Here is a 144,179-nt window from a genome sequence, read left to right as displayed (position 1 = left end):
CTTTAATAATCATCTGACACGTAATAAATCGGCTAGATCTGTATGTGATAATGTAAAGCTCTGCATCAATTGCGGCGTCATCTTTGATAAGAGAGGGCGAAAATCTGATCACATGTGTGGTGAACATTTTTGTTCAACGTGCCGCGCATATGTTGATACAAACCATACATGTTTTGTTCAGAGAGAGCGACCTGTTCATACGAAAAGGTTTATGTACATCACCTATGATGTAGAGACGATGTTGAAGGCACCGAATGAGCGCGGTGAAAGGTAACACGAAGTTGTACTGGTGTGTTGTCGTCATGTTTGTCATGCCTGTATAAGAAAAGGTATCGATGAGCCCTGTAAAACGTGCGGTGACAATATTGGAAATCGTTCGTTTTCTTTTAAGACAATGACGGCTTTTATTAACCATGTGTTAGTAGAGCGTCCTGTCTTTCAGAAGATCGTGGCAATCGCCCATAATGGTAGCCGCTACGATGGCCTCTTCTGTCTTAGAACTCTAATAGAAGACCAGTATATTGTACCTAGTGTCCTTATCCAGGGTCAAAAGATTTTTAATATCAGCATAAGTAACCATATTTTTTTTCGCGACTCTTACCTTTATATTGGCGTGAAATTATCCAAATTACCGAAAACGTTAGGCCTTAGTCAAAATTTAAAGAAGGGAGATTTCCCATATTTGTTCAATACTGAAGAGAATCAAAATTATGTCGGTCGCTACCCTCCACTTGAGCACTATGACCGTGAAGGGCGAAGCACAGAAGAAAGAAAACAACTGGAAGCCTGGCACCAAGAACGTGCGCGGAAAGTGACGAGGAGTTTAACCTGCAGAGGGACATGCTGGCTTATTGTGAGAATGATGTTAGAATTCTAACAGAAGCGGCCATTAAGTTTAGCGATATCATCGAAGAGAAAACGGAGGGTTTGCAATGTTTCATAACATCATCTACCATTGCAAGTCTTGCAATGCGGACATATCGTACCTTGCACTTACCGGAGAATACTATTCCTATCATTCCCGCGTTGGGATTTCATCATAAGACCAAGTATTGTACAAAAGCTATGCAATGGCTTATGTATATGGAAGACCAATTAGGGATAGAAATCCAGCATGCTAGGAGAGGTGGGGAAAAGTATATTGGTAGGTACAAGGTTGATGAATGGCACGAAGGACTCAACGCTGCCTTCGACTTTTACGGGTGCTATTTCCATGCCTGTCGCCTTTGTTTTCCCTTTAACCGTGACGCGGTTTTGCACGATGCTCAAGACTCGTACAATACGATGGAGAAACGATATGAGCAAACCATGCGCCGCCGTAGGTACCTGAAAAGTATAGGTGTAAACCTATACGAAATATGGGAATGTTCTTGGGACAATAAGGTAAAGACGGATAAGGAAGTGCAAAAGTTTGTTCAGGAACGTTGTACTAATATACCTGATTTTCTTATTCCTAAGAACTGTTACAACGGTGGTCGCACGGAGGTCTTTAGTTCCTACGTCAATTGTGCGAGTGATGAGCGAATTTCCTATGCCGATGTAACATCGTTATACCCTTGGGTGATGGCACGTAAACCTATGCCGGTTAAATCACCTAAGATTCACACGGGACCGGACCACACGGGATCGGATACTTTCCGATCTTACCATACGTTGCGGGGGGTCGATTACTTTTCGGCCTTTGCCGCACATGCATGGAAGAAGAAAACACTAACGAATGTACCCATAGTGATGCTGAGTGTGCTCTCACAGGAACATTTTGCACAACAGAGTTACACCTTGCTCTTAAAAAAGGTTACAAAATAATCGATATACATGAGATATGGGAATTTGAACTCTTAGATCCTGAAGAGGGGAATTCAGGAGGGCTGTTCGGGACCTATGTGAATTCCTTCCTTCAGATGAAGCAGGAAGCCTCTGGTTTTCCTGCTTACTGTACCACTGAAGAAGACAAACAAAAATATATCGATGAATACTATGCCCATGAAGGCATACGATTAAATTATGACAATATTAGGATGAACCCGGGATTGAGGCAATGTGCGAAACTATACCTCAATTCATTGTATGGAAAGTGGGGGCAACGCACAGACATGTCGCAGAGTATAATCGTTAGTGATGAGGTCACCTTTCTTAGGTATTTAACTACGGCAAGGTATGAAATTCAAAGTGTGGTATCAATTGATGATGACCATCTCATTCTCACGTGCAGAGACATTGAAAATGAAAACGTTCCGTTGGAGTTTTCCAATGTGATACTAGCCGCATTTATTACTTCGTGGGCTAGACTTAGACTTTACGAACTACTGACGACTGTAGGACCTGACAGAGTAATCTACTGTGACACTGACAGTATCATGTACCTACAGAAAAAAGATGAGGAACCCTTGTTACCGCTCGGAAACTATTTGGGTGATCTGACGAATGAAATTCCTGAAGGTTGGGAGTTTACAACCTTTATTGGTCTAGGCTGTAAAAATTATGTTATGCGGCTAACACACGCCCAAGGGGATGTTCGGCATATATTCAAAATTAGGGGGATAACACTAAATGATAGGACCTCTCAGAAAATTAACTTTGAGAGTTTCTATAAGTTAGTGTCTGGACAATTAAAGTCCACAGTAATAGAAAACCCAAATAGCATCGTTCGTAGACCGGGGTTCGGTATCTTTAGCTGTAGAGAGACAAAGACGCACCGTGAGGTCAACAAAAAACGAAAACGTATTGACGAACCTGACCTAACCGACGATGAACCAATACGAAAACGTGCAAGTGTACCTTACGGTTATAGGCCCACGAATGAGTGAATGTGACTTGTATGAATGTCTCTTTCGTGTAATGAAACCCCGAACCATCATCGATTGTAAAAATATTTATTTCTAATTTATTTTAATTTATTCTTAATTTATTCCTAATTTATTTAATTTATTCTTAATTTATTTTATTCTTTTTATATTTTCGTTTGCTGTGCAAACAATGTATAACCTAGTCACTTCAAGCTTTAATCTTATATCCCAGTGATTTTTATCCATTTCGTTTACTATGTATACTCCGAACAATCAACCATTGTGAAAATATTAAAATTCCCATGGAAACTTAATATTCAATGTATGAGTGTGAGTGTGTATATAAAGCAGAGTCTCTATTGTATGCATTCATTTGATTACAAGATGTTAAAGTTTCAACATCCCTCTACTATTTTAATCGCTGGTCCTTCAAGGGCTGGTAAAACTTGTTTTGTAAATCGTTTACTTAATGAACGTGATCAAATGTTTAGTATAAAGTTTAATGATATTGTTTGGTGTTATGGTGCAGTAATACCAAAATTAGATGCAGATGCAAAAATACGTTTTGTAGAGGGAATACCTGACATGAATAATTTTGAAATTAAAGAAAATTCATTATTAATACTTGATGATTTAATGTCAGAAACTGATGGCGATGTTGCTAATTTATTTACAAAGTATGCACATCACAAAAAGTTAACTGTAATATTTATTATTCAAAATTTATTTCCAAAAGGAAAACATGCACGTGATATTAGTTTAAATGCACATTATATTATAGTATTTAAAAATCCACGTGATAAATTACAAATACAATATTTAGCAATGCAAATTATGCCTCGGTATAGTAAAGAAGTCGTGAGTGTGTTCGAAGAAGTAACACTAGAGCCTCACACTTATTTATTATTTGACTTGACACAAAAAACAAACGATGCGTTGCGAATACGTACAAATATTTTTCCGAATGAAATCATGTATGTGTACGCTAACGTAAAAGGCATGCATACAGAAATTTTTGTTTAGTCTGCATCAAGATGTTGAAGGTGAAACAACACTACAGCACGCTCCGTGGTCTGTGCAAATGCAAGAATACCAAACGAAAAGAAATTTTACAAAATGCTTTAGGGGATTTAATAAGAACAATATCTCAAGTAGCTAAGAACACAATAAACATCCCTTTAAATTCTCGTCAGAAGCAAAGTTTACGTAGACATAAAAAGATCTCAACAACGTACTGCATTGAATAAAAATAAAAAGTTGTTACTACAGAAAGGTGGTGCTCTTTTACCGTTAATCTTGGGACCACTTCTTGCAGCAGTGGGAAGCAGTATTTTTAGTCGTTAAATATGTCAGAATTACGTAAAATTATTTATTTCCTGAAAATGCTGTACATGAAATTCAATCGAATCTTAAATCCATAGATTCACATCAGTCACGTTTAGATGATGAAATGAATAACATCTTAAAACGTCGTGATCTTAGTGTACAACAAAAGTGGAAATTATATCAACAAGCATTGCATCGTTATTTACAGTACACATCTTCTTCACATAAACCTATTACTTTACCTATCATTCAAGAAGAAGAAGAAAAATCATCATCATCAACTTCCAAACAAGATAGCAATACTTCTATTTTACCATTTGTATCAGACATTTTACAATCAGTACCGAAAACACTTCGTAGGAAAACAGATCTATTATTAAAACAGTTGACAAGTTCTGATAAAATTCAATGGGATAAGTCTGGTACAGTACGTATTCATGAAAAAAGAATACCAGGTTCAAATATTATAGATTTAGTAAATGATGTTCGTACAAGAAAATATTCAAGAAATCCTATAGGTATTCATGAATTTAAAAATTTATTAGAAGATCTTAATGTTCCTAAAGAATTTATTGGTACACCTATTAGCACGCCAGCATCAAAAGTGAAAAGTAGTAGTAGTAGTAGTAGTAGTAGACAACGTATTCGTAAAGTAAGAAAATCTCCTAGTCCTGCAATAGTAGCTAATTTATTTAAACATTGGAAAGAATATAGTATGTAAAATGACAAAATTATCAAAAATATATTATGATTATTCAAATCCTGATTCTTTATCAAGTATACAAACATTACAACGCAAAACAAAGTTATCTAAAAAGAAAATTAAAAAATGGTTAGCCTCTCAAGATGCTTATACATTACATGCACCAGCTCGTAAAGTTTTTGAACGTAAAAAGTATTATGTTAGTGCACCAAATGAAACATTACAAATGGATTTAGCAGATATGCAAAATATTGCAAAGTATAATAATAATTATAAATATATATTATGTGTTATTGACATTTTTTCACGTTATGCATATTGTGTTCCGTTAAAAACAAAGAAAGGTCCTGAAATGGTAAAAGCAATAACAAAAATTTTAAAAATTTCAAGTTACCTGTATTTAACGTACAAACAGATTTAGGTGGTGAATTTTATAATCGACATGTAAAACAATTGTTTAAAAAATATGAAATTAATCATTATAGTGTTCATTCCGAAATTAAGTGTGCGTTAGCAGAACGTTTTATACGTACATTAAAAGAAAGATTGTATCGTTATTTTACTGCAAAGAATACTTATTGTTATATTAATGTATTAGATCAAATTGTAAAAAATTATAATCATTCATACCATTCAAGTATTAAAATGGCACCTGCACAAGTAAATGATTCCAATGTGAATCAAGTGTGGGAAACATTATACGGAAATAAAAAGAATAAGAAAAATGTATCTTGTAAATTTAGTTCGGGTGGTTATGTTCGTGTTAGTAAGTATAAACATAAATTAGAAAAATGATATTTACCTAAATAGTCACAAGAAATATTTATTGTTGACAAATATATTAAGTCAGATCCTGTCACTTACAAATTAAAAGATTGGAACGGTGAAGAAATTAAAGGAATATTTTATGCAGAAGAATTACAAAAAGTAATTATAAATTCAAAGAAAACATATCTTATCGAAAAAGTATTGAAACGTAAAAATGGGTGGATGTATGTAAAATGGTTAGGAAATCCATCAAGTATGAATTCGTGGATTAGATCAGATTCTATTCAGTCTGCAAAATGAATTCGAACTTTACACACGACTTTTACGTTACTCTTCCTTCAAATGCAAGTAGCAATCTTTTTGATAATAATGCAACATCATCATTTCGAGTTAAATTGGCACAATCTATTGATTTACGTGATGGGAGTAGTATGGGCTGCACTTTGCCGAACTTTTTGGCCCCTGGGTCCCTGCCTCAGGACCCATGGTCCCTGGCCGGGGTCAATGACCTAGGGGTACATAGGACCACCCCCTAAATTTTGGCAGGGGTACATAGGACCACCCCCCTTAATTTTTGGAAATTGCCAAATTTAAATATTTGGTATGGTAGGGTAGGACCATAGTATGTACCTCTATTAGTACTGGGGGTCTATGTCGTTCCCTTTCATGGGTAAAAAATTGCCAAAAAGTCAAATTTCGGGGGTTTTTGACCTAATTTATCCCCTTTGATGAGGTGTTATTACCCTATATGGTTATATGGGCGTATACAGGGGTCCATTCCCTTTCATAAGACATGGGTATATTAATGCACCCCTTGAAAAATTTGGGAGGGGTACCTTGGCCCACCCCTTAAATTTTGGAAATTGCCAAATCTAAAAATTTGGTATGGTAGCCTAGGACCACAGTATGTACCTCTATCAGTATTGGGGGTCAATGTCGTTCCCTTTCATGGGTAAAAAATTGCCAAAAAGTCAAATTTCGGTTTTTTTTTACCTAATTTATCCCCTTTGATGAGGTGTTATTACCCTATATGGTTATATGGGCGTATACAGGGGTCCATTCCCTTTCATAAGACATGGGTATATTAATGCACCCCTTGAAAAATTTGGGAGGGGTACCTTGGCCCACCCCTTAAATTTTGGAAATTGACCAATTTAAACATTTGGTATTATAGTACAGGACCCTGATATGTATTATGATAAATTTGGATGGTCCACCTCGTTCCCTTCTAGGGGTACAAAATTGCCAAAATGTAAACGTAAGCAATACGTAGTACCACGTGTTTGGTTTTTGGTCGATTTTATCCCCTTGGATGAGGTCCTATTACCTTATATGTTTATATGAGCGTATACAGGAGTCTATTACCTTTCATAAGACATGGATATATTGGTGCACCCCCGGGAGGGGTACCTTGGCCCACCCCTTCAATTTTAGAAATTGCCCAATTTAAACATTTGGTATAATAGTATAGAGCCCTAGTATGTATCACTATAAATTTGGGTGGTCCACCTTGTTCCCTTTCATGGGTACACAATTGCCAAATTTTAGTACAACCACGTGTTTGGTCTTTTGACCTAATTTATCACCTTTGATGAGGTGTTATTATCCTATATCGTTATATGGGCGTATACAGGGGTTCATTACCTTTCATAAGATATGGGTATATTAATGCACCCCCAGGAGGGGTACCTTGGATCACCCTTTAATTTTGGAAATTGCCCAATTTAAACATTCGGTATAATAGTATAGGACCCTAATATATATTAATGTAATTTCGTTCCCTTTTAGGGGTACAAAATTGCCAAAATATAAATGTAAGCAATACGTTGTACCACGTGTTTCGTTTTTTTACCTAATCTATTCCATTGGACGAGGTCCTATTACCTTATACGTTATATGGTCACGTATGGGGATTCATTTCCTATCATAAGACATAGGTACATTTGTGCACCCGGGAGGGGTACTTTGACCCACCCCTTTAATTTTGGAAATTGTCCCTTTTATATGTTTGGTATTATAGTATAGGACCCTAATATAAATTACTATAAATTTTGGTGGTCCACCTCGTTCCCTCTCATGGGTAGACAATTGCCAAATTTTAGTACAACCACGTGTTTGGTTTTGGCTCAATTTATCCCCTTGGATGAGGTCCTATTACCTTATATGGTTATATGGTCATGTATATATTGGTCCATTTCCTATTATAAGACATGGGTACATTGATGCACCCCCGGGAGGGGTACCATGGCCAACCCCTTAAATTTTGGAAATTTTCCAATTTGAGCATTCGGTATCATAGTACATGCCTCAACATGTATCATGATAAATTTGGGTGGTCCACCTCGTTCCCTTTTAGGGGTACAAAATTGCCAAAATATAAACTATCCCCTTTGATGAGGTGTTATTACCCTATATGGTTATATGGGCGTATACAGGGGTCCATTCTCTTTCATAAGACATGGGTATATTAATGCACCCCTTGAAAAATTTGGGAGGGGTACCTTGGCCCACCCCTTAAATTTTGGAAATTGACCAATTTAAACATTTGGTATTATAGTACAGGACCCTAATATGTATTATGATAAATTTGGATGGTCCACCTCGTTCCCTTCTAGGGGTACAAAATTGCCAAAATGTAAACGTAAGCAATACGTAGTACCACGTGTTTGGTTTTTGGTCGATTTTATCCCCTTGGATGAGGTCCTATTACCTTATATGTTTATATGAGCGTATACAGGAGTCTATTACCTTTCATAAGACATGGATATATTGGTGCACCCCCGGGAGGGGTACCTTGGCCCACCCCTTCAATTTTAGAAATTGCCCAATTTAAACATTTGGTATAATAGTATAGAGCCCTAGTATGTATCACTATAAATTTGGGTGGTCCACCTTGTTCCCTTTCATGGGTACACAATTTCCAAATTTTAGTACAACCACGTGTTTGGTCTTTTGACCTAATTTATCACCTTTGATGAGGTGTTATTATCCTATATCGTTATATGGGCGTATACAGGGGTTCATTACCTTTCATAAGATATGGGTATATTAATGCACCCCCAGGAGGGGTACCTTGGGCCACCCTTTAATTTTGGAAATTGCCCAATTTAAACATTCGGTATAATAGTATAGGACCCTAATATATATTAATGTAATTTCGTTCCCTTTTAGGGGTACAAAATTGCCAAAATATAAATGTAAGCAATACGTTGTACCACGTGTTTCGTTTTTTTACCTAATCTATTCCATTGGACGAGGTCCTATTACCTTATACGTTATATGGTCACGTATGGGGATTCATTTCCTATCATAAGACATAGGTACATTTGTGCACCCGGGAGGGGTACTTTGACCCACCCCTTTAATTTTGGAAATTGTCCCTTTTATATGTTTGGTATTATAGTATAGGACCCTAATATAAATTACTATAAATTTTGGTGGTCCACCTCGTTCCCTTTCATGGGTACACAATTGCCAAATTTTAGTACAACCACGTGTTTGGTTTTGGCTCAATTTATCCCCTTGGATGAGGTCCTATTACCTTATATGGTTATATGGTCATGTATATATTGGTCCATTTCCTATTATAAGACATGGGTACATTGATGCACCCCCGGGAGGGGTACCATGGCCAACCCCTTAAATTTTGGAAATTTTCCAATTTGAGCATTCGGTATCATAGTACATGCCTCAACATGTATCATGATAAATTTGGGTGGTCCACCTCGTTCCCTTTTAGGGGTACAAAATTGCCAAAATATAAACGTAAGCAATACGTTGTACCACGTGTTTGGTTTTTGGCCCAATTTCTCCCCTTTGATGAGGTTCTATTACCTTATATGGTTATATGGTCATGTATATGGGTTCATTTCCTATCATAAGACATGGGTACATTGACGCACCCTTTAAAAATTTGGGAGGGGTATCTTGGCTCATCCACTCGGTTTTAGAAATTTTTTAATATAAGCATTTGGTATCATAGTACAGGACTTCAATATGTACCACTATAAATGTGGATGGTCCACATCGTTCCCTTTCATGGGTAAAGAACTACCAAAAATCAAATTTCGGAGGTTATTGACATCTATTTAGCACGTTATATGGGTATGTACAGAGGTTTATTACCTTTATATGTTTATGTTCCCTTTTAAATTTGGGATTTATCAAATAACAAAATTCGGTAAACGTTTTCTAGGACCCATTGGTGTTCCTCTTATGACCAAATATTCAAAATTTAAAAAATATTGACCGGCTTTATTATTGAATAAGTACAGGATTTATTACTTTTTCATAAGACACAGGTGTATTTGTGTACCAATCTTAAATTTTGGGAGGAGTTACATTTCTTATTGTCATATCAATAATTGGTAATTGTTCATTGGGTAAATCATTGTCAAATATGAGTATGATCACGTGATCAGTTATTAACCTATGATGGGATTAGGAGTCCAGAACATTGGTACATTGAAACTTTGTAGGATAATTTGAGAATGCGTCATTGGTTTTGATTATTCCCGCCAAATATAAACGTAAGCAAGACGTTGTACCACGTGATTGTCCTTGATGAGGTAGTGTACAGGGATTCATTTCCTTTGTTGTGGTACTTCTTAAGTTTGAGTACACACACACTTCTAGAAAACAGTTGGTTCTACTCAGGTAAACAATTGACGGACATTATTGACCTTATTGAACATATAATGATATGATTAACTCTAAGACTTAGGTATATCAAGAGAAGTATTCTTTAAATTTGGGAATGGTGATAAACATAATTTTAACATAAGGTGCGAAATTTGAAACAATACATTGAACTTTAGTCACAGCTCATAGTCTAAGATCATTGGTGGTGATTGATTTGAAATCTGATAGCTAACCTTATTGAATCTTATGACTCATAGACGAAAGGCAATACATGCTACAACAGTTTGAAATTTAATCATAAGGTGATGTAATCTGACACTAGCAAAGTTATTGTTAATGCAATTTGATTGGATGATCACTATCTTTCCTGCAATCTGATTGGTTGATCACTATCTTTCGTGCAATCTGATAGGTTGATGAGTTTTAAATCTTTTTCTGCATTCAGTTTTTGAATTTTTTTTGTTTGAAACTTTGGTTTGAAATTTTTCGTTTTAAAAATGTTTTGTTTGAAAATTTTCAAAATTTTGTTTGGAATTTTTTCGTTTGAAATTTTTGTTTGAAAATTTTTTTCGTTTGAAATTTTTTGTTTGAAAATTTTTGTTCGAAAATTTTGTTTAAAATTTTTTGTTTGAAATTTTTCGTTTCCAAATTTTTTGTTTGAAATTTTTTGTTTCAAAATTTTGTTTGAAAATTTTTTCGCTTCAAAATTTTGTTTGAAAATTTTTCGTTTGAAATTTTTTGTTTGAATTTTTTTTCGTTTCAAAATTTTGTTTCAAAGATTTTTTGTTCTAAATTTTTGTTTTCAAAATTTGGTTTGACATTTTTAAAAGTTTGTGCACCCATTAGTAAAGAACCGGAACTGTTTAGAGCAAAAACCTTTGACAACATTGTGGTGCAATAGTACACATCAGAACCTGGGGTTGTACTTGAAATGAAAAAACACAATTCATAGAAATGGATCATTTTATTACACTCCACATACATCCATACCAGATAGTGGTTCTGGATATTGTCGATACAATGTATTTTGAACTTCTTGCACTAGTTTGTCTTTAGCATATAATTTTAATTCCAGTTGAAGTCTTTTAAGGTCTATTGCAATATCAATTGGTGGAAACTCAATGTCCATTTGATCACAAATAAACTGTTTATCAATGCAGGTATGCACCCACGAACGATGTTGACAACCATCACAATATCTAGATACATGTTGTACAATATGCATAACACATTTTTCAAAATAGTACTTTTTCAGGAATATACTAGTTTTGTTGCACACTTCCACTGCATGTTTCACACACTGAAATACGCTGATGAATTTGTTCCATTCCGTTTGTGTTAGATACACCATATTGCGAGGGACATGAAATGTACTCTTTTTACGTAACAGCACCATCTTCTCTTCGAGGACTGTACGCAGCACCACTTCATGATTTGAGCCTAATGATTTGACTATGGTCACATTTAGCTCATCATGAAAATAATCGTTCATTTGGTCGATTCGTGAACATAATATTTGCCATTCTTCACAGGTCAGTTGTACACCAAATTGTTCTGCTTTGCCCAATCGAATCACAGGTTCAAATGTTTTAGCACTGATACCAATCATCACATGTTTTGTTTGAAATATATTTATTGGATAATAGCTTGCGAAGATGAACTCTTTATCGTTAGAAGTACACATCTTTCCTCCTGAAAAGCACTTGCTCAAATGATTTCGTGGGATGACACTGTATTTGCTGGTTTACAGTTATTGCTGACGTCATTGGTAAGGAATGTGCTGACGTTTGAATTCATGGTTTCATCACAGTTGCTGACGTCATGCTGACCAACCACATTCATACAATTATGTCTGATGTGCTGACGTTTGAATTCATGATTTCATCACAATTGCTGACGAATCTGGCTGTGTACTAAATTCAAATTGATGACTTCGACCCAAGAATCCTTTGTAACATAAAGATACAGATCCAGTATTTAAGAAACGCAGCAGTTCTTCTTGTTTTGATGCTTCCATGGGTAAATATCTTGCTGGTAAAATTATATTCTTATCATTTTCAAGCTTCACTACGATTCTTAATCCAAACTTTGTAGGGATCATTTGGCTAGCTAAGATTCTATAAGGTACATTCTGTTGTAAATCAGTAATCTTGGTAAATGATTTCATTACATCACGCGTGTTTAGAAACTGCAGACAAGTAGCCATGATGATGTTATCATGAATACTAACTCGAACGATACTTATATATGATGCAAAACTGATGACGTTGCATTATCATGTTCTGACGTGTACTATTGCACCACAATGTTGCCAGAGGTTTTAGTTCTAAACAGTTCCGGTTCTTTACTAATGAGTGCACAAACTTTTAAAAATGTCAAACCAAACTTTGAAACAAAAATTTAGAACAAAAAATCTTTGAAACAAAATTTTGAAACGAAAAAAAATTCAAACAAAAAATTTCAAACGAAAAATTTTCAAACAAAATTTTGAAGCGAAAAAATTTTCAAACAAAATTTTGAAACAAAAAATTTCAAACAAAAATTTGGAAACGAAAAATTTCAAACAAAAAATTTTAAACAAAATTTTCGAACAAAAATTTTCAAACAAAAAATTTCAAACGAAAAAAATTTTCAAACAAAAATTTCAAACGAAAAAATTCCAAACAAAATTTTGAAAATTTTCAAACAAAACATTTTTAAAACGAAAAATTTCAAACCAAAGTTTCAAACAAAAAAAATTCAAAAACAATGCCGAAAAAGATTTAAAACTCATCAACCTATCAGATTGCACGAAAGATAGTGATCAACCAATCAGATTGCAGGAAAGATAGTGATCATCCAATCAAATTGCATTAACAATAACTTTGCTAGTGTCAGATTACATCACCTTATGATTAAATTTCAAACTGTTGTAGCATGTATTGCCTTTCGTCTATGAGTCATAAGATTCAATAAGGTTAGCTATCAGATTTCAAATCAATCACCACCAATGATCTTAGACTATGAGCTGTGACTAAAGTTCAATGTATTGTTTCAAATTTCGCACCTTATGTTAAAATTATTTTTATCACCATTCCCAAATTTAAAGAATACTTCTCTTGATATACCTAAGTCTTAGAGTTAATCATATCATTATATGTTCAATAAGGTCAATAATGTCCGTCAATTGTTTACCTGAGTAGAACCAACTGTTTTCTAGAAGTGTGTGTGTACTCAAACTTAAAAAGTACCACAACAAAGGAAATGAATCCCTGTACACTACCTCATCAAGGACAATCACGTGGTACAACGTCTTGCTTACGTTTATATTTGGCGGGAATAATCAAAACCAATGACGCATTCTCAAATTATCCTACAAAGTTTCAATGTACCAATGTTCTGGACTCCTAATCCCATCATAGGTTAATAACTGATCACGTGATCATACTCATATTTGACAATGATTTACCCAATGAACAATTACCAATTATTGATATGACAATAAGGAATGTACCTCCTCCCAAAATTTAAGATTGGTACACAAATACACCTGTGTCTTATGAAAAAGTAATAAATCCTGTACTTATTCAATAATAAAGCCGGTCAATAACCTTTAAATTTTGAATATTTGGTCATAAGAGGAACACCAATGGGTCCTAGAAAACGTTTACCGAATTTTGTTATTTGATAAATCCCAAATTTAAAAGGGAACATAAACATATAAAGGTAATAAACCTCTGTACATACCCATATAACGTGCTAAATAGATGTCAATAACCTCCGAAATTTGATTTTTGGTAGTTCTTTACCCATGAAAGGGAACGATGTGGACCATCCACATTTATAGTGGTACATATTGAAGTCCTGTACTATGATACCAAATGCTTATATTAAAAAATTTCTAAAACCGAGTGGATGAGCCAAGATACCCCTCCCAAATTTTTAAAGGGTGCGTCAATGTACCCATGTCTTATGATAGGAAATGAACCCATATACATGACCATATAACCATATAAGGTAATAGAACCTCATCAAAGGGGAGAAATTGGGCCAAAAACCAAACACGTGGTACAACGTATTGCTTACGTTTATATTTTGGCAATTTTGTACCCCTAAAAGGGAACGAGGTGGACCACCCAAATTTATCATGATACATGTTGAGGCATGTACTATGATACCGAATGCTCAAATTGGAAAATTTCCAAAATTTAAGGGGTTGGCCATGGTACCCCTCCCGGGGGTGCATCAATGTACCCATGTCTTATAATAGGAAATGGACCAATATATACATGACCATATAACCATATAAGGTAATAGGACCTCATCCAAGGGGATAAATTGAGCCAAAACCAAACACGTGGTTGTACTAAAATTTGGCAATTGTCTACCCATGAGAGGGAACGAGGTGGACCACCAAAATTTATAGTAATTTATATTAGGGTCCTATACTATAATACCAAACATATAAAAGGGACAATTTCCAAAATTAAAGGGGTGGGTCAAAGTACCCCTCCCGGGTGCACAAATGTACCTATGTCTTATGATAGGAAATGAATCCCCATACGTGACCATATAACGTATAAGGTAATAGGACCTCGTCCAATGGAATAGATTAGGTAAAAAAACGAAACACGTGGTACAACGTATTGCTTACATTTATATTTTGGCAATTTTGTACCCCTAAAAGGGAACGAAATTACATTAATATATATTAGGGTCCTATACTATTATACCGAATGTTTAAATTGGGCAATTTCCAAAATTAAAGGGTGATCCAAGGTACCCCTCCTGGGGGTGCATTAATATACCCATATCTTATGAAAGGTAATGAACCCCTGTATACGCCCATATAACGATATAGGATAATAACACCTCATCAAAGGTGATAAATTAGGTCAAAAGACCAAACACGTGGTTGTACTAAAATTTGGCAATTGTGTACCCATGAAAGGGAACAAGGTGGTATGCATTAATATACCCATGTCTTATGAAAGGGAATGGACCCCTGTATACGCCCATATAACCATATAGGGTAATAACACCTCATCCAAGGGGATAAATTAGGTCAAAAACCCCCGAAATTTGACTTTTTGGCAATTTTTTACCCATGAAAGGGAACGACATAGACCCCCAATACTGATAGAGGTACATACTATGGTCCTACCCTACCATACCAAATATTTAGATTTGGCAATTTCCAAAAATTAAGGGGGGTGGTCCTATGTACCCCTGCCAAAATTTAGGGGGTGGGCCATGGTACCCTTGCCAAAATTTAGAGGGGGTGGTCCTATGTACCCCTAGGTAATTGACCCCGGCCAGGGACCATGGGTCCTGAGGCAGGGACCCAGGGGCCAAAAAGTTCGGCAAAGTGCAGCCCATACTACTATGGGGAATGGGGTGTTGCATTAACACAAATTAATATTCCGTGGAGTTTTTACAATGTTGATGAAAATGAAGAAATTATAATTACTAGTGTTATCGATGGTAAAGTTGAACGCAACCATGTTCCAATAACACCTGGATATTATTCATCAATTGAATCTATTCTACAATTAATTCCTGAAAATGCTCGTATGTTACACTATTTAAAAGATAAAAATCAAATTGTTATTAAACATTCTTTGAAATTAGAAGATCAATGTATGATTGGTGTTACACCAGGATTACAACACATTTTTGGATTTATTAATGAAAATACGCATGATGTTAAAAAAGTTATATACACAAAAGTTAGAAATGTTGATTTAATATTGGCACGTGGAAAATTTCCATGTGATTTAGATTATAATATTCCCAATACAATTAATGTTTGCATTGATATTGTAAAACAACAACAAAATATAGGACCATTAGTTCGAAAACTTAGTGTATATAATGTACAAGACGGTCATGTAAAATCTTTTGTGTTTCACTCACCACATTATGTTAAAGTTGAAAAGAAATATTTTGATACGATAGAAGTAAACTTAAAAGATGAACACGGGTTAAAATTACCATTTCGTTTTGGAACTTCAAACCTAACACTTCACTTTAAACGAAAATGATTTCTGAAAGTATTGATGATAGTTTTTACATTACACTAGTTTCAAATGCTAGTGCAGATGTATATCCTACAAATAGTCCAACACATTTTATTAATCAATTAAAAAATAATATTCGTTTATCAGAATCCGATTGGCATGTAGGATTAAGTGAAGTACATATTCCATTAACATGTTATAATGCTACCGAAGGTGAAAATGTTATATGGTACAAATTTAAAAATGCAGAACCTATGAAAAGTAAAATTCTTGTTGGATATTATCCATCCATTCATCATTTACTAGAGGAATTAAACGCAATATCAAGTTTTATAAAATTTAGTTTTTCAAATGTTGTGCGTGTTGAATGTGATGAACGTGTAGAATCAGTTACATTGTCGCCTACATTAGCTTTACAATTAGGATTTTCTGAAAAATCAGATCTTGTTAAAGAATCTCGTGGATTCAAACAACCATATGTAGATATCGGATATCCACATCAAATTTTTATTTATACAGATATTATACAATATCAATTTTTAGGTGATACAAAAGCACCATTATTACGTATAGCAACAATCTCTGATATTAAATACGGAAAAGTTCAAACAATTACCTTTGAAGATATTCATTATATGCCACTTGCAAAATTTTGCTTTACCACAATTTAAATACTATTAAAAGATCATGCAGGGCGAAATTTGCCATTTCGTTCTGGGACACTGACCGTAACACTACATTTTAAACGCTCTCCTTCATCTGCTAAATAATAATTATAGAAAAAAGATGAGAGCAAGACGTGTTACTTATCGCCGTGGACGTGGAATACCATATTTTTCAGGACCTGTATATCAAAGGGGACATGGTATAGGTAGTTTCTTTAAAGGATTATTTCGTTTTGCTTTACCATTTCTTAAACAAGGTGCAAAAACTGTAGGACGTCAAGCGTTACAAACCGGTATGCAAGTTGCGGGTGATGTATTAGAAAATCGACCATTTAAAGAATCTGTTCGTGCGCGTGTAAAAGAAGCTGGTAATAGTTTAAAGACAAAAGCAATTAATAAAGTTGGGCAGTTGCTAACTGATAACGGCAAGAGACGCTCACGCAAGAGGAAAGCTCCTACAATTGTAAAGTTTGGACCACCAACAAAACGTAAACATATACACGACATCTTTTCATAATGGCGCTCCTAAATTCAAATAGTTTTGAATGTTGTACCAATGAATTTGATTTCTTTTCTATACCAATGACACAAACAGCTATTGAAGCAACTACAAATGCTGAATATCGTCCTATTTCCACATTAACCTCAGAAGGACCTATTGAATTTGTTATTCCAGGAGAAACAGGGGAATTTATTCATCCTGCATATCTATATCTTTATGTACGTTGTAAAATTACTAAAGCTGATGGTACAACTTTAGCTAATGATGATACTGTTGCACCAGTAAATAATTTCTTACATTCTTTATTTAGTCAAATTGATATTTCGTTAAATGATAAATTAATTAGTTCCTCATCAGGATCTTATCCTTATCGTGCATACATTGAAAAATTATTAAATTATTCTTATGATGCTTCTCAAACACATTTAGCATGTGCATTGTGGCATAAAGATACTGCAAAAAAATTTAATAAATTAGATAATACAAATGCTGGTTTTCAAAAACGTGCTAATAAGGTGAAAAATAGTAAATCTTTTGAAATGTATGGACGTCTTCATACTGATATTGTAAGTTTAGATCGTATGCTCCCTAACAAAGTAAGTTTACGTGTAAAACTACATAGTAGTAAAGATAATTTTTGCTTAATGTCTCCTGAAAATACAAGTTATATTTGAGGAAGTTATTCTTCATGTACGACGTATTGATGTAGCTGCAGATTTAGCTATGCAATTAAATACACGAATGGGTTCGGAAACAGCCAAGTTACCTCTGACGAGAGTGGAGACAAGATCATATACTATACCTGCACAGGTAAAGTCTTACAACATTGATAATCTTTTCCTGGGTAATGGTCCTAAAGGCCTGATTATTGGTTTCATCTCCAACACAGCCTTCAATGGGAAATCACATCTTAATCCCTTTGAATTTCGAAACTTTAACGTTAACAAACTGCAATTACAAGTCGGCTCAAAATCATTTCCTCCCAACCCCCTCACTCCTGATTTTAATAACAATTTATACCTTCTAAGTTACTATACTTTGATTTCAGGTACTGGTATATATTATCAAAATTATTCACATACTGTTACTCTTGATGAGTATCCAAACGGATATGCTCTGTATGCTTTTATTCTATCTCCAACAGGAACTTTAGATGATAACACGTGGGATGTGGTACGCGATTCCCCTGTAAATTTAAAAGTATCATTTTCAGAAACTTTAACTGAACCTGTTACATGCATTGTGTACGCACAATTCGATTCTTTAGCACAAGTAGACAAAGATAGAAATATTTATACTGATAACACCTTCTAATTTATTCAGTTGAGTACGATGAGGGTTGTTGTACACTTCTCGGCGTATCATGATAACGAAGATGACTTTATTGTAAAAGAATTAGCCATTGTAAATCCTGACGTTCCCTTTTTCCAAAATTGGATTTTTAAACCACCATTTCCTTTAAATAAGTTAGCTGAGCCGATCGTAAGTACAAACAAATATCTAGGTGAGAATGTGTATGGCATTACCTGGCACGAAGGCGATGTAAAATATTCCCATCTTAAGGAAATACTTCAATCATATTGTTCAGATACTACAACGATATACACTTACGGAATAAATAGAAAGTGTTTTCTTCAAGAAATTCTTCAAAGAGAAGTTACAAATTTAGAAGAAATAAACTGTCCAAAGTATACTGCATTAAGTTTTCACGTTCATCGGTGTGCACATAATAAGCATCGATTCGGACAATATATGTGCAGTGTTCATGAAGCATTACTGTATAGTGAATATGTAAAAGTGTATGACTATGTCTTACATGTGAATAACTGATAGTTACATACCTACTACAATTAAAAATAATAATCTTCATCATGTATAGTGACGAATTGTTAAAAGTGTTACTAAGTGATAAAGTGACTGGAGCAAGTGAATTTACCCTATTGACAGACTTCCTCTAACGGTAGAACCTCCTGCTGCACTTGTGATTAATCTTGATACATCTGATTCTGCTGGTTCCCACTGGGTCGCAGTGTACATCAATAAGAAAAAAACATGGGTACTACTTTGACAGTCTTGCTATGGACATTCCCAAAGAAATAAAAAAACTTTTTGTCGAAAAATACTAAAATGTACTTTACGAATAATCATCAATATCAACATGATAATTCTGTGTTGTGCGGGTATTTTGTGTTGTTCTTTTTGCATCATATTATCCGCACTCAATCATTTCAAAAGTGTTTAAAAATGTTTAACAAGAAAAATTTGAAAAAGAATGATGATATCGTTTATAAACATGTGAACAAATTTTTTAAAAAAAGAAAACAGAAATATTTTTTTAATTTTTTATTTTTTTTCTTATTATATGTTTACAATTTTTTTATCATATATACAATTTTATCAACTTTTTTTAATTTTCAATAATTTTTTTTTAAAACATACATCCCTGCATTTTATTTACAATTCCTAAGAAAAACATTACAATTTTGATAATACATTAGTTAATGCTGTTGATCTTTCATATTTCCACCAATAATTCAACTGTTGTGCATTACGATATGCACATTGATTTCTTTACAATATTTGTATGAAAATTACAATAATCATTAAATGTGTTTCCACATAATTCACTTAATGGTGGACAATGTTTTGTTTCTAAATGAATGACATTATCTAATGCAAATATTCTTTTAATCCAAAGAGATTTCTCTAAACCTTTACAATAAAAGGATGAATTCTTTGAACATAATTGATATACAAGGTTTCGTATGCATGATACAGTATATCCAGTTTTACTATTTCATTTCAAACCGTGTAAATTTAAAGTTAACCAATCAATTTGTTTTTGACATCCTAATGATAATAAATTATAATCTATTGGTGATTTTACCAAGCAATGGAAATTTACTGTATCATCGCATGCAATTAAACAAAACTCACGAATGATAAATTCATTATCAGACATTTTAAAAGCTTGAATATCGATAATATATTGATTTACACATGGTGAAATTTCATTTGTGTGGTAAATGAAAAACGGAATAATCTGTCCAACAAATTCTGTATTTTTTAAAAGATCACAAATTTTACGCATAAACCATATAAATGAGATTTCACTATGTTCTTGTTCAAAAACTTCAAAAAGTTCACTAAGAGTTTTATCAAGAGATAAGTACTTCGTTGCAAATGTTCCAGTATTATGAAGATGAGTACAATCATGAGGAAGATTTAACTTGCATTCCATGCATTCAATTGGATTGGTGTTACGTAAGTATACTTTTATAGTTTTTAATACACAGTTCACATTAATGTTTTCACCAGTACATAACACACATGAAACACTAGCACTATTCGAATACATTTTTTTCAATCTGGAAGGTTGGATTTCCGTTTGTCTTTTCTTATGAAAATGTCCAGTAATTCCGGAAGATAGTCTGTATCACTTAATAATTCCACATACGTTTCATAGAATTTTTCTCTTGTTAATATTCCAATAATATGCGTGTTTGCATACAAGTAAAACACATCTTCTTCAACACTAGGACTTGCAATAATACTCCATGCACGGGTTTCCAATGACTCTGGGTGTACATTCACACAATCATGAGGGGCTCCTTCTCTACATCCATCGCATATTAATGTATCGTTGAAATCCCATTTTTCAATAGCCTTCTTTATACATTCACGGTCCACCTTTTGACTATTACAACAACAATCTAAACCCCAAAATCGTGATGTTCTTGATAATGCTGCTGGTGATGACGGTGGTGTTGGTGAAACTGTTGTTAGCACTGGTGATTCTATTGCATCAAAATCATATTCTTCATCTGACGATGATTCGTATATTTCTGTTTCAGCATCGGATATTGCTTCAGTGTTAACCTCGTAGTGTTCTTCTTTCTCAAAGAGATGCATGGTGTCTCTATATATATTTTCCGCTATAGCCCGTATTTAAAGTATTTTCATAGCCACAAGGTAATCACGTGTTCATCATTCGTCGCACAAACTTCTTTTCTATTACCAATTAGCATAGGGGCATGATTCAACATGTTAACCTGCCACAACCTCAATCCTCTTTGTATTCTTCGCCGACAATGTCCTGTGTTCACCTACCCTGGCGCCAAACTTGTTTTTATTACTCTGTCGGCACTCTGTGATGTGTACTAAACACGTCGTCGGTTTTCCTTTGTATTTGTCTTCATGTTTTAACACGCACCTGTTACCCAACAACGCCATCTTTCCCTCTTGCCCAACCAGTTTCCAAAAAGCGCGCGAAAAGTTCAGTTCATGTCTTGAGTTCACCAGCGAAAGACGTACGAGAACTACGCTCTGTATATGTACCAGCATTGCTTATCGTACCGAAGTATACATATTCTATACACGAAATTTCTAGTATGCTCACACAGTGTTCGAGAAACTAAAAAATACGATCCGTCAAATTAAAAAGTCCCGCATGAATAAAGTTTATTCCCTCCACCATTTTAATATGATCACAATCAAAGATTGTTCTGAATTTGCTATGCAAATGATCGAATTAATTAATATGCTCACATTCTTCATAGGATCTCGGCGTAGCTGTTCTGAGCTTGCTTAGCAAGCAATCCGTAAAATAAGGTGCTTCGACTAATTTATTAAGAGAATGCAAATAAGAATGAGCTTCTAATGAAGGGAAAGAATGAAAAACGATTAATCAAAATACAAGTTGCTATGCAAATGATCGAATTAATTAATATGATCACAATCAAATTTAACAACGAGCTTTTCTTTAGTACACTCACATATTGTTCGAACATAATATTTTTATAATGAGCTTCTAATGAAGCGAAAGAATGAAAAACGATCCAATAAATAAGGAGCTTGCTTAGCAAGCGATCCATTAAATAAAAAGTTTGCAGGGCAAGCAATCCGTAAAATAAGATGCTCCGACTAATTTATTAAGAGAATGCAAATAAGAATGAGCTTCTAATGAAGCGAAAAAATGAAAAAGATACGATCCAATAAATAAGGAGTTTGCTTAGCAAGCGATCCAATACAAATTGCTCGGATTAATTTATTAGGAAAATACAAATAAGAATGAGTTTCCTATAAAATAAAAGGATAATTAATTTGATCATAACATAGCTGTTAGAAACAACCCTATCAAAATCACGTGATACATGTCCTTCAACCTCTTTTCTAGAAACTACGCCATCCCTCCTAACATCAAACCTTTTCCAGGAACCCATCTAACAACCTAACAAACAGGGTAATAAAACCACCTCCCCCAGAAACCTCCCCAAGGCCAACACGAGCATATTGACAAAAAAGTGGTTAGGCAATAAAACAATTAATTCTTTTGTCTACCACTTGTAGCTCCATGACTACTCATTAGCACCTGTATTCTGCATGTCCTTAGTATATTCACTAATAAGCTTAATAGATACATTGTGCTATAAATGAGAGACTGAAGTCGGCATTGATCATTTTATTGAATTTACCAGTAACTGCCACTTATTTAAAATTATCGAAATAAACGAACAAAAGTATATTAAATCTTTTCGTGACAATTTTGGTTTGCAAAATGAAATTTATTCTTTAAACTTATATTTCAACTATAGGAAATTTCTTTAAGGAGTCACTTTTCACTTTAAGAAGTCAATAAAGATATAAAATTTCTTACAAGTTAATTTCAAATTTTCCCCTATACAGTTCCTGTCATATTTTTAATATGATCCAAACAGATGAACGAAATATATTAATCGTTGATAGACGGTGAATGGTGACAGTTTTGGATTTATAGAATGAAAGTTACTTTTTAACTCTATACTTCGAACTATACTAAATTGCTTCGAAATAGATACATTTTTTTAAAAAAATAGGAACCGGCCATAAAGGGATGGTAAGAAGTTTCTACCGGTCACCGGCTTTAATCACAATAACAGCAATATTTCCGGCCATGCCGGTGAAAAACCGGCCAGTTGGCAGCCCTAGACGTTATTCAGTGCTTATTGAGTTAACGTAGGTCTAAATTCGCCACCTGTCAAAGTTCACAAGGTAGTTGAAACGTCGATTTTCACTATTTCTTATTGATTTCAATTTAAAATAACAGCGTACGGAATATATACAGGGTGTATTAAAAGTCCCTTATCACTCTTTTTAAAATCCACACGGATGTAGTTTTATTGACATTCCTTTAGCAATTAGGATTCTCTAAAACTAGAAGAGTTATCTAATGGTTATATAGATACCGTATGGGCCTTTGGCGTGTGAAGCCTGTGTACGAATCCCGGCGGAAGATCATGTGATTCGATCCCGAGCTAAGGATTAGGTTCGCAGGTCATATTACGTAATGGTTTGCGATCTCAAAATGTAACATTCCGTTTGCGATAATCATCCTATCATTTATAATGATTTCTTGGACTTTTTGCGTTACGTTGCTGTACACATAATTTTGCGTAAACTTATATATAAAGATTCGTCATGTCTGATTGCTGAACGGGACGCTAAACTCAATTCCATTCCAATCAAAAACTAGTAAAACAACCTATATCAATCAAGAAGTTACATTAAATAATGTTACACTTCCTCCTTTGGAAACAAAACTGAAAGACTCATACTTTTTGAAGTAAAATTTGAACCTATCAGACAGGTGATGGACCAATTAATTTTCTTAGCACCAGCACCAAAGGAACGAGATATCTTGATGAGAGTACGATAGGAATCATTACATTCAAGGCATGCTTCCCACTGGGGATCAGACCCAGTACTACGCATAAGGAAGCCTTGTCGCTACAGAATCGTAACCCGAATAATAAGACAATGGGGCTGGTACGATTTTGTGTGGGGGCTAACTTGAGTTCATCTTACATTTTATACGGCATACACAAGGTATATACATCTGAATTAGGTAGAGCGTAATTGCACCGACCAATGAGAGTGCACTCCGCCTGTGACTCCGCCAGCTGGAGTGAAGAGTGGGAAACAATGAGAAGCGCGAAGCGGCGCAAGTGAAGGGAAAGTGAATGAAATAAAAGAGTTTTACTCTGGAAGGTTATTAGATTATTTCCTAAACTCATTGTTTTACGAAGAACAAGTTAGATATGTAGTAGTTATATTCATTTCCTCGATCTAAAGGAATGATATAATAAAACAGAGTATTTTTTCTGCTCACTCTTTTTCCCCTCCTCTTCATTATGCTGCTATTGATTTAATTTCGACAAGTAATAACAATAATATCGTGTTTCATACAATTAAAGTAAATTTGTATTTTTAAATATGAAACTATAGATCCGAAAAGTTGAACATTGTACTCACCAAATTCTGCAAGCTACTGCTGAGAAGATCTCTCAGGTATTTTTGAAGTTGCGGCTGCCCACATTTTGCCTTTCTTTCCTACATGTTTTCATGGACTGCAGTTTTATTTGCTGATTTAGGTGGCGAATCCGAATGAAAGTTCTCACTCTTACATAAAGAGAAATAATCTTTTCAGTGATTTCCTGAAATTTCGACTTAATTAACGACGCCAATGTTGACATTACCTTATCTTGTTTCGATGCACCAGTTCCATGCAATGAACCAATTAACACTTCAAACTGAATAACTTAATTTCCTCATGTTAACTTTCTCGAATGTTCTTTGCAACCTCCCCATAAAATGTCCTTAAATTCGTACATTGCTTGTTATTGCTGCTAATTATGATGTAAATAATTCCACTTGCAAACATTATGGGCGTTATGCAGTGTCTGTTTTGAAGTATGATTAGCGTTTGAAGTATGACTACTGCTGGAAACATATGCTAGTCGAGCTCTTTAGTATGGCTCTAATCACGCTGCAGAACGACTCTGCATAAGGCCTTTTACGTTTACAACTACTCTTCCTTCTCAAGCAGCAAAGATTTTTCTCTTTTCGCTTCTTCTTCTTCATCTCATTCGTATTATTATTATTATTATTATTATTATTATTATTATTATTATTATTATTATTATTATTATTATTATTATTACAGAAATTGGCTTTAAAACATGGACCCCCTTTTTCATTTTGTGAGAGGGTACCGCAAAAGTCTGCCACGCCACTGTGTACATAAATATTGCTTATAAATTTCCACATACCTTTTCACTTGAGCTTTCAGAACATGAATTCGCGTCTCCACGCCAGTTTGGAATATCCAATGATGGTACAGTTTCTGCACGTAATTTTTTTCTAAGCGGCAAACCAAGTACTGTAACTCATTTCTTAGATCGCGCTCGTAGTCCTCAGGAAGAAAGTGCTTTGAGCATGTATTGGCCAAGGATGTTATAAATAGAAGATCTGCCCATATGTATCTGCATCCTATTAAATCGGTAATGCCAAAAAGCAACCGAGCATCGGCACGTTTGATTGGCTACTTTCGTTTCTACCATCGTCTGATTGACTACTTTCGTTTCCGCCATGATTGTTGGTTCAAAACATTGCGATCCTATTGGGCGGAGTGGGCAGAGTAGGGTGGCGAAACTGTGACGTATGGCTTCAAGATTTTGTTGTAAGGGCACATCCTCTATTTTATAAAATCCTTGGTATTGGCGGTATCAGCATTAAATTTGTCTTGTCTTTTACAGCGGGAAATCCACACGCTTCTGAGTTCCGCATTTTTCGGAAACCTATGGTATACAGTTCCGGGTTCGTTTTTACCCTAATTTTTTTGCAATTCACAACAGCACAACTAGCATTACTTTTACGCTTCTCACTCATTTTATTGTCCTCACACTCATTAAACAAATACATACAAGAAAATAGCGATAAATAAAACAAAGAAACCAAATTTCAAGCACTAACTAAAGCTACAAACTCGCTACAAACTACTGAAGATTCAGGAAAAACATATATTTCAATTTAGAGAGTTTCCATCTGGTAACGTCACCCGACAGACGACAAGAAAGTACACCAAAGCGCGGGAAGCGGTAAGAAACCCCCCGCGGCATACCAACACCGTGAAAGTTTTCGGGAGATTGAAAATGGTTACAGGATTATTTTAGCCACTCTGGTCATTCCCTAGCTGCAGGGCGGGATTGTAACTTAATAGGCCTTTGACAAGCTCTTGTTGACTGTGTTCAAGTAAGCATGCATCTATGACAGAATGCAATTTATTTTTCCGTACCAGTCTTCATAAAATTTACGGAGTGTAACGCAACGCAAAACATGCAAAAATCAATTACAATTATTCTGCCTTCTAAGCCAACCTGATATATTTTGCTTTTCGTTGATGCTAATTACTAAAGAATGTTGTTCAAGGAGTTAACGAAGAGGTTTCATTAGTGAAGTTCTTATAAAATTTGAACTTTTGAAAGTGATTTCCTAGCAATTCAATAAACTGCAAGCTACTAGAAATATTTCATACGTTATTGATCATTATTTTTTAAAAAAATTCTGATGCAAACGAACAATTTAATATTAATACTTTAAGTAGAAGAAAAAGATCAAACAGAATTAATTTCTCGGAGGACCTTGAATTAACAATATAGAAATCACTGTGACTGAAAAAAAAAGAAGAAGAAGAAGTGCCCTTGAGCAGGTGTTAGTGGTGTTACGGACATCTGGCGGGCACAAAGAAAATGCTTTTCATTACGAGTTTTAGAGCGGCATCGAAATTGGTAGCGGTTAGAAGTGTAGTTCCAGGAAGCTTTTACAGAAGTTTTAGTATGGCTGGTGACATGTTGAAGGTAATTAAAAATGTTAATCATTGTGTTTTTCTTTATAGTAATGCTGTATTAGTAGTTGTTAACCTATTCATTGCCTGTACTTTTCTATAAGTGATAGAATGTACTACTAAGCCAATAAAACTATAAAATTATATTTGAAACAATCCAAGGTTAAATACAATTTTATAGCGGTGTTGTAACCCCTTATTGATTGAATCTTTTTCTTAGTCATGACGAGTACTTTATCATATTCATAAATGCCAAACTTCTCATTTTAAAGCTCGATTTGGTTTTGTATAGTGAGCACTAATTAGAGAAAACAATTTTTCTTCATTGCATTTAGTGCATTATTGCTTGGAATTACCGAAATTCATGAAGTTCAATAAGTTCATTGAATGTTTCAATTCTGTTATTACTTCGGGTAAGTTCCGATAAGACGAAAGGCGCCCGACAAATGTAGGAAGGTAAGTTAACGATCCTAACCAACCTAAAGTAATGCAGTTTCAGGACTGCTATGTAATGTCAAGGTCGTGTGTCTAATCACTTGCTTATATGGGGCATTAGTGTGGTGTCACCGGAACAATTTGAGGTTATAGTTAAGGAGCCGTATTTCCCATTTAGGGAAGGACGAGGAACGCCATACTTTCAGGAATTATTCAATGACTATCTAGGATGTTAAAAAGTAGGTAATAGATTGAGTTCTTGCCCTTGTACTTAGGGTGTTTAGGTAGTGCAACAGTAAGATGTATCCTCGTGCACGGGAGATGAGAAGTAGCTGTTCTTAACTATTACCAAAAATTATAATTTTTTTCACTAATTTCCTTCTTATAGTCCCTTAAAAGGTTTCCCTTAGGCGACGTGAAAATATCTGAGCATAGACAATTTAAGGGGGCCACCAAAAGTAATTCTTGAAAAATTACAATCCTTTTACGATTTGTATATACGAGGTGACCCTATTTAACTCGAAGTGGCAAAATAGTTGTGAAATAGAAGGTAGTGAATGACTCACCTCGAGAAGTTTACAGTCGATGTGTTCTTTGCCAGACTGTTGAACCGCTCGCCAGATATCTGGTAACCGCTGATTACCTGTCAAAGCCTAACGTTGGAGAGTGTGTTGACAGTGCGCCCTAAGGCACGAACAATGTTGAGAATGTTTGAAACATTTGCCCCTGAGAGGTTCTTTCATTTTTGGAAAAATATCAAAATCGCAGGGGCTCATATCCGGGAAGTATGGCGGATGCTCCAGTGCCTCCAAACGGCATCGTCGTAACAGAGTCTGTAATGGATTGCATGTAGCATTGTTGTGTAGGAGAATTGGTCCAGACTCCAGGAGGTCTGGACGTTTGCACCGAAATGCTGGTCGCAAATGGTGACTGAGGTATGAAGCATTGACGGTAACGCCCGGTGGAACATGATGTGACAGGATAATGGCTTCGTGGTCTATGACATTATCATCATCACTGTCACGTTTGCTGGCTCTTGCCTAAGCTTTTCCGGTTGTGGAGGTTCTCGGTGGCGCAATTCACTCGACCGACGTTTCAATTCAGGATCGTAAGATCTTCCCCACGTTTCGTTACTTGCAATATTACGGTGCAAGAGGTCATTACCTTCCTCATTGTAACATTGAAGGTGTAGCCGCGCATATTCCCACCCATGCCACTTTTGAACCTCGGTCAGATTGGCTGCAATTTTTCGCGTGCCAAGATCTTATGTTAGCATGCGGTACATTGATGCGGAAGAAATGTTCTGTTCTTGCGCCAATTCACTACAAGGCCATCACCGTCAAGCAGTGTCCGTAGTCTTGCAAGATGAATTTCGTCCGTAGTAGTTCGCATATGCCCTCCACCGTGCATTTTGTCTGTTTACTGTCGTCCCGCCTGAAATGCTGCAATCCACATCGCCACTGTCCGATACGATAGAGCAGCTTCACCACAGGCCTCTACTAATTCTCTGTGAATCGTCCTAGCATTTCGCCCTTGTGCCACCTGGAATTTGATAAACACACGCTATTCTGCTCGCGTGAACATTGCGTTAGGGCGGTATTTCAAACGACAGTCACTTTAACAATACCTACTCGCCACACACACACTCCGTAATATGGGACCGCAGCATCGTGGAAGTGGCTCGTACACATTCACGGAACACTACGTTCGTCTTTTGTCTCCTGCCCACACGACACTCCAATCGTAGCAGTGTTGCCAGTTCGAGTTAAATGACCCTCCTAAATGCGGCTTCCGAATGTGTAGCATAATGACTAGAATGCAAAAATACAAACCAACCTGTGCTAGGTGGCCCCTAAAAGAATGATCGCCATCGAACCGAGCCAAGACCGGCCGAAACCTCTGAGTCCTCGCGAGGTACATCCGAAGGTAGCAGGCGCGTCAGCGATGGTTAAAGTCCAGAAAGTATAACGTCGTTGCCTTCCCGCGCTTGGACCTGTTCGTCACTGGGGGTGTGGTAGGAGGACAGCCAGTCACCACCCTTCAGATTTGCCAAACTTACTCATCGCAAAGTCATTCAGTTTCTCTTTTCACGCACAGTGTCAACCAACTCTCAAGTGTCAATGTCCGCTTGTTTTCGGTGGTGCTCATAAGAGTGATTGATATATTGCGTGTGTGTTAGTTTTTGTTCCCTTTTTGTTTGTTACATTTGTAGTAAGTGAATTAAAAGTTCTTTCTTCTCGGAATGGAAGGTATCACTATCCTTGTTATAGGAACGTTGTGCATTGTATTTTTGTTGGTTTTGGAGGAGTATAACGTGGAAGAACTCTCCGCTCTGATGCACGAGAAATTGTGGTAAAAATTTATAACTTTTCAATCTGAGTTTGATGCTGCTCGGAATAGAATAAATTTTTCGTGGGTCGCTTTGGTCTATCCGTAAAATTGTCAAAGACATGAGTTTTCAGTACAAAAAAGCAGAAACGCCAGAAAGTGTTTGATTGAAAGGGAAGACATCATATTCAAGAGCTGTCAATATCTTTGTAAAATCAAACAAGCGAGGGAGGAGGGAAAGCATATAGTATACCTCGATGAAACGTGGGTTAACACACACCACACGAAGGGAAAATGTGGTTTTCACACAACGATAAACTTCCCCTAAAAGTACCAACAGGCAAAGGTCAACGACATTCTTGTCCATGCTGGGGCTTCCACCGGTTTTGTTGACAATGGGCTCTTGATTTTCCTTTCGAAATCTACGAAAGACTATCATGAAGAAATGGATGCTGATAGGTTCAGACAGTGGTTTGAATATCAATTACTACCGAACATTCCACCGAGTTCAGTGATAGTCATGGACAATGCATCTGTACATTCGAGCAAATTAAATAGCCCCTCCCCCCCCCCCCCCCGTCTAGCGCAAGATAAGCAGAAATGCAAGAGTAGTTAGCGCGACACAAGATACCATTCGAGAATAATGTTACGGACAGTTCTGTATAATATGATTAAAGAAAACAGAGAAAAATTTGTAAGATACGAAATACTATTGCAAGTGAGCACGGACACGAGATTCTAAGACTCCCTCCCTACCACTGCGACTTAAATCCAATTGAACTTATATGGGCTCGGATTAAAGGGTACGTGGCAAAACACAATACTGTGTTCACAAAATCAGGGATACAAGATTTATTTCATGAAGCAGTTAAAACTATTACACCCGAGAGGTGGGAAAGCGCGTGTGCACATGTGATAAAAATTAAACAATTCTACTGGCAACGGGATGCATTGATAGACCGCATTGTAGAAATCGTCATTCACCTTTCGTCAGATTCAGAGTTGGAACCGGAAGATGTGACAAACGACGGACGCGAAGAGAGTAATGATTTGGACGGTATCCAGAGTCTGTCATAACAGTAGGTCTAATTATTATTGTTTATTTTGGCACCGGAAAAGGCTCAGTTTATTCACACATTTCTTGTGAAAACTATCCTAGATTCGACCCCAACCCATCCCTGGTGAATGAGCACTGCGCTAGGAAATACCTTTTCCTCATATTTCAGCATGATTCTATCGTGTACATGTATTATGTCCATCGTCTGTCTTACTTTACACCTACAGAGCACAATTCAGTAAGTTAATAAAATAAATAAAATTAATATCACGAGAGACAAAGGCCAATGGGAACATTGGGGGAGTCAGAAAGTACTAAGAAAAGAGAAAACACACTCATTCATTAAAATTTCACATGGCTTTGCCGGTATATGAAGTTATTACATTATAATTATTATTATTATTATTTTATTCTACTTTGAACTGATAATTGGAAATAGAGTACTCTTAATTTGTATGTATTCTCTATATACACGGCCTACGGAATCCGAAGGTTCAATGCCGCGTTCACGAAAGCTCTCCATTGACTTCTGTTCTTACCCAATTCGATCCAGTTTCTACTCTGTATTTCTATTTCTGCGAACTCCATCTTAATATTGTCCTCCCATCTGCGCCTAGGTCTTCCTAATGGACGTTTTGCGATTGGATTTCCGGTTAAAACCTTGAAAGCGTTCCTACCTTTTCCATTCTGGATATATGGCCTGCCCACCTGAGCCTCCTAGACTTGACCCTAATGATGTTTGGTAAACCGTATAAATTATGCAGTTCTTCGTTATGAAGTGTCCGCCATTCTCCATTCCCGTTCCTCTTGAGTCCAAATATTCGTCTCAAGATTTTATTCTCAAATACTTCCAGTCTGCATTCTTCCCTCAGCGTAAGCTACCATGTTTCACAACCATAAAACACAACAAGCATGATTATAAGCTTTAAATTACTCGATAGAATTCCAGGGCTCATAGCGAGTTTTTTTTTTTTTTTTTTTTAAATAACTAAAAGTTACTATACAAGTTGGTCACTAAAAGTTCCTTTTTTTCTTCCAATTTGTCACTAAAAGTTACTTTTTTGGAAGATAAAGTGACTTTTTCGTGTGATTTGTTTTCCATTCGCAGTTTTATAAGAGAAATATTATAAAAATAAACGGAAAAAGGAAGAAACTTGTTACTCATTACTCTTCTGAAAGTTTCAGTACTTGCCGCCACATGTAAACAGTCATCTTTATTCTCACTTCAGGTTTTATTCTTTCTAAAACACAGTGGATGATTGGTGGCTGTTTAAGCTCTCTGAGAAGGTTGAGAACCCTTCTGTGTCTATTCTTTCTTCTATCATAATTGTCTTTTAGTTTTCTTTCGTAATAGTTAACGCTCCGCTCAACGTTGTGTGTGTGTGTTTGTGTGGTTCATTATGTTCGTCTTGTGTTATACTTCTTTTACAATAAAACCTCTCAAAACTGACATCGGTGGAACACGATTATTTGTCCGTAAATGAGTGTGTCCCTAAAAGAAAGGGTTCTCTCTCAACACCACACCACACATATTTATGGCATGGAAGAATAAGGAAGTTTGTCCTCTTATGAAGGTGTCTACTACTATTGAGATGCCCGTTAAGAGAAGTTTCACTGTATTAGGAATTAACCACAACTATTTTATCCAGTAATTACATATGAATTCATTACACACGAATTATTGTAATCATTTTGCAAAATTCTGCCATTATTTCAATTTATTCACTCTCAGCAAGTTTTAGTGGGTGATTTTTTTTTTAATATTAATTGGGAAAAAATTCCCTCGTCCCATGCTGAAATCACATTCGTTTAGTAATTAATACTGTACATAGTTGTAATTTCATTATTTTAATGTTCTAACCCTGTTAACGTTAATTGTTGTGATATTATTTGATCTCTTAATATTCGCTCCTGCCCCTTCCTGTCTATGTTATTGGCTCTGAATATCTTTCATAAGAAAATTATTCATTGATTTAATTGTTTTCCAGAAATCCGGTTTTTCAATTTACAAATATTTTGAATCTTTCTGTTTGTCTTTTTTTTAATGCAGCATAATTTTAATAGTCCGCTCAATGAATTTACGTGAATAAAAATGTACTTTACAAAAAAATTAAGCTAGCGACAAATGCGTTCCTGCATAACATTAGACTCAGTCTAAAATATATATAATTCTTACTTCGATCGATCTCTTCATTTCTGAAAACATTTTGACTACACCCTTCTAACTTCCGTCCGTTGATACACCACTTCCAGAGTAGCACTTACCAACTGAATCTGGTATAGGCTTATTATTACTGTATATTGTCACATTTTTCCTTATTGAGGAGGAGGTAGGTGAATGAGCGCTCAAGACGTTGCCAATTTCAGTCATCTGCATCTGTCCATCAATCTCTTTTCTCGGAAACGACCGCGGAGCCCAGGAGGGTAGGTATGAGCGGGTCTGTTTTGTCAATTGTTTTGATCGAAACACCGCCCGAAACAATGAGGTCACGTGGTTCTCGAAGCCGTACATGAGAACGAAGTCTCTTCGTATTTTGAAGTGAAATAAATAAGAATATTGCCTTCTTTCCTAAACGTTAAACTTTTTTAACTTGATGTAATAAATAACCTATGATACCGATGGATTTTGGGGGGTATTCCTTTTCCATCCAGGGGTCTGATGATAGTCCCTGTCTTTTAGTGCTTGTGAGTCAAGTGAGTAAAGTTCTATGTTTATATATATATATATATATATATATATATATATAAATCAAACCTTATACTGGCATAGTCTAATTGTTGAAGAGTGGAAGTTTCGCTTACTTGCGATCCACGCACGTCGTTTTGAGAAAAAAAATGTTCGAAACGTTATTTAAACCGCTCAACTGGTTAGCGGAGAAAAGCTTGGTTTCTAGTAGTTCGGTTGGAAGCTTAAAGCTGATTGCAAAAGCAACACCATAATGTGAGAGTCACAATTGTGCAAATTACTCAACAGATTTAGTCAGAATTATTAGTTCATGAGATGTTCTTTTCGTGATTTATTATATTGCAACAGAATACAGGGTTTAATATGAATATATTTTCAGGACCAAGGAAGTATTGATTAGTATAGGTTATATGTATATTGCAAGTTTTACTTGTCCTGTTTATTTTAATGTCACACTCGTTTGTGCTTGTCGTTCAAACACACTGTCATTGGTGTCATTGTGAGTGGAACAACCTAAACTCAGCTATGTGAACAAATTAATCATGCGAGTGATATAAAAATATCCTTGACTCTGAAGTGAAGGACCTTGCATAAATTAGCCTGAACTTTGCCTTTGTATTCCTGTTATGTTAACTACACCGTGCGAAACTAAGAATTGTTTAAGCGGTGCATTTTCTCCTTATATTTTCTTTATGTATCTTACTATATGGAAACTTCACTTCAACTCAGGCAAAAGGAAAGTTTTGTCGAGAACATTCCAAATAATTGGACATCAAAGACACCAAGTACAATTTATGAATTGAAATCAACATAGAAGATGGTCAAAGTCGGAATACAACCATTCAGCTGTGGAGACTGGTAGTTAGAATTTTTGTTATGGCATGTACACGTCTCCGAAATATAATTGCGCGCCTAACTTTTTCTAAGACTCTTAAAATTGTCAGTTTGGCAACGACGCATCCGAAGCAGGAAGAGAGGTGGCAAGAAAAACTGACGTGACTTTCCAAAAGAGCTCACAATTCGTTGTTCGAAATACGTAGCTTCTTTTTTGTTGGATCAAAAGATCCAATATATTTCAGGCAAAAATTTTCTTCTAGGCTTTCTATCTGGAGAACTACATATAGTGCAGCCAAATCCAAACTATAACTTAACTCAGTATGATGTGCTTATTCCGTAAAAAATACGGAAACTCTATTTAAGCTCCGTTTAAAAATTTTGTGGACCCTGATCCAAAAACTTATTATTAGCCAAGATCGCAATCTTTTGGTGCATTTTTTTGATCATTCCTAAAATTCTTGTTACTTAATGTAATGATAGTTTTAGAATAAGGTAGTAATTTGGCAAATGAACAAAATAGAAATAGATAACTTGGTTGTAGGTAAAACTCACATGCATTTCGAGCACAAAAGTAGTTAGTAAAACTGAAGGTTAAGATGTATATTATCTATCCATGCAACTGGAGGAAAACTTTGGAGTTGTTTCGATAGCCTTGCGTTTTTTTCTGGGGGGGGGGGGGGAGGGGAGGGATTCAATACTTTTGAACCTGGGTCGAATCCCACAGGGTGATTTCATGTATTTACGTTATGTAACTTTCGGTTGTTCTTGCTGCAGTTTTGTATCGTATGTATTACACGGGGTTGACATCTTTCTAACCTAGCCAAAAAGAAGTCGCACAGCTATGAAACGTTTTTTGTATATCACAGTGTGATTCCTTAGTGCAATTCACGTCTCACATCGATTTATAAGTTTTTCGTAAACCTGAAAATAAATAAGGGATGCTAATGTTCAGGAAATCATTATCAGTCCTAGTAATCATCACTACTAGAACATAGTTAATTATTAAAGTAGGGAGCAGAGGAAAGGTTTGAGGGTTTAAATTTGATGAAAAAGCATTTTATTTCTTCGCACTTTGTTGTTACACTTATGAACTTTGTATTGTCTTGGTGCATCAAACAGCTTTCCATAACAGTTGCACATTTTTTCACTTAAGCGCTTTAATAGTTATTAATAGTATACTCCAGGCACGTATTCACAGTTTGCTAGAGAGTCTATCGTAAGAATAACCTCAGAGTTCTATACAGACCTTACCCTGAACAATCACATGACTATTTTGGGAGCGGAAATTAGGTATATTTTCTACTTCCTTGAAACCTGTTTTGTCTGTCTCATAGTGGTGAATGTAAGTAATATCAAATATGGCCATCACCGTACCTCGAACAATCTTGCATGAATATTTTGAGAATGGAGATGAATGATGTATGCTTTCTCCTGCTTTCAAGCCTGTTTTGCCTCAAGTTCAAAGTGGTGAACCTAAATCATATCCTGAATTACGAATTTCACTGAAACTGCCTGTATATTCTTTTTAAAGATAAATGATGCACTCAGAAGCGAGTACTCGCTCACGTTTTTCTATAGAAGAGTTTGTCCGAGAAGAAATCAGAATGAGTTGAGGCCACACTTGGACAGTATTTGATATATCTTTGCTCCGGCGCAGGGCGATGTTTTAACTCCGAGAGCGAGTGGAAGAAATATACCTGCAAAGAACACTGAACTCGCTGCCGACATGTCTCGACAATATTTTCCCCGTCATAGATTTGCCACATATTTGCGTTCATCACTCCATCAGAGGATGGTATAATCTCGTATACGAAATGCCAAGTTTCTATAACACAAAGGTCTTCGATTCTGCAATACAATGATGACATCAGTCTTTTGATTCAGTATTGTTGAAGGTGCATCAGAGCGTAAGTTAATCATCAGTGATCGTCTGACACTTTGAAAGTCTGCAACTACAGTATCATTAGAAGCTCCACTGTTCCTCAACGATTGACAGCATGGTGGATTTTTTGGAAGTCGTATCCTTCTTGACGAGGTACTCAATAACAGCTCGGTTTTTCACCCACTATTCCTTGATCATGCATATTAACAGGCCATTCTGTTGGTTTATGGTGTAGGGCCAGTGAAGTGCATAGTATGAATGGGCTGAAATATCAAAATAAAATAAATATTAATCGTAGAATAAAAGAATAATTCACGATGTTCGCTTTCTTGTAGCGATTGGATTTAGAAGTGCACTGTGCGCTACATGATTGGAATGTCTGCTACACATAAGGTACACAGCATTTCCCTATTCTCTTCACTATTCAGAAAGAACAACTCAATTTTTGTCAAGCTTGACGTTTTTGTGACATATTTCCCATTAGTCCAGATTACAATACCCTGTCTGAGGCTTGCTATACGTGATCCACAGTCAAGTAAGTCACACACTTTGAACCACTGACCCAGAGCACTGAACTCCCAACTACTGTGGAAGCAATGCACCACAAGAAGTATGAATTATGAAATAAATAAAATCAATATGAAGACTGAAAACAGATAAATAAAAGCAAAAGGTTTCTCCACTTCGCAACAAAATAAAATGTTTAAAAAACCCAATAACTACATTATCCGCGATCTGACAAATTTTAAATTTAGGAAACCGGGATCCACGCCAGGACTCCCAATATTACGGACGGTTGTGTTACTCTTTAATGAATTTGCTTTTAAATCCAGATATTACCAGCATATGGTCGCAATCGAGCTCAATAAATTAAGATATATATATATATATATATATATATATATATATATATATATATATATATATATTCTATTTGAACTACCACGTTAACCAACATTTCTGAATAAATTTTAAATTCACTGTTTCATTACCTTCTAAATGTAAATTTAGGAGTTGAATTATTTAAATAACCGCTTACATTTTATTTGTGCATGAAATTAAAATGTTGTACAAGGGAATTATACAGTGAAAAGAAAAAAATAAAATACAGCAACATTCGAAGTCTTAAAATATTTCCAATTTTAAAATTTTATGTTCACCGAATATTTCCGTTCAACATATTTTAGTATATATGAAATTCGTAAGGTATTGAACAATGTCAAATTTAAGTCCTTGGAACATTTCATTTACATTAAAACTTAAGTATTTCCACAGGAAAATCTCAGTACAAGATTAACTGAATATTAGATTTTAAAAATAAAATCGGTTTAACTAACATTATATATATTTAGTCTCTTGCAGACCACTCGAATCAATAGTTCGAGAAATTAATATAAATCCGTGCGTTAAATAAGTTAGCCATCTCGCAAAGTGTTCTCGCTACATACATTTATTTACATTTTCTTTTGCCCTTTCAACTTTATTTGCCAGTTTTTATATGGGTATAGTGTGCCTATTTCACAAACCCAAGGCTTATTTTGCACGGGCAGACTAAATCTATGTGCATTACTTAATGTACTATCACAAACCTGGCCACCTGCTAATTCAGTATAACATGTTAAAACTATCACCTTACATTAATATAGTTGGCACACACAATCAAAATTGTACTCTTCCTTAAACCTACCTTAAATCTAACATGCAAATATAACACGGACTCACACAACACAAATTTCACATACTGGCGATGGCAGAAAGTGATTTAAGAAGAGAATTTTGGCAATAAAATGAAAACGCACTTTGTATTAAATAAAACATGAATTTTAGTACTATTTATATCAATTAGAATTACCAGTGCTTAGATGTGAACTAATGCCTATCTGAAAAAAAAAAAGTTTGGTGCAGGAATGTAAACATGTGTCCACATGAAAGGAAGAAACTAATTATAGAGCCATAATGAAACAAAACCATATTTTGAAAAGAAGGTTAAAAAGAGAGTTCTGGAACGAACAAAATATTAACTCCAGCGGGAACCAGAATCATTGAAATAGAACACCGACAAACAAGTCTGCTTCTACAGGAATTCCTCCGGGCTGAAATTAGGATTTTAAGGGTAAAGCCAACTGCAATACCAGGAAGAAAACTTCAACATTCTGGAAAGCCACATGTCTAGATTTTCTGGATTGCTGGAAAAAACCCTCCAGTAACAGCACCTCTGCTGTTTGTGGAAAATCAGCTTGGATGAATAGGATGGACGTTAACAACTTGTTGAAAATTACGAAAATCCTTGAACGGGAATAATTTCAGGACAAACAAAATCATTTGCTATTTGCTGAACTAAAATAAATATTAAAAAAAAAAAAAAAATCCTCATTAAAGATCTGCTCCTTGTATGCATGGATTGGCATGTTACCTCCTTAACTTCATGCAGGAGTCGATCGTCGCTTATTAAGCAGAATGCACTGTACTATTCGTCCAGTATATTAACTGTTGCCACACCACGATAACTAGAGTAGCACCAAAGTTCAATGGAATTAAAATAATTCTCTTAAAACTGAAATTATTGACTCCATATCTAGACATTGTATATATTTAGTTCACTATATGTATTGTCTTTACGTTACATGTATGTTAAACAACTGGACGTATTTACTTTACGTTTAATTTTATATCGAGAGACCACTCTGTACTCCTTAGCCTGGGGGCTGATAATTCTGCTACAAGACTTTGTGAGATGCTTAGGTGGAAAACTGCAAGAATGAGCGACCAATCGAAATATGACACCTGTGGTGACCATACATACGGAAAAGGCGGTAAGAGGACAGTAAGAAATTCCTATATTAACATGCACTGTTGTCATGGCAAGAGAGTAAAAGCGCCTACCTAAAACCCAACTGAAATATAGTATCGGAGCAACAGCCCTTGACAATATACGTTAACTATTAAATTGCTACTATGGATATAATGACAACAAATTTGAAGAAGAATCGAAAGTTTTGAGGAAAAGAAATAACAGGTGTTTTTATCGTATCAGGAAAATAAAATTAATTTCGAAATATAGAATTTAACGTTAGATAATTAATAATAGCTATATAGTTTTTTAGCTATACAAAACGATATTTTGGAAATTAATATTTTATGAAGATTTAAGAAAGACCCTAGGTATTGGTAAATAAATGGCATATGGAAATTTAAAACAAAATTTGAAATGGACTAAATTGCCTTAGCCTTGATGACAGCTTCACTCTCACAGGCATACTTTCAATCAAGTGCTGGAAAGTTTCTTGGGGAATGGCAGCCCATTCTTCACGGATTGCTGAACTGAGGAGAGGTATCGATTTAGGTCGGTGAGGCCTTGCACGAAGTCGGCGTTCCAAAACATCACAAAGGTGATCTATAGGTTTCAAGTTAGGACTCTGTGCAGGCCAGTCCATTACATTGATGTTATGGTCGTGTAACCACTCCGCCACAGGCCGTGCAGTATGAACAGGTGCTCGATCGTATTGAAAGATTCAATCGCCATCCCCGAATTGCTCTTCAACAGGGAGAAGCAAGGTGCTTAAAACATCAATGTAGGCCTGCGCTATGAGAGTGCCACGCAAAACAACAAGGGGTGCAAGCCCCCTCCAAGAAAAAAACGACCACATCATAACACCACCACCTCCGAATTTTACTGTTGGCACTACACACGCTGACAGATGATGTTCACAGGGCATTCACCATACCCACCCAGCCATCGGATCGCTACATTGTGTACCGTGATCGTCACTCCGCACAACGTTTTTCCATTTTTCAATCGTCCAATGTTTACGCTCCTTACACCAAGCGAGGCGTCGTTTGGCATTTACCTGCGTGATGTGTGGCTTATGAGCAGCCGCTCGACCATGAAATCAGTTTTCTCATCTCACGCCTATCATAGTACTTGGAGTGGATCCTGATGCAGTTTGGAATTCCTGTGATGGTCTGCCTATTACACTTTACGAACCTCTTCAACTGTCGGCGGTCTCTGTCAGTCAACAGACGAGGTCGGCCTGTACGCTTTTGTGCTGTACGTGTTCCTTCACGTTTCACTTCACTATCACATCTGACAGGAATGTTTTCACTCCTAGGGATGTTCAGGAGTGGAAATCTCGCATACAGACTTCTGACACAAGTGACACCCAATCACCTGACACGTTCGAAGTCCGTGAGTTCCGCGGAGCGCCCCATTCTGCTTTCTCACGATGTCTAATGACTACTGAGGTCGCTGATAATGAGTACCTGCAGTAGGTGGCAGCACAATACACCTAATATGAAAAACGTATGTTTTTGGAGGTATCCGGATACTTTTGATCACATAGTGTATATAATATAGGGTGTCCCAAGACATTAGTACATCATCCAAATAGAGGTAGCAATGTCATTGAAAAATCGTGATAATTGTTGTCATTTTTTCTTGAAATTAAGTAATTGCCATATTCGCTACTTGCATGCTTACTATTTTTTCTCTTCATTTATTTATTTATTTATTTATTTATTTATTTATTCTGGGAAAGTTAACTTTACAGTTTTGTTTTAGAGGAAAACTATTTGAATTATTTCTTAGAAGTTAATTTTGTTTTATATAGGGTATTGCAGATTTTTAGCGACAAAGGAATTTGGGAAGACAATGCTTTTTATTGTTGTGCAGTGTGATCTTTGTAGAATGTACTTAATGAATTTACTAAGAATTCTGCAGTCTTTGTCTAACCAATCGAAATTACGACATTAATCCGTGGGACTTACTTGGTGTCTGATTGTATGTACCCTTCCGGAAGGTGGGTAAATAATTGGACACAAAACTGCTTAAATTCTGTTGCGCGTTCCGCTTCATCTCTTCAAAGTTTAATGGCTCCCAAGTAACTCCGATCTAAGTAGCCCCGATTGTTTTCAGGGGGGTTTAATGAAGAACAGAGTGAATGTGAACAAACTCCTTAGATTGCAGTAGTTGGATAACACTTCGGCTGAATCAGAAATATCACTGGAGAAATAGTGCAGCAAGTCACACATGGAGAAATGAAGAGCAGATAACGGTGTATTTCAGTTTTAACTAAAATACACCGCTATCTGCTCTTCACCGCTATCTATCTATTTTAGTTAAAACTGTGTACACTTTTCAATACCTGTTTCGATTCCAATAAATATAACACAATCCAAGGTAAGTTCTGGTGTAAATTACGTAAGTAAATCCATACGGTATATTTTATATTACAATTAATTTTGTCAGATTGGCGCTATAAGAATCACAGTGTATTTCAAATAAATTTGGTTTAACGGTTCCTCCTTGGTTTATCAAGAAAAGGAACGTGTTTTCAAATAAGCATAATAGCTTGTGTATGTTTCTAGATAATTAATGCCACAAATTGTTTTATAATTGTCGGATATCATTACATCTGTAAACTTGCATAATGATGGTGACCAACATAACAAATTGCTTTGCTGTTGTTTTGAAATTAAAATTATCTTTACAGGTTGGCGACAAGCTGCCAAATCAAGATCTGTTCGAAAATAATCCTACAAACAAGATAAACATTAGTCAGCTGTGTCAAGGTAAAAAGGTGGTAATTTTTGCAGTTCCTGGAGCTTTTACTCCTGGATGTTCCAAAGTAAGTAATTCATTTTGTTTTGTAATATACTATTATTATATCTGAGCTCTAAAGAAATGCAACTTTTCCGTGTTCGCAATTGAGTTGTGTGAACTCTGTACAGGTATAATTTAACAATTATCTATCGTCGAGAGGAATGAATGAATAATTGCGAAATATGAATAGATGAATATACACTACCGTAACGAATAGTGAAAAGTGTGAGCTCTTTCTATTCATGAGACTTGCCACAACGTGGTGTCGGACGTTTAGTAAACGGGCTTAGTTGATATATATTTTTCAGTACAAATTCATTGTGCTCCTTAAACTTTTATTATGTATAATATTGATATATAGTATGTATATGCGGGTTGTATACAGTACCAAGATATGTTGTAACTTTTATTTGTAATTGTGAGTTTCATAATTTCAAATATTTTTATTTGTCACTTTAATACGAACTAGATCAGAATATATGAAAGTTCCCTCTTTAAAGCAAGTATCGATATTGTTAAAAAAATAAATAAGCAGAACATTATTTGTACAATATTCTATTTCCACAGGATGCTGCATACCAAAACATTGCTCCATATGTTTTCCGTTCGTGTTGACACATTTGTACTAACGGGAAACTATTTTTTTTTTTTTGTACCCCTTCGTCATAGACGGATGCTGCCTATCCATGTATTCAACACTTAAGATTTTTTGCACCCTTCGTGAACACAATTTTCGAAATCCTAAGTATCTACCAAAATTTTGTAATGGAGTGTCCGTGAATATTTGGAAGATTGAAAGAAAGTAACGTTGCTGTGAATCGGTTGTCCTCACGAATTTTTTCGTCCGCACGCTCCAGGTCATACGTGATCAGATGGTTTGTTGGCTCTTCCGCCATTCATCATACGCATTAGCACGACCTTCATGGAACACTCACTCAGTTCCTCATTATCCTCACACTTATCATGTTTCCCTCATACACCTTATACAGTTGATGATTGATGCTGCTGTAACGTTTCTTGCACACAAGAAACTAATTCCGGTGGGTCGTTCGAGAGTCTAAATATTTTCAGATACTCTCAACAAAAACACTGTGACTGTCCTCATAGCTCATCTGGCTGTTAAGTGAGTGAAGGATGTGACTACGAATTGTAAAGAATTGCAAATGGTTTATTTTTGAAACGGTGCTTTCTTTAAAAGCACGCTCCATGTATAAAAAAGAAAGTTTTTAAAAAAATCGTGGGGTATATAATGTACAGTACCGGTCAAAAGTTCAAGACCACCTCAAATTTGAGAGAACCTCTACTGTGGATCTTCTATTTGGCGCAGTAACTAAGCAGCCGTGTTACAGGTGCCTGTCCAAAGCATAAAATTTGACGACAGTTGGATTGCGATCTGAGAGATACTGCAAATTACACGCGTAATTACATTTCTTGAAATGGACTCCAAAAACTGGCATCTGTAATATAAATTACATAATGCAAACAAGTGGTTTGAAGATAACAGTATTTTGCTCTTATTTGAAAGATACGCACATAGAGAGACCATGCTATGACACAAATTTGAAAGGTGACCAAGTTGTAAATGTTCTGTAGTCTTTTATTGTGTTATGTTAACGTTTAAAAAGCCAAAAGTAGCTGTATTTTGAATGTGTTTACGACGGCCTGTGTACGTACTTGGGTGTTAATATTGTCACTCAGTGGAAGCGTAATGCTAGTTGTTACCCAGTCCAATGAACAACAATTAATCATACGAAGCTTCCGAGACTTCACAGCTCCATCCGAATGGTATTAAACTTTTGACTGGTATTATATATACGAATGTATATAATATAATATATAAATTAGTTATTCATTCTCATGCCTTCAGCTAGTCTACGAATTGCCTGCACGTTAGCAACATTCTTTGGCGTCAGGTAACAACAACTATTAGCCTGACTGTGAACTGTTAGAAGCTTGACAGAAAGACTGAGAGGCGGCTTGCTTTTATAATAAGGGTATACTCCTTATGTCTCATGATAAACTTTCATTCATTGTCATGGATAGAATTACTCTCTCTAGAATTACTCTATGTGGCTGCCTGGCCTCTGACATTTATAGTTGAGGAATTCTGTTCATTAGCCTCTGCCTGCAGAGTAAGTCTCCTTGCACATTAATGGCATTTCTTTTCACAAACGTGTTTTTAATGAGGAATTGATATATATATACGGTGTGCGGTTCAGTGTCTAATACTACATTCCGATTTTTCATTAAATTTCTTCTTAACTAAGTGCTCTTTGAAATGTCTCTCATTAATATAAACAATACTTGGCGAAGTTTTCGCATTAAAAGTTTTCACTTTTTCAAAGAATAGTGTTCTCCCACTTCAGGAAAGTGTCGTTATATCCAAAAGTCGCCTTATGTGTACTTCCATATATAATTAATTACATTCTGAAATGAAGCAGTAAGATCTTGAGTTACACGTGTCAAACATAAATTAAACTCAGAACTTTTGATTACTTTTTTACTTCTGTACGTTTTCATATGCACAGAACAAAATTGTAGCAGATAAATGTGTGTTTGTGGGGGCAAGGTTATGTGGCACTATCTGTTTTTAAGTATGAAATTTAATACGAAAATGCGATAATATGTTTCAGATTCTTTTCTAGACAGCTTGGGTCCAGTGCTACGGCAGCCTGTTCGCCGTAAGACTAAAATTCGCCCTATCTTAATGTTATGAGTGTAGTGCTCACACTTTTTTACTTCTATTCGTCATATTATTACGCTTATACACTGTAAACTAAAGGAAACTGGTAAATATAATTATGAAAGAAAGGTATGTTCCTTTCCCAGTGGGAAACTCATGAACACAATGTTGTCCGCCACAAGCTCAATGACCTGATATTGAATCAGGGACGACTCATACTAGCAGTAATCGTTCTAGTACTGGATCATCGTATTCTTTCCCACTAAAGTAATAAGTTTTGTTTTAAAGTAATGAATTCGACTTACAAGTGTTAGTGATGCTTTTGTGTATGGGTGTGGATGTATGTGTGTGACGATTAACTTTTGAATTTATTAAATGGAAGAACGTATGTAAGGAAAGATTTATCTCTTGCGAATGTCGTGTAATACTCCAACAATGAACATAATCACGTTATCAGAACGTATTTTGTTGTAATTTACAACCCATCTAAGTTTTTATATTTTTCGGTTGTTCCCATCAGGGTCATATTTAAATACCTTTGAAAAATCATCGATCTCATTTATAGTTATTTGCACGAAGAATTTCTATATTCTTCTTTTTGTATTTTTGGCTTGTTCGCATTTCAATGTATACTCCGTAGTTGTAACAAGTTTAACCAATTGACCCAGAAGAATGAGAAAAGTTGCTGTAATGTTTCCTGAATCTTACTGCTTAATATATGACCCAGTTAAACTTAATTTGAATTAAGTGATATATATATTTGCTAAAATAATCTGATTTCCTGAGAATTGTTTTGTTCCGTACCTCTTTTCTAGGAACTGCGAAAACTCTTATCATTAAGCATATTCTTGAAGCACTTGTATATATTTTGCATGAATATGATAGTATGAGTTTCTTCTTTTTCCAGAAACTCCCATAAAAACTTTACATAAGTAATTTCGACGGACTTCGTTACTGAAATGTCTGGAATATAATAAATTAGTTCCCATATTTAGTGTAATATACAATTATGTATAATAAAAAAAAAAAGTAAACATATCTTTGCATTTATCAGAGCGGACGTCACCTTTTGAGTGAGATATTGAATAAATAATTAAATTATACTTTAATATCTTCATTACCAATGTTAAACCTAACAACTTCTTAGATACGGAAAAATTTTCAGGAATTCAACACCCATTAGAAAAGTGCACTGAGAAACTGATCAAGGAAATAAAGGTATTTTCCGGAAACGTATATACAAAATCATCTCGCCATTATAATTCAGAGTAGCCAGTCACTGCATTAATATAATTCTTACACGTATGAAAAATGCCGGATGCTGAGAAAGTCTAAGTACAGTATCAGATTAAAGTATACTTAAACCAACTAGTTAGTAATTTTTCGTGGTTATCTTAATATATTATAATTTCAACTTTTATCCAATTAACATTCATCAAGATTATTCTGGCTCTCCAATCTTAATAAAGTGGGATTCATAAGTTTTCGATTTGTGAGGACGTCTTATGTAGTAATGTACCTTATGAATGAAATGCTTGGAGATAGATCATCTTAGCTCTTCAGAAACGCATTTAGTAATTACCAGTGTAAAGAAACTATATCGGAATGAATGAATAAAATTAAAAACAAAAAAGCACTAATAAGACTAAAGAACATCTGAGAGACTTATAACAACCAAAATTTTGCTGTATCAGGATTATAAACATTTCTCGACCTACAAACACTTAACAACTAAGGTGCAGTTGGTCCGTAAGACATCCTCACAAATGGAAAATTCAACTTACGAATCCTTCTCTATTAGGATTACAGAGCCTGAACTTAATCAGGACTCACTGGATAAAGTTAAAATTATATTATTAATCTATGTAACACCACTAATAATCACTAACTTCAGTTGGTTTGAGTATACTCTGTAATTTTTCATACTGTACTTAAGACTTTTCCAGTATATATATATATATGTGTGTGTGTGTGTGTAAGAATGTTATTAATAAAGTGATTGGTATTCTAGATTATAATAGCAAGATAATTTAATGTATAAAGGTGTAGGAAAATACTTATTATTTTCCTGATCAATTTACCGTGTATTTTTCTAGCAAATGTTGAATTCCTTAGAAATTTTTGCAGTATCTTGAATAAGTTGTAAGGTAATGAAGATCTTAATTAACATGTAATTATCCATTCTATTTACTACTCAAAAGTGACGTTCCCTCTGAGAAAGATATCAGGATTGTATGAAGTATAGAAATTATAAGGATTCTAAGAATACATATTATCTGGATTTTTTTTTTTTTTTTTTTTTTTTTTTTTTTTTTTTTTTTTTCAGACTCACCTCCCTGGCTATATATCCAAGGCCGATGATTTCAAGAAGCAGGGAATCGATGAAATTGTGTGTGTTTCTGTAAATGATCCGTTTGTTATGGAAGCCTGGGGAAATGCTCATAATGCAGCTGGAAAAGTAAGTAATCGATACGTGTTCTTAAATATTGTCTGTAAATTTTATTTCTCGCGATTGAATAACTTACGATAAATAGTTTCGTCTATTTTATTCAACACGAGAAGTTAGTCATCGTTCTGTTGTCTCCAAACATTCGTTCAGAATCAACGTCTGGCATAAGAGTTCCTAGTGAAAATATATTTTAAAGGAGGAGGAAAAAAAAAAGAGAAAAAGAAATGATAATATTTAAATGAAACTAAACTTTATTGTTAGGTTTAATCATAGCTCATGACTTCTTCGTAATAGTTGGTTCAGTTAACCCGTAATCAATTTAGTGCATAACGTGTACAAGTCAGATTTCCCTGATCACACCCCAAAAAGAGTAATACGCTCTCACATATAAGTAGTAGCTTTAATGTGTAAAAGATAGAACAAGTTTAGAGGGCAGGCCTTCTGGAAGATCGGGAATTTTCGAATTTGTATTTTCAACAAACCATTATTGTTAACTTCAGACTTAGTGTTAATGTGAGATCTTTACATGTGTTACGCATATTATATATATATATATATATATATATATATATAACCATAATTTAACTAAATTACTAGATGTATTGCAAGATATACTGTAAACTCCCAAGAGTTTCAAGGGCACAAGCTCAGAAATTGATAGTTTTTCTTTTATGGACTGTCCTAGGGCATGATGTACTCAATTTTGAATACAACCAAATTTCGAATAGCCTCAGGGAATAAAATCAGTTTCGTCTTTCATCTTCTATTGGAACTTTCTATCAATACCTCGGAAACTACTGCTCATTTTAATTCTAGCAAATTTAACTAGTACATTATCCATACGGATATTGCTGAGACTTTTATTAGAAAAGTCAGTTGCAGTTTTTCCTTGGCGAATAGTGGAGCATTTGTGTTGTATAATACTCTCAAAGGTATTATGAGAAGATAATTCATGTAATAGAGACTGGTCTTACTGATGTCATTGGGCGAGATTTTATTAATCAGTTGCGTTCATGTTTGAAAATCGAAAAGCAGGTTATTACTTTTACAACAGTACTAACAGAAAAGTGTGGAGATTCATGGTGACTGCGTCGAGAAATAGCGAAGAAATGTCCTTCTCGTATAATTTTCTTGTTTATTTTTTATCCTTTTTTCGCATATTACATTATGCTCTTTTCTAACTTATTTTAAGTGAGCGCAATTCTAGCTTCATTATCCAGTATAAACCACGAATTTCTTAGCATTAGCCCAGCACCGTGAGACAATTTAGAGATCTAGTGTAATTAAACCTAAAACTTAGTGCTGCAGTCTAGAAATTTAGTAGAAATAACTGTGATGAGAATAGGGTGCTGACTATATATCATCCAACTAAAAGCTGTCGAGCAGGATATTTGCTATAATACTTATATATTTCATAGTTATACACGATCTTGATAAGGGAAATTCACCAATTGAGTTTATTGGTTGAACTGTGTTCAAATTACGCCGACAGTTACGGAAATTGCTTAATGGGCGAAAATCGACTTGTTACATAAGCAAAACATAAGTTCTTCGGATGTATCATGTTTAGTTTCGAGACATCTTTATAGTAGTTTCTCGTCTTCAATGGTTCTTACTATATCCAACACCTGCTTCTTTAACATTAGTATTATCTTAAGTGCGTGTGCGAATAAATATATATGATGAAGTTATAATCTTTCAGCTTTTTCATAAAAGCTACATTTGTTCCTAATCATCATTTTATCACCTCACTCCTACTATGTAAGTTTCATTTTCATGATCCGTGGAATCCCTGGTTCAATCCCGGCTTATGCCAACTGAAAGGTTCCCTCCTTTTTTTTTCCACTTTCATAATTCCATCATCTCATTATCATCACAATCTTCCTTAGCCTTTATGGATTATTGTCAGATACTGAAAAAAAAAAACACACACACACACACATAATATATATATATATATATATATTTACTTACTGTCAGATATAGCGTAACCAAAAGTTACCAAAAGAAAGAAAAAACAAGACAACAATAACAACAACATAGGACTGTCAAAAAGAGTGTAAAAGTAATGTTATTCCGTCAAAACTTGTTTAAATGCTCTATCAAACACCGGGTAGCTCGAAAAAATGTCCACATCAGTTGTAACTTGATTATAACAGTTTGGTATTCTGTAGAAAAGAGACCTCTGCATAATTACCAACGTAGGACGGGCAAGATGGAATAGGTGGATATTTCGGGTGATGCGGGAAGGGACACGTAAGGATAGTTCCTGAAGTAATATTTCCGATCTTAAGTCTCCATTCACTATTTTATGAAGATATTTCAGGTCAGAGATAATTATACGTACTTCCGGAGTCTGGATATTCAGATGTCGCAAGAGTCCCTTAGATAATATTCGAAGTGCAGGAACACGGAAACGGACTAGAGCAATAAAGAAATTGAGAATAGAATCAAGTCTGGAGACATGTGTAGGTGCTGCCATGGCCCATATGGGAGAGCAGTATTCGATCTTGGGCTCTATTAGTTTTATAAAAAGTTGCTAATGACGAAACAGTGCGTAGTTCAGTGAATCGATAAAGAAGTCCCAACATGCGCATTGAATTCTTAAGTATTGAGGAGACGTGGTCAGAGAATGTGAGTTTTGAATCAAAGATGACACAAAGATCATTATGACTAGCAGAATATGTGATAGGAGAATCATTGACATGGTATGTGGAGGGAACAGGAGACATTTTCAAAGTAATAGTAATACTGTCACATTTCTTATTGTTGAGTTTCAAGTACCACTTTTCACACCAGCCTATAAGGTAATTTATGTCATCCTGTAGAGCAATTGTGTCATGGAGACACAATATTTCTCTGTATAACTTACAATCGTCAACAAAAAGCAGAAGGCCACTAGGTTGTGCTGATAAGCGCGTGTAGAGATAATCTATAAACAGGACAAATAGCAGAGGCCCTGAGGCATCCCTGAGATCACAGGTTGAGGGTTACCAGTCTATATGTCCATTAGAACCTGTGCTATTATTTCCCGTATGTAGAATGCACAATATTCAACCTCATGATAACGGTATATTACAGATGGAAAAGTTGCTAAATGTTGCAAAAGAAAATATAATTTGAAAATCAGTTTACATGAATGAAAAACTATTACTGAACGAAATATTTTTGAGAATTGGCATTTTTAAGTTTCACAGAAAGTACTCTCCTTGTAATACTTACTGTAGAAATTATGTGCTGTTTTTCTTCAACTGCATCTAACATACAAATTAAACTTAACATGACAGTTATCACTGGTACAAGTATTTACAAATTGAGTTTACTGTGATTACCGGTTATATAGTTGATAATGCTTTCAAGACGTTAAGATGATGAAAAATCAAAATTTTTAAATTTTCCAGATAACGTGAAATAAATTAGTAACACTTTATTCTTGGTTGTGTATCAGTCTGTTCGTAAGCTGTCTAACTTGTACGGATGCTAACAGATGGGGTTCGTATTAACTTCTACTAGATTAAATAACAGTTGTACGAGTGATGACAACCCAGTCTGCAATTGGTAAAGGAATTGCCAATGAATCACGCTGAAACAGGTGATTAGCCAATCAACGTGTCCAAAATAATCTTAATATATCCTCAATATGCTGCTCATAATCTCCATGCATTGTGCGTCTGCTGGCTATAAGTGCCATGTGGCAACAATCTGTATGATAGATTCATAAAGCAATGCTAATGGTTTAAAGTTACCTTAATATGTACGATTCTGCCATATAGTGAAATTTTTGGTTCTTCATAGCTGTTGAAGGAGGCTTCGAAGGGTATACCATTATATAGCCTTTTCGCTTCATTTTGACCGACCTTTCGAATAAAAATAACTCTCTGTTCCGTGGGCGTCATTTAGTATATACATACTTAATATGAAGTATGTTCCGAAAGCAAACCGACAGATTTCGCACACATGTTCATTACATGAAAACAAGAGAAAGAAGTTTATTTTGCACTTTCGCAATTTAGTGATGACACCAAATTGGTTACACTCCGACCACTAACAAACTCAATGTGTTTTTTGCATCGAAACAAGAAATGTGTGAACGTATCTCAACAAAGTACAAAAAAACTTTCCTCTTGTTTCGATGTAAGGAACACGTTGACTGAATTTGATGGTCACAGTGTAGCAAATCTTGCGTGATTATCACTAAATTGCGTGTGTAAAATTAGGATTTCTGTCTTGCCAGCCGTTCTCTGCTAGCGAATAACGAATGGAGCAGCCAAAATTTACCTTATTCTTGCTCAGAGTTCTGCGGAATTCGTATAAGACAGTTATATTTATAGGATATCATTGATACAAGAAATACACTGAAACATTTATAAAAGTAAACCCATGTATGTGGGTGGCCGCAAGGGACGTGCAAACGAGGCCATGAGCCATTAATTTTAAGTATCCTACAGGCGACTATACCGATATTGTAACATAACTCTCATTAAACTATATTACATCCAGGGTGGAAAAAAATCATGATTTTTTTTTTATCGATTTTTTTGATTTAAATCAAATCTTTCTCCTCGTATATCTTTCTCCTTCGTCGCCGACTGAAGAAAATGCATTAGGAAATAGTATTAAATGCTAATTATGCCATTTAAGTGAAAGTATTGGGGTTGAATTTTGAATTATCCCCAATCGTTAACCTATATCAGTCCCAAACAATGTTTCTTAACCCTTTTAAATTATGGCTGTTTTTAAAGGTAAATTATAGACTTTCAGTCAAGCTGCCACAGCATCATCTCTATTTATCCTAGGATCATGGTACATACATCTCTCTCTTCAGAATATAACAGCTTTTGAAACGATAACATTCACATTTCCCTACCATGTCTCTGAAGCACGAAATTTTGAGAGTAATCGGCATTTTTTAAACTTTTATTTATTTATTTATTTATTTATTTATTTTTTAAATTTTGATCCCCTCTGATTCCCCTGTGTTAACGCAAGATCTCAAAATCAACTGGGAAATACTAAGGGGTGTACAAAATTTCAAGCTTCTATCTTGAGTAGTAAGGGTGAGGAAACTATTTAACAATGAGCTAAGAACATTCCCACAATGCCCCAGATGACCCGGATGTAATATAAAAAATTCCTCAGACATCCCTATTTATCCTAGGATTACCTATTTATCCTAGGATTATGATTTGTACATTATTCTCTTCAGAATAAAACAAATTTTCAAACGGTACCCTTCAAATGTCTCCATCATGTATCTGGGGCAGGTAAATCACGAAAAAAGGAATTTTCTGTTAAATAAATAAATAAATAAATATATATATATATATATTAATTTTTACTTCTGGACCCCTCCCCCTGTTTTAAGGGAGAGATCTGAAACAAATTTAAAACTACTGAGGGGTGCACTGAGTAAATGTGCAAAATTTCAATCTTGTAGGTGCAAAAGTAAGCCCGCGAAAAACAATATTCCCCAAATACCCCAGATTCCCGGATAAAACAAGATCTCATGCAACAGTTCCCTAAGACATCCCTATTTATCCTAGGAGCATAGTACGTACATCATTTTCTTCAGAATAGAACAGCCTTTCAAACGGTACCATTCATATGTCTCCATCTGAGGTGGGAAAATCACGAAAAAAGCTATTTTGTTAAAAATACTTTTTAAAAACATTTTTGCCTCTCTGGAGCCCGCTGTTTCTACACAGAGATTTGAAAACATCTGAAAATTATTAAGGGATGCACTGAACGAGTGTGCAAAATTTCAGTCTTCTGAATGCAAAATGTAACCCATCAAAAAATAATAGCATAACAAAAAATATATTTTTCAAGTTATGACATCACACACTATGCCTCAACGCAGAAAGGCGTGAAAGCATATGTAACGTGTTCTAAAATGCCTCCAGTCGTGAAGAAAACGAAGTAAAAAGCCTTATTGGTACTTTTTTAATCGAATAATGAAGATTCTACCCAATCACCTAAAAATAGGTGATATAATTTTAAAAATATATATATATAAAAAAAAAGATACAAAATATTTAAAAAGTTAAGCATTAAGGAAAAAGTACAGCAACGTTTATCAAAATGAGTTTTTTTTTTTTTTTTCACAAAAGTAACTGATATTTGGCAGAGGTCTATTTTTAAAATCTCAGAACTATCTTGCGGTATGGAATATATACATTTCGCCTAAAGTTACGAAATTAAAAAAAAAAAAATGGAGGGGATTGGACCCCTCCAAATACGCCCTATTACCTGGGAACGGACAGACACGCACAAAAAAGAATTTTCGTCTTAAATGTCAATGGTGATTTCCCCGTTGGAATAATTAACGATTTTAAAACCTAAACCCAATGTTACGAAAAAAAGAAAGCAGGATTGCTCCGTTAACTGTTCAAAACGGGATTTTCCCTAATCATCCGCTGTATAACACTTGTTTTCATACTATACCGTTCATTTGAGTCTCATTGTATTATGATTATTAACTTCCATATCGAAATAACAGAACAGAAACGGGATTTTACTTATTTTCACTTTAAATTAATTTATTTTGAAATTCGATTTAAATCAACTATTTTTATTTAAAAAATCAAGTGATTTAAATCTTGATTTATATCGTGATTTAAATCAGACTGATTTAAATCAATCCACTCTGATTACATCCAATGGACTAGTATAATAAGTTTTAGTTGTGGTTGTGTGTTCATGGTGTTATCCAGTCTAATATTTAATTAAACATTAAATTCAATAATATGTAACAAATAAGGAAGTAAACGTTCGTTATATGAGAAGTAAATAATGTTTCTAAGCATAATTTTGGAATGCTTGTTCCCCTTGTTTTCAAATAGATAATACTAGATAATATCGCAAATAAGATTGGAATAAAATATAAAGCAATCTGTGGTATTTAAACTGCTCAAGCGTTTGCTGTTAGAAACTTCGTTTGGATAATTGAAAATGGTTTTCTTTTTAAGGTTCGCTTGCTGGCTGATCCAGATGGTTCATACACCAAAGCTGCTGGATTAGCCGTGAATTTGCCACCACTAGGAGGAATACGTTCGAAGCGATACTCGATGTTGGTTGAGGATGGAGTCGTGAAGAGCTTGAATGTAGAGCCAGATGGAACAGGACTAACATGCTCATTGGCCGATAACCTTAAATTAAACGTATAGATGGTCTATATGTGGAATATTCTGCGGCATTTCTATGCTTTATCTTGTTTTAGTTACATTGTGTGGTGGTGCAAAGCAATAGACAGGCTGATTTCATAGCAGTAACAATAATAGAACGTGAATAATTTTTGGCACAAATCTAGTTGGTATTTTTCATCATGGTTATGCATTGATCGAATTTTTCTTGATTACATGGATAATGCTAGGAATATCTTCATTGCTCACTATCATATAAAATAATTTTGACAATAATGTTTATTCTACAACAGTAACTGACATAATTCCTTTTAGGCATTCAGTAATGTATGAGTGGTGTTTACAGTAAATTACATACTTGAAAAAATTCAGGTAATATTTTTGAAATAATTTTTGAATATACGTACATTTAACGAGTTGAAATGAGTTAACTTTTGTTCGTCAAAATTATATAGCACTTTAGTTTGTTCTTGAGAGTATAGTGTTTGACATTCATTGTGGCTAAATATAGTAAACTGTGTTGAAGTTCTAGGTCTAATATGCAACATTATGAGGGACTCATTTGGCCAAAGATTGAAATAGCTCTTATAATACTCGAAGCTGTGCTTGATACAGTTTGTGGAATTAATTATAATTTACAGTACTTACAAGACAATAACGACCATATTCAGTGGTCTTTACAATATTCTCTTAGGACTGTTACATAATACCATATTTAAAGGAAGAAAAAAAGCTATTACTCAACCTATCCATGTTTAAAATAAGAGATTTTGTGGACATCACCTAATTTTAAAATCAAGCTTGGTATGTAAATCGAAACTAGTCAGATCTGTGAATTAAAAAAGTGAGGAAGTTGCTTCTTTTTTTCCGTTGTCAAATCGTTCTAAGAACGTAATGTGTACGGTTAGTTACGTTTATTGAAGGAAATTGTGTACTATTTTCGCAAGTTAATTAGTTTAAGCGTGCTTTGCTTAGTATTGAAGAAAATCTAAGTCAGATTTTAACTTTAAGTTCATTAAAATTGTATTCTGGATAATATATGCGCATTACTTCGTTAATTTTTGACTTACTCTTTTACGTATATTGTTAACTTTCAATTTGTTTCAAAGAAAAGCTTGTTGCTTCGAAATTACATTCCTGTAAATATCGAGTTTAGTTGTTCATAATAGCAATAAAAATTATTCTGTATTTTGAATTGTATATATTTATTGCATATATTTGTTCAACTTATATTTATAAAATTCGGCAACCGATATTTCACTCAGTTCTACTGATCTGGTTTCTTTAAATTTGCACAATGCTTATCTCCGGTTACAATAAAACAATTCATAATTTCCTATCCAGATTGTATACATTGAATTTCTTCAACAATTATAAGTGAATGCAATCAAATTCAGAACCTGTTTATGAATTATTGTAACAAAAATAGTTTTATTTCTAACACAAGATGGTAGTTTTAGCATCAACACTTACCATGCAGCTAGCGTATGGACATTCTTGATTATAAACGTAAACTAAAACTATACAGGGTGACTGGTAATTCGATGCATTCCTTGCCGGGGATATTCTGCAAGTACTTTGGAACATTTTCAACTATATGAACCAGGGGTCGCAAATCAATAGTTTCTGTGTAATTTCCACATGTATGATTTCTTTGAAATTTGTCAGCTAGCGAGAGGTACACGAGAAAATGTTACTCGGACCCACTTTCACATATCGTAAAGCGATGAAATTTTACGTGTGTAGTCCTGCATATCTATGTAGGTCATGTTGTAATGTACAGCTCATAAGTGCATCGTTGCTGTGTTATAGGTCCAAACGTGAAGTAAGGTGTAGAAATTGAAAATTCATTATTGCACCTCAAAGTAACGTGACAACATCGCAGAAGTATTTGCCCCAGGAAATGTCTGCATGGTTGGGAAGAGGTGGAATGAAGATAGTGTGTTATCAAGAGAAAACGAGAACTATGACGGATTTCATACCCAGGGTCGTGCATTTGTCAACATTCGAGCAGTGAGCGGGTGCGTTGTTTTCCAGGAGGCGAACACCTTGTGTCAGCTGCCACGCTTTGGGATTTCACAGAATCCCGCAATTCACGCAGCAGTGAAGCATAGTACAGAGTGATTCTTTTAAAACTCACGGATTTCATTTAGGTCTACGAGTAGAATTTCTGAGGTCCGATTTTCATGCGGTTTGTGGCAAATGATCAAGTAAGGATGGGAGATTTATGGGTGTATGTTGACTGGTTTATATTCATCCGGGATAATATCGGCCACGCCTCAAGAAAAACAGCAAATATTCGCCAGTGTACCTTGCAATTGGAATGAGGTTCTGGATTTTTGAAGCGAAATTGCAGAATACAAATTAATTGATAGTGAGAATACAAATTAAGTATTAGCGGTAACGCCCAAAAATCCCATGTTGAATAGCTACAGCCGATTTCTTGCGACAAACAAGGGAGAGATTTCTTGGGAGACCTAAGGAGTCGATAAATGACTTTTTCCACGAACTGCCTACAGGGTCCGATGCTTTTTTGTCTCACTCAGAAACGATCCTGTTGCAATTTATTCACTAGCGACCATAGGTATATTATGCTACTATCTGGGGCAAAACGTGAGGCAAATTTGTTTCTAAATTGTCTTCGCGAAGCAACAACAGATTCCGTTTACCAAACACTTTTAACGACAAACTCATGTTGCTCCAAAAAGTACACTATTCTCACTCTGTCCTGATTATACTCATACAGTAGCACAAAATTGTACAGCGCAATTCCCAATACAACGGCCCAGTTTCCTATTTCTTATTCTTATTGGACTTGGCGAAGTTTCCATGTACGAAGAAAACTCAAATCATCACATCGCACCATACTTGATTCCAGTTGAAGGATACACTGGCGAATATTTGCAGTTTTTCTTGAGGTGTGGCCGATATTATCCCGGATGAACTTAAACCAGTAAACATGGTCCCACAAATCTCCCATCCTTCCTTGATCATTTGCCACAAACCGCATTAAAATCGGACTTCTGTTAGAAATTCTAGACCCAAATGAAATCCGTGAGTTTTAAAAAATCACCTTGTATATTCTGGTGACCGTAGTACTCTTTACCTGGAAAGCAAATAGTAATACCCCATGTTAATTTCAAACGTGATCATCACTTTGGTCGCTCAGATTTGAACACAGACTTCCTTTGGTGGTGGTACGTCGGCACGCTGTCATCGGTCTAACCAGTTTTTTTTTATGCATGTATTTATGCAAGAGAATGACTCGAGGAAGGGTTTAGACTTCCAACTCCGGGATCATCTGTCTTTTAAGTGGGTCTAGGATTTGGGAAGGAACTGGCCGTAGCCTTCTAGAAAGTAATATCCCGGCATTCGCCTGGTAAACCAATGACAACGTGCCGACGTACCACCACCAAACGAAGTCCGTATTCAACTGTGAGCGACCCAAGTGATATCGTTTATTTGTAACCAGCATGGGGTATTACTATTTGCTTTCCAGGTAAAGAGTACCACAGCTACCAGGATATACTGGTACTATGCTTCACTGCTGCGTGAATTGCGGGATTCTGTGAAATCCTAAAGCGTGGCAGCTGACAAGATGTTCGCCTCCTGGAAAACAACGCACCCGCTCAGTGCTCGAATGTTGCCCAGACAGATGCACGACCCTAGGTATGAAATACGTCATAGTTCGCGTTTTCTCTTGATAACACAATCTTCATTCCACCTCTTCCCAACCATGTAGACATTTCCTGGGGCAAATACTTCTGCGATGTTGCCACTCTACTTTCTGAGGTGCAGTAATGGATTTTGAACTTCTACACCGTACTTCAGAGTTACGAGCTGTACATTACCACATAACCTACATATGTATGCGTGTTTACATTACATCGCTTTACGATATGTGGAAGTGGGTCCGAGTAACATTTTCTCGTGGTACCTCTTGTTAGCCGGCAAATTTCAAAGAATTCACACATGGGCAAATTACTCAAACTACTGATTTGTGACCCCCGGTTCATATAGTTGAAAATGTTCCAAGGCACTTGTAGAATGTCCGCTTACAAGGAATGCATCGAATTACCAGTTACCCTGTATATACCGTATTTACGCGAATCTAATGCACACTTCTTTTTTTTTCTCTCCAAGTGTGCATTAAGTGTCAGTACAACTTTAATACGTAGTACTTCATTCAAATTTATCTTTTCTTACATTACAATGCATTGTTGAAAGTCCGACTGTTACATTGATTGTTGACCTATTATTGTATATGGCGTTTGAATGAAGTAATCACGAATTAGAGGCCAAACACTGCGATGACGTCTGGTAGGATGACGGGGAAAATTTGCATGAATCTGACACCTTCGAGTATTCCAGTGATGGAAGCCGTGTGAATGCTGAATTACATCTGTAATTGAAGGTAACGGTAAATTATTTATGTAACTGTTCATTTCAAATGTTTTTCATGTAGGTACTACACTGATTTCTTTAACAATGAGTCTCGAAACAATAGGCGAACTACAAACTCAGTTCTTATATTTCATGTATAAGTCCATTGATGTATAACATCAATTTGCCCTACTATTGATGCGCATTCGATCCGCGTAGAGGCGGACAAGATGGCTGCCGGATAAGTAACAGGGGTTTGAACTCGCATGTAATTCAATTTTTACTTCAGACATTTTCTTTTTCCCCTCTAGCGCAGTTTAAGAAGTCTGTTACCAGTAGTGAAGATTTTCGTCAGGAGTTGTTCTCTTTTTTGGACCAGTACAGAAACTACAGTTTCCTACACTGATGATTCGAAGCATGCGGACTTCGCTGGGAGTACGTTCCATGAGGGTGATCATAGCGCTAGTTCAAACCCCATCCTTTCTCTACACTGAATTAGTTGCTTCTTGCAGACTGTACAGTATATTTATCGACGCAATCTTCCGTGTTCTCTGATTCCGGCATGCTTTATGTAGTCTTACAGATGTGTCAACTGTGCACCCGCTTGTTCACCAGATCTTAGTTGCCATTTCTTACGAGCTGCAGGCTGTGATGTACATCGTTGTTGGGTACCTAGTGTAATAGTGAATAATTTGTGAATAATGTGGTATAGTAAATAGTCTGTGAAGAGTGAGAGTACTGTGAATAGTCCGTGACGTTGGGAGGAGTCAAGAGTTTTTGTGAGCAGGAGTCGGAGTATACAAGTGGGCAAGCTATAAGTATTGTGAAGAATAATATTTAGTAGCATGAAGATAGTAATTAGTATTTTATATAGTAAGCAAAATTTATAGCACCTAGCCGTGTTGCTGTCCCGGACAGATATGTTCCTGACCATGCCTCCAAGAAAGCTTCTCTTACAGGTTCTGCCTACCAGTTATCACTCCCCAGCTCTGATCTTTGTTGTGTTGTCGACCGTCGTCTTCAGCGCTGGCAGACTGACTGGGCCCAGCACCATCATACCAAACTGCACGCTGCCAAGCTTCAGCTTTGTTCCCATACTTGTGTTCCCGTCAAGTTCCCATACTTCACGGCTAGAAAAGCACGCTTGCGTATCGGGCATCTGAGTGATATAATCGATTAGGTTTTAATTACTGCGACTCTAACCACTTATAACCCGAAAGGTTTGGAAAAGAATAACTAGATTCGTATAAGTAAATTATAAAATTTGATTCAGAAGGCTATTTAAAGCAAGTTTCAAGAGATTTTGTTTCGTAATGTTGGAACATGTGTGAGCAAAATTAAAGTTGTGGAGCTTCCATCACGTCTTTAACAGCATCAATTCTTTTATAGGTAACTTTAGAGTTTATTTCGAGTCCTGTATGACCAGAAATGAAAAAAAGCTCGCTTTCTGCAGTTACATTCCTGAAACTGTTACATAAGGTTAATACATTTGTTGCTTTCGTCAGTTTAGTTTTAATACAGATATATTATGGAACCACCACATCTCAAATGTAGTTTTGGTTACCAAACATCTTTTCAAGTTCGTGGAAGATACACATTTTAACATATGAGGTGGTGACATGCAAAGGCGAACATATCCAGTAAATACAGCGTTTCACAACGAAAAACTTACCCTATGAGACATGTGACTGAAATATCTGCATTTTTGTCAAAAAGGCAATTCATGCTTGTAAATTAAATCGACAATGAAAATATTCCTTTAAAAAGTACATTTAAATGTGGACATGTTCTCTTTTGCATGAACCATTTGGACATGTTCTGCTTTAAATGATTTTCAAAAGACATTTTTTTCTTTCGTATTGATTCCCAGCTTATTAATGTTTGCTATACTTTATTAAACTACATATCGTCGCTTGAGAACCAGAGGAACGTAACTCCATTTTCGTCGGTTTACAGGTGAGAGGGCAAAAATATTATTTTCTTAGAAAGATGTTTTTTTTTTTTTTTTATAAGATGGTAATTGAGTTACATTACAACAGATGATCAACAAGAACAGATGGCGTTACGTTCCATTTACACCAAGTGGAGTTTTCAAAATTGTGTCCAAGCATGAAGAACACGAAAACCGCATTTTTCGAGTTACGTTCCTCTGGTTCTGATGCGACGATATTAGAAACATTTTAATATAGCACATCATAAAAATATATATCAATTGATTTCTTTAATATTGGCATTGTTTTAAATCTTTTGCTAAAAGTTCTGATAGTTTGTTGCGTCATAATCATTCAAATTTGAAATCACCATGACAAAATAGTGCTAGAAAAAAAAAAATTGAGGTTTTCACAGATTTGCACTCTTATATCGAATGACCGATTTGCCTTAATTCTTGAATTGTTTCAGCACTTTCTCTTTAGAATACAGTGATTGGATGTTAGCACGATATAATGGGAAAACCAAGGTGGACGTATTGTTCTCTGTACATTTGAAAAATTTTAGAAAGCCCGAAATTTTCCAGACAAAAAAGCAGTCAGAAACACTTTTCATTTTTTTATTATAAAAAAGCCCTTTTTTCTTTCTTCTCGAGTCTTGACCAACCAAATTGTGAAACAAAAAATATTTTTCATTTTTACTACTAATGTACACTCACGGAATTAATTGGCTTACCTCCGTAATGACACCTTGATGGAATGACAGTATTGAGCCTGCAAAGTTTGGTAACGGCGTAGCAGATCTTGACAACTAATGCGTGTAAAGGATATTCAGTTTCCTTTTTGGGATATTCTTGAATATATTAGTGATATATTTATTGTATTGATATTTATACGTTCATTTACGAAATGGCAAATCCACTATCTCAATGGTGAGAAAAATTGAGTAGAAGTTCTACCAACAACATAAAATTGAAATTGAATAATAAATGTTGGTTTGAAGATTTTTCAGGGAATTATTTACAAAATATTCTTTTTGATTTTTCTGCATTCATTGTAACAAGGCTGGATAAAAAGTAATGTTAACACCTGGCTTTATGCGCAGAATGGCTATTACATTCCTTCAGCGTAATCGCATCCCATCTCGTATTACCTCTGCTTCACTTGTGGAATGGGAGTGTTATGTTGTATCTAATTCCTGTTGTAGTCGCTTTTCTTGACAATTCATCCACTGATTCATTAATTTTATGCCTATATGTCCCTTTGTATAAAATAAATGAATTTGAAAATTATTGTTTTTTAGAGCAAAATAACTAAATTTAATTAACATTATGTTCTATGATGTAGAGGCAGTCCATTTGGGATAATTTATAGCTGTTATAACACTTAAGGCGCCAGTACATATACAAGCATTCTTTATCTGTAAGTGGTTGATTAATAAAAAAAAGCTTGTCGAATTCCAAACGCTTCTGCTTCAAATATTGAAGTACTTTTTGGTAATTTATATTGTTTTTCAATCTTGCAGTTAGGAATGAGAACCGCAGCACCAACTGGAGAATTTTGTTGTTTTGATCCGTCGGTGAATATGAATGTGCAATCATCTGACAACTGATCTTTATAATAATTCCATATATTTTTGTGAATATTAGGTAATATTTTAATTAAATTTACTTTGTACTGAAATATGAATGGAATTATTGAAGGAACTTTGGAGATACTTACCTTATATTGTTTATATTTAGTATACAAATGAAATATCCAAGGAAGTCTGTTTTGGTATGGCGTTTTTTCTTTGTATTTAGTATTATTAATTTGTCTAAATATGAATAAAAGAGATTTGCCCATTCTTGAAAGGGGGCAACTAGGATCAAAAATGTCCACTCTGTTACACAATCGGCATTATGCTTTCAGAAACTTGAAATCTCCCTGACTAGTAGCAGAAAGTCTAAGAATTGTGTAACTTCCGGAAATTTTAAATTCCCTGACTCTTCCAGGATATCCCACTCACCTCGCCACCATATATTGCAAGTAATACAAATCTCCTAATAAGAAAGAGTAACCAAAAGCTTTCTGTAGTTTTTTAAATTTTTAACGCCGTTTCTTCTTCTTCTCATTTCATTTCGTTTTATCCTTCCTTAATTTTTTTTTTTCATTTCTGGTCTCGAAGGGGGGGGGTCCGGACTTCCCCCTTGGCTACGTACCTGCTGCCACCATCAACTGAGGAAGAGTTTCGTAGAGGACATTGGGTTGTATCCAGAAGCAATCATCGGTTTTCTTCAATTCCCATTGATCAAGCACATGAAAAGGCGAATAAGGAAGTTAAACTAGTAGATGGAATCATAGGTATTACAGAAAGCCCGACAATGCTGGAACATTGGATTCTGACAGGACCGGAAATTTGTCGCATTCTACATGATTTCACCTCTGGAAGCAGCAGGAACGATGAAGAAGAGCTGCATCACCACGAAGAATGGACTTGCATATCAGAGTCGTTTATGTAACCGACCTAGTAGAAACCATAATTAACACAGGGAACTCCTTCGAAGAACATACTACAGATCTGGTAACCTTAGACAATCGTGTGTGCCTCGGTACCTTACCAAAAGAATCTATCCGTGCGTTGGGTAGGACAGGGCAAGAGCAGTACTTCAAGTTTGAGAAAGAGGTCCTCCATAAAAAATGATGTCCTCCAGATGTCCTTCAAGACTCCTATTAGGAGAAATAATCTGCTACTTTCCCATGACCGAAACGCACTACAGCGAAACCTGCATCTAAAAGGAAACTAGAGCAATATAAGCAACAGAACGACCTATATGGACAGGTATTTATTTCACTGGAAGTTCACGGGGGCAACTTGGAATACGTTTTCCGCAATGAACCTTGTTCATATCCACCAGCACTTTCCACTCAGGGTGTTCTCTACACTTGTAAAAAGTCAGATTTGCTGACATGTCTTTTGGAAACAATTCCTACTTTTAATGTAACTGAAGATGACGGTTTAATGGCACAGATACTTTCGACTTCATTCTAAATGATGGCAGTGTTGGGTAAGTTACTTGTAAAAATGTAACGCGTTACAAGTTACTTTACTTTCTCTTAAAATGTAACGCGTTAGTAATGCGTTACTTGCCTTTAAAAAGTAACTGTTACTTTACTTCGAAAGTAACGCGTTACTTTTAGGTCCAAAACTTTAGAAATGTGAAAAAAATTATGACTTCAATTTCTCGTACTACTATTCCTACCGCTATTATTATTATTATTATTATTATTATTATTATTATTATTATTATTATTGCACGTTCTAAATCGCTTTATGTAAATGCAAGGACAAATTTTTACTTGATATATGAACATTTTAATATAATTAACATTGATAAAATACCGTACTGCGTTATTCGTAGGGATGGACACGAACCAGTTCGAGCGAGTTTTCTTTGAAACTCGATTCGACTAGAAACAGACATCTTTGAGCTCGACCCGAAAACTCAACTCGAAAAATTTCCTTCAACTCGACACGAATTGGGGTCGAATTTCGAGTCCAATCGAGCCAAATCCGGTGTGTAGTTTCGAGTACATTCTTCAAGTATATTACATAGACAGTATACTTATTATCAATGACACTACTGCTACTACAACTTATATCATTAGTATTATTATAACAACACTGCATATAAAAATGAAAGATAGGCGGTTTGTATTTGAATGCTAAAAAACTAGTTGATTGCCAACCTCGGTAGTCGTGAAGTCTAGGAGTCAAGGACATTGCTCACGAGCTTCTGAACTTGGGTTGAGGGTCTAGGTTGAGTATTCGGGCTCGAGCCAAACACTGTTAAAAGTTATAGGGCACTGACCAAATATCTTCAAAACTGCTCGGCCCGGGTTTAGAATTGTCGAGCAGCTCGGCTCACAGCTCATTCACTATCGACCCGAACCGAGAAGTGAGCCGAACCAACAGCTCACCCAACCGACTCGGCTCAGTTGAGCCGAACCGAGCAGATGGCTCATCCCTACCAAGCCAGCTCGAGCCGATAGTTCACCCCAAGTGAGCCGGCTCGACCCATCTTCCCAGTTGAGCCAAGCCGAGCTGAGCGTGTTATAAAAACATCTCTTGTGGTCTCGCTATCGAGACGAGACGAGATGCGAGCAGCGTCTCCTCTCGTGAGCAACACTAAAAGTATTCCATATTACTGTTTAGCTTACATTTCTCATGGCTTTCTTTTTCTAGTGTAATCAGGACATGATTTCAAGACGAGTTAAAACGAACGAGCCATTTATCAAACTCGACGCGAAAAACTGAATCAGCTTACAACTCGACTCGAAGATATTACCTTTGACTTGAGCCGAAACTCGACTTGAATTCGAGTCGAGTCGAGTTTTAGCTTAACTCGTGCTCATCCCTATGCGTTAGAAAAAATGGTTGCTTATTATTATTCTACTAAACTAATTATATAATAATAACAATGTTTTATGTAAAATTAAAAATACAGAGTATAGAGAAACATTACACTACAACTAATAAAATGAGAACACATGAACTGGGAGTGAATCAAGACTTGCCAGTAATTCTAAAATCGATACATGCTTTTTAAAGCTAGTTTCAAACTCAATCAATGGGACTCTAGGATAAGCAAACTGATCTGAAAGAACTCCAATATTACATACTATCAGCAAACTATTTTCTAGTAATAAAGTAGGCTTGCTCATCAGAACACAGTTTATTCATATTAACCCCTTACTGTATATCGTTAATTACGGCACCCTAGTTGATAAATATTTTCCGCCGGGGCACTTCAGACACTTTACTTTTAAATTCTGTCCACCATCATCCTGAGCTCTTGAGAAAAAAGTATTCTTTCAAATGTTCGAACGGTAAAATATTTTCTTTCTCCATCTTTATAAAAACAACACCAATCAAAGTAAAATAGACTACCGGTATCATTGCACTCCTAGTTCACTCACTGAATGTATTGATTTGGAGCTGTCAGTCTTGGGAAGTAACGTAACGCAAGTAACGCGTTACTTTTTAAGTAACGTTTCCTAGTAACGCGTTACATTTTTTCTAAAGTAACTGTAACGGTAACGCGTTACAAATTTTTAAGTAACGTACCTAGTTTGCGTTACTTTTTTCGCGTTACATTTCGGATGAGTAACTACAATATATGTATTTTTTTTCGGAAACAAATGTTACTTTTCTGTAAGTGAATTTCTCAGAATGAAACAATCGAGCATGAACTACGTATGTCAGTGACTGACAGTCACAGACACACAGAGAAACAGATAAGTTCGTAGTGCCACTTGCTGTTTTTTGAAGATGAGGACAGCCTTAGGGAAATCACGTGTACTGACTGCAAGCACCTGGAAGATTTTGTCGTAGATTTTCACAGCTCCAAATCAATACATTCAGTTAGTGAACTAGGAGTGCAGTGATACCGGTAGTCTATTTTACTTTGATTGGTGTTGTTTTTATAAAGATGGAGAACGAAAATATCTTACCGTTCGAACATATGAAAGAATACTTTTTTCTTAAGAGCTGAGGATGATGGTGGACAGAATTTAAAAGTAAAGTGTCTGAAGTGCCCCCGGCGGAAAATATTTATCCACAACTAGGGTGCCATAATTAACGATTTACAGTAAGGGGTTAATATGAATAAACTGTGTTCTGATGAGCAGACTACTTCATTACTAGAAAATAGTTTGCTGATGGTATGTAATATTGGAGTTCTTTCAGATCAGTTTGCTTATCCTAGAGTCCCGTTGATTATAGAGTTTGAAACTAGCTTTAAAAAGCATGTATCGATTTTAGAGTTACTGGCAAGTCTTGATTCACTCCCAGTTCATGTGTTCTCATTTTATTAGTTGTAGTGTAATGTTTCTCTATATTCTGTATTTTTAATTTTACTTAACAACATTGTTATTATTACATAATTAGTTTAGCAGAATAATAATAAGCAACCATTGTTTTTAACGCATAGGGATGAGCACGAGTTAAGCTAAAACTCGGCTCGACTCGAGTCGGGTTTCGAGTCAAGTGAAAGGTAATATCCTCGAGTCGAGTTGTAAGCTGATTCAGTTTTTCGCGTCGAGTTTGATAAATGGCTCGTACGTTTTAACTCGTCTTGAAATCATGTCCTGATTACACTAGAAAACGAAAGCCATGAGAAATGTAAGCTAAACAGTAATATGGAATACTTCTCGGTTCGGGTAGATAGTGAATGAGCTGTGAGTCGAGCTGCTTGAGTCGTTGAGAATTCTAAACCCGAACCGAGCAGTTTTAAAGATATTTGGCCAGTACCCTATAACTTTTAACAGTGTTTGGCTCGAGCCCGAATACTCAACCTAGATCCTCAACCCAATTTCAGAAGCTCGTGAACAATGTCCTTTACTCCTAGACTTCACGACTACCGAGGTTGGCAATCAACTACTTTTTTAGTATTCAAATACAAACCGCGTATCTTTCATTTTTATATACAGTGTTTTATAATTAACAACAACAATAATAATAATAATAATAATAAGTTGTAGTAGTAGAAGTGTCATTGATAATAATTATACTGTCTATGTAATAAACTTGAAGAATGTACTCGAAACTACACGCCGGATTTGGCTCGACTCTACTCGAAAATCGACCACAATTCGAGTCGAGTTGAAGGAAATTTTTCGAGTCGAGCTCAAAGATGTCTCTTTCTAGTCGAATCGAGTTTCAAAGAAAACTCGCTCGTGTCCATCCCTACGAGTAACGCAGTATGGCATTTTATCAATGTTACATTATATGAAAATGTTCATATATCAAGTAAAAATTTGTCCTTGCATTTACATAAACCGATTCAGAACGTTCAATAATAATAATGTTATAATAATAATAATAATAACAACAACAACAATAATGGCGGTAGTAATAGTAGTGCTGAAAATTGAAGTCCTAATTTTTTTCACATTTTTAAAATTTCAGGCCTTAAAGTAACGGCTTAGTAACGCGTTACTTTCGAAGTAAAGTAACAGTTACTTTTTGGGGGCAAGTAACGCGTTACATTTTAAGAGAAAGTAAAGTAACTTGTAACGCGTTACATTTTTACTAGTAACTTACCCTACACTGGGAGCTGTGAAAATCTACGACAAAATCTTCCAGGTGCTTGCAATCAGTACACGTGATTTCCCTAAGGCTGCCCTCATCTTCAAAAAACAGCACGTGGCGCTACGAACTTATCTGTTTCTCTGTGTATTTGTGACTGTCAGTCACTGACATACGTGGTTCATGCTCGATTGTTTCATCCTGAGAAATTCACTTACAGGAAAGAAACATTTGTTTCCGAAAATATATATATTCTTTACTATGTGATATATATATATATATATATATATATATATATATATATATTACACCTATATTGTAGTTACTCATCCGAAATGTAACGCGAAAAAAGAAACGCAAACTAGGTACGTTACTTAAAAATTTGTAACGCTTTACCGTTACAGTTACCTTGGAAAAAATGTAACGCGTTACTAGGAAACGTTACTTAAAAAGTAACGCGTTACTTGCGTTATGTTACTTCCCAAGACTGAATGATGGTGGAGCTCTTATGCATGGACTTCCTGGAACCAGTGTGCAAGGAAGCTCATTTGAAGAATACTTTCTTAGCAGTGGCGTATTTACAATTTTGTTTCGGGGAGGACTTTGCTAACTTTCGGGGGGGAGGCCTTTGCCTGAAAATGTGAAAATTCAGCAAGATATTTCATATACTTTACTATAGTAAGTAAAATTTCGGGGGATTAAGCCCGGAAGCCCCCCTAAATACACCACTGTTTCTTAGTGTGTTCAACCCACGAATATAGTAGAGCCTACCAGTTGAGAAGGTCACAAACAGTTCACGTTATTTGGGATCAGTATAGTACGTTCTCCATCAAAGGTACTACAAGGAAGAAAAGAGGTCACGGCATTCGACTGTGTGTGCGGTTCCGCAAAGGTTTCACGGAATCGTCATGTTTTGTTTCACTTCTGATGACAAGACTGAGCCGATTTCATATCTTTCAGGGAAACTGATGGAAGTGCGTGTCGAAAAGTAAATGTATGTATGTAACCACAGGAGAGAATGTATACCATGTAGGAAGTGGCATTCACATGGGAGAATGCAATCATGAGGAGACAGATACGCGCATTGTCGTACGTGTTCTTCATTCCCTTCAGACATCTTCAGTGTGATTGATTTACACTGGTGAGACAGTTGCGATAGTAATTCTCGTGAGTAATTTCCACTACATATTAAATGTCAACCCAAAAGCAGAAATCTGGGTGACATTTAAAGCTGGAAAGCAGACAAGAATGATATCCATTAACCACCTTGCGGCAACATTAGGAGACACAAACTGCAAAACCAGCATTGAAAACATTGACTCTGTTTCATTTTTTCACGGGGTCAGACAGTACATCGGGTTTTAAGTTTAAGGGAAAACGATGTTGTTTAAAAGCAGCCGAGACCATGAAAAATCGACAAGCAGATTTTGCAAGTGTTACTAGTACTCCATTTAGATAACAACTGTGTTGCAAGGTGCTGCCAACAAACTTCTATGTAGAATGTACTTCGAAGATTTAAGCGATGGCAATATTGATCACCTATGAATGAAGATATTCTGTCACAACACTCGGGATGTTGAGAGAATACCCCCACAAGCGACACTGTGAAACTACACCTGAAAACGAGCATCTTCCAAGCAAGCACATGGCTTTCAGCCCACAAACCGGTGATGCTTGTTCCAGACTTCTGGATGTATTGATGGACCAAGGTAGACAGTTCCAGTGTAGCGAACATTACCTGTGGCGAAGGAACTGTTTTAACTTTGTGCAAGTGCTAATGTGCTGTTTAGGAAATGAAATTTTGTAACACTCTGATTTTGAATTACAATTAATGACATAGTAAGAGGTATGCAAACTGTTTGATGAAACTGAAATAAACAATTTCATTCATTTATATATATTTCGTTTATTAATTCAATACATGTGACCGTATGCATATTGAAAGGGCATTGTTTTGTAAGAGTGACACTCTTAAATAAATCTAAAACTATATAATGTAAAGTGTTTCACCGTGAATATTTATCTACACTAGGGGGGACGTCTTTTGTAACATAAACCATAGTAATTAGCTTATCAGTATTGCCAGCTGAACAGAAAATTATATTCAGAACTAACATAAAAGAGTCAAACAACTCGAAAATATCTCTTATGTCAACCCGCTCATAGATCATGTCATGAAGATCATTTTCTAATTTGTTCGAACTCGATATTTCAAGTAGTTTCCAAGATACAGAAAAATGTCGGAAAAGTTGGCAATACTGTTTTTCTTCAGTTGTTTGCATCATCACATATCATGCATTCATGGAGATTCCTTTTTGTTTGCACTGTGTTAGTTTGGAAGGCAATAAGGACATTGTAGAATGTGTATATATATAGGGTATCTCATAAGTCCGTTTATATAGGTTATCTCGGTAATCACTGAAGATACGAAAAAATGATAAGAAAACAATGTTGTTGGAAAGTATGTGTTTTCAATCTAAAATGTTGGAATTTTCGGAATTGGACTAACCGTTTGCTCTCTAGACTGGTATAGTGCCCAATGCTAAAGAAAAGATAAGATAAGATATGCTTTATTGTCATTAAACAACATTTGTTGCAATAGACATTGTCAAATATAACATATATATATATATATATATATATATATATATATATATATATATATATATATATATATATATATATATATATATATATTTACAAGTTTTATCACACTATCAGGCAAGTTTTATCTATGTATCATTGTTCTTGCTTTCAACTCTTGATAACATATTTTTTCAAATTCAGAGATACTATATACAGAATTGCTTATAAGGAAGGATTTACAAAAGGTTTTGAAGTTGTCGTGAGGCATTGTGCGTACATTTTGTGGTAATACATTAAATAATTTCATACCTGTATACTTATAACTCTTTTGAGTAGTGGTTAACCTAACTTGTGACATATTAAGGTCGCCTTTATGCCTAGTATTGTAGGAATGAACATCACTTCGGTGATTAAAATTATCTAAATTTTCTTTTATATACATGAGACATCGATAAATAAATAAAGAAGGCACTGTCATAATTTGAATTTCCTTAAACACTTCCTTGCATGATGCTGTTTTAGGCAATCCCTTAATTATTCTTACTGCTTTCTTTTGCCATTTGAAGACATTCTGTGCACCAGAAGAATTACCCCAGAATATTATTCCATACTCCAAATGTGAATGAAAAAAGGCATTGTACGATGTTATGAGAGATTTCTCACTAATTACAGTTTTTAATTTACGCAATAAAAACAATACTCTGGATAACTTTCTACATAAATTTTCTGTATGTTCATTCCAATTTAACTTTGAATCGACGTACATTCCTAACAGTTTTACAGATTTACGTGTATCTGAATGACTCGTAGAATTACTAAGATTAATGTACATAGTTTCTGTTTTATCCTCATTTACTGTAAGTCCGTTACATTTAAACCATATAGAAGACAACTCTAACATTTCGCTATTCCTACTTTGAATATCAATTATATTTTTGTCTGAATTTACAACAGTAATATCGTCAGCATATAAAACACAACTATTGGGCAAAAAACTTGGAAAATCGTTTATATATACAAGAAAAAGAAAGGGGCCCAATACACTACCTTGTGGAACACCATTTGTTACACACATGAAGCTTGACTTTTCATTTCCAATGCGAACAGCTTGTTTTCTATTGCTAAGATACGATGCAATTAAAGATAATTGCAAGCCAGTAATACCATAATAGTGTAACTTCGCAATTAATATATTATGTGATACGGTATCGAATGCCTTACTCAAATCTAATAATGTAACCCCAACATGAAGATTGTTCTCCAAATTTTCTAACACTTCTGATACTATATTTTCCACAGCTTTAGTCGTGGAACACCCAGGTCTAAATCCAAATTGCATATTATGAAATAATTTGTTTTCCTCAAAATATCTTGACAATTGATTCTTAATACATTGCTCAAAAACCTTAGATATTATTGGTACCAAAGATATTGGGCGATAGTTATTAAGCTCCGTTTTATCATTTTTCTTGTAAATCGGAACTGTAACAGTGAATTTAAGGCACTCCGGAAATTCACCTTCGAGAAGTACGCAATTGAATAAATAGGTCAAAGGTTCAACTATTATGTCTATTATCTTCTTTAGCATGTTGTTAGAAAACCCATATATATCCTCACTATTCGAACCTTTTAATTTGTTAACCACTGACAGTACAGTTCTAATATTTATAGGGGTCCATAGAAAATGAGTACTATGTTGATTAATATTTGTCTGTGTCAATAAGCAAGCGAAATCTACTTGTGAACTAATGCCATTTTTGTGCCTACCAATTAGTTTGTTAGCACTATTTACAAAATATTCATTGAATTTATTCACGGTTGCCATGTCTCTGTTGGACAACAATGAAAGTAAGTGCATGTGATTTGAAGTATCTTGGATCAAGAAGAATAGAAGGGACGGCCACAATGAAGGATATGAAGAAGGATCACACCCAACGTTAACCCAAGCTAGTGGCGTCCCATCGGAAGGGGAAGGGTCAGATACGAAAAAGAAATTAAATTGAATTTATTCACGGCAAACTGGTATTAATTGCTCAGTGATGTCAACGAGGCAGGACAAGAGGACAATTGAATAAAATTAGAAAGGGCCTAAGTGCCAAAACTCAAGAACCAAAGAAAAGTCGATAAAGATGAGTTATTCCAATACAAATTAAACGGGTGCTACGACCGTGTGAGTACTTTGAAACAGAAGCAAAAACTTTTAAGCTATAAGCTCATTACAAACGTGTTTTGCTTTTTACTAAGACAACTTTGAACGATACAATTCAATTTTACTTGCTGCAGCACTTAGATCCTGTCTCTTTATTCAATTGTTGTCTCGTCTATGAACTGAAGCGTCAGTATCGTCACGTTTCCAGACAAGTTCAAACGAGACAGATTAATCATCTTGTACCCAGCCGCAGGTGTAGAGGTAGCTTGCCTACCTACCACATGGCATTTGTTTAGGTGGAATTTGGCTCGACTTGCTTCTACGGGACACCCTGACAGATTTTTCTGGATTTCCTCAGTGCCCGCGAGGGCAACTCGGGATGATCCCTTCTCTCAGGCCAAGGCCGCATTTTTATCTAGTTCTAGACTCACCTAAAGAGACGATGTGACCTTGGAGTGGAGGCCCAATCTCTCCTTGTGTCATTTCCTTGAACTAATAAGTAGATAAAGTTTCTCGGCTGGTGAGAATCATTATTTATTTTCAGGTCTTGTTCAGGCTCGTAGGCTTGTTGCCTCATCTCATTTCGTTGAATGATTGTCTAGTGTCGTGTATAAATTTGCGAAATGAGACGAGATACGAGAATTTTCTGCTCTCGTGAGCAATACATCTTATGTTATTGTAAAGTGATTAAAAATTAGAAACAAGCTATTTGCTGTACCACCCCAGCATTCGTCTGATGTTCGACAATGATATACTATCCTTGTTCCTTTGACAAATTAATGATATGAGGAGAAAAGACTGCGACAATCACACAAGGCATACCGCTCCTAACCTAACTCATTCAGTTCGTCACCTGCCTGTTGGAAGATCCTGAAACAGGTAAAACAATACTGCAACTGTGCTCAGCGTAGAAGATGTTCGAAGTAATGTCCACCTTGTGCACAAATTGCCATACTATGTTGCAAACTGGCCCTAACCTGTTGCAGAGTGTCAGTAGAAATAGCAGCGCAGGCTTCGGGAATATTGTGATGTAGAGCAGCAATTGTACGCAGGAGATCCCTGTAAACAACGGATTTTAAGTGGCCCCACAGAAAAAATCAACTAGTGATAAATCAGGCGATGTCGGTGACCACTCCACCAGACCTCGACGCCCGCTCCGGTGTACACGAACTGTTGCATCCAACCATTGTCGAATATTGACACTGCAGTGTGGTGGTACACCATCGTGTTTGCAGTAAAAGTGCTGGCAGTTTGCGAAAGGCAAGCTGTCCAAATAAGGTTCCAGTATTACTTCTAACAGGTTTCGATAGATTTCACCTGTTAATCTTTCTTCTAGGAACACAGGACTCACCAGAACATTTGCACAGCACACATACTTATACGAGGGTCAACTTGACTATGGGAAACTTCATCAACTTGGGATTTGCTGTCTGCCCAATATACGTAGTTATGTCTGTTAACAGTTCCATGAAGATGAAACGTGGCCTCGTAAAAACATGATGTGAGCCGCAAGGTTGAGTTGTTTATGTTGTGTGCGTGTAAACCATACACACAGAATTCACGTCGTCAGTCGGTATCACCTTCATGAAACTCCTCCACGAAATGTATCTTAAATAAATGAAAATGATGCTTGCGCAGAATTCTTTGAACAGACATTCGGTTAATATTACTCTCTTGGCTACCTTTCGTACCGAGCGCGTTGGACTACACATAACTTTAGTCAGAATGTCAACGAGTGTGCCATCGTCGGTTACGGGTTGCGGTTAATTTTTCAATCATTGCATGTGATGACAATAGTAGTTCTGGATGGCAATAATGAAACTGTTCCGCGGCCGCACGTATACCCAAACCATATGCGTGAAAGGACCATTTCCGCTTTGCAGGTGAATACGTAGTCACTAACATTTTGGCTTTATCAGACACTCTCTGATGCGTTGGCGAAACTGTAACACGTATGTAATTTTTTTATGTGAATATATTGTTTTGCTCAGCAAATAGTTTGTTTGTGTGTTTAAGTATATACAAAGCAAAGCTTCCACTTATGGAAAATATTACAGTTGGTGTGGCTCCGATGCTGAAAAGGAGAATAGACAAATGGAAGGACAAGAGGAGAGCTGAGATATCGAAGAGGCAGCAGGTATGGTTCCTGAGACAGTGTTTAGTGAAACAGGTTACACCGAAAGGCTTAAGGATTGACAAAAAGGGAGTGAGGTGTGAATCAAGTAGGTACAAAAGACTCATTAAGAAGATAGAAAAAGAACTGATTTGGAATGAGATTAGGATTAGAGAACGTTTTTTAGCTTTGAATGAAGAGAAGACAGTGAAGTTAAAAAGTGACATTAGTGATAGTTTGTTGATATTTACTAGGGATATAGTTATGAAGAGACTGGAAGTGTGCGAAGAGGAATTTAATATGAAAGTGAAGAAAAGATTAATGGAAAAGGGAAGGCGGTTAGGGTGGAAGTCAAAACAGGAGGAGAACATTGACAAAAAGGTGGTAGTAATAGGCGATGTGACGTCGAATGATGAGAAGAAAGTGTTAAGTTTAGGCTATAAGTTTAAAGTGAAAGAACAAAGAGTGGACGCAGAAGAGGTTATATACTCGGTAGAGCAAGCCATAGTTCAAGTTCAGAACAATGAGATAAGGGATAAGATAAGGAGAAAGGCTAAGGTGATTGTGGAAAGGAGCATAAAGAAGCCAAAGGGGAACCTTTCAAAACACGAGTACAGTGTGTTGAAGGATATAAAGAAGCGAAAAGACATATGTGTGCAACAAGCGGACAAAGGTGGTGCCATTGTAGTGATGGAAAAACAATGGTACAAAGAAAAATTGAATGATATCTGTGATGATACTTACGAGGTGATAGGTGAAAGATCTGTGTGTGTGAGGAAATTAAAGAAAAAATGTTAGTATCACTAACAAAAGCAGGTTTTGAAAGAGGTCTTAATAAAGAAGGTAGGATACCGGTAATGAAAGGTTTTGCAAAGGTTCATAAGGAGGAGGTAAAACTGAGACCAGTATTAGATTGCCGAGGAAATATATTTGAACCATTGGAAGAGGAGTTAAAGAAGGTTGTGGAAATGTTAAGGAGGCAACAAGACAGTAGCAGTGTGAAAAACTCGGTTGAGTTAAGAAGAAGGTTGGAGGAAGTAGGACAGAGCAAAGCTAAAACAATCATGTTCAGTGTTGATGTGAAGGCTATGTTTCGAAGTCTAAGAAGAAACAACATTGTTAAAGTCATCACTGAATTGATGAAGGATAGGAAGATTAATGGTTGGAGTGGAGAAGGACTGAAGGAGGCCCTGAAGACTTTATGGAATAACAGTTATTGTGTTATAGGTGATAAATTAGTGAAAATCAAGGAAGGACTAAGCATAGGTTCCAGGTTGAGTCCAGTGCTAGCAGAAATTACTATGAACGACTGGAAGAAGAAAGTAAGGATGAAAGGAAGTAACAGATTAGTGTTTTTTGCTAGATATGTTGACGATTGCTTGGGGATTTGGAAAGGAACTGTAAGGCAATTGGAAAAGTTTGTAAAAGAAATTGAGGATATAGAGAAAGGCATACAACTGGAGCTAGAGATAGAAAAGGAAGAGGCTATAGTTTTCCTGGATATGAGAATAAGGAGGAAACAAGGAGTGATATACACAGAATGGTATCAAAAAGGTTGAGCGTCGGGAAACTATTGCCATGCAAGAAGTGATGTAGATTACTCGACCAAGAGGAATTTCATCATTAACATGGAGAATAGAATTAAGGAAATAACCAGTGAAAGAGACAAGGCGGAACAGAGTATACAGTCATTCCATAAGCAGCTGGAGAATAATGGATACGATAGAAAGAGGCTAAAATACAGAAGGAGATGGGAAAAGAAAAACGAAGAAAAAGAAGAAAGAAGCCGAGAAGGAGAGCAAACTGAAGGAGGAATAGAAGAAAGAAGAAAAATGTGGTGGGGGATAGAAAGTTTGGGAGAAGAAACAGAAATCATTAAAAGAATGCTTAAGAAGATGGGGGGCATTTCAACTTACAGAAAAGGGAGCAAGAGGCTTCTGGAAGTAATAAGGGAAAAAAGAAGGAAGAAGACAGAAGAAGAACAAGGGGTAATGATGGAGAAAAAAGGAGTGATTTATAAAATTCAGTGCGGCGAGTGTGATATGTGTTAGGGATGCATTCGAGTCGAGTCGAGTCGAGATTTAAGCCTGTCTCGACTCGACTCGAGAAAATGTTGTCTCGACTCGAAAATATGTTGCTGTCTCGACTCGTGTCTCGACTCGACAGTCTCTGTCTCGACTCGACTCGAATTCGAGTCGAGACGTCTCGAAATTCGAGTCGAGACAAAATATATGAGTTAAAATATACACACACATCAGCCAGACCATTATGACTACCTACCTAATTGTTAGTATGTCCACCTTTTGGCACGAATAACAACGGCAACGCGTCTTGGCGTGGTCGCAATGTTCCTCGGTGGGTCGCTGGAGAGAGTTGGCACCACATATGCACACACAGGTCATCTAATTCCCGTAAATTCCGGGGAGGGGGTGATGCGCCCTCAGGTCACGTTCAATCACATCCCAGATGTGATCGATTGGGTTCAGATCCGGAGAGTTTGCACTTGGAACTCGCTCCTGTGTTCCTCGAACCACTCCATCACACTCCTGGCCTTGTGACATGGTGCATTATCTTGTCGAAAAATGCCACTACCGATGAGAAACATGGCCGTCATGAAGGAATGTACGTAGTCTGCAAGCAGCGTGTGACGCCTCGGTCGTCATGGTGCCTTCCTCGAGCTCCAATAGACACATGGATGCTCACCTGAATGTTCCCCAGATAATAATTAAGCCGCAGCCAGTTTGTCTCCGCCCCCCAGTACAGATGTCAAGGAGCTGTTCCCTTGGAACACGACGGATTCGCACCCTCACATCGTCATGATGAAGATGATATCGGGATTCATCAGATAATGCAACGCTCTGCCATTGTGCCAAGCTCTAGTGGCGATGGTAACGTATTCATTTCAGTTGTAGTTGCCGATGTCGTGGTGTTAACATTCGCCATCGGTAGGAGTGTTCGGTGCACCGTGTGTTCAGACTAGTGTTGTAAAGGTCTGTGAAAAAAACAGAAATTTTGGGTAAAAAACAGTTTTTTACTGTTTTCCCGAGCTGGGGAAAAAACGGAAAATTTGGGTATTATCAGAATCATCATTTTTGCTAATCACAGAATCATTTTAGTTAATATGTTAAATCAAACATATTTCATAGAGATATCTTCATTGTTGTATGTAAAATTCCGGAAATTTTGAAACCATTTCGGAAATATTGGCAAAAACAGGAAAATATAGTTTAAAAACTATTTGTTGGCCTGATGCTAGTAATCTTACTTGCTGTAACATGTCTGCAACATATACAGTGGGAAGTCGAAAATTCGAACTAATTGGGACCACAGGTAGTTCGGATTTTCAAATTGTTCGGATTTTCGAAAATGACCAAGAAAATGCCATTTAGGCTTACATATACTGTACGGTATGTTCTTCTATCGATACAGTGGTTATTCAGTACATACAGTAATTACAATACCGTACGTAAGGCTACTTACATTTAATGTTTCTGAAGAACCTGCTTGTACTCTAAATAACACTGTTCTTGTAAGTCACACTTAAAATTTATAGGCCTAATAAAAAATAAAAATACATGACGAACAATTACATATAAATGAACTTTTGTAAAAACACTGACTTCACATAACGTCGATGGACACGCTATTGTTTGTTTCTCGCGTTAAGACAAAATGTAAAAAGCTTCTAGGGACCACGTTCGGATTTTTGACGTTAGGATTATCGACGTCCTACTATATATGCAATGTATTTCGCTAACGGAAAAATACTTAAAGCAACAGGTTTTAGTTCTACTTTACACACATATACCGCACAAGTGAGTAAATTTGAGCAGCGAGAAATATATTAAGTGAAACTTCCGTTAGTTATTATTACAGACTAGCAGAATATCCGTTCTTCGCACGGGGAGAATACGTTTCATTTTGGACGCAAAGGGCACCAAAACTGTCCCCAATGAAGTTGTGAAGCCCCAAAACTATGAATTTGACATTAATACCGATAATTTTCAATTATCTTTACATGTCACCATCCCCCTTAGAGTACTAATGGGGCTGAATTTGTGGATTTAAACGGCATCTTCTGTTCATCTCAGCGAGTATGGATTCGAGGCCATTTTCGATCATGTATGTATATATAGGTAGATATATATACATATATACACACAGAGGCGGATCCAAGGGGGCTATCGCCCCCCTCTCTTCACACTCAAGTATACACTGCATAAAATGGGCTTCAATCCTGCTTTACACTGGATAAAACTGCAAACTATGGTTTAGCCCCTCCCTTGATCATATCCTGGATACGCCACTATACTGTATATAATTCTCAAAAAAATTAGGGGTTCAGCTGAAACATCACACAAGACCTTAAGATAGTGTATGAATAAGCTTGTGTTTGACTCATATATATCTTACAAAAAGGAATGCTTTAAGATACACTAGAAAAATGGGGCACATACTGGTGTTGGGGCACGGAAAACCTTGTTCACATGGCTCATGACACAAGACGGTTATGTGTGTACCTCTCGAACTGCTCACAAACAGGCAAGGCAACAACACTGATTGTTCCTTAATATGTCATATGATCACTTCGAATAACCAACAGAGCCTCGCACCTGCGTGGCATGGATTCAATCAGATTATCGATGAGTTCTTGGGGAATGTTGTGCCACTCATCCAGAAGAGCGACTTCCAGCTCTGGAATGGTTAATGGATTTACTGGCCTAGCGGCAATTCGTTGCCATGCATATTCCAGACATGCTCAATTGGAATGAGATCCGGAGAGCATGCTAGCCACTTCATCCGAGCGATACCCTCAGCATCCAGCATCTCATCCACTAACCGAGCTCTGTGAGGATGAATATTGTCATCCATGAAAAGGAACGAATCACCAATGGCACCAGCATAGGGAAGAGCAAGAGTTTTCATAATCTCATCCCTATATCTGAGAGCCGTCAAAGAGCCATTTCGGATGATGTGGAGCTCAGTACGCTCACCAATGCTGATTCCTGCCCACACCATCAGTCCACCACCATGATACTGGGATCTTTCTCGCACAAACATGGGATTCTGTCGTGTTCCACAATCTCTCCAGATGAAAACACGTCGATTATCAGGCTCCACACTGAATCGAGATTCGTCAGAGAACAAAACATTGCCCCATTCATTGCGTCCCAACCCACGATGTTCCTTTACCTTCGCTCTTCGATCAACACGGTGTCGTGCAGTTAATGGGACACACACCATAAGCCTACGTGCGTAGAGAGCACCTTCTCGAAGGCGATTGCGGACCGTTTGAGTGGATATTGTGCGTCCTGTTGTTGTTCGGAAGGCTTGCGGGAGCAGAGTTGTATTCTGACGCCGGTTTTGACGGGCTGTTAACAAGAGATAACGATCGTCTCTGGCTTTGGTTGCTAGTGGACGGCTCTGTCTTTGTCTTCTTCGAACACTTCAAGTTGTTTGTAATCGATTCCACAATCGGGAAATCACACTTTGTGCCACTCCTATGGCATGTGACACCTCCCGCTGTAACTGACCAGCTTCCAACCTGCCGACAGCTCGCCATGCCAACGATTCTGGCAAATCACGTTGTTGCGCAATTTCACTACGTAGATTTGTGACGCACTAAACACAATGAAAGCAAAGGTATCCTGGAGCTGGAATGTATTGGCAGCGCCACACTACAAAATGATATCTGTTAGCGCCACGTCACTGATCACGTGCACAGATGTTCCAAACGGTTCGTTTGCACGTTGGGCCTTCAGGATTTTAATCTGAACTGGACAAGATACAGTGTTCTCACATTATTCGTAAGAAGTTTTACATGTGTTTTCATCTGATTCCCTAATTTTTTTGATCAATATATATATATATATATATATATATATATATATATATATATATATATATATATATATATATATATATATATATATATATATATACACAGTGAAACCTCTACTAACGGACACCTCTGTAAAGCGGACACCTCCCATAACGGACATATTTTGTAATCCCCAAACACTGTAATAGGAAAAAAACATATTGGCAAACCTCTCTAAAGCGGACACTCTCTAGTACGGACACGGACAGTCTTTTTTGTCTTTTATAGGTATTATTTACCTCCGTATTACGGACACTTTCTCTGGAAACAAGTTGGAAAGTGCAGCAAAAATACATTTTTCATACGCAGTAAAAATACATTTTTCATACGTATGTCACCAAGGAAGAACATGTGGGTGTGACAACATTTTGCCTCCTCAACTGTCTGTTCAGCAACCCAGAGGAAGGGTCTCTGTTTCACAACACCCTTATATCCTTTGCTTGCATTCCACTCCCACCCAACCTGCTTCAGAAAAAAAAAAAAGTGATTGACAGTTGCCCACTGTTTGGAATGACACATCATTCTACTGTCCCGCTGGATCTCTAACCAAACAGGAAGACAAGTTTGGTATTTTTGACCACGGGTACGCATATTGTCTTTTAAAAAAAGTCATTGCTGGACTGCAATTAACTAACAAATTAAAGCAACACACCGAAACGTAGTAAGTAGAGATAAGTATAAAGTGCAGAGAACTATAACATCTTATTCCCATGTAGTGCCTCGAATTGGATGGCGCAAGATAATGCAGGTACAGTAACATTTTGGTAATATTCATAAATATGTGATTCATGCAAAAAAAATCTAATTGCATATTACCTTGTTTATTAATTTACGTAAGAAAATATTGAAACCTCTCTAAGGCGGACACCTCTCTATAGCGGACAATTTTTGATTCCCCACGGCTGTCCGCTTTAGAGAGGTTTCACTGTATATATATATATATATATATATATATATATATATATATATATATATATAGATAGATAGATAGATAGATAGATAGATAGATGTAGATATATATTAGATAAATATACCCATTCTTCGCATGGAAGTCAAGGCCTGTGGAAGTATTACCCTCATTTCCGCGACCGCGAAAACTATGGATCTGAGACTAAATCGATCATTTTGGATTACTTTTACATGTTTCGGTATATCCTCCCCTCCCCGCTGATTCTCGGTCCGCATACAATGGTAGCTGAATTTGCAAGTGATCACTAATGAAAGTGTCACCATTCATCTCAGCGACCGCGAAAAGTATGGATTTGACACTAATATCGGTCATTTTGTATTACTTTTACACGTTACGGTATCCCCACTCCCCGCTGACTCCCGGCCCACATACAATGGTAGCTGAATTAGCAAGTGATCACTAATGAAAGTGTCACCATTCATCTCAGCGACTGCGAAAACTATGGATTTGACATTAATATCGGTCATTGTGGATTACTTTTACATGTTTCGGTATCCCCACCCCCCGCTGACTCCCGGCCCACATACAATGGTAGCTGAATTAGCAAGTGATCACTAATGAAAGTTTTTTTTTTTTTTTTTTTTTTTTTTTTATGCTCAGATCCGCCTCTTCAGTTTCGGCATCTGAAGACTTTAACCGAAACGGGCTATCATCATCGCATTTTATTTTTCTTTAGCCTTTTTTCATCATCCTTTATTTGCAATAATTGAAGGGAAAAAGGGAACAAGGAAAAGGGTGGGAAGGACGGAACCACAACACTCAACATCAAACAACAATGAACAACAAACAAAACAAAACATTTTGCAAAACAAAAAGAAAACGAAAAGAAAAACAAAATGGACTTGAGCTATCTCAACAATATTGCTAACTAACAAGAATTTAATTACTATCTAAATCCTACCAAATTTTATTATCATAATATTTAACAGAATTCGATTGCTATCTAGCTCCTACCTAAATCGTCATGTATATTATGTTGATAATTCTCTAATATTTCCAAAATCTACAATTTCTATTTTCGTCTTATTGATTTTAGAGTTCATTAAAATAGCACGAAAAAATTTTCCTGTTATGCTCTGATCTCCAGTCAGATAATTTCGGTGTCTGCTTAATGCTGTTCTCTTCCTAATCTTGGTTTCTCACCTAAGTGATTTTCACCTGTGTGTGTGTTCCTCTCCTGTGTCATGGTTTCCTCTGTGTGGTTAATAATCACTATGTACACATTACTTCACTAAACACTGCACACACATCACTTCACTAAACACATCACTTTTCTGTAATGCACATAAGTGTCATGCTGACAAAGTTGGTTCTCTGATTTTTTTTTTTTTTTTTAATTATGATTAAATTATGATTTTGGCTGTATTTGTTAATGTAGCTGTATTATTCATTGATCTCGGTTCATCCTGCACATCAAAAAACGGACCGTGAGTATCGACATGAGGCCCAGGACCCACTCGGAGCACTTAGTGCGGGCCCTGGTCAGTTGTGTCCCGCCGCCGCGTACACACGGACCGGAAGTCGCACGCTATCGTGACCGGATCGCGAAGCGGCTTCGAGATGATGCTCTATTTCCGAGTCTTCATGTCCCAATTTCGTATATTATTATATATGATTGTTTCTATTACATATTAGTGTATATTTATTCCCACTCATTTTATCACCATCGCATCACACACACACTCCCAGAGCATCCGGAGTTCCTTACCAGTCAAAAGACCGAGAATGCTCTAGGCACTCACACACCATCACTCAACCTCCTTCCTGGGGGCGCGGAGATCCAGCGCTTCCAGAAGTTTCCTTCGGTCCAGGAGGAAGGAATCCTCATTCATTCTATTTTCCATATTTTATGTCCATTTAGCTTGTGTTTTCTCTGTAAAATGCTTTTTTGCATAGTTTTGAGTATTCCTCTGCTACATGTGCCAGGATTCTATAATCCTCTTCATCTTCCAAAATAGCTTTAATATCCTTCTGTCTAATTTGGTCACGAATTCGCAAGTGCTCCTCCAGGAACAGGCACCACAGAACACTGTGTTCAGGTGTCCCTAGTTCTCCACATTCACACCTATCATGTTCTTTCTTGTTGATTCTATAAAGATGGGTTGGGTAGGGACCATGTCCTGTTAGGAAATGAATTAGTCCTTTGTTGGGATTGAAGTAATTCCATTTAAGTCGCGTCCCAACGTCTGGAATAAACGTAAATAATCTTCTTGATGTTTTATCTAGTTGCCAGTCCTGTATCCACTTTTGTTGGATTTGCCTTTCTATTTCATCCAGTTTTTCTGCTTTGATCCCTAAGAGTTCTTTCGTCTTATTTAAATTTCCTTTTTTATACCAATACGTTGCCGCTCTCTGGATTACTATTAAATACATTGGTTTGAAACCCATCAAAATACACAATGCGCTGTGCGGTGTCGTGCTGAAGGCGCCACCGAGCCGAATTAAAAGGTTTCTTTGTGGGCGATTTATTTTTGCTTTTAAGGAGTTATTCTCTAATAATCGATGTGCCCATACGCTGGAAGCATAGTTCATCGAGGCGCTTAGGATTACCTCCTGATAAGTCTTAATCAATTTTCTCGGTAGCCTATAATTTGTTTGAGCCAATGAAATGAGTTTATTTGTTACTTTATGACCCTTTTGAGTAACATAATTAATATGCTCTCCAAAATTCAGTTTATCGTCTATCATAATCCCTAAATATTTAAATACTGATACCCTCTCGATCTTACTGGTGCCTATTTTAATTATTGGGCCTCTTAATAATTTACTTCCAAAAGTCATGTATTTCGTTTTCCTCTCCGAGATTTTTAGCTTAGACTTTCCACACCAATCAAGTAATTCGTTTATAATTCGTGCTGATTTTCTCTCCAATTCTATTCTAGAGTTTGCTGAGATTATTACAGCCAAATCATCAGCAAAAGCAATTACTAATGAAAGTGTCACCATTCATCTCAGCGACCGCGAAAACTATGGATTTGACACTAATATCGGTCATTGTGAATTACTTTTACATGTTTCGGTATCCCCACCCCCCGCTGACTCCCGGCCCACATACAATGGTAGCTGAATTTGCAAGTGATCACTAATGAAAGTGTCACCATTCATCTCAGCAACCGCGAAAACTATGGATTTGAAACTAATATCGGTCATTTTGTATTACTTTTACATGTTTCGGTATCCCCACCCCCCGCTGACTCCCGGCCCCACTACAATGGTAGCTGAATTAGCAAGTGATCACTAATGAAAGTGTCACCATTCATCTCAGCGACCGCAAAAACTATGGATTTGACACTAATATCGGTCATTGTGGATTACTTTTACATCTCTCGGTATATCCTCCCCCCCCCCCGCTGATTCTCGGCCCGCATACAATGGTATCTGAATTTGCAAATATCGCTAATGGAAGTGTCACCATTGTTCTCAGCGATCACGAAAACTATGGATTTGACACTAATATTGGTCATTTTGTATTACTTTTACATGTTTCGGTATCCCCGCTCCCGCTTACTCTCGGCCCGCATACAATGGTAGCTGAATTTGCAAGTGATCACTAATGAAAGTGTCACCATTCATCTCAGCAACCGCGAAAGTATGGATTTGACACTAATATCGGTCATTTTGGATTACTTTTACTTGTCTCGGTTTTCTCCCCCTCCCCGCTGACTCCCGGCCCACATGCGATTGTAGCTGAATTTGCAAATCATCGCTAATGGAAGTGTCACTATTGATCTCAGAGACCGCGAAAACTATGGATTTGACACTAATATCGGTCATTGTGGATTACTTTTATATGTCTCGATATCTCAACTCCCCCTTCCCGTTGACCCCCGACCCGGTGCCGCATAGCATGAATTTGGAAGTTAATGCGATCGGAGTTTCACCATTGATTTCAGCGACCGCGAAAACTATGAATTCAACACTCATATCTGTTATTTTCTACTACTTTTACATGTCCCGGTAAACAACCCCTGAGACCCCCCTGGTTCGAATTTTGACAAAATCGTTTAACTCTGGTCTGGAGCCTGGACCAAGGTATTCGTGACTAAAATTTGGTAACTCTCGGTCAATTTGTCTGGTTCCCAAGCCGGTTCCGGTAAACGCCTCCCCATGAGACTCCCCTGGTTCGAAATTTGAAAACAACTTTTCGTCTTGATCTTGGGCCTAGGCCAAGGTACCCCTGACCAAAATTTGGTAACTCTCGGTCCACTCGTCTGGTCCCCAGGCCGCATACAGACAGACAAACTCGCAAACAAACTGTTTATTTTATTTATATTAGACTAGATAGATTCTTGGAAATTATACCAGATTTTCATATTATCTTTCCGAACTAATTTTAAAGACCCGCTCCTACTTATCTTTATATGTATACAGTATATCTATATTTATATCTATTAATGTATATAACAAACGCAGGAATTACCCCATAAATAACACTCCTGGAGGACCCCTTTCTCAAACACTTGTACAAACTTCAGTTTTCGTACCGGATGATTACCGAGACCTGGTGAAAAAAAAAAAAAAACTGCTTTTGCGTTCGAATTAAAAAAAAAAATAGTTCTCCTCAGATTAGTATTCACTGATAATACTTTTATAAAATTTAAATTTGATGGGTAAATCAGTGGACTTTGAATACATCCACATCGTATCCACTGAGTTACAAAATTGTGTACCTCCAGACATGGGCGGCCGAAGAAAATTTTCTAGGGGAATATCTTCAATGTTTGCTATATTAGTCTGGCATTTAATGTGCATGATTTGTTATATTACGTGTACATTTTCGTGAGCCAGGGAGGTTCATTCTTATCAAACACGGAGATTATGAAGGAGCAGATCTACTGTACAAAATATAATAAAAACATCTCTTTCGGATTTCTATTATCCCGCAGTCCAACCCCGAGACGGAAACATAAGAGATAGGCTTTTTGTTTTTAAACAAGATAACGTGTCTAGCGAATGCTTTACATTGTGAAGATTATATTAGTGAAAATTAAACGAATATAATTTTACAACTTAATATACATATTACTAAATGTTTAGCTCCCCGTTGCTATGTTGTTAGCGATGCGCCTTTCTCGAACGAGGTTTGATTCATGGTAGGAGCTCATGTGTTTCAAATCCGACATTAAACTATACGTTCACGTCTTGTAGAGCTTTGCTCCTAAAAACGACGCTAAACTATAATCTAATTTAATATTATTAATATTAAAAAATAATGACTTATCAATGTGACGTCAATTTGGCAGTCATCAAATCCATTTTATACTTTCACTTAATCCAGTGGATATTAATATAACAATTACGAGACACACGCGCATATAAATACTCAGAAACAAGCACATACACACGTATACATACACAAATATGAACACTTCAAATCTATTTACATGTGTTGAACTGCACTGCATCAAGTATCTTCTCATGTATCTGCATTTTCTGATTCATCCACAGATTTCTTATTTGTACGCATCAATCATTTTAGCATTTTCGGGAAGGTTCAGGGTTCGTTCTTCATTTAAAGAGTTGGTTCTCTGTATTGGAAACAGAATGAGGGGAGGGTGGGGGAATTTATACTTTATGAATGGATAACATTTTAAGAAATATATACAAAACATGCCGCTTCCGATGCAGCACTAAAGCATTTCTTTTAGCGGTGAACTACTAGTGGTACCCTGGTGATAATACCCCCTCCCCTCTCAAGTTGTAAAGTGAGAAGGGACAGAAACATCCCAGACACTCAGGGTTCAGTTGACAATAATAAAACTATGGGTAAGTAAACATCTTGTGCAGAGTCACGTTTTGCTTATTTTTGAACATTTCTGTGAAATCAACAACACAACAGCGGAAATACTAACTGGTTTTATTACTCCAACCATCGCTTCAACAAGGGATAATTCCCAAGGGTCAGTGTTCTCTTTCTCTTTTTCTGTCCTCGTTCTTATTCTCCACATCTTTAATGAAGTAGGGGGCGCCCAACCTCTCGACATTTGGACGTCTTTTCCTCTTGGTTTCGCCACTTGTTGAAGACAATCACCACAGCACTCTTCGAACACCTGACAAGTCCTGCAGTTTCCGAAATTCTCGTGCCGAGTGTTTCTGAGCGAGTACTTTCTTCAAAATATTATTAAAAATTATAGAAAGATTTTCGAGACATTCGAGTCGAGTCGAGATTTTTACCAGCTGTCTCGACTCGACTCGAGTCTCGACTCGAAAATTCGAGTCGAGAAATACGTTTGTCTCGACTCGTCTCGAATTTTACAAAGAGTGTCTCGACTCGAATCTCGACTCGAATTCGAGTCGAGTCGAGTCGAGATTCGAGACATGTCTCGACTCGAGCGCATCCCTAATATGTGTTATATTGGGGAAACTGGAAAGAGACTAAGAGAGCGTATAAGACAACATAAGGATGACGTTAGGCTAGAAAGGAACAAAAATGAGGTCTACAAACACGTAAGGGGCACGGGACATTCAGTTAATTGGAATGAAGTAAAAATTCTAGGCCAGGAAGAAAGAAGCATAGTTAGGAAATGGAAGGAAGCACGGTTTATAGAAATGGAGGGTAATAAAGCTATAAACTGGAACTCAGGACTGATCATCGACCAAGAGTGGAATAGGTTGTTAAAAAAGCTTAAAGTACAAGATATGAATACACAAATCTATTATGATTGTTGTATATATATTGATTGTCTCACACGTGTTTATGTATTTATTAGTCCATATTAGTTATCTCTATATACGTGTGTATATATGTAATGGTATATTTATATATAGATATATATATATATGTGTGTGGTTGTATAGTATATGTGTATATACTGTGTGTGTGTGTCGTCTTTTTAAGCGTATGCGTAATTGTATGTTTATCTGTTTATTTATCTATTTACTTATGTGTATTTATATATATTTATATAATTATTTAATTAGTTATGTCAATTATTTGTTAGTTTAGATTAGTTGTGCTAAGATCGTCCTTTTTATGTGTGTGTGTAATTTACAACAGATAGGAAGCCTCTTGTCTTGTCTTCTTTCACCAACTATCGGTGTTTTAAATATAAGCATCAGCATTATTTGCCTAGTATGCTAAAAATGTATGAAAATTGAAATGTTTTTCTTGAAATTGTAACTATTTTTGCAAATGGCGTAAGCCGCCATTTGCATTTTTTCTGGTCGACTTCAAAGTCGTTTTTCCTGTTATATATAGTATTAAAATGTTTTTAAGTATAAAATGTTCGTCAGTTACGTTATAATATATATAGAAGCAATAAGTCAAATCCAGGTAATAATTGTATAGTCTTAATTAGGTATATAATGTCATAATCGGGAAGGAGTTCCAACGGGAAGAAGAGGGCAGTGGCGAAGGGTGGTAAGAGGCCCTGAGGCCCGGCCTACCCATTTACTTTCAGAAATTTTAATTTATAATTAATTCATTTTCCTTGTACAGAATTAATGATATTTTCTAAGTTGAAAAAAAATTGTTTGATAAAGAAATCGTGGTTGGCACCACTGCTGGGAGGCTCACCGAGCAGTGTCTCAGGCGGCAGGAGAACTACCGCCAAGCTACTCAGAAAATCCCGCGAGAGAACGTGTTGGAAATGACGTTTTCTTCACCAGCGTATAACCTGCGCATGAGACTGGCCTCGGCGCTTATCGACTTTCATTTCTACCTACTAGTTTCTCTCGAGTCTTTCGATTCGATATATCAAACAAATAAAGAGCAAGATAACGTGGGCTCCATTCCGTTCCAACTTTGCTTAATTTTGCGGACTCTAACGCAACGCAAAAACTGGAACAAGAAATTCTAAAGGCTCTACGCCTATTATCGCAAACTAGAGATGGGAAGTTTGATTCCTTTTATAGAATCGACTCCTTTGATTCCGTTCACTAGAAGAACTCATAAAAAGGAACGAATCCATGGAACGAGTCGTTCCTTTCTAACATGAATACTTTGATTCCATCGGAGATGCAAGCAACACATGTTCGTTCATTTCTTCCGTTGTATATCGTGAAAACTCGGAAACCTTGTGTTGTGGTGGAACCAATACATTTGAAGCTAGCAGGAAAATGTGTAAAAAAAAAAAAAAAAAAAAAAAAAAAAAAAAAAAAAAAAAAAACCTATTGCCATCTCATTTGTTTCTGCTGGTCTGACTGTAGGGGGCGGGGAGTTCTGGTTTGGAACAAAGCTCTTGTTCTCTGGGAAAGGGAGGTATGTTGCCTGGGTTGTCATATGTTTGTCCTCATTCAGGAAACAAAAGAGGCAAACCTGTGCGTCTAAGTCAAGAGTAAAAACTTCAATCCATATTGGTATTGTTTGAAGAAACATAAAATTTCCGTCTATCTACCCGGTACCCATCTTCTCTTCCTCTGTCTCTCTTGGCGGGCACGGACCCAAATAAAGAAAACAACAACAAAATGAACATTGGAAACAAGGAACGAGTACAATAAAGTTATTCAAGATGAATGAAGATGGGTTGTCATTCTTTTTTCTCTTACTTATAATACCAAGGAAACACTGGCAGAACTTCAGAATCAGCCCCCACGCAAAAATTCTTCTCGGTCCCACGCGTGAAAATTCATCTCACCCTACTCTCTCGCAAAATTCTTGTCAGAGCAATTCAATCTTTTCATCTATTTTCCCAACACAGATATTCGAAATGAGGCAATGATTGTACTATATAACACAAGTATCTAATTATCAGAAAACTATTTTTGCATGAGAACTGTTACGTTGTTTAAAACTGTATTTACTACATGTGAATGGACTGTTTATGATTATTGGGGGCGCAGTGGTAGAGCACTTACCTCTGGTGTGAAGTGTCGCGGGTTCGATCCCCGCCCAAGTAAGTTCGTGGTGGACGATATCGTTGCTCGTGGGTTTTCTCGGGTTCTCCCGTTTCTCCCACTTTCTCATTCCACCATTTCTTTCATCATCATTCACTTGCAATTTCATCCGTCTCCTTTAGCACTCCGTTTTCATAACCGTGGGACGTTAAACTAAAGCTTTCTTTTGTTTATGATTATTACACTGTTGTGCTGCAACGATGATATGTGTATTTATATACGACTGATTCAGTGTTGAATTCAGATTTTTGTACAAGGAGGGGCAATAGATATTCTAGATATACACTATATTCTAGATATGCACTATATATAGATATTCAAGGGGGGCTGAGCCCCCTTGAACATGTCTGAATTCAACACTGGACTGATTCACAGTGAGAGTTCAGAGCAGGGGCGGATCCAGGGGGGGCGATCGGGGCCATCGCCCCCCCAGAAGAGAAACCTTTCTTATTTTATATATATAAATAAAACCCATCCCAAAGTTTGGAGCCCTTAAAAGTAGCAGTATGACAACTCACCCCCCTCCCCCCAGAAGTCGGTCCTGGATCCGCCTATGGTTCAGAGGAAGAAAAGTTTTATTTACTTTCCCAGTGACCTTTTGATTACATCATTAAAAGTTACATCATAACGCATGAAAACTAATTGTATTCAAATAAATTTTGTAATGTATTAAATTTGTCGTTGCCTCAATTCCTTTGTTTCTTTCGCGGAGCTCAGCTCGCATTATACGATACTCATGTTTGTTTAAATATTTCTTTTCAATGGTCTTTTCTTTGTGTCCAGCTGGAGACGGGAGTGGAGGGGAACTTCGAAGTAAATCAGAAGTATATATTTGCCACTCAAAAACAAGGCCAATATGATTCCCTTTCGTGAGTTCTTTCGTTCACTACCAGTTTTGACCGCATTTTTTGATTCCTTCGTTCCACATCCACTTTTGACTCTATTTGTGAAGCCCCTCGTTCCTCGTTTTCTGTAGTAGTTTGTACGACAATGTTGAGAAAATGAAGGAAAGTTTCATTCCATGATTCCTTCGTTCACGCCACTCTTTGTTTTGTTTAGGAGTTGGCGGGGCGAGAGGAAGGAATGGTCGTGGGAACTTCGTTAATTTCGCAGCAAAACGGAAGTGTTCAACCGAAGATGTTCAGCCAGTGTCTCTTCCATTTGCCAAAGGCGATACACATGCTGCTTTGCAGTGCATACTCGTTCCTTTCAAGTTTGATTCGTTTCAAGGATTCGTTCCATCCGTTCTCAGAAAGGATTCGTTCCAAAGGAACGACTCGTTCGCGAACGACACATCTCTATCGCAAACTGATGCCCCTTTATTCCGTTGCGTTGGCGCAAACCTGTACGAAATCAGACTCGTTAAGTTCATTAGAAAGAGTGTGTGTTTTTGAGATATTATGAGTGGTTTTTCTTCTTACATTTGCAAAAGTGAATGAGAGAAAATGTCAGTAAGTGGAGAATATGAATATACGTAATATCATTGCTATTAAAGAACATTCTATGTCAGTGTTTTTTTGAAAATTAATGTGTTATTAAGGAACGAAGACTAACGCCTGTGTTGAAAATAGAACAAACAGAGGGCAAGAGAGTTGTGCATGCATTGGTACAATATATATATATATATATATATATATATATATATATATATATATATATATATATATATATATATATATCTATATATATATATATATATATATATATGTGTGTGTGTGTGTGTGTGTGTGTGTATGTGTGTGTGTGTAGTTGTTGAAATAAAGAGCAGCATATGGAAATATTTAAGTCTGATTCAGTTTTTAAAGGGAAATTAAGTGACACACAAAATATCTTGATTGAATGCGTGGCATGTGTTTTGAACAATATAATTAAAGACAAAATTTTACAAGCAGTTTTTGTTTCAGCATATGTTTCTTGTGAAGCATAGATAATGCGATAATCCATCTTCCCCACCCGATCACGCCAATTAAAGCAATTAAATTGCATTATGGCGAATTAAGATTAATTGAGTCACATACGTCAATTTCATTATGAAAATTGAGATCCGGATCGAATAAGTGCTGTCGATGAACTACAATTGCATTAAATTTATGTGAATTCGTCTTTTTGTATTTCTGTAGTAAAATATTTATGTCTAATCTGTTTCATTTTATTATTATTATTATTATTATTATTATTATTATTATTATTATTATTATTATTATTATTATTATTATTATTATTATTATTATTATTATCGTTATTATTGTTGGTAGTAGTAGTAAAACATTGGGCCTACCCTCTTGAAACTATCACCCTTCGCCACTGGAAGAGGGCCAGTTACCCTGTTGTTCGGGGTGAAAATATTGGAAAAAGTGAAATATAGATTAAATGATTGTGTGTAAAATGTTTCAAAGTGTGTATAGATGTTTTCGTGTTTAGATGTAATGAGTGTAAATGATATATAATGAATGTCTTTCACTTTAACCACTTCCTCTTCGGCAGCTCACTTTCTGCGATGTTCACTCTATCACTATCACCGCGGAACTCAGGAAGCCTCGGTACAGGGAAATACAAATTAGAATACTTGAAGGGGATTGGCTGCTGCCAGAAGCCAATCAGAAGCAAGATGTCTCAGCTCTTGTGTGTATATAAGACTGCACGTTTCTCATGTATCTCATAGTGTCTGATGAAGCCAAAATGTTAGTTGGCGAAACTGTAACACGTATGTAATTTTTTATGTGAATATATTGTTTTGCTCAGCAAATAGTTTGTTTGTGTGTTTACGAAAATCTTTATATATTGTTTCTTCAGGAAAATGACACAAGAAGAGATCGGGTCTCTCCTCCAAGGTCACGTCGATCCTTTAGGTGGGTCTACGATTGGAGAATCAAGCGGCCCTGACCTACGATTGGAGAATCAAGCGGAGAGAAAGGACCATCCCCGATTGCACCCGGCGGGACTGAGGAAAACCAGGAATAAAACTTAGTAAATACTTAGTAGTCTGAGCAGGTTTTCTGCCAAGTTCGACCTACATAAATGTCGTGTGGCAGGCAGGCGCGCTACCCCTACACGTACGACTGGATACAAGATAATTAATCTCTCTCGTTTTAACTTGTCTGGAAACATAAAGATACTGGCGCTCCTATTTCCAGACAAGACAACAATTGAATAATGAGACAGGACCTAAGTGTCGCAATAAGTAGAATTGAATTGTATCGTCCAAAGTTGTCTTAGTAAAAAGCAAAATACGTTTCTAATGAGCTTATAGCTTAAAAGTTGTTGCTTCTATTTTAAAGTACTCAAATGGTCGCAGTACCAATTTAACTTGTATTGGGATAACTCATCTTTATCAACTTTTCTTTGGTTCTTGAGTTCGGGCACTTAGGCCCTTTCTAATTTTATTCAATTGTCCTCTTGTCCTGCCTCGTTGACATCACTGAGCAATTAATACCAGTTTGCCGTGAATAAATTCAATTTAATTTCATTTTGTACCTGCCCCCTCCCCTTCTGATGGTGACGCCGCTGGCTTGGGTTAACGTTGGGTGTGATCCTTCTTTATATCATTCATTGTGGCCGTCCCTTCTATTCTTCTTGAACCAAGATACTTCAAATCGCATGCACTTGCCTTCATTGTTGTCCAACTGAGACGTGACAACGTTGCATTTTTATTTAGCATTGGGCACTATACCAGTCTAGAGCGCAAATGGTTAGTCCAATTCCGAAAATTCCAACATTTTAGATTGTAAACACACACTTTGCAACAACATTGTTTTCTTATAATTTTTTCGTATCTTCAATAGTTAGTGAGATAGCCTATATAAACGAACTTATGGGACACCCTGTATATATATATAATATACATTCTACAATGTCCTTATTGCCTTCCAAACTAACACAGTGCAAACAAAAAGGTGCGCCTTATATCCGGAGAAATACGGTAAATATATTTTTCTTTATTGTAAACATATACAGGGTTCTGGAATAAAAAGCATTAATCATTATGTTTTTGCTCTTTATTTCTGTTAATTATGCTTATAATGTTAGCATATTTGGATATTTCAAGTGTCAAAATCACAGATATGGTACCAACCATAGGTGAAAAATTCCATTATCCTTTTACTGCTTTTTATGTTTTATGGTTGCTCTATATATTTCTGGTGGAAGTGGAAAGGCAGATGTAGTCACTTTACTTGATACAGCCACTGAAATTCTTTAAAATTATCACCAAAAGTCAAAAGAATGTGATATTGAATTACAGAAGATATACTTAATAGAAGCAGCAGTCAAAATAATTAGAAGTGAGGTGAAATCCCTCAACGTTTCTAATGTGGATGTATACCCATCTCCAAGTGACCTTACTGAAGAAAGTACTTTGCAATACGTACCTAAGAGTTTGAAATTACTGTTGTCAAAACTATTTGTGGGAAAGGATCCCTCTATAAAAATTGGTTCAATTGGTCAGAGCATTATGTAAGGTATACGTCCTAGAGTATTACTATGTCAATTTCAGATTGGATTAGCTATCCAGCTGCACCACAACTTTAGATCAAAGTACCTTGTTGATTTGCTTCACAGTCTTGGTTATTGTTCATCATATTCCGAAGTAATTAGATTTGAAGAAATGCTGCAGTATCAGGTAGCCATATCTCTTTAAATACTGCCAACAACACTGGAGTTCTAGCTGATAATGTTGACCACAAGGTTTGTACTTTGGATGGAAAGAACACCTTTCATGGGATGGATATGATTGCAGCTACAACCCCAAAGAACAAGATCCATCCAATTATTCAATGCTGTAAGATTGCTGAAAGTGACATTAAGAATGTTGCAGCAGATGATATTGTGGAATACAGACATTCAAGAAGCATGCTCAGGGAGATTTCATTCAGCAAACTTCCAATATTGCCCATTGCCTCTATAAGTAGGTTAAATATGTGCGGCCGAAAGATCAGGTCCAAGTTGGTCAGGAGCTATGCAAACAATTCATTCTGGAACAAATGTTTCACATCCTGGTGTGGCATCAATCACATTTCTTCCTATCATTGATATGGCAGCTAGTGACATGACATGTACACTCTCAACATTGCAATACCTGAACAAGTTAGCACATGATCAACGTAACCCTTGTATCATTACTTTTGATCAGCCTTTATTTTGGAAAGCTTCCCAAATTATCCATGAGCAACAAGATCTCCAAGATATTGTTTTAATGATGGGAACATTTCATACTCTGATCAACCTTTGGGTTCAATTGGCACTTTGATGAATGGTTCAGGATTATCTGAAGTACTTCAAGAAATCTATGGATCAAATGCTGTGCTGCATATGATGTCTGGAAAAGCTGTTTCTCGAGAAATGCGAGGGCATATGATAGTAGATGTAGCTCTTTGTACCTTATTGGTTTCAGATGTTTTCCCTCGCAATGAAGATGGATCCCCTCATCATCTAGTTAAAGAAGCTTGTATCTTACTTGATAACGTCATAAATGCCAAACAACATGTTGAGGACGTGGAGCTGTCTATGGCATTATCTCAAATCAGTACTGGTTTGGAGGAGAAGAAAACTCACCTTCAATCTTTCTCAAGAACAAGTAAACTTAGCAGATAGGACTGGCTCATGGGATTTACATTTGCAATCTGTGATGGAGATTCTCCCAGTAAGGATATTAATTTCAATTCTCACATGAAGTTTGTTGGCAAGAAAGAACTATTCTTAGGTAGTGCAAAGAACAAACAGGCAATAATTTACCTAATAACTGAAAAGTTACAGGATCGCGGATGTACGATGCACAATGCAATTGGAGATGCTGATGTGGATATAGTTCGTGCTGCAGTATCATCATCTGAAAAAGCAAATACAACAGTCATCGGGGAAGATACTGACTTGCTTATTCTGCTTCTGTATCATGCAAATAATACAGATTTCAAGTTATACTATCGCAGTGACATAAGACGGGGACAATCTCCCAATCCTGTGTATGATATTCTCCTCATTAAATCATTATTGGGTTATGATATATGCGAGTTCCTGGTATTTGTGCATGCTTTCACAGGCTGTGACACAACGTCCCGAATTTTTTCAATTGAAAAGTCCCCAGCATTTAACAAGCTGCTCAAGAATAGTGACCTCCGTTCAGTTGCAAATGTATTTTGTTCTGACTCTTGTCAACAGTCTGAAATTGAGGCTGCTGGAAGAAAAGCAATGCTCCTGTTATATGACTGCAATTCATTGGAATACACAAATGTACTACGCCATCGAATGTTACTTGAGAAGGTAGTTGCAGCTACATCATTTGTTACACCTGAACGTTTACCACCTACTGATTCGTCTACAAAGTACCATAGCTTTCGTACATACTTTCAAATAAGAATCTGGAAATCTACAGAAGGGGAAATGAAGGCTGAAGAATGAGGTTGGTATATAAAGGATAATTCCTATCATTCCATACTTTGTGATATGCCACCAGCTCCATAGCATCTACTTAACATGATACGGTGTTCTTGTACGAGTAGATGCGCAACTTTTCGATGTGGATGCAGGCGTAAAGGATTGCCATGTTCAGCTGCTTGTGGAGACTGCCAAGTCAGTGGTTGTGATAATATTCAAACTCGTGCTGATAATGAATATTTCAGTGATGAGGATGATTCACATTAAAGTGTTTGCATTTTACGAACTTCAATTTTTTAACGCAAACATACATAATTTGAAATAATTTTATTTAATTTAAAAGTTGATATGTGAACTCTGTTAATCAATGTTACCTGAAACACAGTTGCTGTAGAATAGTGTTGATATATGTAGTTTTATGTATATATGTATTTAAAATACTATTGGGTATAAACGAAAGCTGGATTAAGTTTAAAAGTTTTACTTTATGCATACAAAAGGATAAGCACAAACGAGTTATACTATTTTTAAATGAATTACATTGTTTGCATTCTGACACATATAAAACACAGTGAAGTGGCAATAATATTTTAATTTATTGAGCTTTATCAAATGATTAAATAAATAAATAAAAAATACGTTGATTGTAAATTAATAGTTTTTTTTACACGAAACGGTGTAAGATAGGAGAAAAGTGTTGTTATTAAAAACTTTAGCATTTATATGTAGCTCTTATTTAAAAAATGTTCCATGTAAATCCGATTGCAGATACCCAAGGTACAGACAATTATTTAAGGTGTAAATGTAAGAAATTATGATTTTTAAAATTAAATGTCGTTTTTCACAAGAAACTGTACGAGATAGGATATCAGTGCTCCTAATAAAAATATAGTACGTAAAATGACCTTTGATTAAAAAAAAAAAAAACAATCGTCAAAATCGGATTACAGGAAACCGAGATACAGAAAAAAATTACAAGATAGACGCAAGGTTTTTAAATCATGGTCCGCCATTTTGAAAACCGTTTTTGGGGGTGTTCCCTTGGTCCGATTTTGTCGGATTTTCAATGTTATTCAGTAAAGATTCCTGAATAAAAAACTGTTTTAAAAGCTTCTATTGCAATTTTGCCCAGGTTTAGGGTATAATTGCTCTAGATTTCCTGGACTATTGCTAAATCGTCCATACAAACCGGAAAAAATTAGTGTTATGACTACATATGTAAATTTTGTTGCTTGTCTTCATCATATAACTTCCCTGTCACATAAACTATGTATATAACAAATTCTAAAGACTTCTTAGTTTCTTAAACTCGTAAACGTTTTCCCCGCAAATTGACATTTGTTACATACTTCAAAGTTTTAAATTAAAAACATCAAAGGTAGTATTTTCCCACGTTTCAGTACTATAATTGTCGCGGTAATTTTGCGAAGTTGTAACGAAATGAGCTCCCGTGCACGTTTTCTTTTGGCACATCACTCGAAATAATTGTTTAAAAATTATAATTCTTTCACTAATTTCCTTCTTATTATCTCCTAAATGATTTGTGCTGTTCAACATGAAAATATCTCACTTAGCATAGATAAAATTCAATGAAGGTCATAAGAAGTATTTCTTCAAAAATTACAATCCTTTTAAGATTTGCGTATAAATACTACAGTGCAAAAATACAACACAACCTGTGCTAGGTGTCATACAAATCACGAACGCTATCTAACCGAGTCAGAGCGGTACCAAGCTGGTGTGCCAGCGTGATAGCGCAGTTGTGAATCCGAACGGGACAGGCGCGTGAGCGAGGGTAGTGAAAAGAAGAGGGTTTGGCAATGATACGGGTTTCAATAGCGCTTTTATGGTTTCATACTAGTAGCGCTCAATTGTAAACATAAAATACAGCTTCAATGCACTGTATAGAAAAACATCACTGGTGCAAAAAATACTGTCCAATACAGTCATCTTTCATGTGCAACCACTTATTTTATCCGTCGTAAAGTACTTGTAATAATTTTATACTAGTAACCCTACACTCGTTTTCTAAATATATAAATGTGTTACTTTGTATTTGATTCTATAGCCTGCAGAAATTTGTTCTTTACAAATATTTCTTTTCATCCAAAATAATGAATTTTATTTGTAAATCTTCCAAAATATGGTGTGCCAAATGTAAAAAGCACCTGATCTCCCAAATTAAACTTTAAGTTTATGGGAACCGCAACGTAAAATATGTACGATATGTTAAAAATGTCAATGATAAGGTTGAAAAGTTCAAAACACACAAGTTGCATCATTGATGTCATATCGCAAAAACACGTGTTCTATTTATGGCAATAACTCTAATTTATGCTTCATTGAAGCTAAACGCTATGGGATCATGATTTCGGGTAGATCCTAGCAAGGACTCATTCAGAAAAAATATTGTTGGTAGTGCCTACTGCCTAGCAAAAGTGTTCGTAGGTTTTCCCAAGAAACTTTCCCTCGAAGGAGACAAAATTTCCCCTTTCTTATCAACATTTCCCTAGTTAGTTTGTCAAATCCCTACGACAAAAGTTATGTGGTAAGATTAATGTAGCTATATTAACGGAAGTGTCAACCAAATTTTTATTCATTTCCTTTTTTCTTCAGCTTTTTACTTTTCCTTCACGCTTTTTTCTTTTTTTCTTTATAACAAAAAATACAAATTCACCCAGCCAACAATGAGTCCATTTTCTGGTACTTTGAACATACACGTAAACACACCATCCCACACATACACACAAATAGGCTATTACTATTCTGTTGATTTATTTATGAAGAAACAAGGAAAAAATAACTTATATTGGTCTCTCAGTCAGCACGGGAATTTCCCTGCATTTTCACGTTTTTATCAAAAAATTCCCTTTCTCGCTCTTTGGTAAATTAACCTAAGAAATTTCCCTAGATCAGGGAAATTTCCCTCAAACTACGAACACGGCCTGGCAACGATTTCAAGCAATAAAATAGAGAAAGAAAAAAGACGTGACATACGTTTTGCGCTGCGAAAATTAAGTATAAAGAAGGGGTTGAGAAATAATTTTAAAATGGACAACCCTTGATTTAATGTTGTAATTACTGAACAATAACACTGTGAATTCTCATAGATCAAGAGGACATTTTTTTAAAAGTAAGTAGCAGTTCTGCAAAATGTGTAATCATGCTTTATGCGTTGTTTTATCTCCATTGTTATGAAATGCAAATAATTTGAATATTCATTTTCATATACATTCAGGATTAACTTTATTAACAACAAAATAAAAACTCATTTTTGCTTGATACAAGTTTTACACCACTGCAGTACTAGTTTGTATCGTGCACAGTTGCAACAGCTTGCTAGATTTACGCACTTCATAAATATTTTCTGGGATTTTGTACAAATTTAATTTTATCTGGTAAAAATTGAAGCAGTTTGTCTCTTATGTTCGTTTGCATGAATATTTTCTTGAAGTATGTGTTTTTCGTTCGTTCTAATAATTCATGATATATAGGCTGAATGTTGTAGCGGTAAAGTTCCGTTAATGGTTCCTGTGACATATTTTTAGATTTAGCAGGTTACGATTTTTTGGTTAAAATTTGGGCATCAGTGCTGTATCTCCGGAACAATTTGAAAATCGACAAATGTACGAAAATGTAATGCATTCGGTTATATTTGGTTGGATGACAGTAGGCTACGTTAGATTGTTGCGTTAGGCATTCAGTATCACTATACGAATCCATAGTATACCGGTAGGTAGGAGTAGGAGTAGTAGGGCAAGGTTCTAGAACACAGGTCCCCCTTCCCATTTAGCTATAGTAAAGACTGAAAACAACGTGCCCTGCGGGGCTCTAACACGCCTTCACTCGCTAACGCTTGCTCGGCAATGCCATTTGAATTAATTATTAAACTTTGGTACAGAAAGGAACCATCCTAGGTACTAATCTATAAGGGGGGACCTGCGTTCTAGAACCTTCCCTAGTAGTACTATTTGGAACATGTTAGGGCTAATGTTTAGCAGAAGGGGTCCAGAAATTGTTTCTAAAAAGTGGGGTTAGGTACCAAAGTTTGCCGTCCGTTTCTAGCAAAATTTACCAGGAAGAACTTAATAATTCGCTTGTAATGTATAAGGAGAGAGGAAGTTGTGTTTATTTTCTTATATAAATGGTTCTAAACATGGAACTATTTGGCAAGCGGAGGGAACTACTTGGCGTAAGATTACTTGATGGTAGGATTATGGGAATGTAGTGAGCATTTGTTTTGTAAACATAGTTAGTGATAACCAGGAAAATCTATTAAAAGTAAGTGTAAAAGTCATAGCTTAATAAATCTAAAAATACATTGTAGAAAATGGGGTAAGCAAATAACTTAAGAAACGTGGAGAAAGCTATACTTTTCAATGTAACGGTAAGTAACATAACCAACATGGCGGCATGGTTTTGGAATACAGGTCCCCCTTCCCATTTAGCTGTAATAAAGACAGAAAACAACATGCCCTGCGGGGCTCTAACCCGCCTTTACTCACTAGCCCTCGCAATACTATGTGAATTAAATATTAAATTTTGTTACTGAAAAGGAACGCTTTTAGCCAAAAATTAGGCGGAGGACCAACTTTGGAATAGATGCCAAAAATGTTATAATTTCGGTGATTTCTGTTTACATTAGGTTAGTTTATGTTGGTGTAGGGGTCCAACATAATTTTCCAAAAAATAATAGAATTTCGCTCATTTCTGCTTATATTAGGCTATTTTAGGTTAGGTTAGGTTAGGGTAGATTTGGTTACATTATGTTAGGTCTAAGTACTTGCATTATCCATTTCTGTAAATTTTGTGTCTTTTACGCGTTCCTGGACACCTTCTGCTAAACATAAATTCAAGTTATGGCCCCGCAGAGTTTGGTTGGGTTCTGTTCCCGACATGAAATAGGCAAATAAAAAGCTTGCCCAAATTTTTCTGTACATTTTACAATCATTGGATCCGTATAGTAAAACAAGTGTACCTCTCCATAAAATAATCCATCCGCTTCCACACAGTGCCGCTTACAACATAAAAAACAACCAAAAAATGCGACCACTTTCTAAACTTTTTACTATTCCTCTTAACTGACTTTCGCACAACATTCTTCCTCACAAACTTAAATAAATTCTCCAATTATCCCGGAAATTTCCTAAGTTGGTCCAGCGATACAGCACTTAACCCTTTAATTTTTCGGTATATTTAATGTACCGTATTTTTTGTTTGCTCCGGTTAGTTTAGTACTTACCATCACGGTTTGTAGATATCGACTTTTTTGCATTAGGTTATTTTGTGTATTTTTTGTTTGTTCAGGTTAGGTTAATTTAGTACTTACCCACACCTAGTAATTAGGCTACATTTTCCGTACAGATTTACTTTGGCGCACCACTAGAAAGAATTGTTGAAAAATTAAAATTCTTTCACTAATTTCCTTCTTATTATCCCTTAAAAGGTTTCCACTGGGCACCATGAAAATATCTCACTAGGCATGGATAGAATTCAAGTGGGCTGGGGGATGGTTAAAGTGAGTGAGTTCATATGAAAGATGACTGTACTAGGACCATTTTACCGGTAGAGTCACTCCTCATCCGCATTTTCTTGCATGCCCTCTGAACCGCGAATACCGATACCAGACTCGCGGTTTGTTCGTGTAAATCATGGTGAAGTGGCTGATCCGTAGACGTCTTCCTCCGTCTGGAATGGACGTACATACATCCTGTCCTGCTGTTGTGTAAGTCCAGTGTTTGTGTTGCCCTGTGTCAAGTCTTTAAAATATAAAAATAGAAGAATACTATTAAGACAAAAAAGTGAAAAATTCGCACATTTTGTTATCTTATGGGAATATCTTTCTGGAGAGGTTGCTTCTTTGTCAGGTGCCATGCGTTTCTGTCGACGTGAGTAGTTTTATTACGCCACCATTCCTCTTGACCACGTCGGCTCCACGTTGATCCAATGTTGAGGGCGTGGTTATGGGATAAGTGAGTGGCGTAAGTTCTCGGAAGCGCCCGGGTGTGAAGTTGCGGCTATCACACACATTTTATCTTCTTAAATGTGTGTCTTTTTATACTTTTTATGAATACTAAAAAGAACTCGACTCCGGACTCACATTCTCGCAAAAAGCCCAGACCAAACGAGAACGAGATAAGCTGTAAAGTTGTAGATAGTGTGGAAAAAACAAGTATCTTGGTGTCTGCTGTACTCTGTATCTTGTAACTAAAGATAAAGATGCTGATAGTTCCAATCCTGAAGCAAATTGTCCGAGTACTATTAAGGGCCTGTCCTCTTTCTTCATTAATAGTTATTACTTATAACGCCAGACAGATTTAAGGTATCAAGAGCTTACGGATTGGCACTTTATTGGTGGAAACGGTCGACAAGAAGCAAGCAGCGAAGCTAGTCGAATTGGCTACCAGTGGACTAGTTTACGTGTTGATAGAACCTCATCTCATACAGAATGTCTCTCGCGGTATGATAACGTGTTGGGAACTCCTAAACACCACTGAGGAGTTTAAATCAGAACTGGCTGACTATCATGTTGTAGAGGTAGCTTGCATCAAAAGAAAGAAGTCAGATGAGCTAATTGCTACTCTGTCACTAATTCATACTTTCAGTTTGCCTGAACTCCTTCGTGGGTAAGCGGTTAGCGTACGCGCCTTTGGCGTGTGAGACCCGGGTTCGATTCCCGATGGGAGCTCATGTGGTTCGGATTCCACTTTAATCAGTAGGTCCACGCCTCGCTGCTGAACAAGACGTTAAACTCAAAATCAACTCAACTTTCAGTTTGCCTACACTTCCGGACTATGTGAAGGCTGGTTATTATTGAAGTTCTCCCTATATTCCAGTCCCCTACGTTGTTTCAAATGTCAACACCTAGGGCATACCAACATGTGTATTGAAACTGCAACTCTTTGTGAGAACTGTAGCCAGGGTAAGCATGAAGTGGAACCTGTACAGCGACCAAGGCCTTTTGTGTCAACTGTAAGGGTGAGCATTCTGCTTGGTCTCGTTACTGTCCAGCATTTCAGTGTGAGAAAGGTATCCGAGAGCTAATGGTTATTGAGGAGTTCTGTGCTGCTGTTGCAGCTACTTCTCGTAAATCTGTGGCAACCCAAACATCTGACATTTCCATTCAAACTGAGCTTGTTTCCGAAAGTCCAGAAATTCAGACCACAGTAGTATCGACTAGCAAACCCCCAAAACCCCATATATTTCTATTAGTGGTGGTCTTCGTCAAACACCACCTCATCGCCGCTCACCTTATATGGTTGGCTTAAGGACACAGATTGGGTCATAGATTGGGATCGGGTGATAGATTGGATCTGTAAATGTCAGTAGTGAAAGTACATCTTCGTACTACTATATATTTATCGGGTTAGGTCCAGAATTTGACGGCTCTAGCACAGTGTCTTCGAGCATTGATCCTCTGCTACGCAAATCAAGTGTGGAGAATGGATCATCGTTGCAAGTCGCCTTGTATTAAATTACACTAAATTCTCGTTCATATCGTAACTAGTGTATATTGAGAAAATTACATTTTATGCCTTCGTTGTTGTTGTGGCGACGATCAAGTGTAGTCTGTGAAATGTCAAAAAGGAAGAAAAACACTTTGATTCTTTTCACAATAGTGATTCGCTCCTTTCCTCTTGCCATTGAACCATTTAGTAACGTTCTTGTGGAACTATTACATATCTCAATAGTAGATGTGTTTTTGCTTTCTTCATTCCAGATCACCATCATATTCTATATAGGCATGATGGTGATTTTCTATGATTTATGATTTGCAGTGTCTTTTTTGTTATGACATAATTACACGTCAATATAAACTTTAAAATGGGGTTGTGTGCGCCACATGTGTTCGAATACATTACGAGATGATTTACGTTGTCAGATACTCTCATAATAAAAGAAAACAAATAAGATGCAATACCAAGTGTAATAAGATGCAGTATACCCTCTTCCTGCAATTCCCTCATGCCACATATAACATGTAGTAGTATCGTTGTTAAATTTGTGTACTGTCAGGTTGTAACTCTACAAGAGTCTTAGAGAACACGAACCTTATATAAATGTATGGTCTAGTGATCTATAGTATTTGATGTATTTAATGTGCCTGGAGTTAAATTAGTTTTTTAAAGCACCTGTTTTAAAATGACTTAGTACTACATTTGCAAAAAGGGGAAATAAGAAGTTTCTTATACGCTTAATGCATCGGTTTTTAGTTACTTGTGTATGTGTATGCAAAATTTCGGAAGTAGAGACGTTTTTCATTCGTTGGTGTAATTAAAGGTACGAAATCATATATTGGTTGAATTAGAAATTTAGTTCGGTATTTTCCTTATTAGCAGTCAAAAAAGATTTATCGTTAAACCATTATGCTTGTTGCTAATATGCGACTTTCTACGTATGGGTTAACTGATTTTCATGATTATTATTATATTCAGAAAAAGAAAACTGTTTGTCTGCTACACGAAACTCTAGAGCATTATGTCTTTTATATAGTAAAATTATAACTGTGAATATAAACAACTTTCCACTTTTCAGAATGGGAAATGCTGGGAGCAGCGCGAGGGACCGACATAAGTCGGGAGATAATATGCTCCCTCCCTCGTCTCCCGGAAAGGATGGACAAGCTTTTATATTCGATAAAAAGCCACAGAAATTAGTGTTTCAGTCGTCGCATGAGGAGGAGGAACCATATTTTAGCAAAGGACAGAGCCAGGTAAGACTGACTTGTATTTACTTCTAATTGATTAAGTTCACATTTTGTCCTTAAAAGAATACAACTGAGGCAAGTCAGATATTGAGCTAAAAAATCGCGGTTTCTGCTGTAAGCCTGAGTTTATTATAATCCACCCGTTAAAACAGAGTATTGCTACACCCTTACATAGAAACTCTAGTATACCGTAGCTCTTATATTGATCCATAAATCTACCTCAGACAAGACGCAGTAAATCAAATACAGCAAGTAAATTATATTTATATAGACTGTAAAAAGAAACAAATTTCAGAACTTATTTTATTCAGAACGAATTTTATTCCCTTATACGAATTATATATCTGTAAGTACTTCTGTTGTTACCTAGTAGTACTCCGTTGTTTATTATTCGTAGGCCACTTGTCGCAAGCCGAAAGGCTTTAGTATACTATTATAATAAAGAAATAAAGACACATACCTTAGCTTATTTAACTTTAATTTCAATGTCGACCACGTCAATGTGTAGGACATTGAAATGATCAGTGCTTCAATTAAACTCAAGTAAGCTAAGGTACCTGTCTTTATTATTATTACATAACAGCGTATTAAACTTAAATGGAAACATTAATTTAATACATTACAGTATGTTCTTTCGCTAACATTTTCAATATTTTAAGAAATATTTAGTTTTTCTTCTTTGTGAAATCAAGATTTCCTACCATTTTAACATACCCTATTTCTTACATATTTTATTATTGAAATTCCTTAGATGTGTGTATCTTCTGTCAGACCTAACCAAAATTTGACGTAATATTCTATAAAACCACAATTTACTGGCAGTTTTTCAATAGAATTGACTTACTTGCATTTAAACACATTTCTTCTTTTTAGATACACTTAAATAACTCGCTATTTTTTACACCTTTAAAAACTTACAATTATTTTCAAAACCCGCTGATTAAAACATTTTATTTTGTCGTTCTTCATTGACTTTTTTAAAATTTTATTATGAACGAAGTCGTTTATTTTATTTACAGTTTATCTTATATTTAGTTCTTAGCAAATCATTGTTGCTAATTCATAATTGGAATTGTTTTCATCTTTGACGATTTTTGTCTGTAGTCTTCTATGAAAAAGTTAAAAAAAAAAAAAAGTAATAATAAACGATAGATACAACTTAACACTATTTTTATTGATGTAATTAATGGTCATACCATCCCATTCCTATCCAGGTTTCCGGTCTCTGTGTTGACTCCTGTTTGTTTGTCCTTATGTAAAAGACTTCAGATGCACTTCTTTCTATTATCCTTTCTGATATCGTCTTAACTTCGATCTTCTTCACTTCCCCTCTTCTTCCTTACACGATAACTGACATTTACTGATTGACTTTTCCTTTCTCTGGTATTAAAATACTCTCTCTCACTTCTACTAACTCTTCCTCTTTGGTTTTGCTTTTCAACCTATTAATTTTATTTATTTTATTTTTTTTTCGTCCATGCGTTCATTTGCAATCAGTTTACAACGTTCTTTGTATAATTCCTACTCTGTTGTTGCAAAGGAAATTACGTGAACCAACTCCGAATGAAAAATGCTTTATATTATACACTTTATTGTTAAATGAAGTAGTTGCTTAGCAACTGTAGACTATTGATTCCAGTTAAGGAATGTTAGATCTAGTATCTGATCTTGAGACTGTAAGCACGGACATATTAATGTACTGCCACAGTACGACATAGTGGTCATAATTGACACAGTTATTAATGTATTAAGAGTTATTCAATTTGTACAGCCTGGTCTGGAAGTCTCTTTACACCCAATATTATCAAATAGTAGAAAAGTTAATGAATATATTCGATATTAATATTAAACTGGCAATCATGATTTGCTTTGCTTTTCTTCATAGTGCAATTGGCACTATTGACTTCATTGTTCTCATCTGGTGACAGAAAAGAAATAACGTGCGAACAGTCCAGTCCAGTGAGTCCTGATGGTAGATACAAGCATTTTCACAGTGAAGGAGCGTTTGGTGGCTTGAGTATGAATCCACCAACGTAGAATCACAATGGAGGAAATGAGTGATTTTATGGTACTTTTTGATAAAGCAGTAACAGCGTTACTGAGGTGGAAAGAGAAGGTATTTGCAACAGGAAGTTTGTAGAAGACAGCATGGTGTCCGTGAGTCTAGGGGTACTTCTTTTCCTCCCTCATTCTCATTTCACCAATTATTCCATCCTCGTTCACTTGCCGTAATTATCCGTCTCCCCTAACCCAAAGGGCGTAATCATTGGACATTAAACTGAAAGATTTTATTTCATTTTTGCAACCTGAAGTTTTCTTGAGACTCGTTGAAGTGAAAAACCAATCACTCGCCGCAAGATTTGTGCTGCTCTGAAAGCATCGATTGAACGATCACCTATGAAATAAACATGAAAAGTTCTTCGGTTATACATCCCAAGATCGGCAATGCAATACGTTACGAAGAAGGATTTGCACGTTAAGTGAAAAATTGAACAAAATTCACTTCACGGCGTTTGGTCAGAAATGACTGCGGAATACTTATGTGGTCGTTATGTTTAGATGACGAACAAACTTATCTGAAAATGATCAACAAGTGGTTTCTTCCAGAGATAACAGGTAAAGAAATCGCCCACAGCTGGACAGGCACCAGTCCATTACGCCATGTCCGTCCGTGAACGAAATTTTCCAGAATCGCTGGATCGGACGTCAGAATGCCTTCGGCACCATTGCCTTATCCTCAAGAACCCCGGACATCACTACACCTAACAATGTATCCTGGGGTACTGTAAAATTAGAAATGCGAGAAACCGATACATCAATAACGAGCAACTGTAAGACAATTCGTACAGTTTCAAAAAGTTACCTTGATATTACAGAGGTTGATTGACTTATATTGAGCCGAAGTCCATGTGCAGCCTATCACCACGACATTGCCACGAGCCAAATAGCAATATCTCGTTAGTCACGTAGTAAAGCAGTGTGATCGAGTGTAGTGTGATGCCGCTAAAACTAAACACATTCTGGGAGGGGTTCATTTTGGAATTTCCGACGCTAAGTTAACGGTGTCGCACGTCTTAGAAATGTATCAAGTGCGTAATTTTTGTATAGTTCTTGCCACTGTGAATTATATTATATGGAAATATGCGACACAAAATCCTGAACCCCCCACACCGACACGAGCATATAGAACCGTTTCCCAAAAGGATTCATGATTGTGATCAGTTTCTCATACAGGAGCAAAGTGCGTCTCCGAAAGGTGGGGTGAAACGTCAAAATCAATCCTGCGTACTACCATATTTATGTCCTGATTGAAATGTATCAACATGAAATCCCAGCATTGTACGAGCTAGACCTGAATTAGGTTGAACTGTACCAAGGCAAGGCATCCAGCCACATGGCAAAAACATCGCTGCCTTCTCTGACAACCGTGTCAAGAATCCAGATGCTTGCTTTCTGATTCTTCAAGCGTTGTCGAGTCCGCACCGTTGTCTGCCTGTGAAAAACCTGTAAAGAGAAGTGGAATATTATACCCACGGTCCAGCTGTGACGCAGCCTCCTGCAATGGAAACTCCATGCCGAGCAAGAACCAGTAGAGGTGATATGCAAATCGGACACAAACGGTGGTGGAAACAGCATTTCCTAGGTGACACATTGAAATTCGGCTCAATATAAGTGAATCACCCTCTGTGCTACTGTGGATGCACAATTAGACATGCAGGCTCAAATAACTATCCTACGAACATGGAGAAATTCATAGGAGGTAAGCAGTACATAACCACTTAATGACAGAGTGAGTGTAAAAGATGTTGCAGCCAGGCTGTAGACATTGAGTGTCCAATCACAATAGAATCCAGTTGGATTAGATTCCCAGTAATCAAGATCTTTGATCACTATTTACAAACTGAAAATATGTGACTAAGAAAGGACTGAGCAATATAGTGTTTGATTCACCATCACTGGAAGTCGGAGTTGGGAAACCCGTGTTTAATCCTCGACTCAGTCGTGTATTTTCACTCTGAATTTCTGAGAGCAAACAAATTAACAAGGAAAATGCTAACAGCAGCGTCGGGATAAGTAGGAAAATGTAGTAGTAGTAATAGTAACAGAGCGTGGGACCTGGAAGTAGTCTGGATAAATTTTAGTGTTCATCTTTACTTCTCCGATATATTTGATAAATTGAGGAAATAGCCGATTATTTATTATACCAGTTCCTCTGTAGGTGCGAATTTAATAGTGCAAGTAGTAAAAGAATGAACGATTGTAATGAAATTCGTACTCAGGTCTCCGACTTATCGTACCGATGCCTTAACCATTACACCAATCCATTCCCTGAACAGCTCTTCGTTCTTCCACTCTTCATAACGGTCCTCAGGTACTCAAACCATAGGACTGTACCACAGTTCCTGTTATGCTTTGACAACCCAGTGTTTTCTTGCACCACACCTCTGACGGCTGAGTACCAATCTTTACTCTTCAGGGAATGGATTAAGTATGTGGTGGTTAACGTATGATCATGATAACCCGGAGACTTGGTTCAAGTTTCGGTCCTCGCGTGTACTTTACTCTATATATATATATATATATATATATATATATATATCTGATGTTTTAGTACGTGAGTAGCTTTCAGTACTCTCAAGTTCTTTCTTTGGATATAAAAATGAAGCAGAGTTTCGTATTGAGGGTCTCATTTTTACGATAGACAATTGAGTGTATCTAATGATTTGTACAGAAATACTTCTTGTATCTTGTTATTTTTATTTTCCTCCAAGTGAACTACTGTATCTTTTCCCCGTGATAGTTTTGTCCTTAATTAATAATAGTTTTGTTTGGGTTTCCCTAGTCCAACTTACGTGTCGCTTTCTTAATAGAAATTTGATATGCTTTAGATGCAATTTCATTAGTTTGTGTGTAACAGAACGTAAAACATTTTATTGTTGTTATTATTTTCAACTATATCTTCATTTTTTATTTTATTTATTTATTTATTTTATTTATTTTTTTTTTTTTGCCAATCCTGAAAGTGCTAACCTTTGATTTCCTGATACGCTTCTTAGTCCTCTTTCTTTTATTCCACTTTGTTATTTTTATGTAATTTTTGTGGATAGGCTTACTGTTTCGTACATCCCGAACCTACATTCTTTGCCATATTTTCTAAGATTCGTTCATTTAGTACTTCAAAAACATTTGAGGATTGAAAATTTTTGGTATGCTCCTCTGTTCCCTTTTTGTTTCTCTTGATCCCTCGTGTTTTTCTTCGAGAACTTGTAATATGTTTTAATCCAGAGCAGCTGCCTTTCTTTATGGGAGTGTTCTCTCCTAAACGTATAATGTGTTTAGTTTAAATTTTTCTCATTCTCTTATCTTGATTAAAGTATTACACTTCTAAAATTTTCGCATGTTCAATTTTTCACATGTGTGCAGAATTTCTATGGATTGTTTATGCTGTATATATTTTATATTGCATGGTCAGATGTTCAATATTTTCTTATGAGGAGGAGAATGGTGATTAAACCAAGTTGTGTTAAAATTGGTTTGGACGAGAAATTATACACAAGAGATGTGTTGTTATAAGACAAAGCAACTGAGGTTCATATATTAGCTCGGGAATGGGTTTGGTTATTCTCACCATTGTATTTATTTCTACTCACTGTTTATAATATTTAGATGTGGATAATTTGCCAAGTTTCTTCGCTCTAACTTCTGTATAGTTAGCAAAGATTGTTTCTTTCCGACCATCATCTGTTCAACATTATTTTAATCCAATGTGAATTCTTTACCGCTTCAAAATCTAGATAAATATGTGAAATCGTCCAAACTTTTGTATTATTAATGCTTCCGTATTTAAGATTTTTTTTTTAAAGTCAGAAATTACGGAAAGAGTAGAAATAGTCTGAGACTTTATTACGCCGTGTTATATATAATATATATGCAATTACATAATATTTAGATGGATGGATGAAGAAGTTTCTTTTTTGTTATTATTTTTGTTTGTTTGTATTTGTGTCTGATTAATTGTTATTAATAATTTTCAAACCGGTATATAAACAGTGTTGCACTTACAGCTAGTATATGAATTACCGTGGGGTGGTAAGTTTCCTTACCTCTCACAGACTTCCGGATTTAATTCTCAAAATCAGCGGTGCTGAAATTTAGCCCAGATTTATGACCAAAATACCTAAATCACTTTATTCTATAAAAAATAACCTGCATCAGTCTTTCGTTTTGCATGTCTTCTAGATCATTTGAAGTAGAAAAGGAAGTTTCTGCTTGTAATATTGCTGTTTTAATTTTTAGGATGAATATGGAATCCCAAGGCAAAGAGCAGCAACTGTCTCTGAAGGCACAAAAGTGAATGAGAAAGTCCTTCCCACCGTTTTCAAGTGGGAAGGAGGAGGCAAACAAGTATACATAAGTGGAACGTTCTCGAATTGGAAAACGTTGCCAATGGTAAAGAGGTAAGTTGCGTTCTTCATTATTAATATTATTTTATTTTGAAATCACATATTAAGATCGTTAAGTACAAAATGCAATCTCGTAGTCCAGGAAAAAAGCAGCTTCGTATTTACATACTTTTCTTCATTTATTTATTTATTTTCAGCCCTCTTTGTGTTAGTCTTCCCATATCTAATTATTTCAACTTAAAGCAGTCATTGCATTCAGTGTTCTTTTTTTAAAATTTTCTCTGTGCAAAACCCCTCTCCATGTTCTTGTGCTAACTTGAGAACAAGTAGACAAATTTGAATACAGTGATGACATAGTGGGAAGGGAAAAGTGAAGTTGTGTAATTCTCTGTACCTCAATAACCAACGGAAAACCTATTGGATGTTTTCTTGCGCAAATTTGAGCTAACGTTCTAGCTTTAGGTAACACTATCTTTTTCTGTATAGCATTCATACAGTGAGCATCGCTGCAAATAGTGAGCGCAAGTAGTTACCAAGAAATTGCAAATCAAAACTAAACTCCTAAAAAATTCCTTTGCAGGATTTCAGAATAAAATTTAACTCTTTTTGGAATAAGCTATCATCTCTCTCGCTCGCTCTCTCTCTCTCAAAAATTTCTTTAATTCATTTATCTGTATCGTACTTGTGTGAACAGTAAATAAAAATGTAACCTTCCAGAAACCTTTCGAGTACAAGCATAGCATAAGTTGGTGTGTAAGTTGAACTAAGGAATCAATTTGAACTTTAGATTACCTTGTAACGATGTAACTTTATGGCTACCTGGAATGGAAGCTTACAAGCAAGAGAAGAAGAAAATATTTAGGAAAGAGATCTGGGAGCGTGAACACTAGTGAAGTTTGTGGTTGCTAAGGTACAAGGAATAAAGGAAGATCTTTCCTCTCCCACAAGAAAGGCCGTTTAATGATACTCCAAGCATATATAAGTCGATACGGTTAATATGAACCAAATTGATGCGTGTTTAAGTGGAAGCTTAGAGTAAAGCTAAAAACTGAACACAGGAGGCCGTATGAGAGTGCTTTACAAATCAACCTTTCATTCCCAAAGATATTGCTGCTTATGTGGTTCTCAACAAGCAATCAATATTTCTCATATCCTTAAATCTGGATCTCTCTTATTGTAAATAGTCATGCCCTCGAGGATCTGACATTGGACAACATTTCGTTTTCATTATGTTACACGATAATAGCCATCCAAAAGTTGCTGAGAAAAAGGTGACAGCAAACTACACAACGAAATATTTTCAAATTCTCCGAGTTTCCTTGTTATATTTTCTAACTTATTAGCATCTTGTCTCCAATCTCGATTACTACCTGCCCCAGAGAAAATTCGCTGACGACAAAAGGCTCATTCGCTCTGCTTTATGTCTCTCATTTCGTTTTAATTTTTTATTTATTTTTATTTTTTATTTATTTATTTATTTTTTTTTTTTTCTGACCATTCACCATCAACAAACAACAGTCCCTTTCTCTACGAAGTGTAGCTTGAAACACCGTGAGCAGTAAGTCGAGGTGTGCTAGTACCTCGCAGTAGGTTCTATGGTGGCTAACCAGGGACTCTTCCATCTTGTCTGTTCTCAAGCTTTACAACATAATATATAGGGTCGTGAGGTCGTCAGGAATTTTCGATCCTCTGCAGGTCAAGAAACTGATTTTTTTAAATGTATTTATTTTTATTTTGTCTGATCAGGTTCCTTTTTGGCCATTTGAAGTCTAGTTTTATTTATTTTTTCTTGTTTATTGTATTTTTTAAAATTGTGTTATTATGTACGTATTAAATGACACCTAAAGTCCACAATGGATTTATGAAATAATAATAATAACTTAAATGTAGTATGTATCAAAGAAAATTTCACTCTGCTTGATTCGAAAAACTAAGTAAGAAAGAACATATTCAAATAAGTAAGTTTAAATGTAACGCTTGTATTTACAAAGATAAATTCTCTGTTTGTGATAATTCAGCCAGTATTAGGGAATTAAATGTCTCAGGTAATGAAATGAGACAAGATGACATTATTATTATTATTTATTTATTTATTTATTCGTTAAGTTACTGGGGATTCCAAACTTCGAAAGAAGGAAATTCGTTGATAAATCATTTGTTCAGATGTGTTAGACAATAAGTATTGTAGCGAATATTGTTTAGAAAATATTATAGAATAAGGAATCGATCGACATTGGTTCCAGTAAATTCGAAATCTTAAATACTAAGAAGAGTTATACAGGAAGAAGAAGAAAGAACTCTCAGAGTATTAATTACATATAAACTTAACGAATGTGTTGAATTTAAGTCAATATCTGCTGCGCTTAATACTAGTACTTGTCTACTTATCCAAGTATATATAAATGTTTATATGTTGTGTAACATTTAAAATGTAGGTATAAATAACAAACTAAAGCAGACATTTGGATCAATATTTATATTAGAGCATATAGATTGGTGAAGATCGTACAGAGGAACCTCATCGAATTAACCAAATTAGGTCTTAACAACGGACATAGGCCTACGACGATGAGAACATGAAAACAAAACACCTCTACTTGTTTCAGAGAATGGATAATGTGATTAACCACCAAGAAATACGAAAAGATCTTTAAGCCATCACAAACCACTTAACGTGATTTTTCACGTTGTTAAGTGGTATTGTGCAGTTTTCTTGTTTATGTAATGCCAGTTACACTGGAATGTAAAAAAATATTAAAAAATAATTATAATAATAAAAAAAGAAAACATTGGCACGAGACTGAAAGATACGAAAAGTATTGAGAAGCTATATCAGTTCTCTCAAAATATCTAAAAAAAACTATTAAACATTTAATACAGAATGTGGAAGTTTTACACCGGGCTATCTTTAAAATCGAAAGGAGCGTATTCGAAGCGTAATACATAAGGCCGAGGAATTCTTCACTTAGCACTGAAAAGGGAAATATGGATAAGGACTTGTGTGTTATTATTACATTATAGGCTCATAACTTTATTACAATTTTAGTTATATACAAAAAGTACAGAATTACAAAATAAGGTTTACTTGATCATTTAGTTCAGAATCAACTTAGTAGGTAATTCATTATTTTATTTTCTAGCCTATTGTACCAGGTTATATAGTGATATTTATAAGTGTTATTGGTTTACCTATGAAATGTTCGCAGAACTCAAAATAAAGTTACTGCTGTTACTATTATTATTTTTTTCGTTTCGTTTTTCTGTGTAAGCCATGGTGATTTCGTTACTATAATCGATCTCCCAGAAGGAGAACACCAATACAAGTTCTTCGTAGATGGCGAGTGGAAACATGATCCTGGAGTGGTAAGTATAAATATGATTTTCAAGTCATCTTTTTTCCTTTATATAAAAATAGGAAATTATCTATGTGTCACAGCGATGGTCGATATTTTGGGTTAACAATATTGATTTTTTTTAATGGGCCTCATATATTAACTTTCATCCCTTAAAGTATCATGTGTTGTAAAATTCTTACACCATAACTCTCGAAGTGAGTGAAATTTTCAAGTCAAAGGTAGATTGTTCTGTGTATCAAAGGCCCCTATCGCATGGCTGTACATCCAGCGAGTAGCAAATCGGTAAAACCTCTCCCTGCGTACACTAAATTGAATTAGTTAAGTATATGACGTACTCTTGCTCTGTAAATCAAAAATCAGTGTATACACATTATATGTCCGTATGTCCAAATGTTCAAAACAAACATGCAATAATAATAATAATAATAATAATAATAATAATAATAATAATACAGTAGGAAGTCGAAAATCCGAACTAATTGAGACTACCGGTAGTTCGGATTTTCGAAAATGACCAAGAAAATGCCATTTAGGCTTAAATACACTGTACGGTATGCTCTTTTATCGATACAGGTTATACAGTACATACAGTAATTACAATACCATACGTAAGGCTACTTACATTTAATGTTTCTAAAGAACCTGCTCGTACATTAAATTACACAGTTCTTGTAACTCACACTTAAAACTTAATTTGTATAGCCCTAAGGGAAAATAAAAATAAAAATATATATGACAAACAATTACATATGAATGAGCTTTTGTCAAAACACTGGCTTCACACAAAGAAAATTGAATTAGTGTACCGTCACTAGCTTCTAGGGACCGCGTTCAGATTTTTGACATTCGGATTATCGACGTCCTACTGTAATAATAATAAAAACATCCTAACCCATTCCCAATATCAATTCTTAAAAACTGCCTGAGGTTTAAGGAAGACATTGGCACAAAATTTCTCAAATTCCAAGTACAAACGTATCGAAGATTTGGTATTGAGTCAATGGGTTTATTCCCTCGTAGGTAGATAGGTCTCTTTCTCATTTTTAAGAAGTGCAGTCGAGCTTTCTCGTGATTAAATAGTTTGCGCTCGTACTTTGCTTTGGCATGATTCGGTTTCGATCCTTTATGTTTACTAATTGATTTAGACTCAACATTAAACATGTCTGCGTCACTGAAAAGAGAAGCTAAAACTCTAAATAAACAAAGAACATTAATATGTATGCTTATTTTTTGAGATCATATCTTCAAATTTAAAATAGATCTAGTGGAATAAATAAACGAAAATTGCTTTGAATTGTTTTATAAGCACATAATACATTTGATTTGTTTAAAAGTAACAAAAAGTCGGTAATTTTTACGACATATTTATGATTTTAAATAATGAGTTTTACCAATTTTATTGTTATAATCTACTTTTACCTTCTAACAATCCACCAGCTTTAATGTATTTTTCCATTCATTAAATACTTCTTCTCGAGAGAGTTTAACACTGGATTAAAATGAGTAAATAAATAGTTCTATATATTCAGGACTGAACATTTCAGTTAAGTGAAGCGATAATTAAAATTCGTGAATGCTATAATGCTAATCTATATCTTAACAGAGATTACGGTTGCTTCCCTTATGAAGGAATGTTCCTTGTATAGTAACTGCTTACCTAAGTTATTGTAGCCATCGTATCTAAATAGTAAAAGACAGTTAAGTTTTTTATTTGTTTTCCATGTGAACTGTGAATTTTCCTTGTAAACAGATTATCAGTAATGTAGGCATATTCTAAACGTGCAATTCTCGTTTAGCTCGTATAAACACGTGTAAACCTTTACGTAGTCTTGCACAGTTTCAAGTCTTTCTTCTTCTTATATGTTTCTAGTCATGACTTTCGAAGGATAGCTATTTGACGCGTGATTTGCGCAAACAGAAATATAGCTATAACAGAAAGTAAGTACTCACTTAAACATCCAAATAGCAATCCGGACGCAGACGTTTCAGCGTTTTTTACTGTCTCGAGTGCGTAACTCTAGAAACACGTTGCTTGATCAGTCTCATATTTTTTGATCAATTTCTTTCACAATTCGTATAAAAGTGTATGGTTCTTGAAGTATTGCTGCTAAATTTTCTTGTTATTATTTTTTTTTTCTCATTACCTTTATCAAGACTCGAAGGGAAGAAACGTCTGCTCTGTAGAAATAATGATCATGATTATTCGAACATTGCTTTTTTTTCTTTCTTTCTTCTTGTTTTGTTTTCCCATTTCGGTACTCAAAATTGAAGTTAAAGAATTCCAACAATTATATATCTGTGCACAACAAAGTAAACTATTCCACACTTTATCCTGAATGATATGAATATCAGTTCAAATTGCTTAGGTGTGACATATATGTAACCTGTGCTGTCTTCTCATTACTGATACTTAAATGTAGTTCATATTGTTTTGGTTGACTAAAATCTGTATAGTTGCATATTCGACCTATGTGCAGTATGCAATTTGGGTATATTTTAGAATCGCTCTCCCACCTTCATCAGGTCACGTTTCACTTCGATAATAATAATAATGATGAAAATTAGTTACAAGAAACATTTCTTTTGCCACTAACTTCCGAACGAATTAACCAATTGGAATTTATAATGTTCGGTGCCGTATAGTGAACATATTCTTTTACCAATAACTTGTGAACAAATTACCTCATTGGAATATATAGTTCTTAGTAGTACAGAGAACATATTTTTCGCCAATAAGGTCCGAACGAATTGGCTAATTGGAATATATAAGGCGTGTCCATTAAAATTGGCACTACAGTATAAATTCGATAAAAAAATATTTTATTAAATGTTACGAAAACAAAAACCAGGAACGAATTACTTAATATGTAAAGAAGTTTAACAATCTATTATGCAGAGTCTGTAACCTATTGGTGGTGAATACGATCTAGTCGCTGTATGGTGTTTGCTGCTAAGCGCTATACATTATCAAGTGGAACTTTCTTGAGGCAGTACTTGATACGTGATATGAGTTTGTCTGTGCTAGGTGCTTTCCATTTGTTAGCGGGGACTCGTTGTTTTAATATAGTCCAAAAATCTTCGTTTGGCCTGCGTTTAGGGATGTAGGCAAAGTTGTCTTCTTTCTCTATAAAGGTGATCTGATGGCTCAAATGTTCAGTCATGATCTTTGCATAACGTGAGGTTGCCAGATCCGGCCAAAATACGTAATTGTCATTCAAATTGTGCTTTTGTATATAAGGAATTAGTCCCGCCCGATTGCAATACTTTAACTACGTGTGGTCATTGATGGCAAAGCCAGAGGTTCGAATCAGTGCACTGGATATCCCTTTGGATTAATAACAAGCCAAACCAATATCTTTGCTTCAAACTTCGCTTTGATTTGAAACTTTCTGTCACTTGAAGTTGTGCTAGAGAGACTGGAATAAAAGTTAGCGTTATCTGGTGTTTTCGAGTTGCTGAAAGTAAAATAAGATCGGTCAACCAGAATAAACACGTCTGGAGAATTTCCTGTAAAAACGACCACATTTGTATTTTGACATGAAAGTCCAAAGTGAACGCCAGTAGTATTTTCCAGAATAATTGATAATTAGAAGAATAGTGATAAAAAGTAAGAACAAATACGTGTCGTATCAAAATAATGGAAATATCTATAGTTTGCTATTTGTAATATGAGGTGTTAATACTAAAGATGTGTGTAGTGCCTGGCCGTTATTAATGGTGATTGTCTATATTACTTCAGAAGGGGTAGAACGAAGTCTGTGTTGAAGCGGGAAGACGGGGGTGATGCAAAATGCAAGGTTAGGCATATTTGAGGTGGTCAGTGTTTTAGGTGTGTTGCGAGGAACGGTGTCCAAGGTAATAACGGCCTACAGAACTCATGAGAAAATAACATCGGCGACGATTAACAGTAGACGAAAGAGAAGTCTCAACGAGGTTTTTAGTTTGGAATTTAGCGTCTCTCTTCAGCACCGAGGTTACGTGAGACGTGGGCGTACCGAACCACAGTAATGCTTTGAAGATTCAAGGTTCTCACCCGGATTCGAACTCGGAACCTCATGTGTCAAAGGCACGCGCGTGCTAGCCACTAGACCAGCGGGAAGGGCCAGAGGCCTCAGGGAACATGGATCGCTCGACATTAAAAATGATCGTCACCAAGAACTCTGGAGCGAATATGCCAAAAGTTACTATAGAACTCAATCAACATCTAGAATAGTCAATCGTGGCAATCACAGACTAGCACGAGTTGCGTAGCATGAAGATCCGCAGTCAGGTTGCAACTTCCAAACCACCAATTACTGCAAGCAATACTTTAGCGCGAAGAAAATCGTACCGAGACATGCAAAATGAACAAAGATGATTGGAAAAGCGTAATATGGTGTGATGAGTCCTCTTGCCGTGTTTGTATGGTGGACGCCCAAGGGGCTGCCTCTTCCCTGCCGTGAAATGTGGTGGCTCTGTGATGCTATGGGCCGCGATCTCTTGTATTACGCTTGTACAAGATGCGCTACTACCAGTAATTATGTGGACATATTACGTGGCCATATACATCCTATTATTTAGAAGTTTGTGGCTAATGACCTTTTTTAAAGATGACACTGCAACAATTTACACTTCCTGAGAGATGTAGTGTCATGAACATGAGAATGAAATACATTTCCCCTTGACCGTCTTATTACCAGACCTCAACATTATTACTCAACTGGGATCAGTTGTGGAGTTCAGGCTTGGAGCAGGTATCCTCTTTCCTCATTGACGGAACTGTGCTGCACTGCAAGAGGAAGGATACAATATTCCTCTGAAACCATTCATGACCTATATGTCTCCATTCCACGACTAAACAAGATTTGTTCTTAAATGGTAGTCGCACGCCGTTTTAATCAGTTGAGTAACATTTTCTTCAGGTTTTTTTAATTATTGTGATAACCATAAATTTTGTATGTTTTCGTTCACAGGAAGGCAAAATTTCCGCTAATAAAGAAAAATACTTACAAACACGAGCCTTTCTCAAGTTCGAAATAGTATATGTAGTATGAAATTTTGTATGCAAGATTTTCTGGTTTCAATCGAATGCTCCTTGCATTCCTAATCTCGACAAGTCGTACAAAAGGTTAGAGGTTAGAAGACTCAGGACACATGCTAGATAATTGTTGTAAGGTGGTCTCTACTAGTCAGTGACGTAAGTTATACACTCGCAGACCACGTGTTGCGGGGGAGGGGACAATCAATTGTTACTAAAGCATGTTTGGAAATGAGTTCAAAGTAGCACTTATTGGAGTATCTTTTGCATAGTCCTCAAGAATCGATGTATATCTTTACAGATAATGGCCATATCACTGGCCCCGTAAATGCGTATCCAACTAACAGTAGTTCACATCTATACCCCCTTCGATTGCCATAGTTACTAGGGAGGACAGCTAAAAGAAAATTACGCCAATGGCTGGAGCTTCGTAAGTTCGTGTGTTTGAATATCAGAAGACGATATATGTATAGGGAATACGATAAATGTGGTCTATTACGAATAATGGGTGATATCAATAAAACGGAGGAGTTACTCATTATTCCCAATTTTGTAGTAGTTACTCGCATTGGTATCAATAAAAAGAGAACTGAGCACTACTCGTCTCGGCTGACCTCGGAGAAGTCCCGCCCTTTTGAAGTAACCACACCTCTATTCTCGAGCCGAGTAACTACTCTGCGTTTGATATCAATGACTCCTCTGTGATGCTAGTAACTTCTCCAAATTTATGAAGCAAGCTAAATAGGTAATTCTGTGTTAAAATATGGCAGAGTATATGATTGTTTCGCTACGTAGAAAAACTTATAAACTGCATAGAAATGTTGTAAATGGAGATTACAAAAAAACATTATAGGTTCAGGAAAGAAAATGTAGAGTGGTTAGCACAACATTTTTAAGGAGAATCAACCTAAATTTGGGGTGGTGCACTACGTAATTAGGGAAAGATGCGGGTTTTCTTGCGTTACGTGAGTGATCCGAGATTCCAGGTCAGAATGTCAGGGGATTCTGGTGTGGCTCAAAGTACTGTGTCTATGATTACTACAACTGTAATGGATGCGTTTATTACGATATCTGAAAATTGATTGTTTCCGGAAGTGTGCGTAATATGCAAAAAGCAAAGGCAGAGTGGCAAGAACAATATACATTTCCGGGTGCTATCGGAGCACTTGACTATACACACATAGCAATAAAGAAACCTAATACTTTGGGGACGAATACGCTAATAGGAAGAGCTCCTTCGTGGCTAAGCGGTTAGCGTTACATGCTTTTGGCATGAGAGACTCGTGTTCGATTCCCGGCGGGAGCTCATGTGGTTCGGATTCCACGTTAATCAGTGGGTCCCGTCTCATATAGCCTCGCTATTGAAAAGGACGTTAAACTCAAAATCAACTCAACTCAACGCTGATAGGAAGGGTGTATACATGAGAATGTATTTTTATATGCCAAGGCGAAAGGGGACACGTATGGTGTGGAAAACGAAATCGGATGGACGTGCTTTATGATGTGACTGGCTGGTCTTTTATTTAAAAGGAAACAAAGAGGCTAAGTGTCTGACTTCGGTCTTAAAGCCAAACAATCTACAAAGACCTTGGACAACACGTGATATGCGCTTGTCGTGTTAATCTTGATATTGTTGGATTCGAACTTTCTTGTTTCCCGTTTTTTTCTTTTGGTTTGTTTGTTTGTTTTGTTTTATTCTCGCTCGAATATTAAAGATTCTCTTTTGGATTTGTGTCTCAGTCGTAGATGTATTTGATATTTCGTTGCATTTCACTGTACTTGCCTTCAAAGCTTCGGCTTTCCTTCGTTTACTTTCTGGTAACTGTGACTTTGAAAGTACCACTGGAAACTCTTTTATAACATCCACAAATGCACTTTGATTGAAACTGTCGTTGCTACTTGTCCCTTCCATGGCGTTTTGGATACTGCACCATAAGTTACCCACAACGAAATGACCGCCCAACAGATGAGAGAAATGAGTAACCACTTCTTTTATTGATACGACTCAGTGCTACGTACAGAGGGAGCGCGAGTAAACGTTCATAAATCTGGAGCAGACTAGACGTGAGTAGTGGCTTGTTTTATTGATACGAAATTGAGGGAGGAGATTACTCCAGGTGTAGTTACTCCGATTCTCGAGCAGGACTTCTCAGGAGTAGTTACTTATTTTTATTGATATCACCCAATATGTATAAAAATATATTTTGTACGTGGGCGATTATTATGCTAATTGACCAACAAGAAGTGGCCATTTTTGATTAATTTTCTGTATTCTGTTTTTCTAGTGCACAAAATATAATGCCTATTTTTTCCGCCTTTCCTTTCCTTTCCTTTTGAGCTCTTTACGGTTCTGATGCATTAATGGAAGTGTTACCGAACACACTGTATATATGGTTATAACAATGAAATCCCAGGATGAGCATATGAAAATCAAAAGATATTTATGTAAAGTTACGACAAAATTGCACTAAAGGAACTAATCTTAGCTTCAGAACTGATCATCGTGTCATCAGAATGTAGCAGAGAATACCTAGATACAGAAAGGAAAAAAGTGTATTTGATACAAAAGTTCAATGAGTATTATATGAATGACATTCCTGAACGTTTAGTTGTTATACTTCAGTGGTGACAGATTTAGTATTGAAGCTAATTTTTTTCAGTACCGTTAACTAGTTTTTCGTGATAACTACAAGGTCTTAGTGATAACTGTCGTGTAAAATATGTTTTTGTTTGATTTTTATGCCATACATCTGGTATATATGCACCGTATAAATGCGTTCGTAGCATTCTCTGAATAGTAGTGTAGTTGTGCTAATCATAATGTTTAAATATTTAATCATCTTATATGATTTTTTTCTTCTTTTAAAAAGTTGGTTTAACCTATGCATTTGTGTTCTAGCAAATAGTGGAAAACGGAATGGGATCAAAAAATAACCTTATTTGCGTAAAGAAATCAGATTTCGAAGTATTTGAGGCTCTTGCAATGGACAGTGTAAATGGAAACAGTACTCAACAAGGTACGTCATTTTTTATACTGTTATTAGGTTGAAACGTCTTTTGGTAAGTCTTGTAAATTTCGCACTTCGGTTCCCTATTTAGACTTCACTGGTAACATGAGGAGTTCTGATGCATTTGTGCTTTTCGAGAAACAATTTCAGGGCGATTGTTCAGAAAATTATTAAAAATATATCATAAATAAAAAAGATAACATTTTTTTTTTTTTTTTACCGTATTCTCTGAAAGTGCGAGTTCAATTAAATTTAAAGAATGAAAAACTCTGGTTATAGGGAATCGGTCCTGGATCTCCGGCTTATAGTAGGGTAACCAGATTTAGAAAATAAAAAATGAGACAGTGGATAAACTGACATAAACAATCCACCCATATATGGTAATTTTTATGTCGTTCATGCCAATGAGGAAGAAATAACCTTCGATTTATCTGCTTAATGAAAGTCATGAAGTATCAAAATACGGAGTTTACTACGGAGCTATCTGTTCGAGAAATATGAAACAACTTGCAAAATTTCAAAATATTTCCAAACAAAGACTCAACTATGGATTTTAAGAACACGTAAAAATTCAACCCTTGTTCACAAAAATGGAACCATGTTTTGCAGTTGAGGCTCACCCCACCACACCATGATTGATGCTGGATGATATAACCTTTGCATCCTGGAAACACGTTCAGCTTTGAGCAATAAAGGACTGCTCACCTATGAGTAGCTTCTCGTTGGAAAAGAGAATTGTCCTGGAATCATTTCCTGCGTAGGAGATGTTTGGCTTTTACCACTCTCCACTGACGTAACGCAGCAGTCAGGAAGTAACCTGTACATTATTTGCAAGCTCTGAGTCTAAGGTCCTGATTGAGTACTCATAACATGGTTGGTCTCGAAATGAATACCCTCTGGACATCACTGATTTAGTCCTGACATGATTTCGCCGAATCCTTGCAGCACGGCTTTAACTGCCTGCCTGTGGTATCCTCGCTGTGCGCGGTCTGTCACCACGCTGCCTTTCATTGACACTTCCTGTTTCATTGTAACGCTGGATGGTGCGTTACACAAATTGTTCATTGATTTGCAGGGGTCTCAGAGTGGCGAAGATCCGTGATGGTAGCATGCCTTCCTTGTATAGCGCTATGACTGCAACACGATTCTCGTAATCGCCCCACTCCATCGTTACAGGTTCGTACTGGTACTTGTCTCATCGTGTGATGAATAGCTCAACGCCCCACGGTACCCATATGGCAGCACTGACTCCTATCTAGCATGGTGAAATGGCGCGGCAGTCAGACTTTGTGATAATTTTTATGAAATAACAAGTTATTGTTTGCGGTATCGTTTCCCTCGTTAGGATTTTGTGATGATCTGAAGTAACGAAATAAATATGGGAATTTTGACATTCCATTTTTATTTCTAGAAAATAGTGTAAAAAGTAATAAATAGTAGCAGAGTTCTGTTTAAAATACACTATTATGATTACTTGGAATATATTAGTATAATACTGTGTGTGTTTGCATTTTTCTGTCTAGGAGGTTACACACAGGAAATCCCAACACACAAACCATGGGATAAAGTTCCGGGACCACCTATATTACCACCGCATTTATTGCAAGTTATTCTAAACAAGGATACACCGTTATCTGTGAGTATTGAAGCAGTAGCAAATGTCATGATAGCTACATGTTTTTGTAATTCAGTATCTTAGATTGAATGTGCATAACGCTATCGATATGTATAATACTAAATGTATATATTTTTTAACATTTTTTACATAAAATAATCAAGCGTTAGTCATACTAAGTCAAGTATTTGAATTATCTATTAGCAAGAAAAGATTCCAGTTATCTTTTATTGTTATATCTATTAGCTATAGAACCATGAATTCTTTAAATATTAATTTTGACTCACACATGTTAATAAATCAAGGAAAAGAAAAAAATACCAGCATAATGTAAATTACGTGGATGAAGTTTATCCGATTGTGCATTTGATAGCTAAATATGAATAAAGCGAGACTATCTTAAATACATATTGCCATGATTTTAATAGCTAATGATTGACTATCGAAATTAGTGTGGCCAGAATATTAGTAATTGAAAAATTAATATGATAGTACATGAAAATTACTTCTGATAATTACTCAGAAATTCTTCAGTGATATTAATCGAATCTATATTGAGATTATTTTGATCTGAATTTCTGTGTTTTAGGATTGTTTAACATTCTACAATTCTTTCAATTTGATATAGCTTTTCAAACAAATGTTCTGAAAGACCTGAAATAGCAATTTCATTGCTTTTCAGATTTCTAGTATATTTCATCGTGCGGTACAATTATTACTGTTATTACAAAATGTAAACTATACTTCCTAATAACTTTTAAGATTAATATTTTTTATACTATATATATATATATGGTGTTTCAAAACAACACCGACAACGTTCGGGAGGTGATTCCTGACACCAAGATAAGACGAAAAGTATAGACCAACCTGGGTGCACCAATGCTTCCTTTCGGAGTTATAGGCTGTCGAAAACATGAAAAAATGAACTTTAAAGATCCATAGCTCCGAAACTATGGGACCTACCGTAATCGGGTCAAGACTTCACTTATAAACTAATATGTGGGCTTTCCAAAAATACATGTTTCAGAATTCTAAGGTACCCTCACAACAGTTTTTGGAGAGGGAGTTTGGCTACGGAGGTATAATTTGAAGTACTCACAAACTATCTCTATAAAAAATTGGTGTAGAAGTACCGCAGGATTCTGAAACATGGCTATTTGGATAGGGCACATACTAGTTCCTAAATAAAGTCTTGACACAACTACGGCAGGTCTCATAGTTTCGAAGCTATGGACCTTTAAAGTTAAGTTTTTAGTGTTTTCGACAGCTATAACTCCGAAAGGAAGCATTTGTGCACCTAGGTTGGTCTGTACTTTCCGTCTTATCTTGGTGTCAGGAATCACCTAACCAAAAACGTTGTCGGTGTTGTTTTGAAACACCCTGTATATATATATATAAACTAGAGCTTTAATATTTTTACCAGGTAGTCTGTTGGCATCTTCGGAAACAAGAGATTAGTGACGGTAAATGCTAATGACAAAGCATATATCTTATTAAATTTACAATTACATATATATGTTACTGAGAGAGTATCTTTTTTTTTTTTTTTAAAGAAATCACACTTTTTTTTTTTTTTTTTTTTTTTTTTTTTTTTTTTTTTTAAAGCAAAGTACATTTCCTCGTCTCGTTTTTAGTGAGTATCGTGATAGTTCCAAAGCAATTTAAACCTTAAACCAGAATTTCTACCATATCTTTGTGTAATCGCTGTGTGAAAATTAGAATTTATGATACAAAATTGGAAACGTGTAAAATGAAATTCTATGTCATCAACCAGCGATAAAATATCGTGATACCGCATCGATGCATAAATCGACATATCCGCCAGTAGGTTTTAAATCCTTTTGTACACTTCTTTCTCCGAAGCCATGAAAAAACTACATTCTCTCTTCGTGATCAAGGTTGACGAATTTGTGCCAAAGTACAAGAGTTAGTTTAGTTTTTTTATATGCATCCTTATTCACGTTTACCTTCATTAATACTTTTCCTTCCGAAGATGCTAACAATCTGCATGTTTGTGAAAACATTAGAGCTCTTAAGGTCTTTTAGATGTGGCGTATTTTGAAAATCAGTTAAGGTGTGTATTGTTCGTAATGCAAATGTGTTCTTTTGTATTCCATGTTAGTGTAGTTTCCATTACAGTCAAAGATGACCTCGTAAACTCGTGTGCACATCTCAGAGTTAAGTAATAACTTTCGTATCTTGGAAGAATTTTTCTTAGCATTACACGGGAGAACTAGTGTCTGTTTAAGACTTCATTGTCGATAAACCCTTTTATAAATTATGAGAAAATACGGAAAATAATGGTATTGTTAATCTAATAACTCGTTCTTTATTGTCCGGTAAGTTTTAAATCGCCAGTAAGTTTTAAAATCTTTATAGTGCACTTTTGACTTTCGTAAGTAATAAAACTTACTTCTAATTTCTTTAACAGTTATTTAATTAATGTTAGTGAGAAGTCAGGAAAATAGAAGTAGATATGTGTAAGATATAATACAAAAGAATGATTGGATCGGTTATGAATTGCGAACGCGTAAAAATTGGTCATATGATACACATAATTTTGATTTACTCACAAAAATTAAACACTACAAAATATACTGACCACAGTATAGAAAACAAGAATGCTAAGTACATTTTTCTGTACTATTCATATGAGTATTTCCTATATTATATATTTTAATATTATTTTTAATATACATGTAAATTGTTAAAGTACATTAACATGGAAAAAGTAATTGATGAGGTGTCCAAAGCCAGTCGAGCAATAACAGCTTGGAGACAAATCTATTAATGCCTGCATTCATAATAATAAATTTCCTTGAGTGTATGTTCATTGTATTGTTCTTTTTTCTCTCACCAGTGTGAACCCACACTATTGCCAGAGCCTAACCATGTGATGTTGAATCACTTGTATGCCTTGTCCATTAAGGATGGGGTTATGGTCCTCAGTGCTACACATCGTTACAGGAAGAAATACGTTACCACTTTATTATATAAACCTATATAAAGTGTTATGAGTTTCCCTGGCGTATGGAAGGAAAATTAGGGAACAACTATAGACAATACAACAGTTGATTGTTGACAGGCCTGAACATGTTGGAAGTTGTGCATGTGTAAGGAACGAACATTTAGGCTGCTTTGACAGTCATAAAACAGTTTTAAAAACTAGAAGTTGATGAGAAAAGTATTTAGTTTCTCTCTGACTAAATGAAACCTATGTTTTGCTCCTTCAAGTACCACGTTTTTTCTTCCCTTTAAAATTATTCTACTAAGAAAAGAAAATTTACCTAGTTACGCTGAATTACCGTAAAATAGCCATCAATTTCGCGAAATGAAGTTAATTTTTAACAATATATAAAGATTTATTTTCAACTCCATGCCATTTACTTTTTATAATTACATATGAGTTTAATCTAATAACATGTAGAACTAATGAATACGTAATAACAACATGGCATGGTGATTGTCATAGATATACTTCTTTTAAATTAAAATTTCACGCTTGCTTTTGCTTTGAAGAACTTAATTTATGTAACATTGTTGCACTCATGTCTTATGCTTCCTAACTTGTTAAATTGTTGATCTTGAGGGTGCTGTGAAGAATAAAAGAAAAAAGGTATTTAGTAATTTGTATGCGTATAATAATGCCATCAAAATACTATTTACATCAGTTTTTCATTATTTTGAAGTAGATATTACGAGCACCCTGTAGATTTCTACAATATTTTCTATTTCATCAGATTCAATGTCCAGTGAGCATAATTAAATGTATAGTCTTGGTTTTGCGTTTGTTAAAATTTAAGTTTGTCCTGTCAAACTAATCGATTCATTCTAGCTATTTCCTTTTTAATACTTAATAATTTTTAATACATCGTTGGTAGAGGATTTGAACGAATTGTAATCGAGGCCTAGATATAGCTAATTGTTAATTTTTATTTATAAGGATTGTTATCGCTGGTTGGCTTATTTTTTGTTAATTTTTTCGTGTAGTTTATCCGACATTGTTAAGTTACAAGAATCAAGAGTAAATGACTGATTCCTGCCAGTTGATGAATCACGTTGTGTGATGATGACAAAATGAGTATTGATGCTTAAGCTATTATCACTCATGTGTATTTGATGTCATATTTACTCAGTGAATATCCTTAAAGACAAATAACAGTACAATGGTAGAATTTATATATATATATATCGAGGCGTATATGTATGTGTGTGTATATATATATATTGTTTGAAACTGTTTCTAATTATTTTAAAGCTGTACCTCATTAAGCTAATGAATTTTATAAAAATGGATATAATGTTGTGTTGTTTGATTATGTTCCATGATGTTTTCGTTTTCAAATGGAGTTAATTGTATATGTACACAGAAATAGTGTACGTTTATGTAAAAAGATTTACCAAAAACATTGACTTGGTTGGCAAGATTAATCTATGAAGCTGTGCGCAGGAGTGTGCGACAAAGTAGTATAATTACTACTGCGGACCAAAATGGTACGCAGTTCAACAACGATGTAGAAACTATTTGAACATATCATTAAAATGAGTGTTCAATTCGAGAGACGTTTTCTGCACTATGAAGAATATATTTCAAAATATAATAGACCTACAGAACGCTCGATTTACCAATTTGGGCAAATGAAAATTCGCAGGTGATTCACGAAATGTCTTTTCATCCTCAGAAAGTCAGTGTGGAGTGTGGTTTAGTTCAATAGTGTGATCAGCCCTTTTAAAAAAAAATCAAGATAAACATGGCTGTCGAGCTTTCGTGGCTAAGTGGTTAGCGTAGGCGCCTTTGGCGTGAGAGATCCGGGTTCGATTCCCGGCGGGAGCTCATGTGGCTCGGATTCCACGTTAATCAGTAGGCCCACGTGTCATATAGCCTCGTTGCTCAACGGGACGTTAAACTCAAAATCAACTCAACTCAAACATGGCTGTCATATTGCTGTAAAGGATGGCCTCAACTGGCAAATCGTGACATAAGTATATATATACACAGAGACGGATCCAGGATATGATCAAGGGAGGGGCTAAACCATATTTTGCCGTTTTATCGAGTGTAAAGCAGGATTGAAGCCAGGGTGGATTGATTTAAATCAGTCTGATTTAAATCACGATTTTAATCAAGATTTAAATCACTTGATTTTTTTAATAAAAATCGTTGATTTAAATCAAATTCCGAAATGAATTAATTTAAAGTGAAAGTAAGTAAAATCCCGTTTCTCTTCTGTTATTTCGATTACGGAAGATAATAATCATAATACAATGAGACTCAAATGTATGTAAGCACAGTATGAAAACTAGTATCATGTAGGGAACGATCAGGGAAAATCCCATTTGAACGGGTTACGGGTGAACCATGCTTTCTTCTCTTTGTAACACAAGGTTTTAAAATTTCTATTCCAACGGGGAAATCACCATGGACATTTAAGATGAAAACTCTTTTGTTTACACGTCTATTTGTTTGTTTCCAGATAATAGGGGCGTATTTAGAGGGGTCCGATCCCCTCTCCGAAACAAAAAAAAAAAAAAAAAAATTAGATTTTAAAATTTTGGGCGAAATTTATGTACTAAACACAAAGAAGTTCCTCGGGATCGTAATACGACAAATTTTGGATGCGTTAAAATATCGAATAATACTTTTGATAAAGTGGATACTTGACCCCATTGCAGAACATGCCGCGATCTGCGATGTGATCGCAAAAAACTTGCCGTGCCTGTGCAGGAAAAATTGTCAGAGGAAATAAAATAGCCAACAGAAAAGTATAAAAACGTGCCTGCTATGTATAGATGTCTTAAATGCACGGATAACTCGCATTTGAATTGTTTTTCACGCCACATAAAGCATATTTTTAACAATCATAAGTGTTTCTTCTTCTGGAACTGATCATCTTGATTTTTTTATTTTGGAATTCCTGCAGAAAATTCCTACAGGGAATTCGTGTTATGATTCAGTTCAAGATCTCTTATCGTCGCGAATTGTGTCGAGGAATTTGAAGCTTTAAAATATATAAAACGATAATTATGCCTGTTGTGCTGTATGGTTGTGAAACATGGTCACTTACGCTGAGGGAAGAACGCAGACAAAGTAATTGAGAATAAAATCCTGAAACGAATATTCGGAACCAAAAGGAACGGAAATGAGGAATGGCGAAAACTTCATGATGAGGAACTGCATAATTTATACCATTTACCAAACATTGTTAGGGTCATCAAATCTTGGAGGCCCAGGTGGGCAGGACATGTAGCGAGAATGGAAGAAAGTAGGAACGCTTTCAAACTTTTAACTGGAAGTCCAATCCGAAAACGACCATTAGGAAGCCTAGGCGCAGATGGGAGGACAATATTAAGTTGCATCTCGCAGAAATAGGAATACAAAGTAAAAACTGGATCCAGTTGACTATGGATAGAAGTCAGTGGAGAGCTTTTGTGAACATGGCACTGAACCTCTGGGTTCCATAGGTCATAGAGTGAGTTAGTTAATTTTAGGCGAAATTTATGTACTTTATATGGATTTCGTGCCGCTAGCTAGTTCCAATTGTTTAAAAATATGCCCCTGCCAAATAGCAGTAACTTCCGTGAAAAGAAAGGTGTCATGTTGATATACATTGCTGTACTTTTTCCTTAATGCTTAAGAAACATTTTTTGGGATTGAAATAGGTTAATGATTGGGAATTAATTCAAAATTTAAACCCAATACTTTCACGTAAATGACATAATTAACATTTAATACTAATTCCTAATGTTTTTTTTTTTCAGTTCGCGACTTGTATTATACGAAGAAAAAGATTTGATTTAAATCAAAAAAATCGATTTAAATCAAAAAAATCAACAAAAATGATTTTTTTGAAAAAAATCATGATTTTTTTCCACCCTGATTGAAGCCCATTTTACCCAGTGTATACCTGAGCGTCAAGGGGGGGAGCCATAGCCCCCCTTGGATCCGCCACTACATATATATATATATAATTTTTTTTTTTTGAACAGGGTGGTTCAGATTGTCACACAGCTCGCCAGACTAACTGACTGCACGAAAAAGTTTCCTAAGCATGTTTTGTTGAGATGTGAACTGGCCGCCCAGATCTTGTGATCTATGCCACAAGCGTCTCAAGAAAAGGCCTTCGTCGTAACGAGTGACGTCACGCAAAGTAGGTAGTGACAGGCAGGCACACAGTGTGCTTGGGCAGAGTTGGCCTGCTGAACACGAGAGTTAAAAGAGCAAGTCGTTTTACAGAAATGAATTTTTGTTAATCACAATACATGAATCATGTTATATATATATAATAACTTGAAACGATACGCACTCAGTGCTAAGACGAAAGAGAGAGAGAGAGAGACGTAGAATGAATGTAATAGACGTTTGATCTTATTACATTAAAACTGTTATTGTCGGGAGGATAATGATAATAGGAAACATACGTATTATACAAAAATAAATAAATAAATTATATTTGACAGAAATTTCAAGAGAATAATAGATTAATAGCATTTAATACTACAAGTTCTTCTAAAATCTTTGTATCATGTTAGCTACATCGCATTGAGAAACTTTCGTTAAAAAAAAGAAACAACAAAAAAACATCTGATTACGATGAAATTATACTTGAAAGAGAAATAATTAAATTCAGCTATCATTTAAATACTTGATTAATTAAGGAAATGAAACCAAGTGATATGAAAGGTGACTAAGAAATTCAGTATTTGGAGAAGCGAAAAAGTAATGTCCACGATACACAAATTCCTTGTGTCGTCTCGAAAACGAGACGAGAAGTGTATGTTCAAGTTAGAGACATGACAAGAAACGACAATTCTCGTGGGCAACAATAGTTTAATGAAGTCTTAGATATCAGTGTTCTAGTATCACATTATTCATAGTAAAAATTCATTAATAATACAGTGGTTATACGAAACAATGAGGAACAATTATCAACATTTAAAGATACGTAAGCCACTACATAATATACTTTAATAATAAATATTTCAATAAGTGGCGGCTTTAGAGGGTAGACCGCGTAGGCACAGGCCTACCCTAAAATTGTGCGTGGAAGCATTCTAGATAAGTTCTAAAATTCTAGATATAATTAAGGAGAAAACCAGGGCATAAATTTATGAAACGAGAAGAGAAATAATTCTTCGAGAATCGAAACGAGACGAGAATCCAACAATTAATTTAAGAGACGACAGGAGAAAACTTTGTCTCGTCTCGTCTCGTGAGCAACACTACGCAAAGGTACCGTTAATTAAGTATAATTAAGTAAGGAGAGAGAAGATTGATGGTTCAATAGTACAGCCTTCACATCTGATGTCAAGATTCCATAATTCAATCCCAAATACATTAGTGTTCCCCACGGGAAAACCAAGAAATAAAAATTTCTCATTTCGTCAGTTTTTGTATGATTCTTCTCTCGTCTCGGTTTTCGAAGAATTATTTCTCTTTCTTCTCGATTATTTAAAAAGTTTTTATAGTCTTCTCTTGTCTCGTAAAGTAGTTTTTGGTCTCGATTCAGAAGAAATAATTTGCTAACTTTTACGTTGCTTGATGGTAATTGAGGAGAGTACTACTAATCTATTTTGAGATCAGCCCTGTGTAATTGATTATGTAATTGGGAGAGAGACGAAACCAAACAAAACAAAATGTAAATTTTAGCTTTCTTTTTCAGAACTGAGATTATATAAGACGTAAATGGTAGATCTATAGTTTAACGTGGAATTCGAACCCGAGACCACATACAGAAAAGGCACGCCATTCACTTCCCATATCACGAGTTCATCCGTGGATTACATATGAATTACTGTAATTAATTTGCAAACCACTGAGAATAGTGTCATTTTATTCAATCCTAATAACTTATTAGTGAGTGGGGTATTCAAAATATCTTAAGTGGGGGAACTTTGGTCTGTCTTTTCAGGATTTCATACCCTGAATTAGTTATACAAATTTAAAAATACATTAGTATCTAAGTAACCACACATCAATTCACTGACCTTCTTAACCACATAAACTACTGGAGCACGTTGGAAAAAAAAAAAAAAAAAAAAACGTTACTTGCTGCAGTTACTTCTATTTATAATTAATATATGGTAAATAAATATTGCTGTTGTCTTTGCCATTGCGAATGTCCTATCATATATATAAAATAACCATCCTTCTTTTAATTTTTTTTTTCACTGCAGTATTCCCTGTTGATATACATTAGCACTCTCGCAGGTATATAGTTAGCACTTTTGCCATTGATGCACTAGACAAACTAAATTACTAAGGGGTATATTGGCTTGCAATCGAAGTTAATCTATAAATACGTACTGTATGTCATAAGATCTCTGTGGTAAAAAGATAATATAAGAAGCTAATATTTATATGCATCTATTTCATTGTAGTGATTTATTGACCCCTTACATAAATAATATTATTATTTTGATGATAATTGAATCTGAGGAAAATGTAATACATTTCCGTTGCCTATTAGAGAAGGCTATATAATATTACTATACATATTTTCTGAATTATTCGATTCGAAGAGACAATTTGTTGAAATCCTACCTATTTTAAGGGTACTGAAAATCTGAAGTTCTGTATTTGTATGTGAACAATGCTACAAGGAAGTCGCTTAATATCGTAGGTATGTGTACATGTGGAAGTTGATTGGCGACGCGCAGAGAACAACGACTAAAAAGGTTTCGCAAAATTTTAACAAAACATTTCGTGCTAAATGAAAGGGTAAATTTCGAAAGTTCAACTTTATAATAGCTACATATCACTAAATTTCACATAAATAAAGTCAAGATGTCTAATATGGACGGGGCATGTCACAAGTGAGATGCGTGGGGAAGAGAGGCATTTGTGTAAGCAAAAAATATAAAATGGTTATCATCCACAAGATTCAAAGTAAATGAGTAATAACAATCCAGTATATATTGGCTTGACAGAATAGATTCCAGCAGAGATTTTTTTCTATAGAACTTTGGATTCCTTAAGCCAGCGTTTCTCAAACTACTTTCAAGTAACAGCCAGGGTCAAAATCATCACAGTGAAAAGAATGAAGGGACACAGAAATGCATGGAGGAAAAGGGAAAATCGCACCCGCATACTCAAGACAGAGAGTTCACATATCTGAATATCCGGGAGTTTAAGGTGTTCGTATCATACCGTAAGCTGTAGCTGCACGTGTCCTATACCTTTGCTTCTGAAAGGGACTCAACTCCAATCCAACTGCCTGGAACCGAACTCAGAACCTCGTCCACCAACAACATGCACATTACTTACCTTCTTTATTATTTTTATTTTTAAGCAAAAACAACTAAATATATCCACCATACCTTTTTTTTTTCTCTTGTATTTTGAAACATTTTCTTTTAATACATTGATTTTACTCATCTTTGTTGTACTTTTTCATGTTATCCAAACGACTGGGATATCACATGCACATGCTTTTCAGTGGAACTCGAACCCAGGATAAACTCCGCATTGTAATCTGCATTTGAACGCTACAGACCATTCATCTATGGATACCGGCGCGGCGGCAAGATCAACGAGAAGAGTTCTTCAAACCTATCGTATTTCTTGCTATTAAAAGTTGAATAATACGCTGGATTTTGAACTTCCTTATATTTAAAGTTTCCTTGTACATTAAATGTTCGATAATATTGTTTCCATCTGCAAATAATAATAATAATAATAATAATAATCATTCATAAATCAAATGGTGATTGATGGCCTTTCTTCTCCATTATTAGTAAATCAGCATAAAGAACAACACGAACATTATTACTCCATGTCGAATAGAATGAGTCCAGTCTATTTATTTATTTATTTTTTTCCCCTTTAGAAGTATTTAATAGATGGCAAGTAACGCCAACGTTTCATTAGCAAACGTTACTGAGTAGTGCTAAAGTAACCTATAATTTAGTGACCATGTAATTTCTTACACAATGAAACATTGAACAAGTGTTCGAAATACTGAATAAGTAGTTTCTTTGATTAACATCTTTCCATATTGCTTCCAAGAATGTATATTAGGGACATATATATATATATATATATATATATATATATATATATATATATATATATATATATATATATATATAATAAAAAGAAAGATTTTTTAAATTTAACTCCGATGGTTATGCACTCTAGACTGAAGAAGGCGGATGATTAACGAAAGTAAGTGATTATGATTTTTTTTTTTTGCTTGCTATTCTCCCTTGAATCCGAGAATCGAACCCGTGACCACATGCACATTAGAGACAAGATGAGAAGGATTTGTGATTTGGCTTTAATATATATATGATTTTGATTTAATTTCCTATCTTACGTAGCATATGTGTGGAATGTGGCATAGATGTGCAACATAGACACTAGGAGAAGAGGGAAAACGGAGTAGGAAGCCTTTGAAATGTAGGTGCTGTAGAGGAATGATGAGAATAGATGGACGAACAAAGTAACAAGTGAGAGTTTTGGAAATGGTAAGAGGGAGAAAGGAGTATATTGAATAATATTTCGAAAAGATGAGAAAAGAGATTGGATACATTATGAAACATGGGGGAATCACACAAATAGGAATTCTATGGAGGGAATTGCGAAAAGAAAAATATCTAGAGGAAGGCTCAGATTGAAATGTACGGACCAAATAACACAAGATATACGGAAGAAAAGCGTTAAAGTTGGCCCAGGATAAGAAAGGGTGGATAGCAATCGAGATTGCTAACCTGGGACAATGAAGATTACGTAGCTGTAACTTATAATTTTTTGCATTCGTATAGGATACATGAAACATGAATATTCATTGCAATAAAATGCAGATTCTTTAAGAAATAATTTTTAGCAATCAGAATTCGAATCCATGCTAAAATAATCAACTGTATTCCGTGATGCTGACCGTAAGCATGACTTTGGAAATGCTCCTCCTGTTGTGCATCTAGCTTATATTTCTTTCTGTATACTGTTATATTATATATGCCAATTATATATTTACTTGGCGGCAACGTGAAGATGGTCTATTACTCTTGTAAGACTGCGATGTGTTACTCTGTCAGAATGGAGGGAAAATAAATTTCCCTGTAAACACAGAAGTGTACCTAACAAACATACAAGTTGCAGGCCGCTTCGCTCTTCCCCAGATAGTATGTTCGCCGAAGAACGTCATCCCTCATACGCGACGGGCTTAAGGCCATAGGTGCCGGTAATGCCTAGAAATGTGTATGAAAGAAATTTATTTGATATGTATGTCTTACAAAAACGTGATTTATGCTTTTGTAACTAAATCTTGTGACAGGATGTGCAATGTATTTTCTTATCAATGGATAAAATTTACACTAGCAATGATAATTTATATCAGCTAGTTCTTAGAAATCATAATCTCTCCTTCGATGCATCTTTATCAACAAATATTAGCTTCTCATATGATTTCCACTTAACACTAGAAATTCAGTTGCTTGTATATGGTATGATAGATGTATTTTTCACTTTTCAATTCACGAAGTAAAGCCAATTCATGAAGTAAAGGGTTGAGATACAAATACACACATGATACACACATGATGTTTTTCTATGTAGCGACATCCTTTTAAATGCTCTGGAAGAGCAAGATCAGGTGAATATGTAGAATTTTCAAACCCAGGTTGACAAAGCGTTGTCGTGCAATAGTATGACTTCTTGCGTTCCTTGACCAGTTTTTTCTCGATTTTTTCGCTCAAACTAAGCAATTGATTTTTCCGTCTTGATGGTTTCACCAGGCTTCAGCAGTTCGTAATAGAGCACGCTCTTCATATTCCACCAGATCCGCTACAAAATTTTCTTGTCATGGATATTTGTTTCAGCGGCGGAAGTCGACGGCTGACTAGGATTTTCCCACAATTTTCGACGTTCAGGGTTATCGTAGTAAACCCACTTTTCATCTCACGTTACCATTTTTCACATAAAACACTTTCTTTTATAGCCAGCATGAAGTGACACACAAGTGTTCAAATGACACTCTATGCTGTTTTCTATAATGCCATGTGGGATAAAGTTTTCTGTTTTCTGGATATTGTCAAGTGCGTGCAGACGTCTAACGATTGTCTAATGGTTGACTTGAAAGTTCACCCAATTCCTTGGTTAATTTTCGGGTCTTCTTCGAGTAGCATTCCTAGATCACCGTTTTCGAATTCTTGAGGTCTTCCACTCCTTCGCTAGTTTTCCAGGATGAAATATTTCTCCCTGAAGTTGGCAAACCCTTTTTCTCATCGCTTGTACAATCCGCGGCAAAAAACCTGCAACATGAGAATGTAAGTTTATTGCGAAACTACGCCTAACAACACTGGGAATGAACATAACGTCTAAGTGGAACGAATCTCGCCAGGATAAACCTCGGCCTCCTCCCGTGCACACTTATTTTGGAGCAAAAGACTTCGTCATTTCACAATAAACTTATATGCTCATGTTGCAGGTTTTTTGCCGCTGATTGTACCAGTGCTGTCCTTCCCATATGCTTCGTCGGTCGTTCTTTTGGCTTTTGCAGCAGACTTCCCGAGGTTGAAATGGAATAGCATGCAATGTCGAACGTTCATCTTTTTGCCATCCACGACAAATTAAGTATGAACTCACTTTATCGAGAAACTATGTGTCTAGCTATGTAACCCTGCCTAGATTTCTTATATCCTCATCAAAACGTTTAATGCAGTTGCTCAAAAGAAGCGCTGGGAATGTATGCGTATACTTATAATATTTTTGTATATGTTTTGTTGGTTGTCTAAATTCAATATGGCAGGCAAGGAAAAAAGTACCACAAACAAAGATAGAGAACTTTTCCTTTTTTTCTTAATATAAATCTTTTACATCTCGTTCTCTGTTCGGTAAACATTTTATCCTGAGCTTCAGAGACTCAGTATACACGACTATTTCGGCTATGATGTTAGTTTAAACTTTAAAATCATTATTCACAGTATTCCTTCTTTCTATACCAATATAAGGAGTCGACATTTTTGAAGTAAGAAATTAGTAGATAGCATTTTAAAGTTCTCCCTCTTGAATTTTAGCGGCTTTAATAAATGTCATAGTATACTGTAGTTGTAATTGATTTCTAATTCATTCATAAATTTTAAATGACAATTTTGTTCCACGAAATCTGCTACATTTTCAGAGCACGCTAACATTATTATTATTATTGTTAATTTATTTATTTATTTTACTAAAAAAAATTTGTCGTTGAACGTTAATCTAATAATTCTATAAAAAAAAACTCATTGGATCAAGAAAACCCACTGCGACCACCGATTTACACTTTTGTCCTATCGAATGACAATTTTTCTTTGACTCTTAAATGTTATGATGGGAAAACCAAGATGGAATGTACTGTTATTTCTCCACTAAAATTGAAATAATAAAATTATAAAATAGTAAAAATAAATAAATAAATAAAACTGAAATATATTCTTTTTAAAAAATCCAAAATTTCCCAGACAAAAAAGCCACTGGAAAAACTTCGTTTTATTTTTTTTTAAAAAGCTAGTTTTATCCAAGCTCTTGCATCTCTACCTGAGAGCGAACTAAAGTTTATTTTCTTGCTTGGTAACATCGAGAACAAAATCAAGTCAGGTATCATCATCACACTAAATAATATTAGTAATAATAGTATGCAGCTTTTGTATAATAGGAGCAAATAGTGACTGACTAGATGGATCATCCAAGGTCAAAATACGTTTTTTCCATTCCCGTATAGAAGTTAGTTGTCCTCATGAGCGTAGGAAGAGGGGCACCCTTTTGACATTTTCGTGAAGGAACCCATGTATCCTTAGTTACGCAACTTTGTCTACTATAATTATCAATTTAAATTAAAAGTTTTTCCTAGTAAATGAAAATATCACATAGGTACAAACAAGACCTCAGAAAGTAAATTCGTTTATCTCTTGAAAGAAATAATATTGGTTTAGGTTATCAGTTGAAAGTTCAAGGTTGAACTCACTTCTTTAACATCAACGTGAGTTAATAAATTACAGTAATATCAGGACTTTTAAATAAGATACACGGAGTAGAGAAATTAGATTTAATTCAAAATTATATTAATATTTATTATCGTCAATAGATTTATCTACGACGACCATAGGGTGTGATAAGATGTGATGTTAATGTAAGTTCATTTTTAGAATGCGGTGTTGAGGGATTTCTGAGAAAAGTACTTTGAAGCTCTGTGTATGTTTGATATGTCTGGCATTCTTTGTATTACGGACAAAAAATTATCCTAAGGCATAAATCAACACTATAATAATTTTAATTGAAATAAGTGAATACGGTTTATTCCAAAGCACATATTACTATTATTCACCACATGAACAAGTTCTTCTTTCATTATTATTATTTTAAGAACGAAGAATTGTGATTAACACGTAGCTACTGCTTGGCTGATTCACAGATTGGAAGTAAAACTAGGAGAAAAGTGAAAAGAAGAAGAAGAAAAAAAACACGAATGAAATGTTATTTCAATGTTCCAAACCGACTTGTGTTCATAGCGTTGATGCAAAAGGACTCTATTCTATTCAAAAGTTAAAAAGAATTTATTAATAACTTCGACTTTATGAGTTGGCGATCAAGTTAACGTGAATTAATGTTTAAAAAGTTTCAAGCTACCCCTCCCCCTCCCTTTGTGGAGTACAGCATGTGATGGAAACAATTTGATGTTTTCATTTCTTCCAACTCGTAAGAAACTCTCAAACTTTATCTTAAGGACATTCTGTAAGAGAATTTTCGTTAATTTGACAGGTAAATTTATTACCGCAGCTATATTTAGACATGACATTTAACAAGATTACATCACACAAAATGGACTATACTTAAACATTCCTATGACTGATAGTTGTAACAACAAAAATACATAAGCAAGACCCTGTTTTGCAAATGTTGACATCATTTCTTCCTTTACATTTTCGTTATTTTGATGTTTAGTATTGAAAAAAAAAATCGCCTTATTAGCTTAATTACGACAGCCTTTCATATCCCTTGTTTACTAATTACGACAAGAAAATGTACAAAGTACACATATCCATGCTCTAATTCAAAATAAGATATTTTTAATAAAATAATTACGGTCATTTACATTTCTACAGTATTTGTAATTCAAGATAAATATGTGTGATTTTTTCGTGAGTTTGATGACCCATATTTATGCTTCCAGACTAAGGAAAACTTTTATTATGATAATGAACGAAATGGTGGAATAAAGAAAGTGAGAGTAAAGGGGGGGAAAAGTCCAACCACACGGTGTTTTCTCACCACATACGCACTTGTCGAGAGCTGAGATCGAACCATAGACCTCACGCACCGGAGATGAAAGCTATATTAATTACACTTATGTACAAGTTTTTACAGTTGATTTCCTGCCCCTTCGTTTATTTTAGTTTAACGTCCCACTAACGTTAAGTAGTGTAAGACAAAAAAAAAAAAAAAAAAAACTACTTAAATTTTCAACATCGTTTTTCTCCAATTGCATGTTTCAGACTTACGCCCTTTTTGCATCAAACTCCTCAATTGTGGATTGACGAAAGTGGGAGGAAATAAGGGAACTCCAAGAAAACCCACAGAGACGATATTTGTCTACCAAAATTCCACTTAGTGCTCACTGAAATCGAACCGGGGACCAGAGATGAGCGCTTTCCCACCAATCCACCGTGGCCAATGTTTTCTCCCTCCTCTCTTCATGTCGCAAGGATGCTCTCGTACTGAATTATCTTAGACACGATCAGTTTTCCGCTGCTACTGATTGTTCCTGCAGGAGGACACGGTGATTTAGTAGTAGAGCGCTTACTACTGGTGTGTGAGGTCCCTGGTTCAATCCCCAGACAAGTAAGTTTGTTGGGGACAACATTGTGTCCCTGGGTTTCCTCGGAGTACTTCCGTTTTCCTTCCATTTTCTCATTCCACCAATTCTTTCATCATCATTCACTTGCTTTAATTACCGTTTCCCTTAGCCTGAAGGACATAAATGTGTGACATTAAACTAAAATATTTCATTTAATTTCAGATTCTTCCGGCCTAGGTTTCTAATTATTAGTTGAGGTTTGTACAATTAGGGATGGTATCAAGACGAGACGAGACGAGACTTTGTACAGTCTCGTCTCGTCTCGGTCAACAGTTGCTTGTCTCGGTCTCGTCTCGACAGTCTCGAAATAAATAGTGTGAAATTAAAATTGTGAAAGTATTATTATCGTACAATCTGTCGTTTTTGCTTCTTACTTTTTGCCTCATTTTTGACTTGGAATATGGTATGGTATACTTCTTCATAGCTAATTTACTAGCGCTAATGCTTTCCATGCGTGTGTTCCAGGTTCAATCATCAGTGGGTATATCACACCTGGGATAAAACCCTAATAGTAACCCATATTTCACTTTCAGCAATAGGCTTTGTCTCACATACCCTCAGTACTGCCTACACAATTAAACTCTATTAAATTAATTCCAGTACTATACAGGTATATTTCAATATATTTCCTCCCTTTAAATCAGAACTATTCAATACCTCCTAACGGATAACGCAACACATAGCAGTACGAATGTATTTAATCGTAACGAAATTGAAATTTTATAATTTTTCATTTATTATCCAATAAATTCTGCTTTGACTGCCACTTTAAAAACAGAATATAATGTTCATTATCTTAACAAATAGGGTAAATTATTACTACAATATATTTTGTTTCAAATTGATCAAATGATTTATTACCGTTTCACATCTCCGTGTTTAATTGACACCTTATAACATGAACTTCTTGAATCTTGTGGTGGGAGCTACGACACTCCTTTTTGCTATGTTTGGTCTTGGGTTGGATAATCAAACGAGTTAGATTCAAAGTTCGATGTTTCACATAGTTCGCGTCTCATTTTAAGTGTATTCTGTTTCTTATACAAGTTCATAAGGTCGTAATGCATTACATAAGCATATATCCAGTGCCATAACATACATTAAGTTTATTCCTGAGTTCTCAGCGGTGCATGCGATCTTTATTCGAGAAAACTAATCGTGCGTTCATTGCGTTGAAATTTTATATTGATTGAAAATTACTTGCGAAACATGGACATACATATTACATAGGGTCTATAGGTAATTCGAGCTATCTGTATCTTATTTTCTCTCTCTCATCAAAACAAGTGATTCTTAACTTTCTAGTTTTCTTTTGTATTAATTTTTGTAGGTTTGCTGCAAAATGAAGGATTAAATAGTCGATTATTTTTTTCGCTGTACGACTTTCGTTAAATTTTGGATCCATTTCAACCCTACCTTACCTAGTAAAAGTTATATACAGGTTGGTTCAAAAGTACGTACACCCCTGCATTGATCAAAAATAACATTCTAGTTTATTTATTTATTTGCTTTGGAGCTCCTGAGCTTAAGGTATAATTAAAAACACATTAAGAAGAAATAATAAAGAAACTCAGTCTACCTAATCAATAACAATAAGAAGAGAGATAAAATGCAACGAGCTCATCAGTACGGTACTGTATACCTACTTTTGGGCCACCCTGTATATATATATATATATATATATATATATATATATATATATATATATATATATATATATATATATATATATATATATATATATATCTGAAGTTTAGAGGTAGACTATGCTGAGTCATTTTTGGTCGAAATTGAGTTAAGAATACTTTTTAAATAGACTAATTATGTTCTTCCTAGTGGTGTGATAATGTAAGTCTAAAGCATCCTATACTTTGTAATCATCACCATCATCATCATAATCAACCACTATCAATCCACTGCTGGATGTCTTCTTCACAACTATCTATCTTGGGCAATTATTTTCCAGTTTATTCCCCAATGTTTCTTGATTTCGGCACACCTTGTATGCGGACGTTTTGTAGGTTGTTTTTGTCTCGTGGTATCCACTCTAGAATGGTTTTCGTCCATTGATCACAATTTCTTCTTACAATACGTCCAGAACATTTTCCAGCTCATGCTAAAATTGTTTCATTAGTACGAGTCATTAGTTGTCAAATAATTTATTTCTATATATTTGGGCTACAAATAGTTCAAATCCGCTATTTTTGCAGTACAGACACGCTACTTTTTGATCTTCGGATCTGACAACACTGACTGAATGATTTAAATCAACACAATGTAAGAATCCCCTATTCAGTCTAGCGGCTAGCACCTCTGGTTCGCGTCGTCCTAAGTTCGGTTCCCGTTGGGGTGAAGTTGAACGACCGAACTGGTTCGGATTCCACTACAATCAGTAGTTCGGATTCCACTACAATCATTAGTTCCTCGTCTCCTTTAGCCGTCATAGCATAACCGTGGGTCGTTAAACTAAAATAAACCAAAACAAAAATGAACACGTGTATTACTAACTGTAAGTCCTTGAATAATTGTATATAGCTATATGGTAGGGAGGGTCCTTGAATAATTGCATATAGCTATATGGATAGAGTTTGAATGGTTGGTGGTTAAACTAAAATAAGTGAAATGTAATTAAGGCGTAATTAGAACTCATAACTAAGTACAGTTTTAATCTAAAGTGTACACCAAACCTAAGGCTTAAGGAGAACAACTAGTTTTACTGAAAAATTATCAGTTACATTTAATTTCAGATACAATTTGCGATTTACATGTGTTGCTGGAACGAAAATTTGACATAAACATTGTAAG

At 35.8% G+C, this 144,179-nt stretch overlaps 3 protein-coding genes across 4 annotated transcripts; all 3 read left to right on the top strand.

Moving 5' to 3' along the window:
- The first annotated feature begins 26,900 nt into the window (after positions 1–26,900).
- On the top strand, positions 26,901–55,349 carry Prx5 (Peroxiredoxin 5). Its single transcript, XM_081758910.1, has 4 exons — positions 26,901–27,064; positions 41,766–41,900; positions 46,885–47,016; positions 53,976–55,349. Exons 1-4 carry the CDS (start codon positions 26,957–26,959, stop codon positions 54,171–54,173), a joined length of 573 nt encoding a protein of 190 aa, XP_081615036.1. The 5' UTR covers positions 26,901–26,956; the 3' UTR covers positions 54,174–55,349.
- A 19,885-nt stretch (positions 55,350–75,234) lies between these two features.
- Positions 75,235–75,936, top strand: LOC145685215 (uncharacterized). The gene has a single exon (XM_081757575.1). It carries the CDS (start codon positions 75,235–75,237, stop codon positions 75,934–75,936), a length of 702 nt encoding a protein of 233 aa, XP_081613701.1.
- A 23,446-nt stretch (positions 75,937–99,382) lies between these two features.
- alc (5'-AMP-activated protein kinase subunit beta-1) lies at positions 99,383–128,838 on the top strand. Of its 2 annotated transcripts, none has more exons than XM_081758909.1 (7): positions 99,383–99,565; positions 104,968–105,145; positions 111,437–111,597; positions 114,813–114,906; positions 122,816–122,933; positions 124,448–124,560; positions 127,403–128,838. In XM_081758909.1, the coding sequence occupies exons 2-7, from the start codon at positions 104,969–104,971 to the stop codon at positions 127,547–127,549; spliced, it is 810 nt and encodes a 269-aa protein (XP_081615035.1). In that variant the 5' UTR covers positions 99,383–99,565; position 104,968; the 3' UTR covers positions 127,550–128,838. The 2 variants fall into 2 exon arrangements, with proteins under 2 accessions (XP_081615035.1, XP_081615034.1); XM_081758908.1 differs by having other exon boundaries at positions 114,807–114,906.
- Positions 128,839–144,179: the final 15,341 nt, after the last annotated feature.

Source organism: Thermobia domestica, chromosome 5 (genome assembly GCF_964235325.1).
Source record: "Thermobia domestica chromosome 5, izTheDome1.hap1.1, whole genome shotgun sequence".
Classification (NCBI taxonomy): domain Eukaryota; kingdom Metazoa; phylum Arthropoda; class Insecta; order Zygentoma; family Lepismatidae; genus Thermobia; species Thermobia domestica.
This window is presented reverse-complemented; position numbering and strand designations above follow the sequence as displayed.

Excerpts from the sequence above, each read along its gene's own strand:
- Prx5 (XM_081758910.1), top strand. The coding sequence starts at position 26,957 with ATGCTTTTCATTACGAGTTTTAGAGCGGCATCGAAATTGGTAGCGGTT. Across the intron at positions 41,901-46,884 it reads TTACTCCTGGATGTTCCAAA|ACTCACCTCCCTGGCTATAT; the intron begins GTAAGTAATTCA and ends TTTTTTTTTCAG. Across the intron at positions 47,017-53,975 it reads CTCATAATGCAGCTGGAAAA|GTTCGCTTGCTGGCTGATCC; the intron begins GTAAGTAATCGA and ends TTTCTTTTTAAG.
- LOC145685215 (XM_081757575.1), top strand. The coding sequence starts at position 75,235 with ATGAAAGGTTTTGCAAAGGTTCATAAGGAGGAGGTAAAACTGAGACCA.
- alc (XM_081758908.1), top strand. The coding sequence starts at position 104,969 with ATGGGAAATGCTGGGAGCAGCGCGAGGGACCGACATAAGTCGGGAGAT. Across the intron at positions 122,934-124,447 it reads TGGAAACAGTACTCAACAAG|GAGGTTACACACAGGAAATC; the intron begins GTACGTCATTTT and ends TTTTCTGTCTAG. Across the intron at positions 124,561-127,402 it reads ACAAGGATACACCGTTATCT|TGTGAACCCACACTATTGCC; the intron begins GTGAGTATTGAA and ends TTCTCTCACCAG.